The sequence below is a fragment of the Oreochromis aureus genome, linkage group 4, assembly GCF_013358895.1.
Source record: "Oreochromis aureus strain Israel breed Guangdong linkage group 4, ZZ_aureus, whole genome shotgun sequence".
Classification (NCBI taxonomy): domain Eukaryota; kingdom Metazoa; phylum Chordata; class Actinopteri; order Cichliformes; family Cichlidae; genus Oreochromis; species Oreochromis aureus.
This window is the reverse complement of record NC_052945.1, coordinates 11,795,391-11,933,285: the sequence shown is the minus strand read 5'-3', so window position 1 is coordinate 11,933,285 and position 137,895 is coordinate 11,795,391. Positions and strand designations below refer to the sequence as shown.

At 40.2% G+C, this 137,895-nt stretch overlaps 15 protein-coding genes and 1 pseudogene across 32 annotated transcripts in view; 3 read left to right on the top strand and 13 right to left on the bottom strand.

Moving 5' to 3' along the window:
• Positions 1-5,379, bottom strand: part of LOC120439749 (hemicentin-1-like) — a 7,859-nt gene extending 2,480 nt beyond the window's left edge. For 2 of the 7 annotated variants that reach the window (XM_039610725.1, XM_039610731.1), the window contains exons 1-3: positions 4,820-5,379; positions 1,896-2,047; positions 145-402 (exon numbers count right to left, since the gene is read on the bottom strand). In XM_039610725.1, coding sequence (XP_039466659.1) covers positions 145-402; positions 1,896-1,947 — 310 coding nt within the window. In that variant the 5' untranslated portion in view covers positions 1,948-2,047; positions 4,820-5,379. Of the gene's footprint in view, positions 1-144; positions 403-1,895; positions 2,048-4,616; positions 4,636-4,819 lie in introns of those variants that run through there. The other 5 variants (XM_039610729.1, XM_039610727.1, XM_039610730.1 and 2 more) reach the window with 5 other exon arrangements.
• Positions 5,380-6,537: 1,158 nt separating this feature from the next.
• On the bottom strand, positions 6,538-13,672 carry LOC116323221 (hemicentin-1-like). Its single transcript, XM_039611709.1, has 10 exons — positions 13,349-13,672; positions 10,677-10,961; positions 10,266-10,583; positions 9,738-9,989; positions 9,253-9,507; positions 8,829-9,155; positions 8,498-8,737; positions 8,141-8,368; positions 7,749-8,012; positions 6,538-7,615 (listed from the first exon to the last, which is right to left on the bottom strand). The coding sequence occupies exons 1-10, from the start codon at positions 13,398-13,400 to the stop codon at positions 7,416-7,418; spliced, it is 2,421 nt and encodes an 806-aa protein (XP_039467643.1). The 5' UTR covers positions 13,401-13,672; the 3' UTR covers positions 6,538-7,415.
• Positions 13,673-20,301: 6,629 nt separating this feature from the next.
• LOC116323220 (hemicentin-1-like) lies at positions 20,302-44,401 on the bottom strand. 3 transcript variants are annotated; one of them, XM_039610706.1, is made up of 14 exons: positions 26,554-26,824; positions 25,401-25,685; positions 24,733-25,080; positions 24,326-24,580; positions 23,947-24,204; positions 23,203-23,553; positions 22,797-23,051; positions 22,418-22,672; positions 22,183-22,243; positions 21,917-22,041; positions 21,580-21,819; positions 21,224-21,451; positions 20,865-21,128; positions 20,302-20,720 (listed from the first exon to the last, which is right to left on the bottom strand). In XM_039610706.1, exons 1-14 carry the CDS (start codon positions 26,732-26,734, stop codon positions 20,566-20,568), a joined length of 3,261 nt encoding a protein of 1,086 aa, XP_039466640.1. In that variant the 5' UTR covers positions 26,735-26,824; the 3' UTR covers positions 20,302-20,565. The 3 variants fall into 3 exon arrangements, with proteins under 3 accessions (XP_039466640.1, XP_039466639.1, XP_039466641.1); XM_039610705.1 differs by lacking the exon at positions 26,554-26,824 and adding an exon at positions 44,207-44,401 and having other exon boundaries at positions 21,917-22,243; XM_039610707.1 differs by lacking the exon at positions 26,554-26,824 and adding an exon at positions 28,818-28,870 and having other exon boundaries at positions 21,917-22,243.
• Positions 44,402-48,205: 3,804 nt separating this feature from the next.
• LOC116332771 (hemicentin-1-like) lies at positions 48,206-58,287 on the bottom strand. 3 transcript variants are annotated; one of them, XM_039611613.1, is made up of 20 exons: positions 57,999-58,287; positions 56,227-56,502; positions 55,817-56,134; positions 55,430-55,681; positions 55,054-55,308; positions 54,544-54,891; positions 54,136-54,390; positions 53,758-54,012; positions 53,050-53,409; positions 52,655-52,906; positions 52,287-52,541; positions 51,777-52,124; positions 51,369-51,623; positions 50,990-51,244; positions 50,651-50,707; positions 50,254-50,508; positions 49,852-50,106; positions 49,190-49,534; positions 48,796-49,047; positions 48,206-48,636 (listed from the first exon to the last, which is right to left on the bottom strand). In XM_039611613.1, the coding sequence occupies exons 1-20, from the start codon at positions 58,048-58,050 to the stop codon at positions 48,458-48,460; spliced, it is 5,079 nt and encodes a 1,692-aa protein (XP_039467547.1). In that variant the 5' UTR covers positions 58,051-58,287; the 3' UTR covers positions 48,206-48,457. The 3 variants fall into 3 exon arrangements, with proteins under 3 accessions (XP_039467547.1, XP_039467548.1, XP_031611685.2); XM_039611614.1 differs by lacking the exons at positions 51,777-52,124; positions 52,287-52,541; positions 52,655-52,906; XM_031755825.2 differs by lacking the exons at positions 53,050-53,409; positions 53,758-54,012; positions 54,136-54,390 and having other exon boundaries at positions 57,999-58,286.
• A 256-nt stretch (positions 58,288-58,543) lies between these two features.
• angptl6 (angiopoietin-like 6) lies at positions 58,544-63,489 on the bottom strand. The gene is made up of 7 exons (XM_031755823.2): positions 63,227-63,489; positions 62,205-62,695; positions 61,985-62,122; positions 61,684-61,891; positions 60,123-60,316; positions 58,949-59,219; positions 58,544-58,850 (listed from the first exon to the last, which is right to left on the bottom strand). The coding sequence occupies exons 2-7, from the start codon at positions 62,667-62,669 to the stop codon at positions 58,666-58,668; spliced, it is 1,461 nt and encodes a 486-aa protein (XP_031611683.1). The 5' UTR covers positions 62,670-62,695; positions 63,227-63,489; the 3' UTR covers positions 58,544-58,665.
• Positions 63,490-64,989: 1,500 nt separating this feature from the next.
• ppan (peter pan homolog) lies at positions 64,990-71,573 on the top strand. Its single transcript, XM_039611111.1, has 13 exons — positions 64,990-65,213; positions 65,514-65,684; positions 65,794-65,895; positions 66,177-66,227; positions 66,434-66,604; positions 66,823-66,899; positions 67,228-67,335; positions 67,455-67,578; positions 67,656-67,734; positions 67,936-68,065; positions 68,155-68,312; positions 68,389-68,774; positions 70,255-71,573. The coding sequence occupies exons 1-13, from the start codon at positions 65,199-65,201 to the stop codon at positions 71,182-71,184; spliced, it is 2,502 nt and encodes an 833-aa protein (XP_039467045.1). The 5' UTR covers positions 64,990-65,198; the 3' UTR covers positions 71,185-71,573.
• A 1,194-nt stretch (positions 71,574-72,767) lies between these two features.
• On the top strand, positions 72,768-77,003 carry LOC116332764 (eukaryotic translation initiation factor 3, subunit G). Its single transcript, XM_039611432.1, has 10 exons — positions 72,768-72,911; positions 72,994-73,040; positions 73,613-73,701; positions 74,860-74,919; positions 75,017-75,121; positions 75,240-75,435; positions 75,548-75,658; positions 76,253-76,389; positions 76,708-76,814; positions 76,900-77,003. The coding sequence occupies exons 1-10, from the start codon at positions 72,889-72,891 to the stop codon at positions 76,913-76,915; spliced, it is 891 nt and encodes a 296-aa protein (XP_039467366.1). The 5' UTR covers positions 72,768-72,888; the 3' UTR covers positions 76,916-77,003.
• Positions 77,004-77,136: 133 nt separating this feature from the next.
• Positions 77,137-81,734, bottom strand: LOC116332777 (cell adhesion molecule 3-like). Its single transcript, XM_031755829.2, has 6 exons — positions 81,509-81,734; positions 79,169-79,444; positions 78,762-79,079; positions 78,394-78,657; positions 77,930-78,193; positions 77,137-77,848 (listed from the first exon to the last, which is right to left on the bottom strand). Exons 1-6 carry the CDS (start codon positions 81,543-81,545, stop codon positions 77,760-77,762), a joined length of 1,248 nt encoding a protein of 415 aa, XP_031611689.2. The 5' UTR covers positions 81,546-81,734; the 3' UTR covers positions 77,137-77,759.
• A 4,889-nt stretch (positions 81,735-86,623) lies between these two features.
• Positions 86,624-88,174, bottom strand: LOC120439839 (intercellular adhesion molecule 1-like; the record flags this gene model as incomplete). The annotated part of the gene is made up of 4 exons (XM_039611110.1): positions 86,624-87,451; positions 87,594-87,713; positions 87,747-87,787; positions 87,874-88,174. Coding segments are annotated over 4 exons (525 nt in total), but the record flags the coding sequence as incomplete, so codon positions are not given.
• A 4,222-nt stretch (positions 88,175-92,396) lies between these two features.
• Positions 92,397-95,095, bottom strand: LOC120440084 (cell adhesion molecule 3-like). The gene is made up of 4 exons (XM_039611722.1): positions 95,060-95,095; positions 93,338-93,655; positions 92,975-93,238; positions 92,397-92,779 (listed from the first exon to the last, which is right to left on the bottom strand). The coding sequence occupies exons 2-4, from the start codon at positions 93,651-93,653 to the stop codon at positions 92,622-92,624; spliced, it is 738 nt and encodes a 245-aa protein (XP_039467656.1). The 5' UTR covers positions 93,654-93,655; positions 95,060-95,095; the 3' UTR covers positions 92,397-92,621.
• Positions 95,096-96,339: 1,244 nt separating this feature from the next.
• Positions 96,340-99,137, bottom strand: LOC120440083 (cell adhesion molecule 3-like). Its single transcript, XM_039611721.1, has 4 exons — positions 99,091-99,137; positions 97,424-97,741; positions 97,060-97,323; positions 96,340-96,853 (listed from the first exon to the last, which is right to left on the bottom strand). Exons 1-4 carry the CDS (start codon positions 99,131-99,133, stop codon positions 96,696-96,698), a joined length of 783 nt encoding a protein of 260 aa, XP_039467655.1. The 5' UTR covers positions 99,134-99,137; the 3' UTR covers positions 96,340-96,695.
• A 649-nt stretch (positions 99,138-99,786) lies between these two features.
• Positions 99,787-101,516, bottom strand: LOC116332770 (annotated as a pseudogene).
• Positions 101,517-103,155: 1,639 nt separating this feature from the next.
• On the top strand, positions 103,156-117,700 carry LOC116332774 (eukaryotic translation initiation factor 3 subunit G-like). The gene is made up of 5 exons (XM_039611728.1): positions 103,156-103,219; positions 116,251-116,361; positions 116,951-117,087; positions 117,405-117,511; positions 117,597-117,700. The coding sequence occupies exons 1-5, from the start codon at positions 103,171-103,173 to the stop codon at positions 117,610-117,612; spliced, it is 420 nt and encodes a 139-aa protein (XP_039467662.1). The 5' UTR covers positions 103,156-103,170; the 3' UTR covers positions 117,613-117,700.
• Positions 109,009-117,035, bottom strand: LOC120440085. 4 transcript variants are annotated; one of them, XM_039611724.1, is made up of 5 exons: positions 116,983-117,035; positions 110,495-110,613; positions 109,765-109,858; positions 109,507-109,618; positions 109,009-109,413 (listed from the first exon to the last, which is right to left on the bottom strand). In XM_039611724.1, the coding sequence occupies exons 2-5, from the start codon at positions 110,553-110,555 to the stop codon at positions 109,036-109,038; spliced, it is 645 nt and encodes a 214-aa protein (XP_039467658.1). In that variant the 5' UTR covers positions 110,556-110,613; positions 116,983-117,035; the 3' UTR covers positions 109,009-109,035. The 4 variants fall into 4 exon arrangements, with proteins under 4 accessions (XP_039467658.1, XP_039467659.1, XP_039467660.1 ...); XM_039611725.1 differs by having other exon boundaries at positions 109,519-109,618; XM_039611726.1 differs by having other exon boundaries at positions 109,531-109,618.
• A 224-nt stretch (positions 117,701-117,924) lies between the features above and the next one.
• LOC120440082 (immunoglobulin superfamily member 10-like) lies at positions 117,925-135,453 on the bottom strand. Of its 5 annotated transcripts, XM_039611718.1 has the most exons (10): positions 135,314-135,453; positions 134,348-134,459; positions 121,263-121,538; positions 120,850-121,167; positions 120,482-120,745; positions 120,020-120,283; positions 119,558-119,821; positions 119,096-119,359; positions 118,632-118,895; positions 118,174-118,550 (listed from the first exon to the last, which is right to left on the bottom strand). In XM_039611718.1, exons 2-10 carry the CDS (start codon positions 134,388-134,390, stop codon positions 118,447-118,449), a joined length of 2,061 nt encoding a protein of 686 aa, XP_039467652.1. In that variant the 5' UTR covers positions 134,391-134,459; positions 135,314-135,453; the 3' UTR covers positions 118,174-118,446. The 5 variants fall into 5 exon arrangements, with proteins under 5 accessions (XP_039467650.1, XP_039467653.1, XP_039467654.1 ...); XM_039611716.1 differs by lacking the exons at positions 134,348-134,459; positions 135,314-135,453 and adding an exon at positions 125,373-126,424 and having other exon boundaries at positions 117,925-118,550; XM_039611719.1 differs by lacking the exons at positions 134,348-134,459; positions 135,314-135,453 and adding an exon at positions 123,612-125,342 and having other exon boundaries at positions 117,925-118,550.
• LOC120440086 (cell adhesion molecule 3-like) lies at positions 129,227-133,327 on the bottom strand. Its single transcript, XM_039611727.1, has 4 exons — positions 132,945-133,327; positions 132,511-132,828; positions 132,149-132,412; positions 129,227-131,956 (listed from the first exon to the last, which is right to left on the bottom strand). Exons 1-4 carry the CDS (start codon positions 133,006-133,008, stop codon positions 131,799-131,801), a joined length of 804 nt encoding a protein of 267 aa, XP_039467661.1. The 5' UTR covers positions 133,009-133,327; the 3' UTR covers positions 129,227-131,798.
• Positions 135,454-137,895: the final 2,442 nt, after the last annotated feature.

The window sequence follows — 137,895 nt, the reverse complement described above, 5'->3', positions numbered from 1 at the left end:
TAAAACGTACTAACATTTGAATCAGAGTAATTACAGGATACTAGACACCTGCTGAGCATTTTAAGTGAAATCACCATTTTATTATAATGCAAATGTCAGTTAATGTTTATAACACCATAAAACAGTCTGTGCACATGTACTTACTATAAACAGTGATGTCTGGTTTCGCAGTATACTGCTCTCCATCAACCAAAGTAACATAGCAGAAAGGACTTGGAGCCCACTCTTCTAGTTTTTCAACCCTCCAAGTGACAACAGGAGGAGGTTTGAATCCTGTACCTCCAAATGGAGCCTCCCAGCCCATTCCTTCAACATCTGTGGCTGATGTGCTGCAGTTGATTGAAACTGGATCTCCAAATCTCACAACCATTTCAGAAGGTGTCAGTGTGAAAGGGAAACCTGCTATTCACAAAGAAATGTTTTCAGTCACAACATTCAACAGTATGTGACTATGTCTAGCCTGTTTCAATTTAAGCGTTGTTTTCATTAAATTGCATGCTCAAAAGAATGTTTTGTCTCACTCCCATTTCTTTTTGTTGCATGTTGAAGCTGTGGTTGGAGCCTTGTTAAGATCCAAACATACTAAATATGATTTTTTGCCATTTTTCAAGTGTCCTTAAACTACATGAAACAAAACAAAAAACTAAATCAAAAAACAAGTTCAAACTACAGAAGTCACTAAGTGCCAAAGACACTAGGGGAAGAAGATCAGGAAACAGAATAACACCCAGAAACTGAACTGAAAATCTTACTCTGACGAAGGACAAAGGGAGACTGAGACAATATATACACAAGAGAGTGATTAAGGGGAGCGGAGACAAATAGGAAACACTCAGGAACTCAGGAATAACGTGGCAAGTAAACTCATCACAACTCACAAGAGACAAGAGAGTATCACAATAAAACAGGAATCGAACAAACACAAAGACCCAGACTGATACGAACCTGATGCAGAAAAAGAGCAAACAAACACAGAGACAAAATGCTGATTAATCACAGAGACAAGACAAACAGCTGGACAAGAGAGGAAACTTGCACTAATACAGAAGAGCTAAGAGCTAAGCTAATTCAGAAGCATTAAGGAAATGACATTAAATTAGAGACGCTAAATACCAAAGAACTAGAACATAAATTATTAATTATTTACCCAAAAGTAAATCAAAAACCACCAAAAATCAAAACACATAACCCGAGATCCTACCAACAAAGTTTTGTAAATGGTGCTAGATTCTGATGACTTCCTGATGAAGTTTAAACCACAAATAACACTTTTAACTTGAAAATGTTAAATGTTAAAAATTCAGATGTTATATCAGTGACAATTTTCATCTTTGTGATTTTAATTTGAATCTCATTAACAGAGAAGTATTTACAAAGCACCATTATTTTCAGTTAGTTACCCTCGTGGGTAACATGTGGAGATTGTGACCTTTGAAACTAAATGCTAGCCATGAACTGAAAGTGAAGTTAAAAAAGAAAGTAAAACGTTTTGTTCTTAACCGCCAAATGAAATACTATCCAACATGTCATATCACCAGGCTGTTTTATTGTGAACGTTTTGCGTCCCTTGTTCAGTCTGTTTAGTTTTGCTTGTCATTTCTAATTTGTCTCAGCTGTGTTTCCCACATGTTTTCTGTTCCCTCGTCATTTTATTGTGTATTTAAGCCCTCTGTTTCCCTCTGTCACATTTTCCCTCATGGTTGTGTGTTTTTCTATGTACTTCCCTGTGTGTTTAATTCTCATAATTTCCCGGTGTAGTTTTGTATTATTTTCTATTCAGCTAAAAAAAGGCTGTGTTTTGAGTTCATGTCCAGGATATATGAGTCTGCATTTTGGTCCTTTCCCGCCTCCATTACACAGCCAGTTTATGACACATAGAGGTCTTAAGCACTCACCACACACTGAAAAGATGAGCATGAGGAAGCCCAGCATCCAGACAAGCAGCATGTTTAGTCAGCATACAGGATGACGCAGATGGATGGAGGAGGTGAAGCCTGTTTCAGGATTGTCCAGCAGAAGTTCAGTTTCAGGATTTGCATTAGATATCCTGCAGTACAGGATAAGTTATCTTTACAGGTCCCCAAATAGTTTGTCTTAATGATTATCCTACAATCACATTTGCTTTTTTTAAAAAACAAACCCAAACAAACAAACTTGAATTTTAAATCTGTAATGAAAATCTGCACTTCAATTACATCTTGACGGTTTGATTTTTTACATCTATTGAATATAGTCAGAATTACAACATTTATCATTGTCTAAAAACTTAAACATCTGGCTGAATAAATTTCCAGTTACAACTATGACAAGTACAGTCATCCATGTCATCAATAGTGGGCAAATATCTGCCCAACTTATCTTTTTAAATAATAGTAGATATAATACAATATGTTTTTTAGTTTTTTTTAATTAGATTGTTTACGTCTATACGAAAGACACATGGAAGAGAAAATAATTGTAAAGCTCAAGATTCAGACAAAATCTAAACATTAAAAAAAGTATCCAGGATTAACTTTAAAAAGCTTCACTTTCCACAAAAGCAATATGTTAGTAATGTGAAAAACACTCTTTGTTTCAACTACTCAATGTTAAAGAAAAAACTGGGAAAACACAGGGCGGTAACTGTGAACGCAAAGTTCTGCAAACACAAGAGAGTTTCTACGCATTCACTCCTTGCCAGAGTGCCTCTGATGTTAACACAGATTCTATAAAAGACTGATGCAGCCACCAAGCCTGTCATGAAGACTCGAGTTGATAACACTGTGCACACACTCCTGTGTTGCTTTTGTTGATATGGATGAATCACATGCTCCACATGAGAGACAAGCAGCTACTTTGACTGAGCTAATGCTTGAAGTTGATTGTGGTGGTGGCTACTATGTACACTCTGTTAGGACAAGAGGTGAGAGAATTTGTTACTTTTTCACTTACAATACATGTAATAATTAATTAATGCAAATATAACTTTAAGCGTGTCTATTTTTTTGCTTTCTGCCTGCCACCAAGAACAGTTTATCAGCACTTATGGTCCTACCAGTGGAAACTAACCACTGGTAACACAAATGACCTACTTTTGGAGGAGGAAAGAAAATGTACAGCACACACACCAGGTTAGTTATAGTTGACTGAAACTTCATCTGCTGCACCTCACATATTTCTATGAGAGCAGATGGTGACTTTGAGCAACAGTGCTGCAAGGGCAAATTTAGAAACAATGTTTAAATTTAAGTATAGCTAATACCCACACATGCTCTTCTTGTATGAGGAGTGACATGTTGAGATATTGCAAAACTTTCACTTTCACTATGACACACAAAGATCCCCTAGTTTGAACATTGCTGGATTTTTATGTGAAACATGATAGGAAATTTTAGGATTCTGATTTTCTCTGTTTCAAGTTGATTTCTGTAATATACTTACACATCTCTATTATTGCTAATTTATATTGTAATATATCTATATCACGACTAAAGCACTTTCTGGATGGATGCAAACTGCATTTCGTTGCCCTGTACCTGTGACATGTGCAATGACAATAAAGTTGAATTCTAATTCTAATTCTAATTTGGCTGACTGGAAGGCTCCACGCCATCCTGTTTTTGTCTTATAGATAAATTCGTCTGTGCAAGTTATCTTTTGCATGGAATGTTCTGACTGTAATCTGTGACCATGATGGGTAGATAATGTGTTTCTATGATTCTATGCTTGTTGTCATTCTTTGTCAAAAGCTACGCAGACTGCTGGTATACTCTGTACTGTTGTTTGACCCCTTTGCAAAGAGAAATTAAAACCTCACAAAGACAAGCTGTTTGTGTAGATCAGTTTCTTTCAGATTTCCATAACACCACTGAACTTGACACCCTTGGACCTTTGGCTGTGCATAGCTCTGTCCATAAAAATTACAAACAGAATGGTTGATAAATGGCCGCCCTGGCAGAGTTAATTCATCTGTTTGGAATTATGGTTATAAAATTTAAATAAGATCTATATTATTAAAAGAATGAGCAGAAAAGACTGTTTTTGTTTTTTTGTTTTGTTTTTGTTTTGTTTTTTTGTTTTGTTTTGTTTTGTTTTTGGTGCTGTTTAGGCTCCGTCTTATTACAAATTTGTTATACAGGGCATTAACTATGAACAGTTTTTGTCTTGGATAACTTTTGCAAAGTAGACAAAAAATTCGTTTGACTTTTTACTCAAGTTAGAACCTTACTGAACTACCTTATAGCGCCAGAGTTTGTCATGATCGTGTAATTTTAAGAGTTTTTGAAATTTAGCAGTTGTGTTTTTTGTCTGGGTTCTGATTTCTATTCTTTTTTCAGGTTTTCTGGTTCCTACTGTTTACTGTGTAAGTTTCATTCTTTTTCATTAGTATTCTGTTCCTCTTCTGTTCTGCGTATATTCTTTTAGTACTAGTTATTTGTTCTCCCAGTCTTCCCTCTGTGCGGTAAATGTCCTTTGAATTTAGCTTGATATTCAGTAATGTACAACATACTAAGAAACTAAAACTTTAAGTTAAATGATAAAGAGTACAGAGTATAATGTCTGAATTCAAAATATATTAAAGTAAAAGCATAAAGTAGCAATACAATACTTAAATGTTAGGAGATGTACTCATCTACATTCGGAATGGTCCTGTCCTCCAATGGTGTCGGGCATTAAACAGTACTAACAAAACTATATTACTACTTTAAGGCACTTCTAAGTTGGTTTCACTTTTCATATCGTGACCATTAGCTTCTCACTTCTTTTGTCACCTTGCAGAAAAAATCTATGTTAATGAGACTGACAATTTCATACATACAAACGAGGCAGATAGACTCACCCAAAGCCCTGTGCCCAAATCAACGGTCACTTGTTTGGCCAAACTTTCAGATTATTTCTCTCACACAAAAAAAGAAAGAAAAAAAATCTTTCCAAAGTTATCCCAACAGCTTGGAGGACGTCCCAAGGGAGTATAATCTCAGCATGATGTAAACCTGCTCCGGCGTTTCCTTCTTCAGTTCAAACACGAAATCAACACCATGATCCGACATTTAATTCGGGCTGCCAGTCAGGCATTTCTTGTTCTTCCAAAAAAAAAATTACATTGTGAAAAAAACAGGAACAAACTAGTTTTCGCATCCGCATCAAGCGAAAATACTACTAGTCTGTGTCGCATCTTGATAGCCTGCACTGGTCAATGTTATACTTCTGCATTTATAGTGTACTTTTTTAAAAAGTACACTATAAAAAGCGTATAAAAAGCATTCGTCGAGATACATGCTCCGGGAGTTCTGTGCTTCGCTGATTCTGTGCTTCGCTTGGGTTTTATATTGCATCGGCTGTGATTTTAATCTGTGGCTGTATTCTTTCTCGATGTAAGTTTTTGTTGTAAAAGTCGCGTTTTACTTAGAGCTGAGCGAGTTCATGTCCTTGAAGGACACTGTCGTCAGCCAATCAGGACAGGGAGCCACCAGGAAGGGACCAATGAAGTAGTCTGGTGGGAGGGACAGAGACACGGTGCAGAGAGACCTTGCTGTGGGGCAGGAGGAGAGGTGGGGAGGTTCTCGTCCAGCCTTGTGAGGTGAACGACTGGAACTGATAGAGACGGAGAAATACAGAAGTGCAAAACTAGCGGAACCACGAGAGAATCGGTTGCGGATAGAGTTTTGATCTGTGCTCAACTATTAATGTTCTTATAAGGAAATTAAATCCAAATTTGGTGCTTCGGAGCATATGACTGCTGCAGGTTGTTCATCCTTTGCACAGGGGGTCAGTGTGCAGCACGCTATAGATTGAAGAACACAGGTTAGTGCAAGTCCAAGTCGGGAGGGATTTGATCCTCCAAATTTCTTGTGGGCCTGATCAATGGGTTTTGATTGCACTTTAAGCATTGTGTTAGGGAGCCTTTGAGTATAAAGACTTTTTGTTCAGTCAATTGCCCGAGACCCATAGCTTTGGGTTTTGCTTTTTCTTGTGATTTTTAATGCTTTATAATGTTGTTTTTAATGTTTTATGTTTTATAAATAATTTTTAGATTTACTAATGAGAGTCTTTCGTGACAAGCATAAGGAGGCACACAGGTTCAGCATAATCAAAACCCAAGGCTCGGACTGAAGCAAACATTATGCCCCTTTAGCATAATGGATATCAACTAAAACATAATTTTTCATCCTTCACTGTCTGAGAAACCTCTGAACTACTGGCATGTACTGGTCATTGTAAAATAGTCTGTTTGGTCAGAATTCACCTGTAATGACTTGTTAAAGGCCTTTAAAAGGAAAAAGAAAAAGCATATCCTCATCTTGTTTATTTAAGTATTTATTTTGAATTAACTGAAAATAAAACCTAAGGAAATCATCACTTTACACACTGACTAATACTGGGAGACACCCACCTTTTTGAATCAAATCATTAAGGATCCATAATTAAGTTCTGATGCATGAAAATAGGCTATTTTGTTTAAATCCCATGACATGATATGGCCGAACAATGTACACAACTCATATTTCAAGACTAAAAAGAAGCTGCCTTGTGAGGAGAAAGAAAAAGACAGCAAAATATAAAAATAAGATTTTATTCCAAATAGAGTACACAAGTGTTTCTGAATAAACATTTTATTATACAGATTTGGTTAATAGTCCTTAAAATGGCTTGTATGTAACACAGCAGAAATAATAAGACTGTTGTGAACCTGTTAAAGTGAAATATAACTCTGGAAAATGATGAAGTACTGTTCTTAAAGTGAGATTGTCACTTCTATATCGTCATAGTCGGCCAACAGACCTTAGCAGGCAAAGTGTGCTTCAAGTGCATTAGCTATGCGAAAGAAATAGAAATTGTATTTGTGACAATAAATTAATTGGACTTTAAATTTTAATGTATTTTTGAGATAAGAGGGGATGCAAAAAGTAATGTAGGCCTACAAATTTTTTAATGAATAGGCTTTGTATTGAGGCTTATTTATTAGTTGCTTGCTTTGAGTTTATAATATATTGTATTTGGTGATGCATGAGATATATTTGGGTAACCTGAACAAATCGTTAATGTTACCACATTACCATCGTTAATGTGAACAAATGTTGAGATATTGTTACAATGGTCACTGTGTATTTCAAGTACAACTAGAGAAGAACATTCATGAACATGAGTCACTCTATTGTGCTTCAGTTCTCATGTAATGATATTCATGCACTTCTTGGCAATGTATTAACATCTGTCGTGCCATACCTTTCAAAGAGATGCTGGTCATCATAGAAAGAGATTGAGTTTGTCTCTCTTTGTTTAAGGAAGTAGAATAAATCCTGCGATCAAAGCTGTAAACAAGTACATGATCCATTCTTCTGTATTTTAATAAACAGTTGCAGGATTTTGGATCACTTCCCTCCCTGAAACCCACCAGGCCAGGGGGCAAAATTTGATGTGCAGAACAGAATTTATTAAAAATCCCAAGCTTTTCCATTGGTTTGTGCAGTAGTCAAAGGGATATTTGAGACATTTGGCACTTTGACAGGAAAAAAACTGTAATGTCCACGTTTTTTTTGGCAAATGCGACAACAGACCACAAGAAGAATCAGACTGATGATCAATAGAGTGAGCGACACCCAAATGATTGGAAATAGGATTTTACTGCTTTTACCTGTAAGAGAAACGAAATTCAAAACATAAGATTAATTTAATTTCTCAATTCCATCCATTGTTGAAATTGAACATCAGTAATCTTTCACTTTCTACATTCCCATAGCTCTTCTGCACTGAGTCAATAATCATACCTGTTATCATCAGTGTGATGAATCTTTTATTTCTCCCAACTTTATTCTCTGCAACACAAATGTAATAACCAGCATTGGTAGACGTGGCTCTAGTGATAGTGATAATCTTCTGGTGCCCCTCAGTGGTCACGTTTGAATTCTCAGCAGCTGTGTAGATCCATCTGATGTTTGAGGGTGGGTTACTGTCAGCACTACAGCTTAAAGTAACATCCTCACCCTGCAGCACCTCCTTGCTTTCATTTCCTTCCTTGAACTCAGGGGCATCTGGAAAAAATACAAAATTTTGAAACAGAAATAATATCCTTCAAAATATACTATCATCTCAAATTACCTATTTTCACTGTTGAGAAATCAATAAAAAGACAATATCATTCTGAAAAATTAAAACTTACACAAAATTTTAAGATACAGTGTGTGTTCAGCTTTTCCGTGTGTGTTGTTTGCATTAAGCAAGTATTTTCCACTATCATTCTTTTTCCAGCGCTGTGGGGAAACCACCTGTTTACCATCTTTAAGCCAGGTAAGGGTGGGTGTAGGTAATCCTACTGGTTCACAGATACTTTGAGGTTTATCATTCACTGTGATCTCATAGTGCTCTTTGCAGGTGAAGGAAGGACTCACTGTAAAAATTGTATCAGATTCATTTTCAGAGTAAATAATTGAAAACAAAATATTATCTTGTCAATACTTTAATGTGTTTTATCAATATTTGGCTAAAATATAAAATGATCCAGGTCTGATGCACTCACGTTCCACTGTGATATGAACTGAGGTGTTGCTTCTGCCAAGACTGTTCTCAAGTACAGCCGTGTACTTTCCTGAGTCAGTCCTGGTCAGTGGCTTAGATGGATTGATGAGTTTCTCCTCATAGAACCACTGAACAGTGGGAGGAGGGTTCCCATCAGGTTGACAAGGTAACATGTCAATGCTGAAGGCAGCATTTTCAACAACAGTGACGTGGTGTGGACAAGCTTCCATGAATGGTTTATCTGGGAATTAAAATCAAAATAATTTATATTTCATAGATCACAGAGCTGTGTGGTAGATCAGAAACATGAAGTAAGTAGTTGGGACTCTTACAGAGAACAACAGCAGTGTAAGGTGGTGAGGTTACATTAGGGAGGAACTTTGGTCCTTTGGGTCCGAGGTGCAGCTCAGCCTCACATCTAAAAGTTAATCCATTGTAATCTCTCTGAGTGGAGATTCTCAGAGTAGAAAATGCGTTTACTGGAGTCATAGTGGAGTCATTAAATGTCTCTGTTTTCACAGTTTCATTGCCTCTGTACCATGTCACTGTGAGATTTTGAACAGGAGCCACATTGATGACATCACATTTCAGATCATACTCTCTGCCCTCCACCATTGGACCACGACCCATGTCAGACACTGACACAAAGTCTGGAGTTTCTGTAAATAAATAAATTGAATTGTTGCTATATTATATTACAAATTTCAATTCATATAGTTTATAACACAATAAAACAGTGTTTGCACATGTACTTACTGTAAACAGTGATGACTGGCCTCACAATAATCTGGGATCCATTATTCAGAGTAACATAGCAGAAAGGACTTGGAGCCCACTCTTCTAGTTTTTCAACCCTCCAAGTGACAACAGGAGGACGTTCAAATCCTGTGCCTCCAAATGGAGCCTCCCAGCCCATTCCTTCAACATCTGTCGGTGATGTGCTGCAGTTGATTGAAATTGGATCTCCAAATCTCACAACCATTTCAGAAGGTGTCAGTGTTAAAGGGCAACCTGGTATTCACAAAGAAATGTTTTCAGTTACAGTATGTGACTGTGTCTAGCCTGTTTCAGTTTATGCGTTGTTTTCATTAAATTGCATGCTCAAAAGAAGAAGAACCTGCTATTCACAAGCAAACATATTCACAGTTAGCGAGGATTTGGTATAAAATAAGAAATAGGTCAGCAGTATTATCTAAATGATCCACAAGAATATTAGATGTAGATTAAACAAAGAGGAATACCTTTTGGTTCAACATGAACATTGATTGTGTGGGTTATGTTTCCCAAATAATTGGTAGCTGTGCAAGTGCAAGTTGTGTTGTGCTTTACTCGGGTGATATTGAGACTGTTTGCATTCTCCAACATAATCTCCCCATCACAAGTCCAGTTATAGACAGGAGGAAGGTTTCCCACAGCTTCACAGCTCAAAGTGATATTATTACCCTCAAGTGAAGAGATGGCTTTAGTACTCTCTGTGTTTAGTTCTGGAGCATCTGAAGAGAAAAACATTTTTTTGTTCAGCTTTATATTTGCACAACAGATAGCTAAATTGACAATAATTTATTTGATCTAAGCCAAAAATGAAAATTAAAGCATCTTCTTCATTTTTTTAAAAAACATTTATTTTTTTTGATAATTTTAATATACTTTCTCTCTTTTTGCCTCTGTATTAGTATAAGTATTTTGAATTGCTTCAGTATGAAAGGTGCTATACAAGTAAACCTATATTGCCTTGCCTTCTGTCTTGAAAGAGGAGGATGTTTACTCACAGTGTGCTGAAACCTTTTGTGTTTGAGAAATGGCAGGAGTCTTTTGTTCTTGTCGTCCAAAATTCAGCTGCGCTTCACATCTGAACTCCACTACATTTTCTTCTCTGCTGATGTTGACTCTCAGAATAGAGGACTTATTTACTGGTGTTTTTATTGTGTCATTGAAGACTCGTGTCTTGATACTTTCATTGTTTTTGTACCAGCTAACAGTCAGGTACTGAACAGGTGCAACATTGATGATGTCACACTGCAGTCTGTACTGTGTTTCTTTTTCCATCACATTTTCAAGCTGTACAGAATAAACAACTTCTGGATTCTCTGCCAAACAAAGTTAGATAACAGTTAGTTACACATGATCGTTGCTTTTAGTTTTCTTAGCATTGTTCTGTATTCATTTCAAATTAAACTTACTGAATGTAATAACTTGAAGGTCCTTGCTGCATTCATGAGACTCATTTAGTTTTACTTTGCACTTGATCTTCACATTCCAGTCTGACAGTGACACTGACTGGGAGATATTCATTTGTTCTTCTATGATGTGAGAGGTTTCATTTCCAACTGTAAAGTACATCCCTTTATGTTTAGCTAATGTTGTGCTGCAGTTTACAGTGACAGGATTTCCTCCATATTCTTCTATAATCTCATGTGGACTCAGAATAAGAGGGTTGTCCTCTGGTGGGCATATGCTGTCAGCATCTGTAAATAGACAAGATTGATGTGCTTATTAGGTTTTATTTGTCCTGCTTCACATTTTTCACACTAAGTATTAATAATAAACAGTACAAAACAAAATCAAAAAGCATCAGTAATATATAGTAAAATGCAGAATATTAAAATACAGCCACTCATTTGCCTCAACTGTTTTTAAACATATTCATTTTCAGAGGTTCAGAAATCATTGAAAAATTGACCACATGAGGCCCAGTGAGATCTCAGTGCAAGTAAAGAAGGCCAATATTACAATGACAAAGCAAAATAAATCAGAGATATTAAAAATTTTGTTTGGTGTCCTAGTCATATGTAATAATTCTTAAAAAGATAGAATGCACTGGCCAGCCCAGGAATACCAAAAGTCCTAAAAGACAGAAGACAACATTTAACATTTCAAGGACCCTCTAGGATGTTGGCACATTATTAACGTCTACATCTAAGAGACACCTTCATGAATCAAAACACAGAGTGTTCACAATAAGATGCAAAAAGAAATATATATCTTTGGAAAGAAACTGTGCTAAATACTGATTAAAACTAATAAAACATTTTAATTCATTTTGAAATTAAAGTGCATTTATATGTTATCTGTTATTTAAACACTATAAATAAATATAGTACTAAATAAGTACACCCCTACTGCTTTCATAAGTTTTAAGAGGGTAAATGGCATCCACATGGTGCTAATCAAATCCATGAGGATGTTTAACTGATCATCAAGCAAATTCAACCCAAAGTCAGACTGTACAATGCTCAGGTAAAGTCCAATAAAAAAAGACCTGCACGTCAGACTCTACAAAGCCTCACTCAGCATGTTAGATGTTAAAGATCATGAGAGTACAAATAGAAATTGGATCATGCAACAGGACAAATGTCCCGAGCACTCCAGCAAATAAACAAAAATGTTCTTAAGTACAAGGCTGTATTCAACATTTTTTTCATCATCATTTTTGGAGGGATAACCCAGGCAATTTTGATCAGGCTCTACAACGGTTACTAGGCTGTATGCTTGTCATCCTCTATCTTATCAAATTTATTGGTATAATGAGCAGTGTGGTGGCTTCTTTGTGGCTATGTTTGCAGAGTGATCGATTTAATTATTGCAGAGAGGGCAGTTGCATTACTATGGTCAGTTGGATATAGTGTCCTTTTAATTCTGGGGTAAGAGACATTTGGCGCATTATTCCTGTCGACCGCAAATTATAAAACTAGATGCTAAAGCCATTGTTTTATTTCTAGGACTTGAGTGATTTCATGCCCTGTGTCTTGCTGGTGTTTACCTGCATATGGTATTTATATTGGCTCATTTGGTGACTTGCTCCAATCACCACAGAGCGCGCCATATGGACATTCCTTTTTGGAGTGTTTGCACTAGGATGAATTGTTATAATGACCATCAGCGGCGCAGGTGACGGTTCACCTGTGGAATCTAACTTACTATTTGACTTGTGTACTTTTTATTTTCTTTGTCTTAAAAGTGTGTGTATGTGTGTGTGTGTGTGTGTGTGTGTGTGTGTGTGTGTGTGTGTTTGTGATGTTTTCATATTGTTTGCCTGGAAGACATTTTAGTTATGATAGGTCGTGTCACAGTTAACTTATATTGTGACCCAGACTGGAATTATAATTCGTTTTTTAATATTGGAAACAACCTGCTTTAGTAGTGCACTTTCAAACCAGTGTAGTCTTTTGGTTAGGATGTTTGAAAACACTATATATTTCCTAGGGGTGGAATTCCACTAGGTGGCGTGGTCGCAGCTTAATCATAACATCTCTGACCGCCTCACTACACACACAAAAAAAAAAAAAAAAAAAAAAAAAAATTACCCACAACTATGTGAGAAACTGATAACATTGTGAAGAAAGTGGTTATTGCAAGTCATTGCTGCTAAAGGTTTTTTAAAAGCTACTGAATGATGGGGTATAATTAGTCTTTCACAAGACTGCAAAGAGTCCTGAGAAAGCTTTATTTTTCATGAGACTGTAAAGTTCAATATGGCCCACACTCTTTCAGTTTGATGAAACGGAAGTTTGTATCAGAACGCTCACCTCTCCCACTTAAAATGGGTTTTCATTTATTCTTTTAAAAGTCAGAGGTTACAATGATAATCCTTCGAATTCCATTAGTACCTCATTAAAATGGGAGTATTTTATATTTTAAAAAAACACATGTAGAAATTATTAGTTTTAGTTTGCTTTTTTGTGCAGTTACCACCACTGGTGACATGTCAAGATACCGAAAGTTAGGCCAAAAAGAAACTCAAAGTTAACTAAAAGGTTTTACTCCTATCAACTCAATAAAATAATCAACTTTTCAGATAGATACAGAGTTAAGGAAAATCCCTTTGTACTTAAAGAGCATCATTATTACTCACCACACAGTGAAAAGATGAGTATGAAGAAGCTTAGCATCCTGACAGACAGCATGCTTGAACAGCATGCGGGAGGAATAATGAGATGGAAGGAAGTGAGCAGTGTTTCAGGATCATCCAGACGATGTCCAGCTTAAGGACCCAGGTTAGATGAATATCAGGTCGATGAAGGAGATATGATGTCCGCCTGACAGGCTGGCAGTATCACACGCAGAAAGAAAACATAGAGGAAATTCAATGCTCTTGTGTACAGGAAACACTGTGAAACCACATCTAGAGCCAGCGCTTTGTGAAGTAACGGTAGCTTAGTGATGCCCCTCCTCCTATGTTTTCTGCCATTTTTCACTGTTCTTTCACAAAGTGTCTAATTTCTACAAAGAAGAAAAAAGTTATGTGAGATTACAGAGAAATACAAATTCTAGCACAAAAATGCACCACAGAGAGCAGATTTGTCAACCTAATCCATTTTAGTGATCATCCAGTTATTCTAAGTTGTTGTACATGTCATAGTTTTTATCTTTTTAATAAACACAGACACAGAAAGTTTGTTTCATTCTCTCTACACTTATGTGAGAATCATCCACATCATCTTTTTCTGTTTGCACATGTTCAGAATATAACCCTTTTATGCTGGTTTGATCATCATGGAAACTTGTTTGAGGGAGTAGGATCCTCCATTGAACGCCATCGTGGTAGTGGCTTCAATAGTGTCTATAGTGTATATGAGTTATTTAATGTATTAAAGTGTTCATTCAAAGGACAAAAAGTCACCGTATACTGCTCCCAGTTCCGACCTATCTTTTCTCCTCTAGATGACTTTCCACCCTCCCTGAGCTCGACTCTGCCCACACCAGACCGTGAGAACGGGCTCCACCAGACCCACATGCATCAGCTGGTACTCTGTGGTCAGTCCTGCCATGCCCTTGAGTGAAGGGAAAATATGCATCAAGGGAGAATGTACAAAAAGCAACATGCAGATACAGTTTTATAATATGTCAACATATAACATTTTGAAATTCAGTAGTATTAAATAAAAACATGACAGGCATTTCATAAAGTTCCCTTACCACTAGGGAAGGTCTCATAAACAACATTCCTCAGTTTTGTTTAAATAAGCAATTGAATAACCAATTGAAAACCATGGTGGTAAGATGGGCACAGCAATCTGATAAAACAAAAACGTATACAAAGTGATCAGCCCTAATGGTCTGTCATGACAGGCATGCTCTCACAACCACAGCATGTGCTCTCTTTCTCTTTAGACATTTGAGGAAGTGGTGGGAAAAAAAGAAAAGAAGACACTGGAGGAAGTGGTGCAACACAAAAATTATCCACACTTTTGTGTTATACTGTTCATATCCTGTTCCTAACTGCAAGTTCAAAAGGCAAGTCTTATAAAAACCACAAGTAAAACATTGTTAGTCATCATGTTTTTATCATAAAGTCTTTTGTTCAGTGATAATTGCTGCTAGCTGTCTTTCTCAGACAGATAGGATTTAAACCACGAAGTCATTGATGCTATCAGCCTCTGCTGCTTATCTGAGCAGTTAAATACATTTGACAGGAAATAGATACACTGCTCAAAAGATTAAAGAAACAGTTTGAAAACACATCAGAACTCACTGGGAAGAAAATCACACTAGATAATATGTTGGAAATTAAAGGAGGCCACATCATTTAAGGGAAATGACAGTTATCAACATACAGTGGGTTGAATTCAAACACGTTGACAAACAAAGTGAAAGAAATGATGTGACAGGCTAGCACATTTTGCTGATACTTTTTTATCTGCAAAAAGCAAAAAGATAGTATGTCTCAGTGTACATGCTTTCTACCCTAATAGAGCACTCAAACCATGTTGTACAACAAGCTTCATTGACACACAAGTTCACCAATCTGTGACACAGGGCACATTCACTATTTTGTAAAAAGCTGCAAAGGTAAACACCTCAATTCTAAGAAAGTTTGTAATAGTACAGAATATAAAGTTCTTTTTTGTTAAAAAAAAACAAAACAAAACAAAAAAATTCATTAAACAACATACATCAATGTTGTCATCATTTCTAAGCATAAATTATTTTTAGTACAGGTGCTGCACCCTCCACACATAAGAGGATGTTGCATATTTATGCATATTTATATTAATGCTCAACAGAGAAAAACTTTGCTGTCAGACCTACAGCAGTTGGTCTCATCAATTTCCTGTCCCAATGTATTTGAACCCTGTTACTGGTGTCAAATTCATAATTTGTTGAAATCACAATACACAGCAGTTGTGAGCATATGAGTATGGCTGTTTTTAGCAATTTGTAGCTCCAGTTTGTCTATTTTGTAGGCAAGACATTTAGTGTTAAGAAGAGGAAAATGCTTGGCACCAGGGGTTTGTGTTGCTGTTTTCACTAGCCTAGCAAAAGGCCCTGCCTTGCATTCTCATATCTGCCTCCAATCCCCATGCCATCTACAACACAGATACTGGAAAACAATCCTGTGATTTTGCTTTGTGCAGATATACATCATGACACTACTAAAAACCGCTTGTAATGTTGATTTGATAGGTTAGTTCAGCATTCTGCAACTAAGTGTGAGTGTAGATGTGTGTAATCACATACACCACAGATCTCTTCATTCATAAGCTTCTCAAGGACTCCTTGCTCTTTTTCATTAGTGTTAGAATCTTAAAAAGAAGGCGACTGGAGTTCTTTAAACTTAAGGAAGTCCAATCATCATGTTCTTTAGCTCTAAAGACTACTATGACCCGGATTACTGAGAAACTACACAGATACATTTTCAACTTCCCTATCATAAAATCACAATTATTTTTGTTAAACCCCTTTAATAAAGCTGAAAATCTGCACTTCAGTTACTTTTTAATTGAGTTTAAATGTTTGATTGTCCAAAACTTTATAGACCCAACCATATCAAGTTTCAGTTGCAGCTGTTATAACTGTACAGTTACCATTTTATCAATAATCCATAACTTGTTGTCCAAGTTGCCTTCTTAATTAGTTGCATGATATAATTTGATTTTAAAAGCTAGGGTTGTTGGCTTTTATTGAGCAATGCAGATTGCACTGGCGCAGTTTGCAGCCAAGTTTGAAGTGACTGGGATCTAAATTAGCACCTTCAAGTCTGATGCCCTGGCTGTCAGCTGGAAACAAGTTGCTGCCACAAGTGGAGATGCTTAAGGGTCTCAAGATCTCAGGAACAAACAGCATCTAAGTTGATGCTGATTTCGTACTAGTCTGTTGTGGTGAACACAGAGCGTGAAATGTTAAGGCAAAGATGTACTGGTCAGTTTACAATCTTACAAGTTCTATGTAGTGACTCAGAAAATGAGACCATGGATCCAAGTGGCAAAGATTAATTCCTCCAAAAGGGGGCTGGCCTCTTCCTTAGAGATTTTGGGCATTTGGTAGGGGCTCAGAATAGAGCTGCTACTTCTTCTCCAAATTGAAAAAGACAGTTGGAGTGGTTTAGGCATTAAATCAGGATGCCTCCTGGCCATTCTAGGCATGTCCTACCACAACCCAGTATCACAGTGAAACGTGTAATGACATCCCAGTCCACCATGTCCATTTCACGCTTTGGAGATGCAAATCATGATTCATGTTTCATGTTTAGACTATTTACATAAGTTGAAACTCCTCTTAAGTACCTCAATAGTGTATGAGTTTGTTATGATCCTGTACATGATTTTCTCAGGTTTTGAAATTTAAGAAATGTGTTTATTGTTTGGGTTTTGATTTCTGTTCTTTCTTCAGGAGTTCTGGTTGTTGCTTATTCCTTGAGGTGGCCAGCGGCCCTACAACCACTGACAGCTGCCCATTTGTACATTTTTTCAAATGTCTTGACGCAATAGACCACTCACCTACCTTCACTGTACAGTCATGCACCTTACACAGAGTTCAGTGTGGAAGAAGTGTTTGATGAAGACAGACAAACAAAAACAAAATGGTAGAGAAGAAAATCTAAAAAAGAAAAAGAAACTATAAATAGATGCAGCAAAATATTACGAATTAACTGACATATTAGCTGTCGGTTAATTACACACTACTGTTGGCATTAGTGCCAATAACAATTCAAATCAGTTCAATTCAGTTATATTTATATAGCGCCAAATCACAACAACAGTCGCTTCAGGGCGCTTTAAATTCTAAGGTAACATACAGAGAAAACCCCAACAATCATATGGCAACAAGCACTTTGGCAACAGTGGTAAGAAAGAACTCCCTGTTAATAACAAGAAGGGGCAGAGAGGTCTATTAACACATAGTGAGTAAGAAAGGTGCCTGAAGAAGAAACACTCAATGCATCATGGGAATCCCCCAGCAGCCTACACCTATTGCAGCATAACTAAGGGAGGATTGAGGGTCACCTGATTCAGCTCTAACTATATGCTTTAGCAAAAAGGAAAGTTTGAAGCCTAATCTTGAAAGTAGAGATAGTGTCTGTCTCCCGAATCCAAACTGGAAGCTGGTTCCACAGAAAAGCGGCCTGAAAACTGAAGACTCTGCCTCCCATTCTACTTTTAAATACTCTAGAAACAATAAGTAAGCCTGCAGTGCGTGTGCAAAGTGCTCTAAAAGGGTGATATGGTACTAAAAAGTCATTAAGATAATATGGAACCTGATTTCTCAAGACCTTGAGAAATTTTATCATCAGCCACCACATAACACCTGATGCTGGCAGACGCTCACCATGCAATTCAATCAATTCAATTGCGTTTTTACGCATGAAATGTTAGAGTGATTTTGTTAAAAGTTGTCATTGTTGTGCTTAAAATTTGTAAACCTTGTCTTGAACTGCATGATTAGATGTCTTGATGCATTCTCAATCATTCAGGAAAGTAAATCTCCAAAAGTTGAATCTGTTCATCTGGACGTAGCGTTTTGTGGGAGAAACGTTTCATCACTCATCCAAGTGACTTCTTCAGTCTCAGCTGACTGCAGGTTTCCCCAAACCTTATAAACAGTACATTTGCATAATGACTGAAACCAGCCCACTGAAGGAACAATGGGCTGTGAGGTCAGTTCCTTAATCATATTATGCATATTATGGGTGAAAATCAAATCTCAGGACGTACTACATTTCACGGATCACATTAACTCGGTGGACCAACACATCAAATTCACCAGGGAGGATATGAAAAGTGGCAGGTTAGCCTTCTTAGACTGTGAGATTTCCATCAGTAATGGGGGACATCTAAAAGCTGACGTGTACCGTAAAACCTACGCATACGGATCAGTATCTAAGGTTTGACTCTCATCATCCACTGGAGCACAAACTGGGTGTCATCAGGACGCTACAACACAGAGCGAACACCATCCCCACTGACACAGCGGCCAGGGAGGCAGAAGAACAGCACATCAAGAAGGCCCTGAGTAAATGTGGTTATCCCAGCTGGACTTTTGTCAAAGCTGGGAAGGCACCTAAAGAAAGCTCCAGCCGATCCAGGAGAGAAGGACAACCGCTGCCCAGGCGAAAACCTGGAGTGATCCCATATGTGTCAGGAGTATCGGAACAGTTGAGACGCATTTTTTCTAAACACTGGGTCTCTGTGGCTTTTAAACCCCAAAACACGCTGCGCCAAAAACTGGTCCACCCCAAGGATCGGGTCCCCCGACACAAACAGAGTAACATAGTGTACGCTGTTAAGTGCCAGGAGGATTGCCAGGATTTATACATCGGGGAAACCAAACAACCTCTAGCGAAGCGGATGGCACAACACAGAAGAGCAACCTCATCAGGCCAGGACTCTACAGTCTATTTACACCTGCAGGCCAGTGGACACTCTTTCAATGATGAGGATGTACACATCCTGGACAGGGAAGAACGCTGGTTTGAGCGCGGAGTCAACGAGGCTTACGTGAAAAGGGAAAGACCATCTCTGAATCAAGGAGGGGGCCTAAGGGTACATCTTTCGCCATCTTACAATGCTGTGATTGCAGCCATTCCCCAACTCTCTGTGAATGGTACTCATGGCCATTGATCAGTGTTCTTTGATCAGTGGGTTTTGGTCAGTGATTGTTGATCAATGGTCATGGGAAATTGCATAATATGATTAAGGAACTGACCTCACAGCCCATTGTTCCTTCAGTGGGCTGGTTTCAGTCATTATGCAAATGTACTGTTTATAAGGTTTGGGGAAACCTGCAGTCAGCTGAGACTGAAGAAGTCACTTGGATGAGTGACGAAACGTTTCTCCCACAAAACGCTACGTCCAGATGAACAGATTCAACTTTTGGAGATGCATGATTAGATATTTTTCTGTTAATCCTTAAATGTAGGATGTTGGGGGAAGCTATTTAGCTATAGTTTCCAACTGCAGGCACACTTGCATGTAAGATTCTGGTTCCCTTATTTGGTAAGGAATGTTATTTCCTGCCCTTTATGGGCTCACCTATATGCTTGTATATGGTGAACCGTTAAAGGGGTTAAGCCATATATGGGGTGAGGGGAGATGACCCTTTTTATAACTAGAGATGTTAAACGGTTGTAACCAGGAAGTCACCTATACAAACACACATACACACATACACACGCACACACACACACACGTACACACACACACATGCACTCACACGCTCGCACATGCATGCACACACACAAACACTGCCTTAGCTTTTATGACAGACCATATGGATTTTACAATGTGGTGTTTGTGTTTTCACTGAATAAAAGGCTGTGAGGGAAGGCTGGAGTTTGAAGTTGGCTGGGATCAGGTGAGGAGCTTGGAGCTCCAAGACCCTGATCAGGCTTCCCTTGCAAGTAAACACCGATTGTCTTGCTTTTGTTCACGGTGATAAGTCTCTGAGCTAGCCAGGCCTGCGAGTGCAGAACTAACATGAAAATATGCTACTTTGTTTGACTTCAGAAATGGCATATAAGATTTGCACTGCACATATTACATCCAATAAAGCAGCTACTCTGTGAGAAAGGAAAATGACAGAAACCACACATATGTAAAGAATTTAATTAAAACACAACACATAAAAGAATAACTGCATTTCCTTCTTTATAGCTGTGTTTAGCAAACAAGTACAATGCATTATTTTTTCTACTGTTTGTTTTCAAGCATATGAAGTTAGAGATGTTTTAAAATAAAAATATGTTCACGGAACTTTTCTGACAACTTTTACATGCTAGACCAAATGATTAGGTTACACATATTTAAATTGTGCAGTGAATATCCTAAGCATTGCCACTGGATTGTGGAGAACTCAAAGAGATGTCTGTGCCATTTCATCAGGAACAAAATTGTAGTGTCCACGTTTTTTCCGCTGATTGTGACAACAGACCACCAGGACGATCAGACCGATGATCAATAGAGCGAGCAAAACCCAAATGATAGGTAAGGGGATTTTAATGGTTTTACCTGTAAGGTAAACAAAATAAAAAGACATAAGACGACTTCTCGATTCTTCATGCCATGCATTATTCGAATTAAACATCAGTAATCTTTCACTTTCTACATTTAAATAGTCGTTAAAATGTTTCCGCACAGAATCAATAATCATACCTTTTATCACCAGTCTGACAAATCTTGTATTTCTCCCAGCTTTATTCTCTGCAACACAAATGTAATAACCACCATTGGTAGACGTGGCTTTAGTGATACTGATAATCTTCTGGTGCCCCTCAGTGGTCTCTTTTGAATTCACAGCAGCCGTGTAGATCCATCTGATGTTTGAGGGTGGGTTACTGTCAGCACTACAGCTTAAAGTAACATCCTCACCCTGGAGCACCTCCTTGCTTTCGTTTCCTCCCTTGAACTCAGGGGCATCTGTGGAAAAAAAAAAAGAAATTTGAGGAAATGAAACAGAAAGAATTTGCTTCAAAATGTGCCTTCATCAGAAATTATGACAAATTAAAACTTACACAAAATTTCAAGATACAGTGTATGTTCAGCTGTTCCATGTGTGTTGTGTGCATTAAGCAAGTATTTTCCACTATCATTCTTTTTCCAGCGCTGTGGGGAAACCACCTGTTGGCCATCTTTAAACCAGGTGAGGGTGGGTGTAGGTAATCCTACTGGTTCACAGATACTTTGAGGTTTATCATTCACTGTGACCTCATAGTGCTCTTTGCAGGTGAAAGAAGGACTGACTGTAAAAATGGTATCAGATTCATTTTCAGACTAAATAACCACAAACAAAATATTACCTTGTCAATACCTTAGTGCAGTGCTTTATATTCTAACAAAATTTTAAGGAATGCAGGTCTGATGCACTCACGTTCCACTGTGATATGAACTGAGGTGTTGCTTCTGCCAAGACTGTTTTCAACTACAGCCGTGTACTTTCCAGAGTCAGTCCTGGTCAGTGACTTAGATGCATTGATGAGTTTCTCCTCATAGAACCACTGAACAGTGGGAGGAGGGTTCCCATCAGGTTGACAAGGTAACATGTCAATGCTGAAGGCAGCATTTTCAACAACAGTGACGTGGTCTGGACAAGCTTTCATTAATGGCTTATCTGGGAATTAAAATCAAAATAGATTAATTTATATTTCATAGATTACAGAGCTGTGCAGTAGATAAAGAAACATGAAGTAAGTTGGTGGAAATCTTACAGAGAACAACAGCAGTGTAAGGTGGTGAGGTTACATTAGGGGGGAACTTTGGTCCTTTGGGTCTGAGGTGCAGCTCAGCCTCACATCTAAAAATTAATCCATTGTAATCTCTCTGAGTGGAGATTCTAAGAGTAGAAGATGTGTTGACTGGAGTCAGAGCAGATCCATTAAATGTCTGTGTGAGCACAGTTTCATTGCCTCTGTACCACTTCACTATGAGATTTTGAACAGGAGCAACATTGTAGATATCACATTTCAAATTGTACCCTATGCCCTCCACCATTGGACCACGAGCCATGTCAGGGACTGACACAAAGTCTGGAGTTTCTGTAAAAAAACAAAAACAAAACAAAACAAAAAAAAGAGCAAACAACATAAATTAATGAAATAAATAATTTAAGGGATTTAAGATGGCCCTTTCAAGAAGTGAAATCATTGCTTTATTACATAAAGAATGTCTATTCATTCAGGTCACAGTACATTAAAACAATCTATACTGACTATAAACAATGATGACTGGATGGGAAGTGCACCGGGATCCATCAGCCAGAGTAGCATAGCAGAAAGGACTTGGAGTCCACTCTTCCAGTTTATCAACCCTCCAAGTGACAACAGGAGGAGGTTTGAATCCTGTTCCTCCAAATGGAGCCTCCCAGCCCATTCCAGTGACATACCTGGCTGATGTGCTGCAGTTGACTGAAACTGGATCTCCAAATGTCACAACAATTTCAGAAGGGTTCACTTTTAGGGGGCAACCTGCCATTCACAAGTACACATATTAACTCTTTAAAATGATTTGGTGTAAAATGTGTAATACATCAAAAGTATCCACTAAAGAATTCACAATAATAGTAGATGTAAGGTAAATAAGAATGTGTACCTCTTGGTTCAACATGAAGATGGATTGTCTTGGTTATGTTTCCCAGATAATTGGTAGCTGTGCAGGTGCAGGTTTTATTGCGATTGACTCGAGTAATATTGAGACTGTTTGTGTTCTCCAACATATTTTCCCCATCACAAGTCCAGTTATACACAGGAGGAGGGTTTCCAATAGCTTCACAGCTCAATGTGATATTAGTGCCCTCAAGTGCATAAGTGACATCAGTACTAATTTGTGTCTTTAGCTCCGGAGCGTCTGAAGTGATAAACCAATCAAAGGTTGGTATTTATTTGAACAGTTACATGTTGCATCACTACACTGGTTTTGACACTGTTTGTGCAAATTACAAGTGGACAAATCCAAAAAATAGTAGTTTTGTGTGTAAACAGAGAGGATGTTTACTCACAGTGGGCTGAAACATTGTGTGTTTGAGAACCGACATAAAGTTTTGGTCCATGTGGTCCAAAGTCCAGCTCAGCTTCACATCTGAACTCAGCTACATTTTCTTCTCTGCTTATGTTTACTTTCAGAATCGAGGACTCATTTACTGGAGTTTTGGTTGTTGTGTCATTGAAAGACATTGCCATGATGCTTTCATTGTTTTTGTACCAGTTAACAGTGAGGAACTGAACAGGAGCAACATTTATGCTGTCACACTGCAGCCAGTACTGTGTCCTTGTGTGCTTATTGTAATGCACATGTTTCTCCATCATTTGGCTTTGATTCATTGGATAAATTGACACAGTGTCTGGTATTTCTGTGAAAATGGTAAATACAAAGTAAATTTACTAATCCATCCATTTTATTCTTCTTATCAATTGATAGTCTTTGTTGGGCAGAAGCTAATCACCAGTCTGTCATAATTCCATCACATAAAAAGAAACAATATTTCACTCCTATAGACAACTTAGAAACCTGAAATCATTCAAAACTGATGTCTTTGTATAGTCTGTGGGTCCAAACAAACACAGAGAAAAATGGAAAACTCTGCACAGAAGAGTCCCAGCCAGCTGGTAGATTGAACAACAGGACCTTCTTGCTGAAAGTTAAATTATTGTTTTATTAATTAATAATTAATTTAATAATATTTTTTTAAATTGTCTGTTCGTGCACTGGATGATACCATAACACAGTTTTCAAATGTACTTACTATAAACAGTGATGACTGGACTCACAGTACACTGGGATCCATCAACCAAGGTAGCATAGCAGAAAGGACTTGGAGTCCACTCTTCTAGTTTTTCAACCCTCCAAGTGACAACAGGAGGAGGCTCAAATCCTGTTCCTCCAAATGGAGCCTCCCAGCCCATTCCTTCAACATCTGTGGCTGATGTGCTGCAGCTGACTGAAACTGGATCTCCAAATGTCACCACAGTTTCAGAAGGTGTCAGTGTTAGTGGGCAACCTGCTGTTCACAAGCAAATATATTTAGAGTTAGAATTAATTTAGTGTAAAATTAAAAAGATGGCATCACTATTGTCTAAATGAGCTACAAAAATATTAGATATATAGTAAACAAAGATGAATACCTCTTTTTTTCACATGAACATTGATTGTGTGGGTTATGTTTCCCAGATAATTGGTAGCTGTGCAGGTGCAAGTTGCGTGGTGCTTTACTCGGGTGATATTGAGACTGTTTGTGTTCTCCAACATATTTTTCCCATCACAAGTCCAGTTATACACAGGAGGAGGGTTTCCAACAGCTTCACAGCTCAAGGTGATATTAGTGCCCTCAAGCAGAAAAATGTCTTGAGTACTATTCTTTGTGTTTTTTTCCGGAGCATCTGAAGAAGAAGAAAAACAGGGTTTTTTCCATTTCATATTTACACAATAAATATGTAAACTGAGAATTATTCTAAGACAAAAAGCAAACGAATGAACAAAACATATTGAAATAATCTTCTGTTTGTGTGTAAACAGCAGGATGTTTACTCACAGTGGGCTGAAACTCTGTGTGTTTGAGAATTGACATAAAGTTTTGGTCCTTGTGGTCCAAAGTCCAGCCCAGCTTCACATCTGAACTCAGCTACATTTTCTTCTCTGCTGATGTTTATTTTCAGAATCGAAGACTCATTTACTGGAGTTTTGGTTGTTGTGTCATTGAAAAATTGGGTGTGGATCCTTTCATTGCTTTTGTACCAGCTAACAGTGAGATATTGAACAGGAGCAACATTTATGATGTCACACTGCAGTTTGTGTTGTGTATGTGGGTAATTTTTATATGCTGTCCCCCTTGCTGTTTGAGCATTATCCAATTCAGTAACTGACACCATTTCTGGAGCTTCTGTAAATAAAGCAAAGCAAAAAAGATAAAATATTTCAGAAAATATGACATAAGTATATTTATGACATTGCAAAATCAATCAAAGACATTGTCATGATGCTTTCATTGTTTTTGTACCAGCTAACAGTGAGGAACTGAACAGGAGCAACATTGATTATATCACACTGTAGCCAGTACTGCGTTTCTTCTTCCATCACATTTACATTCTGTATTGAATAAACCACTTCTGGACTCTCTGGCAAAAAATTAGAAATGTAGTTATTTATGTCTGGTTATTATTAAAATTCTCAGCATTGTACTACATTTAAAATTAAACTTACTGAATACAATAACTTCAAGGTCCTTGCTGCATTCAAGAGACTCATGTAGCTTTATTTTGCACTTGGGCTTCACATTCCAGTCTGACACTGGCACTGAGTGGGAGACAAACAATTCTTCATCTTCCATCTGAAAGATTTCATTTCCAACTGTCCAGTACATCCCGTCATGTTCATTCAATGCTGTGGTGCAGTTTACAATGACAGGACTCCCCCCATATTCTGCTATAATCTCAGGTGGCTCCAGAATAAGAAGGTTGTGCTCTGGTGGGCATATGCTATCAGCACCTGTGTATAGACCAGTTTAATGTTATTATACTTTTTTAATTATCTGGCTTCACATTTTTCAGACTAAGTATTAATTTTAAACATTACAAAGTGAAATCAAAAAGCATTTCTAGTAGAGTACAATGCAGCATATTACAACAAGCCATTAAGATATAATTAAGGTGTAGCTTGTTAACTTTAATTCACCATGTTGCATTTATTGTTCTCATACAAAATCCAACTTTTTTAGAGGATCAAAATTAATTGAACAATTGATTGTGCAAATGAGAGAGGCCCTTTTTCCACTGAGATATGAAGTGCACTGGCCAGTTCAGCAAAAGGAAAAGGACTGGAAGACGATAGAAGATTATAATCAAGAGACATTTTCATGAATCAAAATACTGAGAGTTTACAACAAGGTGAAAAAAAATCTTTGGACAGACAGAACTAAGATTCATTTGTACCAAAATGATAGTAAGAGAAAAATATGGAAAAAGAGAGAAACAGTCCATGATCCAAAGCATATCTGATTAACTGTCAAATATAGTGGAGGTAATGTTATTGTATGGGAACATACAGCAGACAGTGGACTGGGTAACTACTGTTTATTGATAATGTGACTGCTGACAGAAGAAGAAAGATAATACTGAGTTGTACAGGGCTATCTTCTCTGCTCAGATTCATCCAAATATGGCAAAACTGATCAGACGGTGCATCATTGTAACAATGGTTAACGGCCCAAAGTATACTCCAAAAGCAACCCAAGAGTTACCGAAGGTAAATGTGACAGGTGAGACCTGAGTCTGGGAACTGCCCCTGGTAGGCGGAGCTGGTTTTGGTCACTTTCATAAGCTCAGGTGTAGGCAATTAGGTATTCTCTGGAGCAAACCTGAAGCTGCGAGTGCTTGGTCCAAGCCGGGCAAGTTGGCACTTTCAACTTCTTTTATGAAAGCTTGATGCAGGTCCCCTAGCCTTCTGTTAGAAAGGCAGGTCATAGAATATGTACCACTTGAGTTCTGGCTGTTTGGCAGAGATTTAAAGTTATTTGCACCCTTGTAGGTGGGAAACATTGCGTTCCTGTGAGAAACGTGTAGTGGACTCCACCACCACTGACCAATGCTTATTAATTCAATTCAATTCAATTTTATTTATATAGCGCCAAATCACAACAAAAGTCGCCTCAAGGCACTTTATATTGTACAGTATACTCTATAATAACAGAGGAAAAACCCAACAATCATATGACCCCCTATGAGCAAGCACTTTGGCGACAGTGGGAAGGAAAAACTCCCTTTTAACAGGAAGAAACCTCCAGCAGAACCAGGCTCAGGGAGGGGCGGGGCCATCTGCTGCGACCGGTTGGGGTGAGATAAGGAAAACAGGATAAAGACATGCTGTGGAAGAGAGACAGAGATTAATAACAGATATGATTCAATGCAGAGAGGTCTATTAACACATAGTGAGTGAGAAAGGTGACTGGAAAGGAAAACTCAATGCATCATGGGAATCCCCTGGCAGCCTACGTCTATTGCAGCATAACTAAGGGAGGATTCAGGGTCACCTGGTCCAGCCATAACTATATGCTTTAGCAAAAAGGAAAGTTTTAAGCCTAATCTTAAAGTAGAGATAGTGTCTGTCTCCCGAATCCAAACTGGAAGCTGGTTCCACAGAAGAGGGGCCTGAAAACTGAAGGCTCTCCCTCCCATTCTACTTTTAAATACTCTAGGAACAACAAGTAGGCCTGCAGTGGGAGAGCGAAGTGCTCTTATAGGGTGATATGGTACTACAAGGTCATTAAGATATGATGGGGCCTGATTATTTAAGACCAAGGGCGTAGATTTGGTTTTGGCATTGGTGGGGACAGGTGTTTCAACCACCGAACCCCGCCCTTTTTCTTTCTTTTTTTTCCTTTTCGTCTTTGCTTCTTGATAAAAAAGGACAAATATACTTGCCTACATATGTTATTCTACATGCTATTAAAACATGTAAAATTACAATTTATAGTTTTATATGTGAATTATATAATGTTAAATTACTATTAAACAAATGACTGACTAAGTATTTTAGACTTTAGTTTACTTCAGCCATATTCCACATAAATCAGGTATCATACAAAAATAAAAATAGCTTCAAATACAGTCAAGACAATAAAAGAATATGACTTTAAGGACTTAAATGTGGGATGGAGCGATTTCGCAGGTCTTTCCTCCCCACTGCTGTCAGACTCCACAACAAAGACTTTTGCAGCTGATCAAACACACATAAGACGTTGTAAGTTGTATTTTTACTCAGGTGTATATAACATTTGTATTCTATTCTATTTTATCCTAATGTATATTTTATTCTATTTTATTCTATTCTTTACAGTTGTGTACAGTATATTATTCTTATTGTATTCTAATTTTTGCTATCTAACTTTGCACTGTCCACTTTCTGCTGTGACAAAATGAAAGGTAATCTTATCTGAACACGATTACTTCAGTTATAGTACACCAACTTCTCTTATACATTAGCACTAAGAGAACACTAAATGAACTGGTGGTTTTGTCCATAAAACTCATCTAAGATGACCACAAAATTATTATTCTGTGCTTGATGTGCCTCACCTTTGGCCCTGGCTTTTCCCCTCTGACTGCACTAGGACATATTGATAAAATAACACATTGATTCGTGCCATATAAAAAGTGAGACAATTCAGATTCTTTGTCAAATCTACACTAATCAATCAATTTACATCAGCAGTTAAACAATTGTAGTGCAAACTGCACTACAATAAGTGGTATGGAATATTTGCAAAATCATGAGTACCTCATGATATTTTGTCTCAAAAATTAACCCTATGAATATGTCAGTGCCACTAGGATGAAATTATTGTGTCACCAACATTTTAACGTATAATTTTAACAGCCTCTTTAAACTAATATCCTGGCTTGCTCGAGGCTGCCGTTTTTTCTTACAGTTTCAATCAAAATTAGACATGTTGCTCTGAGACTGGGAGAACTAATAGAGCTGCTTGTTGTGCAGTTAGTGTCCAAAACACGTAATTCATGGTTGCATACAATTTTAGACTGATGTGGGCCAAAGCCTAGCATAGCCTGTAACGTTATTATGACGGACACATTTCATGAGTGAACTTGGCTTTAAGTGACTTACAGATTTCTTTGAAAAATACTTTCTTATATGCACGTTCTTCCTCGTTGCTGCCATCCTCCTCTCCTCCTCGCAGCGCAGGTTTGCCGCTGCTGAAACTAAACAGAGCTCCCTGAAAAGCTCAGCCAATCACATTGGCCATGTTTGTCACATGAGGTCGGACTCCAGTAGAGAACGTAATTTAACTCTTTCTGCACCGCTGGGTGACTGAGACGCTGACAGATCGATTTTTTTTCTTTCTATCGTTTTTTTTTTTTTTTCGTTTTTTTTTTTTTTTTTTTACAAGAAGCGATCAAATTATTGGTGGGGACAATTCAATAATCGCTGGATATTGGTGGGGACGTGTCCCCTCCGTCCATGCCAAATCGACGCCCTTGTTTAAGACCTTGTATGTGAGGAGCAGGATTTTGAATTCAATTCTGGATTTAACAGGAAGCCAATGAAGGGAAGCCAAAACAAGAGAAATATGCTCTCTCTTTCTAGTCCCTGTCAGTACTCTTGCTGCAGCATTTTGGATTAACTGAAGGCTTTTCAGGGAGTTTTTAGGACATCCTGATAATAATGAATTACAGTAGTCAAGCCTGGAAGTAATAAATGCATGAACTAGTTTTTCAGCATCACTCTGAGACAGGATATTTCTAATTTTAGAGATGTTGCGCAAATGGAAGAAAGCAGTCTTACATATTTGTTTAATATGTGCATTGAAGGACATGTCTTGGTCAAAAATGACTCCAAGGTTCCTCACAGCATTACTGGAGGCCAAGGTAATGCCATCCAGAGTAAGAATCTGGTTAGATACCATGTTTCTAAGATTTTCAGGGCCGAGTAAAATAGCCTCAGTTTTATCTGAATTAAGAAGCAGAAAGTTAGCGGCCATCCAGCTCTTTATGTCTTTAAGACATTCCTGCAGTTTAACTAATTGGTGTGTGTTATCTGGCTTCATGGATAGATAGAGCTGGGTGTCATCAGCATAGCAGTGAAAATGTATACTATGTCTTCTAATGATACTGCCTAGGGGAAGCATGTATAATGTAAACAGAATTGGTCCTAGCACCGAACCCTGTGGAACACCATAATTGACCTTAGTGTGTGAAGAGGACTCTCCATTTACATGTACAAATTGGAGTCTATTAGATAGATATGATACAAACCACTGCAGCGCAGTACCTGTAATACCTACAGCATGTTCTAATCGCTCTAATAGGATATTATGGTCAACAGTATCGAACGTTGCACTAAGGTCTAGCAGGACAAGCACAGAGATGAGTCCACTGTCAGAGGCCATAAGAAGATCATTTCTAACCTTCACTAAAGCTGTTTCTGTGCTGTGATGAGCTCTGAAACCTGACTGAAACTCTTCAAATAAGCCATTCCTCTGCAGATGATCTGTTAGCTGTTTGACAACTACTCTTTCAAGGATTTTTGATATGAAAGGAAGTTTGGAGATTGGCCTATAATTAGCTAAGACAGTTGGGTCTAGAGATGGCTTTTTAAGTAAAGGTTTAACTACAGCCACCTTGAAGGCCTGTGGTACATAGCTGATTATTAGAGATAGGTTGATCATATTTAAGATTGAAGCATAAATTAATGGCAGGACTTCTTTGAGCAGTTTTGTAGGAATGGGGTCTAAAAGACACGTTGATGGTTTGGAGGAAGTAATTATTGAAGTTAACTCAGAAAGATCAATTGGAGAAAAAGAGTCTAACTGAATATCAATGGTACTAAAAGTAGCTGTAGATAATATTACATCTGTGGGATGATTATTGGTAATTTTTTCTCTAATGATAAAAATTTTATTTGTGAAAAAGTTCATAAAGTCATTACTAGTTAACGTTAAAGGGATTGTTGGCTCAATAGAGCTCTGACTTTTTGTCAGCCTGGCTACAGTGCTGAAAAGAAACCTGGGGTTGTTCTTATTTTCTTCAATCAGTGACAAATAGTAAGATGTTCTGGCTTTGCGGAGGGCTTTCTTATAAAGCAACAAACTATTTCTCCAGGCTAAATGATGATCCTCTAAATTTGTGACACGCCATTTCCTCTCCAGCTTACGAGTTATCTGCTTTAGGCTACACATTTGAGAATTATACCACAGAGTCAGGTACTTCTGATTTGAGGCCTTAGATTTCACAGGAGCTACAGTATCCAGAGTTGTACGTAGTGAGGAGGTGAAATTATTAAAAAGATAATCGACCTCTGTTGGAGTAGCGTTCAGGTAGCTGCTCTGCTCTGTGTTGGTACAGGCCATTGAAGATGATAAAAGTGGATGGATTATATTCTTAAACTTAGTTACAGCACTTTCAGAAAGACATCTACTGTGATAAAGTCTACTCTCGACTGCTGTGTAATCAATTATTGTAAATGTAAATGTTATCAGGAAATGATCAGACAACAGAGGGTTTTCAGGAAACACTGTTAAATGTTCAGTTTCTATTCCATATGTTAAAACAAGATCTAGAGTGTGATTAAAGTGGTGGGTGGGTTCTTTTACAGTTTGAGAGAAGCCAATTGAGTCTAATAACAGATTAAATGCTGTGTTGAGGCTGTCATTTTTAGCATCTACATGGATGTTAAAATCACCCACAATAATTATTTTATCTGAGCTGAGCACTAAATCAGATAAAAAGTCTGAGAAATCAGGCAGAAACTCTGTGTAAGGCCCAGGTGGACGATAGATGATAACAAGTAAGACTGGTTTCTGAGTTTTACAGCTGGGGTGGACAAGGTTAAGCATCAGACTTTCAAATGAATTAAAAGTCTGTCTTGGTCTTTCGTTGATTAATAAGCTGGTGTGAAAAATTGCTGCCACACCGCCCCCTCGGCCTGTGCTTCGAGGTTTCTGGTAGTTAGAATGACTCGGGGGTGTTGATTCATTTAAACTAACATACTCATCCTGCTGCAACCAGGTTTCTGTAAGGCAAAGTAAATTGATTTGTTGATCAATTATTAAGTCGTGTACTAACAGAGACTTGGAGGAGAGAGACCTAATATTTAATAATCCACATTTCACTGTTTTACTCTTTGGTTCAGACGTGGATACTGTATTGTTCTTTCTTTGTGATTTTTTATGTTTAAGTTGTTTATTGCTGGTTTTTAGTTTGTTTTTTGTCTGTTTGGGAGCTGACACAGTCTCAGTGGACATGGGTTTTTTGGGGGGTAGCAGGAGGAGAGAAGCTGCAGAGAGGTGTGTAAGACTGCAACTCTGCTTCCTGGTCCCAACTCTGGATAGTCATATTTTGGGGGGTTTAATGAATTTGTCTATATTTCTAGAAATGAGAGCTGCTCCATCCAAAGTGGGATGGATGCCATCTCTCGTAACAAGACCAGGTTTCCTCCAGAAGGTTTGCCAATTATCTATGAAGCCCACATCGTTTTTTGGACACCACTCAGACAGACAGCAATTTAAGGAGAACATGCGGCTAAACATGTCACTCCTGATCTGATTGGGGAGGGGACCAGAGAAAACTTGAGGTTACTCTATTCCGTAACCCCCGTTCTCTGATAACATGAGTGAGGTGTCTCACTATGGGGAACGCTCTCTCAGCGTTGTCCTCAGAAGCCTCTATATCATTACTCCAGCCAGCATTGGCTGGCAGTCGTGACGCCTGCGTCAGGGAGGGGCCACCCTCTTCCCTATAAAAGTGTGTGACGCAGCGTCACCCGTCATTCGAGATAAGCTCACCTCTTCCTCGCTTCGTGCAAGGAGGGTGATCTGGTGAGACACCTCACTCATGTTATCAGAGAACGGGGGTTACGGAATAGAGTAACCTTAAGTTCTCTTTCAAACATTCGTTTCGGTGTCTCACTATGGGGATATGCAGACTCCCGTATTGCCAGATAAGCCCATCTGAACGATTGACTGCCAACTTAGGAGGTCTCGTGGGGACCCACACTTAACACAGTGTGGGCTAGAGATGGTGTAGTGACATCCAACCTGTAAAACCTTGCAATGGTCAAAGGTGAAGCCCAGCTCGCCGCTGCACATATCTCTTCTATAGAGACACCCCTAAAAAGGGCCCAAGAGGTTGCCATCCCTCTAGCAGAATGAGCACGAAGTCCCCCCGGGGGGGACAGACCGTGCTTGAATAAGCCAATTGGATCGCCTCAACAATCCAGTGGGATTGCCAAGATGTGGTTTAGCCCAGGAAACAAACAGCTGATCCGACCTCCTGAAAGCCTTCGTTCTCTCTATATAGGTACACAAAGCCCTAACTGGACAGAGAGCATGTAGGCGCTCCTGTTCAGGGGAGGAGAAAGGAGGAGGGCAAAAAGCTTCCAGCTCCAATGGGGTGCATTGGAGATAAGGATTTTTGGGCACAAAGGCCGGATTTGGCCTGAGTGTGACTCTAGAGTTATCCCGTGTGAATCGGGTGCACTCTTTGTGTATTGACAGCGCATGAATATCATTGACACGCTTCGCAGATGTGAGAGCTAGGAGCAATGCAGTCTTCAAAGACAGGATTTTTATTTCCACCTGGTCTAGTGGTTCAAATGGTGGCTGTGAAACTGCCCCCAGCACCAGGGATAAATCCCACGTGGGAACGAGAGGTTTAGACACCGGGTGGAGCCGTAGTGCCCCTTTCATGAAACGGCAGACGAGCGGGTGATGGCTCACTGGGCCATCCACGAAGCCCACATGGCAGGCTGAAATGGCTGCTAGATATACTTTAATCGTGGAAAAGGCCTTTCCTTTATCTAACAGTTCTTGGAGAAAGGAGAGAATTGTTTTCACAGAGCACTGAAAGGAGAGAGTGTGAGACTTTCCACACCATTCCTCAAATACCCTCCACTTGTTCTCATACAATGATGTTGTGGAGGGGGCTCTAGCACTCTCAATAGTGGCTATAACACCCTGGGGGAGTCCTGCCGTACTCAGATTCAACCTCTCACGGGCCAAGCCCACAGGGCGAGGCGCTCGGGGTGAGGGTGAAAAATCTCCCCCCTGGCTTGGGAGACTAGGTCTCGTCGGAGAGGGAGAGGCCAAGGTTCGCTCCACAAGAGGGGCATAATCTCCGCTAATCAATGGGACCTTGTCCACCTTGGGGCGATCAATATCACTGTTAGCCCTCTCTTTCTCACTCTGGTTAGAGTGGGAGAAATTAAGGCCAGTGGAGGGAACGCATAAAGCAGAGCATGTGGCCAGTTGTGAGCTAATGCGTCTACCCCTAGTGGAGCCTCCTGGTCCTTCAGGGAGAAATACAGTTGACACTGAGCGTTCTCCCTCGAGGCAAACAGATCGACCTGTGGGTGGCCAAAGCGGGTCCAGATTTGGGTCACCACATGTGGGTGCAGGGTCCAGTCCCCGTACTGCGGGTTTCCCCTGGACATTAACCTCCTAAGACCCGAACTCTTCCATGACATGCATTTTTAATTTCTCTTTGATATATTGGGCATATTGGGGCCCAATGAATGTAAAAACAAAGAATTTCCAGATTTTTTTTTTTTACCTTATTTTTGTTTTTAAGAAAAATGAGAGCCACAAATGAGGATATTCATTTAAAATTTTGATAGAACAGTAGCAGTATAATGTCCTCGTAAGTGCATATCAGGCCCATGTAGAGCAAAATTGAGTATTTTGGTCAAAATAACCAAAAATGTGATGTCCACATATGTGGACGGCAGGTCCTAGGAGGTTAAGTCTGCTCCCAAGTTCAGAGCTCCTGGAATGTGAGTAGCTCTCAGTGACAACAGATTGATGCTGCTCCACATGATCAGTCTGCGAGCCAGCATGTGCAAAGGATGGGACCGTAACCCGCCCTGTCTGTTGATGTACGCCACAACAGTGGTGTTGTCTGTTCTGATCAGAACATGGTGGTTTCTCAACAGGGGAAGGAAGTGTCTCAGTGCTAGAAATGCTGCTAGCAATTCTAGCCAGTTTATGTGAGCACCCCTCTGTCGTGAGTCCCAGCTGCCGCTCACTGCTCTGCCCTCATGAGTGGCACCCCAGCCCGTGAGACTCGCATCCGTGGTTACCACCTTTCTGGCTGTGACAGCCCCCAGTGACACCCCCTGAGTGAAAAATGTGGGATTTCTCCAACAGTGGAGTGCTGCAGCGCAGTCTGCTGTCACTCTGATATGGCGGTGGGTATGGCGCTTTCGATTCACTCAGTGATGCAACCAATGTTCCCTCTAAGCTGCGCACGTGCGCAATTGCGCACTGGTGGCACGGTCTCTGCGCACAGAAAATCTGCGTTGCGCACAAAAAAAATCTAACCTGAATTGAAATTAAAATTAAAACTTTAACAATTCTGTTTTGCAGTGTTAGTCAGTAAGTGACTGGCTGCTCCTGTATGGGATTAGAACGATGCCACCTTATCCTATAGTCCAGCCAATAATGCGATTCACATTCGTATATACGCAGCCAATCAACGTCGTTGACAGGCTTTGACAGCGTCCTTATGTGCCGACACCGGTGTTTTAGCTAGCAAAGCGGCGTGGCTGATGTGCAGTGAAGCCACGTTAATGACAACGTGTACAACCATTGGAGACGTGAGCAGGACAGACGGAACAACTGACGGAAAAAGTGTGGACTTTATACCAGTTTTTAAATTGTGTTGATAGGCCACGTAAAACCAGAGTTATGATAAAAATATCTGCAATGTTTGGTTTTCTTCCTGAATACTATCGTTGTTTATATTTACTGCGGGAAGAAACCGGTAAAACGGCGTTTTATAAGGAAAACGCTCGAAAGCACTCTCCACCTGTGAGCAAAAACAAAACCAACCCCCACCCTTTCCTATTGGTCGAAAAAAAGTACCGTGTCGACCAATCAAAAATGATATGGCAACGTGGCATCTAGTTGTTAAGAAACGGGGAAGTTTTAGGAGTGACGGCGGTGTTCTGAGATGTGAGAGATTTGAGGCGTTTAGCGCAAATCTTGTGTAGTTAGTGTGTAGTTAGTGAGTAGTGTAGTCAATAGTTTTGTTGTGTGTGTCAGAACAATGAGGCGGCTGCTGAATGTTACAGGTGTTACAGCAGTGATACATCTCCTGTTGTCAGGCCTGCAGGTATCAGGCTATTGTTCTCCTTTATCTCATAGTGGACAGAAATTATTTTTTGGAGTGGCACAAATAATTTGTGTGGCATCAGATTTGATGCACAACAGCTGATTGTTCTGTAAATAGTTTGAAATGTTTATTTAAAAACACCTTGGCTGCATTAAAAAAAATAAATAGCTGCAAAAAACTTTGTTGTTTGCCAAACTGAGTTACTTTTTTGAAGTAGTAACTATATAATTAATTGCCCAACATTGGTCATTATATACTGTATTTTGCAGACAGAGAGTTACAGACTCTCCCAGACCACAGACTCATAATACAAGTCAGAGCTTTATGAAAGAAAAAGAAAGAAAGAAAGAAAGTTGTGTTTTCAAAATTGGAGTTCAAGTTATTTTTACTTCCAATAGTGTTAACATACTACGCAGGTCATGAACAGGATTTTTTAAATTTTCACTGTAAGTGGGCTAAAGCAGTTAATTAAAAGTAGTCTAACATAAATGTAAATGCTGTAATTTGATTATTTTAATAAACCATGTAACTTGGATGGATTAGATGCTGGCGTGACCACAGTGCACACGTCTGATGTCGCTCACAGTGGTCCAAGGGACGCTCAGGGGGTTTGTGTGTTCGCTCAGACACATGAAAAATTAGAGGGAACATTGGATGCAACCCATCGCTGAAATTCCCTCATATGCAGTCTGCTTAGTGGAATGACCGCCAGTGAAGACGCCATTAATCCCAGCATCTGCAGGCATTTTCTGAATGGGAGATATCTTCCCACCTGAAAAATGCCGGCATGTGATAGCATTTTTTTTACTCTGTCCACAGAGAGACACGCTCTGTATGAGGCGGAGTTTAGAGCTATTCCTATGAAAGAGATGGCCTGAGCTGGCTGCAGGACACTCTTTTCGTAGTTTATGGTGAAACCCAGAGCCATCAGATGATCCACTGTCAACCTGGTGTGCTCTCTTCCCATTATTTCTGACTCTGATAGCAGCAGCCAATCGTCTATGTACGTTGCTATGCGGATGCCCCGCCTCTTCAGTGGGGCTATGGCTGCCTCTGTGCACTTCACAAATACCCGAGGGCTCAGTGAGAGACCAAACGGCAGGACCTGGTACTCGTACATTCTGCCCTGAAATGCAAAGCGCAGGAATTTTCTGTGAGGCGGATAAATAGGGATGTGAAAATATGCGTCCTTCAGGTCTGTTGATGTAAACCAATCGCCTGGGCGCACGACATGCAGTAGAGTGGAGGTCGTCAACATTCTGAATTTGTATGACCTCAGATGCTGATTCAGAGCCCGTAGGTCAAGTATTGGACGCAGTCCCCCTCCCTTCTTGGGCACGGAAAATACTTCGAGTAAAAGCCGCATTGGCTCTGCTCCTGGGGTATTTCTCGCACTGCTCCCTTTGATAGCAAGGTAGTTATTTCTTCTTGCAGGATCCTGACTGATTCGCCTTTTACAAGAGAGAAAATCACTCTGTGAAATCTGGGAGGGGTGGTTGCGAATTGCAAATGATAGCCTCGCTCTAATGTCCTCACAACCCATTCTGGCGCGGCGAGAGTTCGCCATCTCTCTATTCTTGCTGACAGCGGCCCCAAAGACAGGCACTCCACAGTAGATGGAGCTTTGGCTCCCTCTTGTGGCGGAAACTGGTCCTGCAGGCCAGACCCGACTGCGCATGCACGGGCGGCGCGCGCTTGACCAGCGCTCATGGGGCCGGACACCACTGAGGGAACCAACCCCGGTGGTGTCTGGGTGCGTGGGGGCATTATGTTTTTTAAAATACTTTCTGTGTTTTTCACACATTTTTCCCGTGCCCTTCGCAACATGCCTGGATGCAGCGGGTGAGTTTTTAATAAACAGTGTGTTTTTGTGAGACTATGACATACTTGATTCAGCTGAACAGTGTCTCGTCGTCTCTTTGTTGAAATGCGCTCTGTGGGATCCAACTCGAGTCCCAGGCGCTGAAAGGTGGAGGCAGAACACACTTCTCCGAACAGGCTCCGGAACTGAGCCCTGGAGTGAACTTGGAGCCCGGGCTGATCCGGCTCCGATCTCCCCGTGGGTGATGTTAGGCAGCCAGCTTCTTCTTGCGGTCCGACTGCTTGGCTGGTGGTGGGGCACCCTGAGCGGCAGCAGGTGGGGCATGTTTCCTGGGCCAGTGGGTCTTAGGGTTCTGCGAACCTAGGGGACCCTGGGCCGCGACCTGCGGGGCTGGGCAGCGAGGGATTTTAAATGTCGGCACGCCGGCTGGACGGCTGGTGACCTGAGCGAACGTGCGGCGACTGGGTGGAGGCGGGGGCGCATCCTGGGTCTTCGTAGGGAGAAAACAGCTGCAGGGCCTCTCCCTCTTTCTTTTTCTCCTCGCACCGTCTTTGCATGGTGGCAACGGCAGTCCCGAAAAGGCCAGCAGGGTCGATGCTTTCATCCAGAATATCACGTTTTTCTCTGTCCGAAAGCCCCGACAAGTTCAGCCATCTTGCCCTCTCCTGTAGGACGATGATGCTGAGAGCTCTGCCCGCCGCTTGTACTGCTGCTCTAGTGAGGTGGAGACACTGGTCCGTAACGACGCCCAGCTCTTCCCACAGCTCGCTAGCATCCGGGTTCGCAGCAGTCTGGTCCTGGAGCTCCGCCGAGTAGGCTAGCAGGAGCGATGAGGCGTTCAATACGTCTTGTCAGCCAGGGAGGACTGCAGGCGTTCGGCCTTGGAGGGCAGAGACGGACCAGATGACATGGAAAGTTTCTGGTTTGGGTGGAGATGAGAAGCCACCAGATTCTTCACTGTGGGAATTTGGTAGATGCCCTTCTCCTTCATTCCAGCGCAGTCAAATGCCGCCGCTCCCTGCACGGGGTTGGGTGACGAAAATGGCTTTGCCCAGCAGCATGGGACCTCGTCCATGCATTCGGGGAAAAGCGGCAGTACCGTGTGAGAGAAAGAATGTGGACGTTTAGGCTTTTACGTTTATGCTTAAAAGTGTTGAATTGTATGGAATAAAATAATGGTCGATCGAGCATTTATACACCGAGCATTGTCCTTCCTTTAGCCCAAAGACCGGAAGAATTGGGAGAACTTAACAACTAAAGATTATTCAAATCTTGACAACAAGCATAAAATTCTCCAAAATTTAGAGACAGAGTGGAATTCTAGATAAACATAATTTAGCGAACCACAGAAGGATGGCGTTGGACATCCTGAGGGTGGAGAAGGGTTGGTGTGACCAAGGTATGGTTTGGCTTGTTGTATGTATATTTCAAAATGATACAGCTCTGGATAGCCCAGTCACCAGGGCATGGACGGATGACAGACATTATTAAATGAGGAGAAGAAATTTTCTGGGATTGAGAACCCTCTGGGTAAGTGGTTGACTTAAACATGCATAAGATAAAAGCTATCATTTTGTTCTTGAATGTTGATTGATAATTGGCCACATTTACAGCAGTATTGACTTGTTATAGACACAGTCTACTTCATGTCCAAGAACTGTAATTAGCAGATTGAAAATAGTGACACTAAGAGAAGAATATGCAGTGCCACACTATCAGATGCCAGTGACGGTTGGGCTCAGTGATGAATCAGGTGAGCTGGATTCATGGCTTTGCTTTGGGGAGCCTTTTACCCTCGTATCGTGAGGTGGAGGTCTCCGTTGTCACCGCGGGCCATGGGATTGCCAGCTTTTCAGCTGCCCGTTTTGCAACGTCAAATAGCTGCATGCCGCAGGACTGTGTGCCGAGGTTATCACAATCGGCCCCTTGTGTCGCAGAATTCCGACCAGAGGGGGCAAAGAAAACGTCGTCATCCTCGTCCGAGACGAGATGTTCCGACGCTCCCTCGGAGGATTCGCTGAGTAGCTCGTCATTAGCCTCGAGGGAATCAGACAACATAGCTTCGCAGCTGACCTCGGCATCATCCACCAGCGGGAGGACGATATCCATCTCGTCGCCCCAGCTGGTGCCTGGTGTGGCGGACTCAATGTGCTCCATGGGTGGGCCGATTGGAGACAGCATTGGGTCCTTCTTCGACAGGCTAGCCTGGCGGGCTAGCCTTCTGCGAAGGCTTTTTAGGGTGAAGCGAGCGCAGTGTTCGCATGAACCCGGTGTGGAAATAGCCGCTTGGGCGTGTTGCAGCCCGAGGCACATCACACACGCGTCATGTGTATCTGAACCTGAGATTTTGCAACCGCAGGGGCAAATTCTGGGCAGCGGTTTGCAGTCTGCCATATTAAGGAAGCTTGGTGTAGCTAGCTTGGAATGGCTGGACGGCTAACACTGATGTTTTTCCCTTTTCTTTTCTCGGTCGGGTAGCTATGGTGAGCTAGTATGATCTAGCTAGTGTGGTGGCTAGCGCTTGTGCTACTTGGCTTGGTGACCTTGTGTAGCAAAGACAGTTAGCGTGGTCAGCTAGCTGTTGTGCTAGGTGTGTGGTGGCAGCTAACACACTCTCCGACCTGGCTCTGTGGTGAAGAGCAGGTGACTCGAAACGCGAACCGTGCTAGCGCCCGGTGACCAAGGTGTTAGCTTGCTCGCGTGGACAGTTAAGCTAGCACTCACGTTCACAGTCGGGAGAGATGAGGTTTCTAAGAAGCGAGAAGAGGAAATTGAATGACGGGTGACACTGTGTCACACCCTATAAAAGGGTGTGACGCAGCCTATAAAATCTCTGCGCTCGCGACAGCCAGCCAATGCTGGCTGGAGTAATGATATAGAGGCTTCTGAGGACAACGCTGAGAGAGCATTCCCCATAGTGAGACACCGAAACGAATGTTTGAAAGAGAACTACAGAGTCCGACATTCTTTTGGCAAAGTTACACACCGATTCAATATTGATTTTAGTGACCTCCGATTGGCGTAACCGGGTGTCATTACTGCTGACGTGAATTATGACTTTACTGAATTTACGTTTACCCTTAGCCAGCAGTTTTAAATTTCCCTCAATGTCGCCTGCTCTGGCCCCTGGAAGACAATTGACTATGGTTGCCAGTGTCTCTAACTTCACATGTCTGAGAACAGAATCACCAATTACCAGAGTTTGACCCCGGCGGGTGTGTCGCCGAGTGGGGAAAAACGGTTAGACACATGAACAGGTTGGCGGTGTACCTGGGGCTTCTGTTTAGGATTATGCTTCCTCCTCACCGTCACCCAGCCGCCCTCTTTCCCCAGCTGCTTGGGGTCTGCCGGGGAACAGCTAGCAGGGCCTATGCTATCTTCGGCTGCACCAGCTACAGGGGCCTGGCTAGCTATGGGTGAATGAAGGGTGCAAAGCAGAGTCTCCAATTCAGTAATCCTGGCCTCCAGAGCTTCAAATATGCTACATTTGTTACAAGTATCATTACTGCTAAAGGAGGCCGAGGAGCAGGAAAATGCAGGAGGGACAGGTGAAGTAGCCATGGTGCTAACGAGTCGGCTACGAGCTAAGCTAAGCTAGCGAAACAGTACAGACACAGTGAGTGAATACTTTGGCTATAAATTAGGTAGTAACTACACAGAAAGTGTGCTTCGGATGAAACACGTGAAGATTATACTATAAAAAAGAATGTATTTAAAAATTTTTAATTAAATTGCTAAGCAGATAAGATACTCAAAAACACCACTGTGTTTGAGCAGGAACAGGAAGTGATACTCTACCGCAGAGAGAGCGAACACCAAGTGACAGGGTGTGACGCGAACTTGTGGACAGGTAACTAAACAATACAGCTGAAGCGAGGGGGGGAGGGATACTCCTGCTGCGTTTTACTGTCCAATGTGAGTCATCTCCTGCTTTTATTTGCAGAGTACCGAGCTGCTGCTTTGCCGAGTGGATTTCTGGCTGCGGGCAAAGGACCCGATACAGCGGTGTATTTTAATTTGTTTTAACCTGGTGTAATCCGACAGATTGTGACGGCTGCGGCTGTTGATTTTGTTTGGTTTATTTGTTTTATTTTTCTGTATCAGTAGGCACCGCAGATATTGATTGTCTTTTAGTGTTTTACCCTTTTTTTTATCTCTCTCTATCTCTCTCTCTATCTCTCCATCTCTCTATCTATCTCTCTATCTCTCCATCTCTCCATCTCCCCCCAGTGTGAGTTGCCGTCCCTTTTTGCGTGTGTGATATGTTGATTTGTTTTTTAACAGGTCCCCCGCAGCGCTTATCCTGTCTCACAGGCAATCATACAATTTTACCGTATTTAATAAAGTAAAGCTTTTAATTGTTTTTGGGTGCCGCTGTTACACGTTTACTTTTATTTTGTATTAAAATTAAACCCATTTTTACTGACTCAGCTCAGTGGCGCATGCTTTTCAATTGCTGAAGACCAGAGATGAGCAGTAACGCGTTACTTGTAACGCATTACTGTAATCCGATTACTTTTTTCAAGTAACGAGTAATGTAAGAGATTACCATTGCAAAAACGGTAATTAGATTACCGTTACTTTCCCGTAGAACGCTGCGTTACTGCGTTACTAAAACCGTGAGTTTTTGCGAGAATGTCTCATGACAGTGACGTGGCGAGTGCGACGTTCGTGACAACAGCTGTCTGCAGATCAACAATGGATAATATATCGAAAAGCGGAGAGAGTATGAGCATGCAGCGTTTAAAGCGTGGAAGTACTGACCTTATTTTGAGTTTGATTCCATAAAAAGTGACAAAAACATTAGTGTCCATTGTGCGTGGGAAGAAAACTTCTTTTTACAGCGAAAAAACCCCCCTAAACTTCCAAGCAAGCACCGAGTGCCCTACGACTGTAATGGGAAATTCACAGAGAAACTCGCGGAGTCTTCAACTGACCGCTGCGGCACACCTGCACCAGGGCAAACCTCCACCTACCCCAGTCCTGCTTTCCAGGTGAAAATAGAGCAACTAGTCTTTGACTTTATTTATTTATCGCTTTATCACCTATTCAGGTTGTAAATTGTGTTTTTAAAAAGTAGCTAAGTAACTAAGTGACTAAGTAATTAATTACTTTTGAAAATAAGTAATCAGTAAAGTAATGGGATTACTTTTGGGGGGGAAGTAATCAGTAATTAGTTACTGATTACTTTTTTCAAGTAACTTGACCAACACTGCTGAAGACAAACCTTGAGGCAGAGAGACCCACAGACAAGCAGCAACAAAAGGCAGCTGCAATAACGTCTAGTACAGCATCTTAAGGGAGTAAAAATGGCATTCGGTGGCATCCATGGGTTCTAGACTTCAGGGAGTCATTGATAGCTCTGAAGTCCCCCAAAAAAAGGATTATATTTTAAAGTAGCAAAACTATAAAACTGTCTTTTACCAACAAAATATGGAATTAAATGAATGTCTTTATTAATTATAAAAGTATAAATAATTATTAATAAGATGCACTGAAAAATAGAGTAAAAGGAGGAACCACACCAGAGCTATTAAGCTATGCAGTGCTGTGAAAAGCTAAGTACGCCCTTACTGCTTCTATAGGGTTTAATAGGGTAACTAGCATTCCGTTTAAACAAATTCATCCCAAAGTCAGAGTGTACAATGCTTAGATAAAATCCAACAAATAAAAGAGCTACATGTCAGACTCAACTGGCATGTTAAATGTTAAAGTTCATGACTTTACAATTTAGAAATTGGTTATGCAACAGGACAATTCACTAGAACACCGGCACATACACAACAGAATGAGTGAAAAAGAAAAGAATCAAGGTGTGGGTTGAGAGCGCAATGCAATTACAGTGCTGTGGTGAGACTGTTCATAAACTAGTGCCCACAAGGCTCAATGAATATTACAAAGACAAGAGGGAAAAAATCACCCCATAACAATGTCAGAAAGTGATAAAGTCGTACAGAAAATGATAACCGGCAAGCCATTGCTGCTAAAAGTTGTTTTAAAAACTACTGAACTATCGAGTGTAATCAGTTTTTCACAAGGCTGTATAAAGTCATGTGAAAACTTTCTTTTTCATGTGACTGTAAAGTTAATACCACACCCGCTCTGACAGCTAGCTGACAACGGAAGTTTGTACCACATGTAACACTTACCTCTCCCACTTGAAATGTACTTTATTTTATTCTGTCAAACCTCAAAGGCTACACTGATGATCCTTTTGACATTCATTAGTAGCAGATATCAAAAGTAATGCCTGTGAGTAACTAAAAGTGAACTAAGAAGGTTTAAATTTTTATTCTTAACAACTGAATGAAATATACATCTTTTTCCATGAACACAGAGTTCTTGCAGAAATAAAAATAACACTTGAAATGTGCTTTATTTTACTTTTGTTAAAACTCAGAGGTTACACTGATGAACCTTTTGACTTCCATTAATATCTTATTAAAAGGGAAGTATTCATAAAATATGCAGTTACCATCACTAATAGCAGTATTGCCCACGAGAAACCAAATTAACTTTTTTCCTACAAGAACACATGTTAATTGTAGAGCATCATCATCACTCACCGCAGAGTGAAAAGATGAGCACAAGGAAACTCAGCATCTTGATGAGCATGCTTGCGCAACATGCAGAAGGAATGAGGTGGATGGAAAAGGTGAGATGTCTCAGAATTATCCAGAGGATGCTCAGCTTCAGGACCTGGGTTAGATGAATATCAGGTCAATAGTAGGACCTACTCATGTTGACACTTTGACGACCTGCTGATAGTTGTACAGGCAGATGTATAGAGGAAATTCAGCCCCCATGTGTACAGGAAACTGTAAAGCCCGAAATGCAAAACCACATGTACAACCAGATCTCCGTGAAGTAGCACCAGCTTCCCCTTCTATTTTTTTGTGCGGTTTTTCACTGTGTTGCATCACACAATGTTTTTTTTCTTCTATATTTCCACATCAGATAGAAAGGTTGTCATTTTACTGAAAAATACAAATTCTGTCATAAATTCTGTCAGCTTAGCTGTCATGGTCCTGAGTCTGTGGACTCAGGGGTTTTGTTTTGATTGTTATTATCTTTTGTTTCGATTTAATTCTGATTAAGATTTTCTAATTCTGAGGTTTTGGGTTCTGTGTTCCCGCTGTACTGTGTTAGTATTGTGTCTGTGTCCATGTCATTTCCTGTTTTATTTTGACAGTGTCATGTCCTACGTTAGTGTGTCTAGTTTTGCTTCCCCTTGTCTTGTTTTGTCCAATTAATCCCAGCTGTGTCTCCCTCCTGTTTCTCATTCCCTGATTAATCCTTTGTATATATGAGCCCTGTGTTTTCTCCTGCTTGTTGCTGGTTTGTCTTTGTTATTTCCCCATGTCTCCCTGCGTCTCTGTTTAAGGTTTCAGGTTAGTTTTGTTAGTTTTTTCCAGTTTAGGTTATCTTTAGATTCTGCTCATTCCATCGCCACTTCTGTTTGTATTTCCACCATTTAAATAAAGCTCACTCCCATCTTAAGCCGTGCCTGCATCTTGGGTCCTAATTCTCACACACCATACGTCTGCCAATGCAGCCTTGACAGTACGAACCAGCCAAGATGGACCCAGCGGCATTCGGCCCGTCCGAGGAGCTCCAGGATGACGTTACCTACTCCATGGAGCTGCTAATTAGCCTGTGGCTGGAGCACGAGGGGAGAGAATTTCGCCACACTGTAGCAAGCCGGCTACAGCGATTAGTTTCCGGTCTCCCCTGGCTGCTCAGCTCACTTCACCCACTTGCACAGGATTTCCTCCTCAGAGAACTACAGCTTCACCCTGCCAATACCACTCAGCTGCCCAGTCCGGTGGAGGATTTTCTGTCCGGCTAGTCAAAGGATTCTCTGAAGAAGAAGCGAAGGTCACACCACCGGCATGTTACTCCACAGCCGGACTTCGTAAAGAGACACTTTTTCTACTTATTCCGACATCGTTTGTTCTGAGGCTGTTTTTTGTGTGGCGAATGAAGATAACGGCAGTGTTCTTGCTTCACCTGTGACTGAAATTACTAATAATGCCTTTTCTGTGGCTACATTGAATTAAAAAGACAGGGTTCATTCCGCTCCTTCCAAGCCAGAACGTATTAACTGTAACAATTCAGGATCAGTTAACTCCGTGTCTGTTACTCCTGAGACTGTTAACTCTTGCTCTAAGGACTCTAATGGCTGTATTTACTCTGCTCCTTCTAAGTCCAGAGTTATAATAACCAGGACTGTTAATTTAAAGACTGAGAATTCTAACTGTTTCTCCCCTGCTGGTTCAATGCATGGAACCAGTTTTACACAAACCGTTTTCCTTGAGCCTGCTCCTCTGCCTGTCAGTGTTCCAGCCTCTCTTTCACCACAACCACCACTCCAGCCTGTGGCTCAGTCAGCTGCCCAGCCGGTAGCTCAGTCGCCCGTAGCTCAGTCTCCTGTTCAGTCGCCCGTAGCTCAGTCTCCTGTTCAGTCGCCCTCAGCTCAGTCTCCTGTTGCAATTTGAGTCTGCTATTCAGTCCGTAGCTCAGCCACCCATTCTGCCACCGTCCTCACCCTTTCATTCTATCCAGGGAGAAAGTCTTGCTCTAACCTTAGGTGTTTCTCAAGAACTCTCCACTTTAGAGACAGTGACTCTCTCCAGGGCCGCCCCAGAGGCTGGGTTTAAGCCCTGATTCTGGACCCCTGGAGGCTAAGAAGCCGATTGAGGACTGCACCGTGTTATCGCTGCCTGGGCAGAGCCAGTGCCCTGCACAGCTCCAGTCACCTCTGTGTCTGCCACAGGACGTTGTGCCTGCTGGTTTTGTCTGTCTCCGCTGGAGGGTCCGAGGGGCCCATCCAGCATTCTGCCTCCGCTGGAGGGTCCGAGGGGCCTATCCAGCCTTCTGTCTCCGCTGGAGGATCAGGAACCATCCTGCAGCTTGCAGCGTCACCACCTGCGGCTACCACGCTGTCGCCTGCAGCGTCACCACCTGCGCCCTCCACGCCGTCGCCTGCAGCACCATCACCGTCTGGTCCTGCCTTCCTAATTAGCTTCGCTTGCTGTGCCTGAGGCCCGACCACTGCCTTCAGCATGGTCGGGCCCCTGAGTTACCCTGTGTTGGACTATTGAGCCGTCAGCCTTCTGGTCGACCTCCTGAACTTTTTCTCCCTGGGCTCCTGTGCTTCCGTCCATCGGGTCGGCCTCCTGAACTGTTCTGCCATGGACACCTGTGCCATCAACCTCCTGGTCGGCCTCTTGAACTTTTGGACTGTGTTTTGAACTATTTTCCTGGTTCCAGTGCCTTTGGACTTTTTGTTTGTTTGTTTTGGACTCTGTTTGATTGTTATCTTTTGTTTTGATTTAATTCTGATTAAGATTTTCTAATTCTGAGGTTTTGGTTTCTGTGTTCCCTCTGTACTGTGTTAGTATTGTGTCTCTGTGTTCATATCATTTCCTGTTTTATTTTGACAGTGCCATGTCCTATGTTAGTGTGCCTAGTTTTGCTTCCCCTTGTCTCAAAGCTCACGCACATCTTAAGCCGTGCCTGCATCTTGGGTCCTAATTCTCACACACCACACGTCTGCCATCGCTGCCGTGACATTAGCTCTTTCTAGTCATCATCCAGATATTCACAGTTCACAGACTGGGTTAATGTTTTTATTAAACACAGAGACACAGATGAAGTTTGTTTTATTCTCTCTACACCTGCACTCTCTTATTAATCTTACTTGTACAATGTCCATTGCTTTGGGAGATTGACCCAATATTACCAGGTATTTAAGCACATCTACCTTCACTATCTTTACTCCTTGCAGCTTCATTGTTACGCATGTCTCCTTCTCATTTACACACATGTATCGTGCTGACTTTAATTCCTCTTTTCTCCACAGTTTTTCGACACCTCTCCATATTATTGTCCACCTGCTCACTACCTCTGACACTTAACTTTCTCACGCAGTACAGCAGTTGCCCTCTTGGGAACTGGCCAGATGAGACATATAATCTCTCCATGGGGGTCTGGGTCTGTCCCAGGGTCTGCCATGGTTGCCAGTTAGGCCAAGAACACCTCTTCTCATCCTATCTCTAAGACTGACCCCAGCCTGTCTACAAAGGAAGCTCATTTTGTCTGTCTGCAGTCCTGACCTCAACCTCAATGAACATTTGGGAGATCAGCTTGGACATTCTGTTTGTGCCAGAGTGAGCAGCACAACCACTGACTTGCAACTTGAAACAAATGCTGTTTGAATAATGGGATAAGATCCAATAGCAGTGTGTGAAAAGCTGGTGACCAGGATAAGGAGGCGGTGCCAGGCTCTTGTCTCTATGTATGTTTTTTTCTAACAGTGTAAGATTTATTGCAAAAAAAAAAACCATTGTTATAACAAAAAATTATTAAACTCAAATTTCCTTACATTATGTGTTAAGTTTATAAGTTTTATTCTCCGCTGCCTGAGAAATCTCTGAACCGTTACATGCTATTTCAGATTTAACAGGTATTGGTCAATGTGAAACTGCCTCTGTAGTCAGACTTTGCTTGTGATAATATCTTTTGACTACTTGTTTTTTAAGAAAGGAAAACACATGACATCATTTTATTTTTTAAAATATTTATTTAATTAATAGAAAAGTAATAGAAGTAATAGAAAATAAAACTTTTAAAAAGCCCATCAGCATGGATCCATTGTTGAAGTGGGTGGGCCCACATTTCCAGGAATGTGAAGCTAGGAATTTTTCATACAAGGGTATGAAATTGGTGTAGAACTTCTTTTTTTAATGAAAAAAATAATTAGGTTGCACATAAAATTAAGTTTTTGCTTCAGTTTACAGAAAGCAGAAAACATCTTAATTGCTTCCATTACTTTGTGTAATATTCAAAGGGATATCTTTGTCAGAAACAAAACTATAATGTCCATGTTTTTTCCACTGTTTGCGACAGTAGAACGCAATGAAGATGAAGATGATGATGGCCACTATAAATGGCAAAGCCCAAATGACTGTAAAAGTGATTTTATTGGTTTTACCTGTAAGATAAAAATAAAAAATAAAACCAAAGTTTACTTCTCAAAACTTCATAAAATACATTGATCAACTTAAACATCAGTTAACACTTCTCTTTACTTAACAGTGTCCTCTAAATATCCCACAGCAATATTAGGCATGAAATAAACAAGGACGTGTACCTGTTGGTTCAACATGAACATGAATTGTCTTGGTTACGCTTCCCAGATAATTGGCAGCTGTGCAGGTGCAGGTTTTAGTGCGATTTACTCGAGTTATATTGAGATTGTTTGTGTTCTCCAACATATTCTCCCCATCACAAGTCCAGTTATAGACAGAAGGAGGGTTTCCCTCAGCTTCACAGCTCAATGTGATATTAGAACCTTCAAGTAGATAGTCATGAGTACTATCTTTTGTGTTTACCTCTGGAGCATCTGAAGAGACAAAAAGATGTTTGTTATTCATTTAAATAATTACATGTTGCATGCCTTATTTTCGCATTGTTAAATTCAGTTTAGAAATGAAAAAATCCAAGAAATATTCAGTTTTTGTGTAAACAGCAGGATGTTTACTCACAGTGGGCTGAAACTCTGCGTGTTTGAGAAATAGCAGGAAGTTTTGGTCCATGTGGTCCAAAGTCCAGCCTGGCCTCACATCTGAACACAACGACGTTTTCTTCTCTGCTGATGTCGACTCTCAGAATAGAGGACTCATTTACTGGCGTTTTGGTTGTGTCATTGAAGGACTGTGTCTTGATGATTTTATTGTTTTTATACCAAGTAATAGTGAGATACTGAACAGGAGCAACATTGATGATGTCACACTGCAGTTTGTATTGTGTCATGTTGTGCTTCTTGTCCTCTTTGTGCTTCAACATCAGACCATGATTCAATTCAGAGATTGACACGGTCTCTGGGGTTTCTGCAAGTGAAGCAAAGTAAAATATTACATTTAGAACATATGACAAATGGATGTGCTTGTTAACATCAATACGAGAAGAATGAATGCATAAATGCATTGATATTAAAAGGTTGGGTTTTTGTTGCCACTAACAGAGTCTTCTTCACAGTTCAACATTTGGATCAGAGCTACAGCAGGTTACTCGACAACATCATCTTCAAAGTGGCAGTTTCAGCAAACTGAAATTATTCCTTTGTTATACAACAATAAATAAATAAAAATATTTTACATCATCTTAATTTCTAGTACAATAATGCAGTCTTGACAGATGTACTTACTATAAACAATGATGACTGGGCTCACAGAACACCGAAAATCGTCATTTAGAGTGATGCTGCAGAAAGGACTTGGAGTCCACCATTTCAGGTTTTTAACCATCCAAGTGACATCAGAACCAGGTTTAAATTCTTTGTCTCCAGCAGGAGTCATCCAGGCCATTTCAGCAACATCTGTGGCTGATGTGCTGCATTTGATTGAAACTGGATCTTCAAATCTCACAACCATTTCAGATGGTGCCAGAGTTAGAGGACAACCTGCCATTCACAATATCTTCAGTTAGATATGATTTGTTTTCAAATCACAAAATAAGCCAGCCATATCCTCTAATAACACCAAGAACATTAGAGATCAAATAAATTTAAAAAATAAATAACAGCTAAATAATAATAAAAGATGTGTACCTCTTGGTGTGACATGAACATTGATTGTTTTAGATATGTTTCCCAGATAATTGGTAGCTGTGCAGGTGCAGGTTTTATTGCGATTGACTCGAGTGATATTGAGACTGTTTGTGTTCTCCAACATATTTTCCCCATCACAAATCCAGTTATACACAGGAGGAGGGTTGCCCTCAACTTCACAGCTCAAGGTGATATCAGTACCCCCATGTGGAAAAATGTCTTCAGTGCTACTTTCAAGGATTAGCTCAGGAGCATCTGAAGAAACAAACACAGGTCTGTTATTGACTGGAATCATTATATGGTGCATACCTACACTGGTTTTGACATTGTTTAATCTGAGTTACAATTTGAAAAAAAATCCAAGAAATACTTTGTAAACAGCAGCACTTTTACTCACAGTGGGCTGAAACATTGTTTGTTTGAGAAATGGCAGGAAATTTTGGTCCGTGTGGTCCTAAAAGAAACAATATTTCACTCCTATAGACAACTTAGAAACCTGAAATCATTCAAAACTGATGTCTTTGTATAGTCTGTGGGTCCAAACAAACACAGAGAAAAATTGAAAACTCTGCACAGAAGAGTCCCAGCCAGCTGGTGGATTGAACAACAGGACCTTCTTGCTGAAAGTTAAATTATTGTCTTACTAATTAATAATTCATTTAATAATATTTTTTTTTTTTACATTGTCTGTTCGTGCACTGCATGATACCGTAACACAGTTTTCAAATGTACTTACTATAAACAGTGATGACTGGACTCACAGTACACTGGGATCCATCAACCAAGGTAACATAGCAGGAAGGACTTGGAGTCCACTCTTCTAGTTTTTCAACCCTCCAAGTGACAACAGGAGGACGTTCAAATCCTGTTCCTCCAAATGGAGCCTCCCAGCCCATTCCTTCAACATCTGTGGCTGATGTGCTGCAGTTGATTGAAACTGGATCTCCAAATGTCACCACAGTTTCAGAAGGTGTCAGTGTTAGTGGGCAACCTGCCATTCACAAGCAAATATATTTAGAGTTAGAATTAATTTAGTGTAAAATTAAAAAGACGCCATCACTATTGTCTAAATGAGCTACAAAAATATTAGATATATAGTAAACAAAGATGAATACCTCTTTTTTTCACATGAACATTGATTGTGTGGGTTATGTTTCCCAGATAATTGGTAGCTGTGCAGGTGCAAGTTGCATTGTGCTTTACTCGGGTGATATTGAGACTGTTTGTGTTCTCCAACATATTTTTCCCATCACAAGTCCAGTTATACACAGGAGGAGGGTTTCCAACAGCTTCACAGCTCAAGGTGATGTTAGTGCCCTCAAGCAGAAAAATGTCTTGAGTACTATTCTTTGTGTTTTTTTCCGGAGCATCTGAAGAAGGAAAAAACCAGGGTTTTTTTTCGTTTCATATTTACACAATAAATATGTAAACTGAGAATTATTCTAAGACAAAAAGCAAACAAACGAACAAAACATATTGAAATAATCTTCTGTTTGTGTGTAAACAGCAGGATGTTTACTCACAGTGGGCTGAAACTCTGTGTGTTTGAGAACTGACATAAAGTTTTGGTCCGTGTGGCCCAAAGTCCAGCCCAGCTTCGCATCTGAACTCAGCTACATTTTCTTCTCTGCTGATGTTTATTTTCAGAATCGAGGACTCATTTACTGGAGTTTTGGTTGTTGTGTCATTGAAAATTTGGGTGTGGATCCTTTCATTGCTTTTGTACCAGCTAACAGTGAGATATTGAACAGGAGCAACATTTATGATGTCACACTGCAGTTTATGTTGTGTATGTGGGTAATTTTTGTATGCTGTCCCCCTTGCTGTTTGAGCATTATCCAATTCAGTAACTGACACCATTTCTGGAGCTTCTGTAAATAAAGCAAAGCAAAAAAGATAAAATATTTCAGAAAATATGACATAAGTATATTTATGATATTGTAAAATCAATCTGAAAGAATGCGTACATCCAACTTTGACATCATGCCCTGCATTTTCTGAATCTCTAATACAAGCTATATAATTGTACTTACTACAAACGGTGATGACTGGACTCACAGAACACTGAAAATCATCATTTAGAGTGATGTTGCATGAAGGTTTTGATGCCCAGTCTTGAAATTTCTCAATCATCCAAGTGGCAGCAGTAAGACTTTCAAATCTTGTGTGTCCAGCAGGAGCCACCCAGTCCATTCTGACAACATCTGTGGCTGATGTGCTGCAGTTGATTGAAACTGGATCTCCAAATCTCACAACAATTTCAGAAGGTGCCAGAGTTAGAGGACAACCTGCCATTCACAAGCAAATACATTCAGTCAAAATTGATTTATTGGAAAACAAGTGAATAGTGTTCACTAAATGATCAAAGAAGATTAGATGTAAGGTAAACAAGAATGCATACCTCTTGGTTCAACATGAAGATGGATTGTCTTGGTTATGTTTCCCAGATAATTGGTAGCTGTGCAGGTGCAGGTTTTATTGCGATTGACTCGAGTAATATTGAGACTGTTTGTGTTCTCCAACATATTTTCCCCATCACAAGTCCAGATATACACGGGAGGAGGGTTTCCCTCAGCTTCACAGCTCAAGGTGATGTTAGTGCCCTCAAGTGGTGAGATGTCAACAGTACAACTTGTGTTGATCTCAGGAGCATCTGAAGAGACAAACAGTTTTTCTTATCATTTTCACATTTACATAATAGAAAGCTGTAATGAATAGAACTTTTGTTTAATCTAGCCTAACAAATACAATTAAATAATCTTATGTTTGTGTGTTAACAGCAGCATTTTCACTCACAGTGGGCTGAAACTCTGTGTGTTTGAAAAATGGCAGGAAGTTTTGGTCCATGTGGTCCAAAGTCCAGCTCAGCTTCACATCTGAACTCAATGGCTTTTTCTTCTCTGCTGATGTCGATTCTCAGAATAGAGGACTCATTTACTGGCATTTTAGTTGTTGTGTCATTGAAGGACTGTGTCTGGATGGTTTTATTATTTTTGTACCATCTAACAGTCAGGTGTTGAACAGGAGCAACATTGATGATGTCACACCCTAACCAGTGCTGTGTCCTTGTGTTTTTATTGTAAGGCACTATGTGTACATGTTCCTCCGTCATGTGACTTTGGTTCAGTGGATATATTGACACAATGTCTGGTGTTTCTGTGAATAGAGCAAAGAAAAATAAATTTTGAAAATCCATTCATCCATCCATTTTCTTCTGCTTTTCAATTGAGAGTCTTCTGTGGGCATAAACAAAGGACACTTGTCATTAGGGAAGCGCTAAAGTCCACACTGAGCTGGTCACCAATATGTCACAGTGGTATCACATAGAAAGAGATAATCTTTCACTCCTATGGACAACTTAGAATCACTTCCATGCAGCCTCCACCATCATATCTGTGCATTTACAGTGGCGCTTTCAGGAAGAGAAATCATTGCTTTATTACATAAAAATAGTCAGTTCATGCTGTTTATAATACACTAACAAAGTTGTACACATGTACTTACTATAAACAGTGATGACTGGTTTCTCAGTATACTGGGATCCATCAACCAAAGTAGCATAGCAGGAAGGACTTGGAGTCCACTCTTCTAGTTTTTCAACCCTCCAAGTGACAACAGGAGGAGACTCAAATCCTGTTCCTCCAAATGGAGCCTCCCAGCCCATTCCTTGAACATCTGTGGCTGATGTGCTGCAGTTGATTGAAACTGGATCTCCAAATGTCACCACAGTTTCAGAAGGTGTCAGTGTTAGTGGGCAACCTGCCATTCACAAGCAAATATATTTAGAGTTAGAATTAATTTAGTGTAAAATTAAAAAGATGGCATCACTATTGTCTAAATGAGCTACAAAATATTAGATATATAGTAAACAAAGATGAATACCTCTTTTTTTCACATGAACATTGATTGTGTGGGTTATGTTTCCCAGATAATTGGTAGCTGTGCAGGTGCAAGTTGCGTTGTGCTTTACTCGGGTGATATTGAGACTGTTTGTGTTTTCCAACATATTTTTCCCATCGCAAGTCCAGTTATACACAGGAGGAGGGTTTCCAACAGCTTCACAGCTCAAGGTGATATTAGTGCCCTCAAGCAGAAAAATGTCTTGAGTACTTTTCTTTGTGTTTTTTTCCGGAGCATCTGAAGAAGAAAAAAACCAGGGGTTTTTTCCGTTTCATATTTACACAATAAATATGTAAACTGAGAATTATTCTAAGACAAAAAGCAAACGAATGAACAAAACATATTGAAATAATCTTCTGTTTGTGTGTAAACAGCAGGATGTTTACTCACAGTGGGCTGAAACTCTGTGTGTTTGAGAATTGACGTAAAGTTTTGGTCCGTGTGGTCCAAAGTCCAGCTTAGCTTCGCATCTGAACTCAGCTACATTTTCTTCTCTGCTGATGTTTATTTTCAGAATCGAGGACTCATTTACTGGAGTTTTGGTTGTTGTGTCATTGAAAATTTGGGTGTGGATCCTTTCATTGCTTTTGTACCAGCTAACAGTGAGATATTGAACAGGAGCAACATTTATGATGTCACACTGCAGTTTATGTTGTGTATGTGGGTAATTTTTGTATGCTGTCCCCCTTGCTGTTTGAGTATTATCCAATTCAGTAACTGACACCATTTCTGGAGCTTCTGTAAATAAAGCAAAGCAAAAAAGATAAAATATTTCAGAAAATATGATATAAGTATATTTATGATATTGTAAAATCAATCTGAAAGAATGCGTACATCCAACTTTGACATCATGCCCTGCATTTTCTGAATCTCTAATACAATCTATATAATTGTACTTACTATAAACGGTGATGACTGGACTCACAGAACACTGAAAATCATCATTTAGAGTGATGTTGCATGAAGGTTTTGATGCCCAGTCTTGAAATTTCTCAATCATCCAAGTGGCAGCAGTAAGACTTTCAAATCTTGTGTGTCCAGCAGGAGCCTCCCAGCCCATTCCTTCAACATATCTGGCTGATGTGCTGCAGCTGACTGAAACTGGATCTCCAAATTTCACAACAGTTTCAGAAGGTGTCAGTGTTAGTGGGCAACCTGCCATTCACAAGCAAATATATTCAGAGTTAGAGATGATTTGGTGTAAAATAAGACATAAGTCAGCAGTTTCATCTAAATCATCCACAATTTTAGATGTGAAGTAAGTAAGAATTTATACCTCTTGGTTCAACATGAAGATGGATTGTCTTAGTTATGTTTCCCAGATAATTGGTAGCTGTGCAGGTGCAGGTTTTATTGCGATTGACTCGAGTAATATTGAGACTGTTTGTGTTCTCCAACATGTTTTCCCCATCACAAATCCAGTTATACACAGGAGGAGGGTTTCCCTCAGCTTCACAGCTCAAGGCGATATTAGTACCTCTCAATTGATAGATGTCAGCAGTACTATTTGTCTTTAACTCTGGAGCATCTGAAGTGATAAACAGTTTTTTATCAGTTCTCACATTTACACAATTGAAAGCTGAACAGAAAAGAACTTTTGTTTAATCTTCAATTATTTTTTTTTAAACTTCTGTTCATGTGTAACAGCAGGATATTTACTCACAGTGGGCTGAAATGCTGTGTGTTTGAGAAATGGCAGGAAGTTTTGGTCCATGTGGTCCAAAGTCCAGCTCAGCTTCACATCTGAACTGAGCTACATTTTCTTCTCTGCTGATGTCGACTCTCAGAATCAAGGACTCATTTACTGGGGTTTTGGTTGTGTCATTGAAAGACATTGTCCTGATGTTTTCATTGTTTTTGTACCAGCTAACACTGAGGAACTGAACAGGAGCAACATTGATTATATCACACTGCAGTCTGTACTGTGTTTCTTCTCCCATCACATTCACAAGCTGTACAGAATGAACAACTTCTGGATTCTCTGGTAAACAAAATTAAGCAAAGTTTGTTAATTATGTCAATATTTAATAATGCTCTTATCATTGTAGTGTTTTCATTTAAAACTAAACTTACTGAATAAAATAACTTTGAGGTCCTTGCTGCATTCATAAGACTCATTTAACTTCATTTTGCACTCGGCCGTCACATTCCAGTCCGACACTGGCACTGAATGGGAGATAAACAATTCTTCATCTTCGAGCTGAAAGATTTCATTTCCAACTGTCCAGTACATCCCGTCATGTTCATCCAATGTTGTGGTGCAGTTTACAATGACAGGACTTCCCCCATATTCTGCAATAATCTCAGGTGGATCCATCTTGAACTCTGTTGTGCATATGCTGTCAGCATCTATGAATAGACAAGGATAATGTTTATATTTGATTTTTATTAGCCCTATAGACTCTATGCCCCCTTGAACTGAAGCTGGAAGTCTGCATTTTTGTCAGATCTTGACTGTTCAGAGGCAAAACTACGTCTTTGTTCAACAAATTATGGGCCCAACTGTACATTTAAGAAAAAGACACACCGAAAAAGAAACCAACATGGGGAACCAAAATGAGCCTACCAGTTGCTGGGTAGTTTTTATTAAGACAGAACAGAACAGGTGCTAACTCTGATTAAAGCTGCTAAAAAAGCTGCTTTGTCTTTATTTACAAATTTATTCAAATGCTGTCTGTTATTTAAAAATAGTTAATGTAATAAACTCAAACATTATAAATAAATGCAGTCCTGTGAAAATAAAAATTCCCACAGGATTCTGTGCAGTAATGTTAAAAAACAAAGTGCAACCTTAATGCTCCTATAGGGTTTCAGAGGGTATGTAGCAACCAAGCTCTACTAATCAAATGCACTATTAATTGATCATCCTCTCGGGAGTGGGGGGGGTCCAGGCACAACTCTGGATTTTCTACTTTAACATTTTAGTATAACATTTAGGTTTGTTTATTATTACCATATATTTTCTGATTAGTTTGTTGTTTATTCTTCTCATTTAGATTATCCTATTCTAGTTTTAGTTCATTTTTTATCCGTGATATTATTCTAGGTTGTATTTTCTTTCATTATCTATCATTTTGATTATTGTGTAAAGTTCTTTGTTCTCTGTGTCAAGTCTGCTTTTATGTTCCCGTGATGTTCCCGTATTCGCTTACTTCCTGTTTTATTTTGTTAGTCTCTCATCTGGCGTTAGCTGTGTTTTGTTTTACTTCCCTTGTCTTGTCTCCTGTGATTAGTTAGCTAAAGACAAGCTAACTACTGGGAACCCTAGTGTTTCCCACATTTCCAATGACCTTATATGTATTTATAGCCTTTGTCTCCCATCAGTTCTTCATCCTGTTCTACTGTTTGTCCGCCTGTGTGGTTTGTTGGAGTCTGTTTTCGTCAGTCTCGTGGATTTACTGCCTCAGGCAAAAATAAAGTTAGTTTTCAGTTTGTTTAAACCTTCTCAAAATCTGCACCTGGGTCCAAATTCTATGTAAATCCTGACCGTCAGACCGTGATCAAAACAACACACAACAAAACGATAGTCTAAAATAAGTCACTACTGCTAAGGTTTGTTTTAAAAGCTACTGAACCATGTAACCATGTAACCAAACATAAATATGTTTTTCACAAGTCCACATAGAGTCCAATGAAAATTTAAAAGGGGAGTATTTCATGAAACATGATCTTAAAAATATTATTAGTTTTAGTTTTTGCAGTTACCATCACTAATAACATTTCAGTATCAAAACTGATCACACCAGCAAGACACTAAAAGTTAACCTAATTTTTATTCCTGACAATTTGATGAAATAGTTTTTCCCATACACACAGAGTTCTTGCAGAGCATCATTATTACTCACCGCACAGTGAAAAGAGGAGGATGAGAATGCTCAGCATCCTGACAGGCAGCATGCTTGCACAGCATGCAGGAGGAATGAGGTGAGTGGAGCAGTGTTTCAGGATCGTCCAGAGATTATCCAGCTTCAGGACCTGAGTTAAATGAACATCAGCTCGATGCAGATCCTACTTATGATGACCGACTAAAGGTTTCACAGGCAGAAAAAAAACTAGAGAGGAAATTCAACGCCCTTGTGTACAGGAAACTCGGTAAAGCCCAAGATACAAAACCACATCTGCAGCCAGCCCTTTGTGGAGTAACGGTAGCTTATAGGTTCTCCTCCTCCTATATTTTATGTAATTTTTTACTGTAGTCTTTCACAAAGTGTATTTTTGTTTCTCTCCCCTGTTTTTTGTCAAAATGGGAGTGAAAAATTATGTGATTTTTTTTTTTTTTTAATTGAGCAATACAAATTCTGTCAGGAAATTGCACGATCGAGAGCAAATTTCTCAAGTTAGTCAATATTAGTCATCATCCTGTTTTTCATAGTTCATGCACACAGACTAATTTAAAATATCATTTTTATTAAACGCAGAGTCACAGATGGAGTTTGTTTTATTCTCTCTGCACATATGTGAATATCATCCACATCATGTCTTTCCTTTGCACATGTCCATAAGATAACCTTGTTATTTAGGTTTGATCATCATGGAAACCCGTTTAAGGGAGTACGATCCTCCATGGAACTCTGCCCAGTAGACGCCATCCTGGTACCGGCTTCGATAGTGTCCACCACGATACCACACACCATTCAGATTGGAGTGAGCACACATGTGATACCACCAGCCTCCCTTCTGATAATGAGCACAGTTACCTGATGACACAAAAGAGAAAATGAAGATGTTGGATGTTGAAAGGGAAATGTCACTATACAACAGATAGCAATCAGGTAGGACCAGGGGAAGAGCAGACCTCCATAGCTGTCTTTGTCTCGATCCAGAGTGGTAAAGGCCTTGTTGCTGTGCCAGGAGAGGGAGTCCCCTGCATTGCCGTGATACAGTCCCAACCGCAGTCGATACCAGTCGCTCTCTGGTTCCACATAGAAGCTGTCATACTCAGCAAACACCTGCCGGCCACGCCAATCTTCCAGGGCCACCCGCAACTTATACTGAGCCTGTTTGGTCAACAAGTACAGGTTTTCCAGACCAAGCCAGTACTCTCCATCTAGGTTCCCAAAGCCTTGCTGTAAAACATGATTAACCAGGTTTAATCACTCTAAGTTGCACGAATTCATCATGGCAACATTTAGACAGCAGATCTCCAGAGTAAGCAATGTCTAGTAGATTTATTAGCTCTTAAGAGCATACGTGCACACCTCCAAGATCTGCTTTAATCAAGTTTGTGGTATGTTTTCACTTATTACTTTTTATCTATTGATAATATTAAGCCCTTTCTCCTTATTAATACTAATTAGCGTTGCACTGTTGCCTCACAATCAAGACAGGCCTGGGTTCAATCTGGGGCCTTTCTATGTGGAGTTTGCATGTTCTCTAGGCACTCCAGCTTCCACCCACAGTACAAAGACATACAGTCAGTGAGGTTAGGTTAACTGGTGATTTAAAATTGCCCGTAGATGTGAATGTGTGTGAATGGTTGTCTATCTCTCATCCTATGACATCTGAGATAGGCTCCAGCTCCCCCGCAACCCTGAATTGGATAAGTGCAAGAAGATGGATGGATAAGTAAAATGAGTGTAGCCTTTGTCAAGTTTCATTTCTGTTGCATCCAGTTTGGAAGAGTTTGAGTTTTATTTGTTTAGTTAACATCGCTGCTCACTCACTTATTATAAAGCTGGTATTTACTCACTAATTTTATTAGGCGAATGTAAAGATGCCAAGTTCTTCTCTTTTAGCCCTGAGAGACAGTGAGACTTCATTTATTTCAAAGTGATTTTATCTAGTTTTTCATTTTGGCTTTATAGTTTTGCAGCTGTTACTGATTTTAATTTGATGATATTCTTTACGTGCATTTTTTAAATAACATAGGTTTTAAGTGATTTTTAAGTGGAAGTAAATTTGTATTTGTAACACGTTCACGATGAAATACTTGATTGTGTTTAATTAAATTGCTAGTTTCAGACCTATACCTTATAATGTTCCCAGTCTCTGAAGAAGTTGATTGACCCATCTTGTCTCCTCTGGATGACCGTCCACCCTCCCTGAGCTTGACTCTGCTCACACCAGGCCTGCAGGAGTCGGTTGGAACTCTGCGGCCGGAGCAAATAGATCCCACTGGTAGTTTCACCTGATTCTAACACATGCTGACAGTCCCGCCATGGCCCTGAGTGAAGGGAAAATACAAGCAAGTGACTAATAAAAGCAACATGCAAATATAGTGATGTAATATTACAACATATAAGATTTTTTTAGTATTAAATAAAAACATGGAAGACATCTTTAAAGCTTTTTTATGATTTAAAAAAAATATAGGACACTTGAAAACACAACAGGAAGCTTCTAATAGAGGGTTTTGAAATTCAGTTTGGACATCAGGAAGATCACAGATCTTATTGTTTCTCTTCCAGCACATGTTCAATGTCTCATGCCACACTAGTAAGATAGACATAGGAATGTGCACAAACAACAATGTATACAAAGAGGAGAGACTCCCACACCAAGTGATAAGCCCTAATGGTCTGTCATGACTCTCTCTCTCTTTCCCATTACACATTGGAGGAAGTGTTGAGTCACAGATGTTTCACCCTTTTGGGTTCTGCGGCTCATATTCTCTGGTTTGTGATTGCAAGTTCAAAAGGGAAGTGTTATAAAAAATTCAAAAACGGTTCTGTGCATGTCTTCATTAGAAAGTGTTTTGTGCTGTGATAAGAGCTGCTGTTTTCAGAAGCTGAGTTTCCCAGAGCGATAGAACAACTAATACCAGGTCACTGACTCCAACAGCCACTGGTGCTTATCTAAGCAGTTAAATAAATCTGACAGGACATAGACATATATATAAACACCAAATAACTCTAATCAGGTGCTACTATAAACCATGTTTTCAACTCCATCTTTGAAGAAGCAGAGATATTGTTCAAAATGTAAATAAAACAATAGAAAGATTTGTCAAGATGCAAGTAAGTGCTTTCTATGATGACAGAGCACTCAACCATCAAGTTTCATTGATCCATTCACACACACATTCACCACTGCATGACACACATGAAGGTTCACTTCCTTTCTGGGCCTAGCCAATTTCAGTGAAAACAGAAATTATGTTTGATATGGGTGTTGCACCCATCACACAGAAGAAGACAGGGGCCATCTGGTTTGTTATCAGTGCATGGTTAAAAGACCACTATCTGTCATAGCATGGGTGACTTGCATATCTGTGGAGGCACAATTAACGCTGAACAGTATAAACACAATGGGGAAACTTCTGTTTTTAGACCTCTAACAGTTGGTCTCATCAATTCCCAAATACAATGTTGTTAACTCAAGGACAGATGTAATGTGGGGTAAACGTGACCCTGTCCCAACATGTTTTTCACAAACACAAACATTTTTCCAACATTTGATGTGTTTTCTTTGAACTATATTCAGTAGAATTCATGTTTGATATTGTGTTTAAGTGAAGAATTACTCCAAGTTTTATTTACATGTAACACAGCATTCAAACCTTTTTGGAAACAAGCTTGCACATTGACCTACCTGGAGTTTTCGTGACAGGGAAGCTAAAGAAGGAAGGGTCTGTAGGACTGCTGGTGGTAGTGGGGGGATGGAAAGGACCTCCCCCTGTTTGAGCTTGCTCTAATGGAAGAGCACTTTGGTCCCGTTGAACATCATTGGTCATTTGGTTGGTTTCAGAACTGTAATTCAGATGCACATTTGACTGTCTTTTGGGTGGTTCAGTCACGACCTGTTCAGACAAAAAATGAAAAACAATCCTGAGTCCTTTTTCATAAATCTTGTATAAATAGGCAGATGTACAAATGGGGTTTTTTGCCCCTACCTGAGAGGGCTGGGCAGAGTCCCTGCACTGGCATTTCTTCTCCAAACGGGCAATAAACTGGTGGTGGGAACTCATCATAGAGGTGAGGGCTCCATATTTCTTCTCCAGCTCCCTGTAATCACTGGACACCTGCAGTGCCTGAGATGTCCAACCGTTCACAGCATAAGGATAAATTTGACAATGATCAGTATAACATCTAGTTCCGCTGCTCTAGACTCACCTGTGCTGTCGCATTTAGCAGAAGGTTCTCCACCCTTTGCTGCTCCAAGGCCTGATCTTTCTTGTTTATAACTTCATGTAACAGCTGAGCATAGAGCTGGGTGATGCGAGAATTCATACTGCTGCTCTCTTTGCGCAAGGCCCTTACTTCAGTGGCAAGGGCCCCTTCCTGCTCCAGTTGGCTTCTTAGCTTCTCTAGTTGTTCCTGCTGTTGTTTGAGCTCTGCCCATAAGGCTGACACTTCTGAATGGTTGGTAGGAGCAGGCTGCGTGTTCAGACACAGCGCCCCTGTCAATTTCTGCTGAGGCACTATGAAGGTGTAAGAGCACCGGCCTGTTTTTGTTTCTGAAGAACGTGATGAACCTTTGTTGTCAACCTGTGCTCCCTCCTTCTGTCCACCAACTTCTGGCATGTTCACACAAAGTGTAAGAAAAAGAGGCAGAACTACTGTCAGTGCCTTCTCCATGAATCTGTTACAATCGTGAGGACACCCTGGTAATGGAGGAAGCCAAAGACATGACCATAAATATCACAGTAATAACACAAAAAACAACAGTTTCTCATTAGGTAATTAGCACTTTATTACATAGACATACACTTTGCATGTTAGTAAAATAGTATCTGGTGAATCTTGACTGTTCACCAGATGTTTCCTTGCAAAGACAAAGTACGCGCATTTCCTTAAGTTTAGCAGGTCAACACAGAAGCGACAAAGGTCAACACAAACCAGACAGAATCAACCGTTCTCCATCTCTAGTCAACAGTACAGTAAACTCCACACCCAGATACAACAGCCATGGTCAACACCGTAACCAAGGAAAACAGACCAACACAGATGTACAGCTCTTTCACGAAACAACAACATGAGACCCATCGCATTGTATAGCTTTCTCAGTTGCCGTGGGTAAGAATAAGACAATGATAAAAAACATACTATGTGAAGATTAATTTACCATATTGCAAGTGCATTCAAGTGTACCTGAAAGTAGATATAATTAAACACTGTGACCATGCATAACTTACTGTGGCAGCTGGTTAGACAGTTTTTGGTGTTTTTGTTGCGCTCCAGCAGCTCCCAGGACGAAAACGTGCAAAATTAGAAATCAAATGTTAAGACATAAACAGTGATATTTAAAAAAAATCTTCCTCTAAATCAAAAGCTGTTAATGATCTTAATAAAATATTGAACTGACGCTGATGGCAGAAAACAAAAAGACTGATAACTACACAACTGCTGCTTTGTCTCTAGAGTTTCTGTCTCAGGCTCTCCAAAAGAAAGAGACAACTAATTACAAACTCCTGCCTCCCAGAACTGGTTGTTTAGCTGGGTGCAGGAATCTAGGGTGTCTCCTCCCTCTGTCATTAACCCACAACCCTGCTGTCAACTCTACCCTGCTGTAGCACCTTATCAGTGTTGCATGATTATTTTTGAAATATATTGCCTCTGTTTTCTGATGCACAACCGGCTTGTTTTCTGTGGCCTAATTTTATGAAAGCATAAAAAAGACGACAGCAGCATTAGGGCCTTACTGGGACTCATATTCTGTAGTGTGAGTTCAAAAAACAGACAGTGCTGGGAATGTAGTGAAGTGATAGTAATGATACCAGTCTAGGAAAAGACTGTTGGCCGTTTATGCCACAAAGACTAGAATAAAGGCTGCACCTGTACTTCAGTCTTCTTTGTGGCTGCAGTGGCGCTTCAAAAAAGGTTGTATCCTGTATGTTAAGGTTGTGTCCTGTATGTAACCATGCTTATTCAGTGAGTCTGTTTTGTTGCCAAGACGGTGACTCTCAAATTAAAAGTGGATTAGTCTACTTTGCTGTTTTACTGCTTTAAATGCCATTACAGCTCTTTATACTGCTGCAGGTGCTTGTTTGGGTTCTGGGTTCCATCACATTCTGTGAAAAGTAAAGCTTCACATCAGCTCTTTAAAAAAAAAAAATATTGGTCCTCCAGCATCACTCAGTCTAGTGGGTTAATTGCAGTAGATTATGCACTTTGTTATAATAATAATAAGTTGTGATGGTCTGAGTTGCCTATTACATGACAGCAGTGGCTCTGAGATAGTTCTTTGCTACCGCATCAGCTTTATGGGAAAATCAGCAATACTGAAAAACAGTAAAGATAGTCACAGTCACACACAGTGCTGAGGTCAAAGTGTGAACTTCAGAAACCACACCTAAAGAGCTGTCTCTATTTCTGCTTTCGCATCAGCTTACACTATTGCACTGGGTCACACCCAAGCTCTGATCACACTTTTTTTCATTTTGGTTTTCTCTATACTGCCAAAACAAATAAACACTTTTTTTTCTTATGTCAGAGAGACAAAGACTTTACACTCTCATTAACGTCATGATGCTACATTTATTGGTTTCCTATCAAAAATTGTATCATTAAACTGTTGAACTTCAAATAAGCCAATGTTTGCCTATAGAATGAATATAATGAATACAATTGTTTTCCTTGTGTGTGTGTGTGTGTGTGTGTGTGTGTGTGTGTGTGTGTGTGTGTGTGTGTGTGTGTGTGTTTGAGTTTGCAAGATGCAAATTACCATTATGGCTCAAGACTTTTCCATAATACTGTGTTCTTGTTTATTGAGTATATTGAACTGAACTTTATTAGAATATGTATCAGTATTGGTGTTACCATAGAAAGGGGGGCGATTACCATCTTTCAAAGAGATGCAGCCGTCTCAGCTGTGTACGGCCATCCAGCGGTTACTATGAGGAACTGCAATTTAAAAAAAAAACAAAGTAGCGGCTAGGAACTATCGAAGACACGAGAAATACGGACGTATTACCCTGTGACACACACTGGAAAAGCAGTAGAGCCATGTGGGTGGCGTCACGTTGACTTAAGTTTGGACTCACTGTTGATTAATATCGTCAAAAATGAGCACGATCGTTCTTGGTAGCTTAAGTATAGTATAGCGATAGTTTTTGTGAGTGTGTTTTTTTCCCCATTACATTTGTGAGCTCTGTTTCGAGCTGAATTATGGGGAAATCAAAGGTAAGTACCGACCTGTGCTAAAAGGTTAGCCGATGTGGATTGAAATGCTGCTATTAAAGAGGGTATTTAATCATTGTTAGTTTGCTAAAAACCAAACTGTTACTTTTATTAAATGGAAACCTTGTTGGCGAGTTGTAGTTAGCGATGAGTATGAAAATGTGTGTAGTTAGTAAAGCTAGTTGTGTCGTGAGACCCTTTCACGTTAGCCGTCTTTTCACCAAACTTAAAGCTAAGGTGAGACCAGCAACAGTCCGAAAATCATTGGTCCCTTTACTAATATGTGTTTATCACCCTCAACAGACCCGGAATCAGAAGAAATCCCGATTACAGGCCAACCATGAGGCTGAGCAGACTTACTTGGCTGTGCCCCACACTTTGGTGTTCCACCGGGGCCAGGTTGGAAAAAACGTGGGTCAGCTCATCATCGATATCCGGAAAGTCATGGAACCCTACACCGCAGTCTCTCTCAAGGTCGCTTTGAGTTCTTTAGGCAACTTTTGTATTGATTTATTCATATTTTATTTCTGCGGACTGTGCGTGAAATCGTTTTACTTTTTTTACAAAAAAAACCAAACAACAGGTTAGGAAGAAGAATGTGCTCAAAGACTTTGTTGCCATAGCAGGACCACTGGGAGTGACGCACTTCAACATCTTCAGCAAAACACCCACCAGTATCAACATGGTAAGATGACCTTAGAGTATTGATTGATTGACTGAGGCCTATAATTTACCTCTAAATGTGCTTGGTGTCAGAGCTAAAGTAGTTAAGTCATTTGAAAATATCGAAATATTAGATACAGACCTTTTAAATTTGTACATTTTATATTGTTTATATTAAAAAGCACCTGACTTCCTGTCACATCAAGTTGAGAATCCTTATATTCAACTGTAAACAAATGCATTTGCAACTGTATGTGAAATCCGTGCCTCTGTTAATCAAATCAAACATTCTTCTTCTCACAGAAAGTTGCTCGTCTTCCCAAAGGTCCCATGCTTCATTTCCAGGTCACCAAGGTAAATAATTTAAACTGTGCATACCAAATAAAACTAAATCAAATGAGTCATGGGTTCAGATGATGACATTTTAAAATGTGATTAATAAATGATGTTCTTCAAAGTAAACGCACTGATGTGCCCCAAGTACCAAAGTTCGATTTCTTTCTTGATTGTCTTTTTCCTACTTTTACAAAGTTGTTGTTTTTTTTTTGTTTGTTTTTCAGTACTGTCTTATCAAAGATGTCGTTTCATCTCTGAAGAAGCACAGGATGCACGAGGAGCAGTTCAAATATCATCCGCTGCTCATCCTCAATAACTTTGGACAAGATGGCATGCATATCAAACTCATGGCCACCATGTTCCAAAACATGTTTCCTTCCATAAATGTGCACAAGGTGTGTTTTACCACTAAAGCTACTGCAATATTTTTTCCTTGGGTGACTCGAGGTTTACAACCTCACTGATATGATGAAAGTATAGTCTTCTGAGTTCATGTGAAGATTTATCAAAAGTAAACGCTTTCTGATCTCTCTGTTGTTCCATTCAGCGTTCTGAGAGACTAAACCTGACTGCCACTGAAGAGAAATGTTTTGTTCTGTTTCTTGTGTTTTAGATAAGCCTCAACACCATCAAGAGGTGTGTCCTGTTAAGCTACAATTCCGAGTCCGAGGAAATTGAATTTCGACATTAGTAAGTAAAAACTGGCTATTCTTTATCATTTTAAGTTGCTTGTAAGCATCAGGTCACAATGCTTTGAATCTATACATCTGCACGCACATCTCAGATGACGCGCTGTTTAGAAATGTACACAAAACTAGTTCCAGTTACTTAAACTTACGTTCAACAACAATCCTGTGAAATTTGGGCTCAGATGATGACAGACCTTGACTTGACTGTTCAGTGATCTATGTCCAAAGTAAACGCACTGATGAGCCCCCACAGGATAAAAGCATTTTTTTGTTAGTCTGTTTACTGATTACACATTGAAATTGACCAATATGTTGTTCCCACCCTGCAGCAGCCTGAAGGTTGTCCCTGTGGGAGTGAGCCGTGGAGTCAAGAAGCTGATGCAGGAGAGGTTCCCCAATATGAACAAGTTTGAGGATATCAGTGAGCTGCTGATGAAGTAAGGTTCTTTTGAAGGTACAATTGCTGTAGCCTCCAGGATAAAAAGGGGCTCGGATTTGTAGCCGTTGGTGAGCTGGAGTTTTGTCTAATGAAAATGTTCTTCGTAACCGTTCTCAGGGGGGCAAACCTCTCAGAAAGTGAAGCTGAGCAAGATGAGGAGCACAACGTTACCGAACTTCCACAGGTCTACTCTGGAAGAGGCAACATGGCGTCCCAGCAGAGTGCCGTCCGCTTGACCGAAGTGCGTATGCACACAGTTGATTTTTTTTCCTAAATAGTGTTTGAGTGGTGCTGAAAATTGCATTGTGCTGTTCTCAGATTGGTCCTCGCATGACTCTGCAGTTAATGAAGATTCAAGAAGGGATGGGCGAGGGGAACGTCATATATCACTCCATGAGTAAGCGCAGCCTTTTCCTAATTTATTCCTTAGCATATGCAGGGGTGTACATGATGAAAAAAACAGTATGAATTCTATGATTTCTCTCTTTAAAAAAAGTAAACGCTTACTGATACACCCTGAACTTGCAGAATTTTATTTATCGTTTGGGAGGTGGCAAAATCTGTTCTTAACCAGGAATTATTTGTACAATCCTTGTAGTCTCCAAGACGGAAGAAGAAATCCAGGAGATCCTGAAGAGGAAGGAGGCAAAGATGAAAGAGAAGGAGGAACGCCGGAAAAAGCAGGAGCAGAACATCGCTCAGAAGACAGAGAAAAAAGAAGAGCACAGGTGATTTGGCTTTCAAATGTTTTGACCTTTGTTTTGTATCCATTTTTTCATGTGGTTTAGAATGAACGGTGTCTCCTTGATTTTCACAGGAAAAAGAGCCTGGAAGGCATTAAGAAGAAACGTGCCGAAGCTGAAGAGGACAGTGAGGTGGAGGATCCAGGAGCTCAGGACGGTCAGGAAGCTGATGCCGAGTCTGATGATGAGGCAGAGTACTACAGACAGGCCGTAGGAGAGGAGCCAGAAGAAGGTGACTGTTGCTAATTTACTTAACTCTCTTAGTTCACTGGGGTCTTTTTAAGTATTAACAGATGTTTTCCATGTAGGCATGTTTCCGAGTGGAAAGAAGAAGAGGAGGAGTTCAGAAAAATCTCATGGACCTGCCAAGAAGAGGAAGTTGTCCCCTGGTCAATCTTTAAAAGACAGAGGTTCCAAATCACCAGGAGGACAGCATAGAAACCAAACAGGGAAAAAACAACAGAAAGGAGGATGGAAGAAATCCAGGGATGGGGAAAAATCATTTGGGAAGAAAATGAAGCCAACAGGAAAGGCTTTTGGAGCAAAGAGAGCTGGAGAGCAGGATAAATTTGGTGGGAAAAAGAAGAGAAATGGGGACAGACCATTCAAGTCTAAAAGTCAGAAAGGCAAGATGGGCTTTAATAAGAGTGCAGGAGGAAGAAAGCAGGGCTTCAAACAGAGGAAGGGAAAAGGCTGACCTTCAGTACTTCCCTTTAAACTGGACTTGGAGAAATTTTCTGTTTCCAACAGGAAACATGGAAAAGTTATTTAACTGGCGAATGCTTTATCTGCAAGTGATGCCTGTGAGAGTTTCCTGTTAGCGTTTATATTTGTCACCAGAAAACCGACCTCTTTCTGTCATGCAAAGATCTTTGAATTTCAAACTGTATTTGTTCTGTAAATAAACTGACTCTCAGTTTGTCTCTTTTTAATTGATCTTTTGTTTTTCAAGTAACTGTAAAGGGTTACAAAGCTGGAAGAAAGCAGTCAGCAACTCTTGGTATCTCTTCCTGAGCTGCTGTCCTAGCGTGTTGACATGGAAACACTGTTATAGATGAGGGAAAGCTAAATTAAAAATAACTGCATTACATGAGCTCATTTTGATACCAGTTTAAAATGAAGTGAAATATTAAGACTTTTAAAGAAAAAAATCAAATGTCACCTATTGTTTTTGACACGTTCTTGAAAGGAAAACATGTTGATCTTTCTGAAAATAAAGTATGACAAATGATAAGATTCAAATGTTTAACGATCATAAAAATAAACTGACCTTTAATAGTCCTTTTTACTATATTTAATAACTGCTATGACACATTTTCTAAGCTTAAATTTACAGTTCTGAACATTTGATATCGCAAGATATTGACGTGAAATTCAGAGCTGCATTGAAGATAAGAAAAAGGGAAGTGGTGTATTGACAGTCATAGCCAAACTTGTAATAATAATCAAAGCAGCTCCTGCAGTGCATGTTGGCCCAGCACCTCAAAAGTACAATGTTGGCTCGTTTTTTAAAATTCCTGGTCAGCAATTGACTTTTTGTTTTTACTGTATGTGATATGGAATAGACTACATTTGTTATAATTTATAAAAAAAAAAAAAAAAAAGATCCTCCCAAAATTAGACTAATGGCAGATGAAGGGAAAGAATTTTTCAAAAGAACAAATATGGATGCCCACACAGCTTTGCTACAACATGCCTAATCTGTCCTGTGACTAACTATTACAGATGCTTGACATTGGTGTAGCGCTTTTCCTTCTTCAAGTTGTGAAATAAAGACAAAGGGTATGAGGAAGTTGCTTCTATGGTCATGCGTGCGTTCCGCTTCTCGCTCACTTCTATCATTGACAGAGATAAGAATGGTACTTGAGAAGCGTTTCACATTTTTCCTACCTATCACACAGGAATTAACTTTCAAGTCATAAGGCACTATTCGTCACCCTTTCGGTAAGAGAAAAAAAGAATTCATTACTAAATATAATCTCTGTTTTAGCTGTAACGCTTTTAAACTTTTAGATAGTGAAAAGCGGTTTCTATAAATAGCTTCAATAACTTCCTTTTCTACAAAAATATAAATTTCTGCCCTAATAATTGTTGTTTTATTAGATAATGAAATTTAATGCATCAATATGCTTTGATTTGCAGGGCTTGGACAGTTCTAACAGTGTACCTAAAAGCAAATTAAAAGCATGCCGTCTAACTTCACTGAATGTGAGAAGTTTCAAACAGGCGCCCTGCCTGTGGTGTATGGGGTTGAGTTTGTCGTGGCTCTGGCTGGAAATATGTTCGCCCTGTGGCTGCTGGTAGTCAAAGAAAGAAGAAACTGGCACACCGGTGTTGTTCTGTCATGCAACTTGGCCATCAGCGACCTGCTGTACGTCCTCACCCTGCCTTTGTTGATCGTCTACTACTCGAAGGACAAGCACTGGATGTTCGGCGAAGCTGTGTGCAAGTTGGAAAAGTTTCTTTTCACATGCAACTTATATGTGAGCATCTTCTTCATCATGGCGATAAGCGTGAATCGATGCGTGGCCCTCGCTTGTCCATTTTTCACCCGCTCCTATATAACGCCTGGCCACGCCAAGGTCACCAGTATAATCATATGGGTCATCGTTGGAGTCATTTCCAGTCCGGTGTTGAAATTTGCCTCTGTTTGCTCTAATGCTACTAATGACAAAATTCAGTGTGTGTCCTTCTGCAACGAGACTGAACGCCCTCACTACGTTTACAAGTTTTTTCTCTCTGTGTTTGGGTGCCTGGTTCCCTTCCTGGTTACTTTCACTTCTTACTGTGTGGTGATTTGGGTAGTTTGGAAGAATGTCAGCATAACCCCTCTTGAGAAACGTAAAGTCGCCCTGTTAGTCGCATCAGTGCTTGTGCTGTATGCCATTTCTTTCGTGCCTTATCATTTCTTTCAGATTTATCACTTGTATCTAAGATTGTTGCATCCGGACAACACTGTCTGTTGGATCTATAATATGTACCAAGCGTCAAAGGGACTGGCAACTGTAAACATGTGTATCCATCCGGTCCTTTACATGGCTGTGTTTGACAGTATGAGAGTAGCGTGTTGTGGAAAAAGCCCAGAAGACAACATCGGTGGGTGATGAGCTGCTGCTCTTTTTGTGGTTTTTGTCTACAGTCTAACCCATGCAATGCATATAGCACTTGCTCGGCTTTCTTGTAGCTATCTTATTTCGAAGTGTTAATAGTCTGCATTATGACTTTTCAAACAGTTTCTGTATTAAAAACTTTTTGCTTTGTCGTGCATCTAAAAAACTTTCATTATCTTTCTTTTATTTCCTGTTGGCCTAGTTTAGCAATAAAAATTATACTGAATCTGTTATTTTGCTTCCAAGGAGCCAGCCTTTCTTATATTTTTAAGTGCTCCTGAGCAATAGTTCTCTATGGTTTCTTCGTACAGGTCTTTGTGTTTTTTCACAAATATTTTCAGTCCAGTCCTTGCATCTGATCACATCACCTGAAAAACATTTTGTTTGTGTGTTTGTTTGTTTAACCATTTTATACTGACATATGCATCATTCAAGCATTAAAAAAGTCCTCTATCCCAAAAGATGAACCAGTGTTGTCTACGCATAACAGATAACATAGCAAAGAACCAATTTTTAAATGTATCTTTTAATTTTTGTTGCTAGGAGCTTCTCAGAAAAATATTTTAACTTATTCAAATTACTTTAGTTGAATCTATAAAAATTGCCAAAGGTAAATAAAATATTTTTTGCATCAACAACATATATTCCTAACGAGATATTAGTCAAGTGCAGTGTGTCCTTCAAAAAATCTGAGGAAACTGAACAAGTGCAGAACAAAAGAAGAAGTGATGGGTCTGAAAAAATCAAGCTGTGTATGGCAAATGATCAGTCCTGACACAGGACCTGAGAGATGCATCTGGCCCTTGAGCAGATCTGACATTTTTTTTTTGACCTATGCATCTCAGACTTTTTGGTTGTCTGCAGGAGAGACTGCACCAAATTGGACAAGAAACCAACCTTTTTTAAAATGCTTTACTACAATTGACCACATGTTAAATCAAGTCAACATACCAGCATCTAAAGCTGACCGACCATCATCCTCTTCTCAATGACACGTTTTGGAAACAGTGATAGACCCCAAGACCCTTACAACCACTTAGCACAATTACAGACATCTACCACTTGAGTGAGACAGGCTGCAGTGGTGCAACCTCTGTCCAAAGGATTTGTAAAGGTGCAAATTCCAGAAATACATTATGTTCCTTGACTTGAATGCAGACCAACAGTGCTTTGCAAAATATGCTAGAAATAAACGTTTTCTAATGCCCCAACATTTGCTCTTGAGAGTGCTTCTTTTCTACTATCAAACAAAGGTTTGAAAGAATCCAGAATATTATTTAATTTTCACTAATCTGGTTTTGTGTAGTAGAGGCCCCTTTAAAAATGTAGTTGTTTGAATTGAAAAATAAAGATCCTTGTTATTGTTGCCCTTAAAAAACCTTTTAAATTAAATTTCATGTTCATGTAAATTGCATGTTAGTGTCTTTGTTTGTTTGGGTTTTTTTAACCCCTCAGATCTCAGATATTGCTTTCTGATTTAAACCTAAATTACATTTGCGTAAAGTTTTCCAGATTATTATCAACCCCGATTTTTAATTTGGTTTGGTTAAGGACAAGAAGTTCTGCACTCTTATTTTGAAGCAAAAAAAAAAAAAGGATTACACTATACTTTTATTGTGAAGTGGGTAGGAAGTGCCTACAGTAGCGACGCCGCTCGACTCATACTGCTCCGGTCCTAAAGTGAAGCTAGCAGTGAGGATGCCGTCGATTGAATACGACGAGTAAGTTCTGTTTGTTTCATTTCATACTGTGAAGTCTTTATTGAGCTCAAAATAACGTTGCATTTTCGCATCTGTCTTTCAGCTCCAAGCCCAGCTGGGCTGATCAAGTTGAAGAGGAAGGAGATGAAGGTAAAGAGCCTATTATGAGCTTTAGCTAATGCTAACACATCTGCTGTAGTCCAGTGATTCAAGAAGGAGGCCGGCTAGGCGGTTTCCACTTCCACGTGGTTGTTAGGCGTAAACGTAGAGTTAAAAATGCGTTTACCTGAGACATGTGGGGTGTCTAATTATGTAAAAGCTGGAGTGATATATTTGTATGACTGACATGGATGGACGATTTATTGATGAAAAGAGTTACCGACATATGCTGAGGCCTGTAACAGTGACGTAGGCAGGGTCTCTCGGTACTAACATGAGTGCAGCTAGCAGCTAGCAGGCTGCGCTAGCACCACAGCTGTGTTAGAAGTAGGATTTCAGCGCCACAGGTAATTAAAAGTTAATAAGCGTCTTATTGCAAATAAGAGCACCTGGGTGTGAAATCCAATTCAGAACTGGATATTTGATCAAAAGATAAGCCTTCATGGTGCTTTCATTGAGAATTTGATTGAATACGAGGGAAACGAAGCTCTTCAGAAACAAGGCATGAAAAACGATCGTTTTTCTAGCAGTTTCAAGGACTAAACTGAATGTTTTCTTCACAGGCACACTGCCATCCCCCAAGGAGACCATCAAAGGAAATATTAAAACTGTCACGGAATATAAAATAGACGATGATGGAAAGAAGTACAAGGTAATAAAACGTTTATTATGTCGTTTTTATAAGACTCATTATACAAAGTCGTATCTTGATTATATTTAAATTGTGAAAAATGCATCTATTATTGCATTTGTAGACCAATAGAGTTATAAGAATGGATGCAGTGATTGCATTATTTTTGTTAAGGTGATATAGATACTGTCTCTAGTGCTGTAGGTGTAGAACAAGTAGTTTTTTCTCCCACTCAGTGATCCTTTGCTAAGCATGCATGTCTCCCATGTAGTAATTGCAGTCTAAAACAGGGCTCTGGAGGAGCATGAAAAATGGCTGCACAAAAAAGTGCAGGAAATACGGTGGTTACTGATATAACTGCAGTTCTGTAACTGAGTGTGATAAGGTTTATCATCGATTGTGTAAGGTTATCAGGCTTTAGTCTGTGGTGTCTCCACCTCTGAAACCCTGTGGTACATGATGGGTTGTACAATTTATTTTAAGCATTAGAACTTCATAAGCTATGAGTAATATATGTTAAGAAATTGCAGGCACATTTAAAACCTAGGTACAGAGTAAAACCCATTCTTGTTTTTTCTTTGTTGATTTTCCATCTACTAGATTCTAAATTTACAAACTTCTCAATTGACACGTTATACAGCAAAGCTACAGGTGTAGTCATTAATTGGTTTGTATATCAGGTTATTTCATTCTTTGAAAATTAATATTTCTTTTATTGATACCAGATGCCCTCTAGAGGTCATAGTTTCATCTGAAATCTTTGAGTAACACTGCATTTTTCAAGATTTGTATACATTTTATTAGAGGCGCATTAGTTCAGGGTGGCTGCGGTAAAGCAGGTCATCTACTAACTGGAAGGTTGGTTGTTCGGTTCCTTGCTGCTCCAGTCTGCATGCAAAACTATGCTTGGGCAAGACACTGAACCTGATGCTTTCATTGAAGTGTTAATGTTAGATAGAAAGCAAAGTAGAAAAAAATGCTCGTGTTAACTGGTGAATGAGACATGTTGCATAAAGCCTGAGTGGAGTAGATGACTGCTAAATGAGAACCAGTCCTTTTAACATAACCTTCATAAATATTTTCACTTGGTGTATAAAAAGAAACTTGTTTGTAATATTATTATTTAATATTAATATTGATTTACTTGCTGTTAATTTTGTTTGTTTGTTTGTCCTCTAGATTGTGCGAACCTTTAAGATTGAGACAAGGAAAGCCTCAAAAGCTGTTGCCAGAAGAAAGGTCTGTCTTTAAATTAAATAAAAGTAAACCTTTTTCCACTTTATCCACGAACAAAATGGTGAACTCAGTGTCAAACATTATCCTGCACTCATTTCAGAACTGGAAGAAATTTGGTAACTCCGAGTATGATGCACCAGGCCCTAATGTTGCCACCACTACCGTCAGCGATGATGTCTTCATGACTTTCATCTCCAGCAAAGAGGTGCGAGTCTTGCTTTTTTTGCGTTGTTGCTTTTGTATGGTGTTCTAATTAAAAAAGAAAAAAGTTAACTATGGTGTAGCTTTGCCTTTTTACTTGATATATCTTTTTCATTTTGTAGGACTTAAACGCTCAAGACCAGGATGAAGATCCGATGAACAAACTGAAAGGACAGAAGATCGTGTCTTGTCGTATTTGCAAAGGTGATCACTGGACTACACGCTGTCCGTACAAGGACACCCTGGGCCCAATGCAGAAGGAGCTGGCTGAACAGCTCGGGCTTTCTACTGGAGACAAAGAGAAGGCTGCTGGTTCAGGTATCATGAACATACCATTCATAGAGTCAAATCTTTGCTGTCAGATGTTCTGTTGCAGTTTGGTGTTCCTAAAATTATCATGACTAATGTTGCATGCTTTTCCTCTCACCAGCGGAGCCAGAGCCTGCACAGCCTGCACAGAGCAAGACCGGGAAGTATGTTCCTCCGAGCCTGAGGGATGGAGGCACCAGAAGAGGGGAGTCCATGCAGCCTAACCGCAGAGGTGGGTGCACATTGTTGTCTGCTTATACTATACACACCCGTTACTCTTTGAGAAATTGCCATAGGCATTATAAAACATGGATGTAACTTCCAGGTCAGAAAAATGAAGCCAGTGCAGCAACGCAGCCATCTGGTGGCTTTCTATTGTATTGCCACCAGATGGCGATAGAAATGCAGGGTTTCAAAAAGACTTCCAGTCCTATAGAAGTTTAGAGGAAAAGGCTTTCTTAGATTATGGGCTCTCACTTATTTTCAGTCATACTGAATAATTTATTATTATTATTATTATTATTTTTACTTTTTTGCAAGTCTTGGTAATGCTATGTTTCAAAAAGGAAGATGAAATTGCATGCTCGATGACTAATGAGTTGTCAGTCACAAGACATTACACTGAGCTTGCAGTGTTACAGTCACACCTAGCCTCCCTAATTACATCCAGTTTTTGCAATCGAGATGGCAACAGTGGAAATGCTAAACTTCAGGGCTTCAAAACAGATCTTTAGAAACCAGTGGATGATGTAATGGTAGTGTCTTTGATAATGCCTGCACAGCCTCAAGTATTGTTCAATAGAAACACTATGTTTGTTTTTGACAGCTGATGACAATGCTACCATTCGTGTCACCAACCTGTCTGAGGACACCCGTGAGACAGACCTGCAGGAGCTCTTCAGACCATTTGGCTCAATCTCAAGGATCTATTTGGCCAAGGACAAGAACACGGGACAGTCGAAGGTCAGTTATAAAGCGAGGATTTGGCTTAATAAAGTGTCAGCAACAATTTCTTAACAAACCTCTTTCCAAGGCGGTGTAGCTGGTAAATTGACTACAGTGTTTAGTTTTCTGTTATTAAGAAAATACACAAACATGTTGTCCATCAAGTGTTCCGGTGAAAGTGAAAATTGAGTGGTTGGCTTTATTATTGTCGTTTTTGTATTATTTTTTTAAGTATCAGCTGCTGAGTTTGGGTGTGTTTTCTTCTCCTTTTTTTTAAACTGTTGACATTGAACTGAAACTGAGCATGGTTCAGTATTCTCATCCTGTTTCCAACAGGGATTTGCCTTTATCAGTTTCCACCGTCGGGAGGATGCAGCAAGAGCCATTGCGGGAGTGTCAGGATTTGGATATGATCATCTTATTCTCAATGTTGAATGGGCCAAGTGAGTTCAGTCTGTCAGTTTTGTCAGTGTACTTATCATAATGTTGTATAATCGTGTTGCTGACTAAATTTCACTCTCTTTGCAGACCGTCAAACAACTGAGGAATTCAGTGTAAATCCCAGGAAGATTCCATATTTTATTGTCATGGTAAAATATGGCTGTTACCGTAATAAAGAGAGTAGTTGTAAATGTCTTTGTCATTATTTCTCTTCTTTAATGCATTTTCTGTCTAGGCTTTTATCCTGATTTAAACCTTTACGTCTTCGACATTTGACATAAACTACATACATTGATTTTCTTGATTTGGAGAATTAAACAGAAAAGAGGAAAGAAGCTCATCACAAAATCATAACTGGCAAAAGTGTTAGCGGCTTTACAAGACCTAAAGACTGGACAGAGATAATGACCATCATGACACTTATTATCAACTTTATTTTTGATTTAATGTGTGCACGCTTGTAAAACTGGATTTCAGATCCAAAATAAATTGAGAAAAGACAACATGTGGCAAGTGAGCAATGCTGCAAAAAGTTACTAATCTTGTTTTCAGGAGATCATACCTGAAAACTAGTGTGCATTAGTGAGGACATACTAATACTGATAATGTACAGTACTAATACTACACAGTGAATCTCTGTGATCTCGACAAATGAAGCCTGTATTTGAAAAGAGAGACTTTATTGTCTAATTATAATGGTGTCAAAAAGGCAAAACACTAAAACATTGAAAGAAAAATAAAATACAGAAATCACAGTTGATAAGTACAATCATGTTTCCATAAAAACTAAATCAAACAATGTATGGATACAAATTGCTAAAACGAAGCATGCTATTTGAGCTTTACTAGTCCTCATGTTTTTAATACATTTAAGAATGTAACTAACATACTTTGAGGATTTAAACGTGACACAGAGCATTTTTTTGGCTTTGAAAATACATTCTCCCTTATCTTTTGTATTTGCAACAAATCCCAACAAAAATACAGATAACAAGTACAGCGATCACAATCCCAACAATGGCCCTGGGACCAATACCTAAAGAAGAAACAAAAAAGCTCATAGATGATAAAGTATAACAAGATGGGAAATGTAGTGAATTAACTGATGAGAACTTACCTGGAGGTTTGTTGACTGTGAAGTATTTGGTCACAGTGCCCTGGGTGTTTGAGGCGGTGCAGGTATAGACCCCTGGAAACTCAAATGGTCGAGTCACAATAGGATGACTCACACCTTGATTCTTGTACGTCTCTTGTGCTGCTTGTGGAAATTGCCAGTGGTATGATGGCAAAGGGTTTCCTGTAGCGTTGCAATTTAAAGCCATTTTTTCACCAGCTGAAAGTTCAAGAGTCTCATTTAAAGGATCGATGAAGGCTGGTGGGTCTGAGGACATATGTGAAATCAAAATACAGAGAGAAAAAAGTTTGAAGCAATGAAAATACAATAAATCTTGTGACAGTTAAATTCATCTTTTAAAAATCTTAAGCACAGTCACTTTGTGTGAGTTTGAAATGCAGCACACAAAATTTAAAACAAAGTATAAAAAGATAAAAAATGTAACAAGTTAACTGATAAGGGCTTACATGGAGATTCGCTGACTGTGAAGTATTTGGTCACAGTGCCCTGTGTGTTTGAGGCATTGCAGGTATAGACCCCTGGAAACTCAAATGGTCGAGTCAAAATTGGATAATTCTCATTTTGATTCTTGTACGTCTCTTGTGCTGCTTGTGGAAATTGCCAGTGGTATGATGGCAAAGGGTTTCCTGTAGCATTGCAATTTAAAGTCATACTTTTACCAGCTGGAAAGTCCAGAGTCTCATCTGAAGCGCTGATAAAGGTTGGTGGGTCTGAGGAAATGTGAAATCAAATTGCACACAGATACACCTCTAAAAAATTAAAATACAATAAGAAATATTTTGTTGATCACATTAAGATCATGTTAAAAACTCACAGAGTACAGTCAGAGTATGCGCCTCTGAACGCACTGGAGGAGGACCTTGTTCCTGTGGCCACAAGTTCAGCTTTGCTTCACACCAGATCTCAGCTCCATCATCATCTCTATGAGCAGTCAGAGTGAGGACAGATGACTTACTGACGGGAGATGGACTGGACTCATCAAATGTCTGAGAAGACAAGTTCTTATTTCCTCTGTGCCAAACTATTGAAAGATTTCTTGCTGGTGCAACATTAACAACGTCACACTCTATGGCAAACTGTTGGCCTTCTTCCACTGTACGTAAATTCTTCAAAGACACACTGTCTGGCATTTCTGTAACAAAAAGGGATACAATTAATTGATGTTATTTTCATGTTATTCAGTGAATACTGGCATGCTCAGATAAAGTTAAGGCTACTTACTATAAACAGTGACCGGTAACAGTTTTGTACACTGATCACCATCACGGGAATTCGTATAACACATTGGTCCTATCTCCCACTCTGGCACAGAGTCAATTTTAAAGGGAAGAGAAGTGACACCCTGGGTAAGGTCCACTCCTCCATATGGAGACTCCCATCCCATTCCTTCAATCTGGTCAGATAATGAGGTGCAGTTTGCTGATAAGGAGTCTCCGAATCTCACCACAACTCTAGGAGGGCTAAGTTCTAATAGACAGGCAGCATTCACCGGCTTTCCTAAAATGATACAGGAAAGCTTAACGTAGGCATATAGTCAAACAGAATCTTAAAAAAACAAATTATCAAATATGCATAAGCTGGTAATGTTTTACTGCGAACCGTGGCTAACAGACCTGGAGCAGCAAGATTTACTGTTGCAAAAGCCTTGAGGAGGATACTATATGTCCAAAGTGATGAATAAAGCCACACTAAATGATATAAATAACATTATCAAGGATCGTTATAGGTGATTCTTCAATGTTTGTTTGGGTTTGAGATCTCCTACTTGCAAACTAAATTGGGCAAGGTTAATCTAATTCAGTTTCGATTCATTTTTATTTAAATCAAAACAACAGTCACCTTCCCGATCTCCCCCTTATTTATATGAGGCTTAAAAAAACTCTCATGACACTGCTAAAAATAAAATGTGGCCAGTCTCTATAGAATATCTTTGAAAAATACTGACTAGTAGCTATATGTCTTGTTTCAGGTTGTTGTGGGTTCACACTAGATGATGTTTGGGCTTTGGGAAGGCCACTCTAAAAGCTTAATGAGACATTTTCAAACAACTCCCCATTCCAAGATCATCAATTCAAATAATTGTACATAAATACAAGTTATTCAGATGTGTCACCATACGAGTGAAACGTCTGAACACAACTGTCACCGTAACATCCTCCATTGAAAATTCTGTCAGAATATAATTCCCTTTAACTAACGTCTTGATGCATGCTTAATCATCCAGGTAAGTAAATCCCCAAAGCTTGATTCTGTTCATCTGGACGTAGCATTTTTAGTGGGAGAAACGTTTCGTCACTCATCCAAGTGACTTCTTCGGTCTCAGCTGGCTGCAGGTTTCCCCAATCTTATAAACAGTACATTGCATAATGACTGAAACCAGCCCACTGAAGGAACAGTGGGCTGGGAGGTCAGTTCCTTGATCATCATCCCTTTAACTAAGTTAGAATTTAACAGACACTGTGTATTTCTGATAGCTTTGTTGGTACACCTGCTGTCACAAGAGTCAATTCCAGCTATACAGAGCTGTCTGAGTTGAGAAGAAGTCTTTGAGTGCACAGCGTCTTGTAGGGCTGGACTGGTGAACTGGCATACCGGGCATTTTCCCGTTTGCCCGACGCACTTTTGCGCCGATGGGTCAACTGTATTGCCGAATTAAATTAAATTAACCCAACCTGGCCCTCCCTTAGTTTTGCTTTGCGCTTGCGCACCGTGTAGAGTTTGGTGTGGAAACAGTGGCCAAAGGTAGAGCTGAAAAGCTGAGAGAGAAAAAAACAGAAACTAATAATAGATGCAGGAAAATATGTCAGATTAACCGACATGTCAGCTACACCGTGAACAGTAGTACCAGCAACACCTAGTAACTAGCAGGAGCGAGACAGAGAAAAGTGCAATTAAGGTGGTAAGGAAATAAGTGGATTCAAGTAAAATGAATGGATATTTTGACCACGAGTCACTCCAAATACCTAAAGTGTGACTTTTAATTGTCACATGCTGCTAATCAAATAACAAATGTGCCAACCTGATTAAAAAGAAAAACCTTTAATATTGATCATTTTTTAAATGAATATATAGATAATATATGTATGCATTATATTTTCTGTCCATCTATGTGTGTAGTGCCGCCCTCTCCATCGCAGTCCTAACGGAAATCAGACTGACACATGCATATAAATTCGGGTTTGGGAGACGACCGTGAGGTGGTCAGGATTCTTTCTTAAGTCACTGTGAATTACCACCTTTAAGTGTTTAGGGAAAAGGACATAGGAGGTAGACTACGTTTCGAAAACAGGGTACATATGCTCACAGCTGCTGACACGTGTGCGCAATGTAAATTTAAAAGCGTGTTTGTGGCTCCCAAAGTGCGACTCGTCATGCATAAATACGAAAAATCCTAATAAACGGAGCAATTCTAACGGGACCTTTGCACTTTGAGTGCTCAGACCCTGAAAACGGAGTTGATGTAAAACAAACAACGCGCTACATCCGAAAGATGGGTTCCGTTCTGAAACTAATATGGTAACTTTAACAAAGTAAAGACCGCAACAGAAAAAATACACTTACCTATCCACGCAATAAAGATAAAGATAAAGAAAAACATAGTGCTTTCACCAATTCTGCAAAACCCACAGAAGGAAACTAAAACTAAAGCAGATCCACCTGAACAGCTTTTTAAAAATGTGCGTACACTCGTGCGCTTCTTCCTTTCGTTTTCTTTCGTCAGGCGCAGAAAGCCTACGCCTGTGGAGAGAGCTGCAGAGCTGTTTAGAAGTGAACAATTGCCTCACTTTCTGGTTTGCACAAGCAAAATTCTAAGTATTCCACAGAAGGCTGTGGTTCATACGTTATATTACACGCAATAAAAATGTCTTGCATTTGCTGTGATTTTGCGAAATAATTCCGCCCGAGCATCTAAAGACATGAGTGAAACCTTACTTAGAATAAGAAAGTGTTTGAACTGCGAGTCAAGTTCATTGATTTCTCTTTGTGTTCTTTGAAAACTAAAGAAATAGTTGGGTTTAAGCAATGTGTCTGTGTTGGGGTGGGAAGGTGGGAGGGGTTGGATTCTGTTATTGCCATGTCATGTGCGTCCTGTAAGACCGTTAGACGCTCAGTCGAATAACCCTGTGTTACAATAAACCCTCCTCACTTCACATAGCGTCAATATTAAACATGATATATTAAAAACGCAGCATCAAAACATGTTGCCAACCAAACAAATGAATGAACAAATAAACAGGATGCTACAGTCTGATGTGGTAACATCTTTAACATGTCGAATCCTCTTTCGTAATCACTTCTGCAAAGATCCAGGTGATGAAACGGACAACGGGCTGTTGGACTTTTGCAAAGATAGTTCAGACGAGGGAAAACGGGGCTGCTTTGACAGCAGTATGTACCAGTGACGCAAAATGAGTCAGGACATATGACTGAAATAAAGTCTTCTGTGTAGAAGACCGGAAGAAGCTAAAATTAAATCTGATTAAGGGTTGCATTTATAAATACATTTACACTCACAATGTTAGTCCTAAGCAAACTACCGTGCTGTAAATGCTTAAAGAAAGCTGATGAAATAATGCTTTTTTCTTCTTCTTTTTTCAGTTTTGAAGCACGACTGGACTAACCACCCCCTGAGCATGCATTCATGCAAATTTCCCCTTAGACTGGTACTCGTGAGGCAGGTTGTCCTTGGAGATGTGGAAAAATTCAGATCTTCCCTTAAATATTACGAATCGTAGAGAAATCATATAATCACGAGAAACAATTTAACTTTGGCACTCTCTAAAGAAAATAAGATCTCTGACAAATACCATCGTGACTAGTAGCTATATAAACAACAGTTCAGTTTGTTGGTTATTCACATCAGATAATGTGTAAACAGCTCATGTTAATTTCAAAAATTGCAATCTTCCTTATTTTTTTTCAGTTCTGCATCCAGTACAGTTGCTTATCTTGGGGCCACTGTTGTTCTTGGGGTTGAATTTGTCGCATTAAACTTTATATGTTAAAAAAAAAACAAAAAAACAACTTTGTTTTCTTATGGAGACTCCCTGCGCTTTATATAAATCCAATGAATAGGCTTTGTTGTTCAAAAATAGAAAGGTTCTATGGTCAGAAGATTTTTCATGTTAATCATTTGTACCTCATTCAAAGCTGCAAGGTAAATGGAGCAACTCCATGTGGGCCTTTTCAGTTTCAGTGTTAGGAATCTATTTAAAAGGAGCTTATGTAAAATGAATGCGCTCTCTGGAAGAGGAGTTCCACAACAACAATGTGGAGATACTATAGAGATAACTTTAAGTAAAAAGCTCAAGAGAAAAGATGAAGAACTGCATCATGTTTTTACCAAGTTTCACAAGAAAATTAAATATAAAGCGGATTGACCTCAACAGATGTTTTGAAATTTGTGTCGCTGACCCCAAAGCTGTTTCCTTTGGCTCTGAGGCACAGAAAAAGCTGCCCCTGTACAAAGAGCTGCAGCATGGTATACATGAAGTGAACATTGAAATGGGCATTGACTCACTCTATTGTTTCCACAAGCACAAGCGTGCTAAGAAACTATATGCAGTGTGAACATTCAATAAAGATGTCTTCCTGTTAGTTCGACAAATAAAACCACAGAGGCTCCTAAAGACTAGAGAAAAGTTCGATGTGGTTTGTAGAGATATAATATTTCAACTGCAAACTCGCGTACAATGAGTTTGTCATGTTCTGCTTTCGTTTTCAAAAGACTGAAAGAAGATGTTTTTGAAAAGGTTACAGTACTGAGTATTCACACACAAAACAAAATGGAGTGATAAAAGTGAACTCAAAGAGGACTCAGGTCCTCAGGTGTCTAGCCAAGAAAGTTGAGTGCAAGAGGAAATCCATCAACGCTCAACCAAGAGGAGCATCAGTACTCATCAGCATTTGTCCAGGAGGGGGACAAGCCGAGGACTAGCCCTTCAGCCCCGGACCTAAGCCCGCTGAAGGTTGCCAGGGATTGGCTGACGCAAGTGGACTTGGTTCAGAGGCTATTTTTTCCCTCAGAAATCGTAACAACTACTCTGCGACCAGACCTCGCCCTTTGGTCTAACTCCCAAAAACGTGTTTACATCATTGAGCTGACAGTACCGTGGGAGGATGCAATTGAGGAAGCCTTTGAGTGTAAGAAGCTGTGGTATGCCAACTTGCCAGCTGAGGCAGAGGACAGAGGCTGGAAGATCAAGGTGCACCTGGTAGAAGTGGGGTGCAGGGGCTTTGTTGCCGGTACAACAGCAAAACTGCTTAGAGAGATTGGAATCAGAGGACAGGCCCAACAGCAGAATTGAGAATTAGCATAGAAAATTAGCTAACACTGCTGAGAGGACCAGTCACTGGCTGTGGCTAAAGAGTGATGTCAGCCCTCTTTGGCTGTGGCTAAAGAGTGATGTCAGCCCTCTTTAGCCACAGCCAAAGAGGGCTGACATCACTTGAGCAGCTAAGGCAGTCAGCTAACCATGAGACACACACCCAGGATTGATCAACCCGTGCTGGGCCTGCTTCAGGAGAGGGCATCAAAAGGGTAGAAAACCTAACACTAGAAACTTTGCTGCTTTACTGATATGCCAGATCAGGCGCCCCCCTTCTAGCTCACCCGATGAATCCAAGGTCAACTACCTACCATGTGTCCTAAATTTTAATATGATAATCTAGATCAGCTCTCCAATCCCTAAACTTAACCAAGGAAGGTAAAAAAATAGCAGATTAGCTTGGGATAAAAGACTGAAACACTCTGTGAAGTTGGGGCACACAAAAATGTGTCCAGCTGGTATCTGGATTTCTGAGCTGCCTTTCCTCATAACAGGCATCTCTCAAGACTTTCTCCATTTGAAGCAATACACTATCAGGGATTGTAACATTTAGTCATTTTACTGAATGAAAAAAAAAAAAGGTATTTCTGTCAAGGTCATGTTCAGTTTCCTCCACATGTCTGGAGGGTTACCCAGAGAAATCATGAATTCAGTCCACAGTAGAGATCAGTTTATGAATGAGATTTCCAAAAAGGTTTCCAAAATCCATCGCTGCTCCTCTCCTGGGTGGGTTCCCTGAAGCACCACGAAATCCAAAACCAAGTTTCCAGTTAACCTAAATCATGGGACTGATTCCAGAATAATCCACAGACTCTACTCTCCAACAAGACTTTCCACCACTGTAGGCTTTGCTGGTGGATATGAAACATGATTCCTCACACGTAGCCAGCTGACTTCCCATGAATCTTGACCAGGAGGACAAGGCAAACTGAGTAAGGCAGAGAATCAAGCAAGACCACGATCTCAAACATAACAAATGCAGCCAAAAAAGTCCTACCAACAACATAATGCAGTGATTTACAAAGTGTGGGCTCGGCCCCCTGGTGGGCCATCAAGGCACTGCCGATAGGCCGAAGTGATACAAATTCATTCTGATGAACAGTGACATATATTTATATACAAAAATGAATCAAAACTGGTAGTAGGAGTGGTTTAGTTTGTGATATTAGTCATTACTCTGACCTACATTTACTGGTCTTGCATTAATAATATTAATGTAACATTGCTTCTTTGTACACTGGCACAAAGTCAGTTTTAAGGGGAAGAGAAGAAAAATTGTAGGTAAGGTCCCCTCCTCCATATGAACACTCCCATCCCATTCCATCTGTCTGGCAGAAATTTATAGCCAGCAGCCTGTGAGATTTATGCTTTGTGCATACATTTTTTAAGGAAATGCATCACTTTATGTTGTATTTTGATTAGATTGAGGATTTTCTGGTTTTAGTGATGCAGCACTCTTGACTCTTGGAAATGGCTGGTATACAGCAACGTCATGGCAGTGAATGACAAGACAAGTTAGTGTGTGTGAGTGTAATAGGCGCATCAGCTGGAGTTTAGGTGGTCACTCCATTCTGAGAGGGAGTAACCAACAGTCACACAACCACACACACACACACACACACACACACACACACACACACACACACACACACACACACACACACACACACACACACACACACACACACACACACACACACAGGCCTGGTGAAATATCAGTAAAATCAAAAAAGAACTCTGATATGTTTCACAGTAATTGGGCATTCATGCAAGATTGTGAGTGTGAAGATTTCTACATTAGGATTTCATGGGACCTAAAACTAAAATCTGTGTTTTCATGAGGGGGTTTTTAACTTTTTTCAATCCCATTTCCTTTATGAATATCAGAGTGATCATGATTTGGAGGATCTTAAAGGCTTTTTGAAGACAGTAGCAGGGTGCTTAGTTCAGCGACCTCTTCATAAGCTCTTCAGGATTACTATTGGTCAATATTATTATGTCACTAAAGCCACAGAAGGTGTTTTATTTGTATAAAAGTATTTGACAACTTCCTGTAATATAAGATGTTAAAACCAATATACCACACATCACTAGATTTAAGATCATCTTTTCTGCCCATGCTTAGTGTCTTTTAAACAGACATAATTTCTGTTTACTACTCTCGGTGGTTTCACAGTACATGAATTTATTTTAAGCAGGAAACTGTAACAGACTTGTTTTTTTTAAATATCAGATTAAATATCTTTAAATTCCCTCGTCAACCTTCCTTTTTTACATTCAGTATCCTTAATGACAAACACTTACAGTACTTTCTTTTTCAAGAACATTTTATTGATATGTTGGACAAATGCAATCAACTGATATGTCTTAGTACATTTGTTGCAGTAATTATGGAGCGTTCGAATGCCATGTTAATCCATATGGAAATTAAAACAAATGAAAACAATTATTAGATACAAAAAACTAATTGAAAATGTTGTTGTTGTTTAGGACAGAAATCTGGATGAATGGAGCTATAAAGAAAGTTGATAGCTGAGCATGCAACCATTCAAATTTGTTTTTACACTGGTACTGATGAGGTAGGTTGTCCTTGGAGATAGTCGCCTTTCTTGCAAGAAAATGGCCCTCTCTGTGTCCTAAATACTAGACAAGTAAGAAAGAGCAGGAGTCCGAAGGCCACAAGTAGTCTGACTATTGCTGCGATGATTGTTTCATCTCCTGTGAGAGATGGGAAAGTTTGTTTCAGAAAATAAATAACAAATCCCAAAATAAAGATTTTAACAAACAAAGAAATTAAACTCCCAGCAGTGGTCCCAGGGGGTGTACAGAGAATCACAGCACACAAGATTATAAGACATAATAAGACATATAAAGATAAGGAATAAAATGAATTAACTGCAGAGAACTTACACAGACCTTCACTAACATGTAAAGTATTTAGTAACTGTGCCCTGACTGTTTGAGGCGGTGCAGGTATAGACCCCTGGAAACTCAGATGATTGGGTCAAAATGGGATGATTCACATCTTGATTCTTGTACGTCTCTTGTGCTGCTTGCAAATACTGCCAGACATATGAGGGCACAGGGTTTCCTGTAGCATTGCAATTTAAGGTCATTTTTTCACCAGCTGGAAGTTCAAGGGTCTCGTTTGAAGCATTGATGAAGGTTGGTGGGTCTGAGGACATGTGAAATCAAAATCCACATAAAGAAAAATATGAAAATACAGTACAAAAAGTTGTAATGGTTAAATTAAGATCATGTTAAAAACTCACAGAGTACAGACACATTATGCATCACTGAACCCACTGTGACAGGACCTTGACAGATGATTTACTGACATTAGATGGACTGGACTCATCAAATGTCTCAGATTTTATAATAGTATTTCCTTTGAGCCAAAGCACAGAGAGATTTCTTGCTGGTGCAACATTAGCAATGTCACACTGTATGTACTTTTACCCTTCCTCCACTTTAGTTAAGCTATAATTCAGTGACACACGGTCTGGCATTTCTGTAACAAAAAGAAATAAAATGAATTCATGTTATTCAGTGACCAAATAATAATATTGATCTACTTAGACATGCAAGGCTACGTACTATAAACAGTGACTGGCAACAGTTTTACACACTGATCACCATCACGGGAATTCACATAACACATTGGTCCTATCTCCCACACTGACACAGAGTCAATTCTTAAGAGAAGAGAAGTGACGCCCAGGGTAAAGTCCACTCCTCCATACACAGACTCCCAGCCCATTCCTTCAGTCTGGTCAAATGATGAAGTGCAGTTTGCTGATAAGGAGTCTCCAAACCTTACCACAACTCTAGGGGGGCTAAGTTCTAATGGACAGGAAGTGCTCACAGGCTTTCCTAGTATGATACAGCAACATTTAAATTAGGCATATGGTCAAATAGTAACAATTAAAAATAAAATAAATAAATAAATTTAGCACATCATTACAGCTCTGCTGGTATTCTGGATGCATGGATACATTAATTTGCATATCCTTTTCATATTTAGGCTTTTATATTACTGTGAACTTTCTTTTCTAATCACTACATGGTAATGTTTTGCTGTGAAACATAGCTAACAGACTTAGAGGAGCAAGATTTACAACTGAAGAAGCCTTAAGACTGAATAATGTCCAAATGTGTTACGACCCTCCCACTCTCAACTAAACACAGCCTTCTGTTTTCTGTTGGCTGGCGTGAGAGGATCATCAGCTAATGCAGCTTGAATGTGTCTTCCAGGACTGTTACTGTTTATAATTTGTTAGGCAATGTTGTTAATTGTGGTGTGCAGTAGAATAAACCCATTGTCCCCTATGAGGACATACTCTTTGCCTTTTAAACCTTTACAGGATTTTCATTTTCTTAACCAGAGTGAATTGGTGATACTGGGACGAGAGGTTGAAGTTGCAGTATAATTCTAAAACATTTAATTTCATCTCATAAATGCAAATGAAAACTGTTTTTCATTCTGTGCTCTACAGTCAACACATTTTAGTTTGTGTGTCAGGAGAACAAAGTGGTCTACAGATTTTTACTACACTTATTTTTCTTGAGTTAAAGCACAAGAGTGCGCTAGTGAAATGCAAACTTGTTTATCCAAGTAAAAAAAAGTCATTAAAATTAAGCAAAAATTGCAAAAAATTTAAAATCACAGATTTAGAAAGATATTTTAAGTGGACAGAAAGGACTAGATTGATTTTAATATTCATACAATAATGCAAACACATAAAGATACTTGCAAACAAACAATAAGGCAAAAGCTACAGATGACAAGAACGAAAACTAAACATAAACTGGGTGAGACTAAACTATGATTAATATGACTATAACAAAACTGTGACGACATTGATACTGATCTGAAGATGATGGAGAGCTGGAGCAAGAGGGAAACTGTAAAGGGATACACCCAAGCAGGGCTGGACTGGGACAAAAAATCGGCCCGGGCATTTTGACTAGAGACTGGCCCACCAGGATAGAGATTGAAAATGTGACGTCATTCAGGGGTAAAACCGCAAAGGATTCTGGGAACTTGAGGCAAGAGGTACTAGCGCACGCAGGCTTTCAATTGAACTCAGTTACACAGCGATAAAAAGAAATGGCAAGAAGCTGTTGTATTATTAACTGCAATAGCCGGTCGCATGACAGCCACGGGAAGCCGATGGGTAAAGAGATCGTTTTGTTGTTTTTTTTATCGGATTACGTCCTTGAAGAGAAATTTTTTAAGCCATGTTTCCGAAGTAAAAGCCGACGGATGGTCTGGATATACCAAATATAACGTCTCAGAACACTCCAGCTCACATGTTAGTCTGCTCCAAGCATTCCCACAAAGGTCAGTGTTTTGTAGTAGTTAATACATCATTTTTCTAACATAATTGGTGATATAGGTTACAAGCAAGTCTGGCGCTGAACAGAGATTGTCGCGCTATGCTCCTTTGTTTATTGTGCATAAATAGTGAATTGTCCTGACACAATATTGCGTTTCGCTTCTGTTATTACCATGGTACATTGACAAAAACATATACTTTTATTCACAGGATAAAACAGTTGTTTTGTATCACTAATTGTCCAGTGCATTACAGCATATAATATTATTGTCACTGCTATATTTCTGTAATGCGTGCCAGAAATTATTTCCACTACTAATTAATTACCGTTGAGCTCAAAGGTTATATTAATAAACGGTTAACGATTGTGTATTTATGACGACGATTTGTGAGACTGGTAAACTTACCTTTGTTTGTACGATGGTCTTTCGTTCTACACGGTGCATTTCAAGGTCCTGTACCCATCCGTCGGTAAACTGTACCTGGGCTTGTTGCAGTGACCTGAAGTTACTAAAAACTTCATGAGTGTATGCACTCACTCCAAGAACCGTATAATTATAAATATGAGCGTGGTGAAAGTTGGGCAGCACGCTAACGTCTTTTGTCCACTCTGTGTGCTCGTAAGGGTCTAAACCTTTCACTCGTTTGATTTTTTCCTCGTATCTTTTCTTTGCCTTTTCGTCGAGTCTGTCTTTGTACGGACCGGCATTGTTCTCCTTAGTTTTGTACATTCCTTTTTTGGGGGGCAAAGAAAAACCAGGAAGGTATTGGAACCGGAGAATGAACGTTTTGCGGTGCTGCAAATGCTTGCATTTGATGCGGTACTTTGATTGTTTTGCCTTGAGTTCCCGGCATGCAATGCGCGAAAGTCACGTGATCTGTCAATCGCTATAGGAAAAACCTTAAGACCAAGAACACTAGAGGTGAGACATGATTATTAATTAATATTAAAATTAATAAATGACAGATTTAGTGATATTTTCATAAACACCTCCTTTCCTTCTTTTGTTCTCCATTTTCTTTAGTTCGTCTATAAGATTGCTAAACAAGGGGGCGGGTGCATCCGGCCTCCTCGGCTGTAATTGGTCCAGCCCAGAGTCGATCATGACCAATTGGCCAATCCAACACCTTTCATTATATATACCCTTCCTAAAAAAAAAAAAAAAAAAAAAAAATCCATCGGCCCATAAAAACAAAAACTCGCCAGCGGCCCACCGGGCAAATGCCCGGTATGCCCGATGGCCAGTCCAGCTATGCACCCAAGACTAGAACATGAACATGCCCTGAACACCATCATGAAACACACTAACATGACATGGGGGATGACAACAGACGACCTGATGCAGACTGAACAGAAACACACTGACTAAATACATACAAGGGGTGCTCAAGGGAAGTGGCCACACATGGGGAAACGCTGACACAAATTAACATGATAACATCACAGGAGGAAGTGAAACTCAACACAACGAGCAATGAACACAAGACTCTTTCAAGATAGAACAGGAAACATGGAGACGTAGACATGACAACAAGAACCACACAGACATGAAACATGACAGGTAGACGCATGAACCACGGAGACTTAGTACAGGGGGAGACGACGAAAAAAGGAAATAAGAAACAAAGGACCAAAACAGCAACCTAGAAATTAACTAAATGAGCTAAACTGAAACTAAAACACAAATGAATACAAAAAAGGTACATTAAACATTAAACTCAAACACTGGGTCACACGACCCAGTATCATGACAGGCAACAAAGGCAGTGATGAGCACACAGGCTTATAACATTGTAGTCTGTATTTGTACTTGTATGTGAACTGTAGCCTCAGTTTTATTTTGCTAGCTGTTAATTATGGGACAGTGCATTTTAGATAATTTTACTGAGTAACAGGAACGGAATGTAATACTTTCTGTGTTAAGTAATTAATTAACGTACTGCATTACTTTCAAGAAAAATAATGAGTAATGTGTAGCAACCCCAACAAAATTGTTATAGCATAACATCCTCAGTTTAACCAGTACATTTTTTTTCTCATAGTTTAACAAGCCCTCTTTTAGATGAAATGATCAAATCATAGAAAATAAAAAAGAGTGAATGTTACCACCTTGAAATGACTGTGAAATATAGGAATGAACCAGACCTACCAACTAATTCCACAGCTGTGTGCAAAATACAAGTTTTTGAGCATGTTTAGGCTCCAAAAATGCAATTTATTTCCATTAATAACAGTTAAATTGATGAATGGAGTAGTTAAAACCAGAGCTTTTCAATTTCAGTGTTTGTCCCCTTACGAAATGGGGATGAAATTAAATTTTAAAAAAAATTTAAAAAATCATACTCAAAGATGAGTTTTATTTGATAACATTACAACAACAAAATATTATGGTAGTTTTAACAAAACACACTTACCTATGCATGCAATGAAACTGTTAAAAATTAAGAACCACATCATGTTTTCACCAAGTGTGCATAGAAGGAAATTAAATATAAAACTTTCCTCCGTTTTGTGGTGCAAAAAACGAGTCAGCTCATTCCCTGATTTACACATGCAAAAATATCTAAAAGTTGTAAAGATGTGGATCATACATTAAATTGCACACATGAAATGATGTGAACATGCAATAAAATGTCTTTCATTTCCTGTTTTCTGAGAGAGAAAAACACAGGCGTGTATAAAGACATGATAAAAATCACAAGCGGTTTTCTAAAATTAAAATTAGAAAAAGTTTCAGTTGACAGTCAGAGACAAATTTGTTCCTTCTTGTTTCTGTCCAAGTTAAGTTAAAATAAATGAATAGCTGAGGATGAAATCTGATTATTAATCTGTTGTGTTCATACACATGTTTACACTCACAGTGTTGCTGTTAAACACACTTCCGCTAGATTAAATTTGTTTGTTTGGACAGCAGTCTTGATTAGTGGAGCTTTAGCGATAGCTGACAAGATGGTGCATTTTACAGCTACAGCTTTGAAGCAAGCATGCACCCATTCAAATTTGTTTTACACTGGTACTGATGAGGTAGGTTGTCCTTGGAGATAGTCGACTTTCTTGCATGAAAATATGCCTCTATGTGTCCTAAAAACTAGACAAGCAAGAAAGAGCAGGAGTCCAAAGGCCACAAGTAGTCTGACTATTGCTGCGATGATTGTTTCATCTCCTGTGAGAGACGGGAAAGTTTATGACATAAAATCAATCGCAAATCCCAAAATAAAGATTTAAACAGACAAAGAAATTAAAATTCCGGCAGTGGTCCCAGGGAACTGCTGATTAGAGAGTTACAACACACAAAATTATAAGAAATAAGAAAGCATAGTAATAAGAAATATAAATTAATGAACTGCCAAGAACTTACGTGGAGCTTCGGTGACGATGAAGTATTTGGTCACGGTGCCCTGGCTGTTTGAGGCGGTGCAGGTATAGACCCCTGGAAACTCAGATGATGGAGTCAAAATAGGATGATTCACATCATGACTCCTGTACAACACTTGTGTGAAGTTTGGGAATTGCCAGTGGTAGGATGGCACAGGGTTTCCTCTAGCTGTACAATTTAAAGATATTTTGCTCCCAACTGTCATTTCCAAATTCTCATTTGAAGCATTGGTGAATGTTGGTGGGTCTGAGGACATACAATCAAAATACAGACAAAGAAAGAAAAGCTCATTTTTTCAGTATGAAATCTTGTGGTGATTAAATTAAGATCATGTTAAATACTCACAGAGTACAGTCAGAGTATGCGCCTCTGAACGCACTGGAGGAGGACCTTGTTCCTCTGGCCACAAGTTCAGCTTTGCTTCACACCTGATCTCAGCTCCATCATCATCTCTATGAGCAGTCAGAGTGAGGACAGATGACTTACTGACTGGAGATGGACTGGACTCATCAAATGTCTCAGATTGCATGATATAATTTCCTTTGTGCCAAAGCACAGAGAGATGTCTTGCTGGTGCAACATTAACAATGTCACACTGTATGGCAAACTGTTGGCCTTCTTCCACTGTACGTAAATTCTTCAGAGACACACTGTCTGGCATTTCTGAAAAAGAAAATAATTTAAAAAAAATAAATAAATAAAATGACTCAATGTTACATAGTGACTAGATCAGGGGTCGGCAACCCGCGGCTCCGGAGCCGCATGCGGCTCTTTAGTCCTTATAGTGCGGCTCCGCGTGGTTTGGGAAAATAAATTAGAAGTATTTCGCTGAAGTGTATTTTATTTATGTTAGTTCTTTTAAACTTGTAGTTCTAAATTGGAAGATTATTGTGATATTGAAATATAAATATAAAATTATATTCTATTATTTTTTCCTCGCTCAATATAAGCGTCACACTCGCGGAAGCCGGTATTCCCGCCGAAACGCCGTGCATTTATCGAGACTTTCAACCCCAGGTAGGCCAATTATGGATCTTCGGATCCACATTATGTCAGCAGCTCCACCGTGAACTATGTTAAAGACAAACACTGCTCACACCTCACAGACGACAGATGACAGCTTACAGTCCTGCGTAAACTGACTTCGCACAGCACCGATTAGCAGACGCTGTGAGCAGAGGTTCAGGATCAGAAGTCCCATTGTAAACACATCACGGCAGACCCGACGACGTTTGCATGAACGCGCTTTTCAGCATCTCTTTATTGACCACTTTTCACACACGGTTGCTGTACGCATACAGCCGGCTGTAGCTTCGCAGCTCACAGCCCAACACACCACCACCAACAACAACAACAGCAGAGAGAGCACAGACTTTAAGGCGGCGAAGCGTGATTGCGGGTGCCGCTCAGGTGCGTCCGCCTCCCCTGCAGCGGCGCTGCAGACCACGCCCCCGCCGCACGCATTAACCAGGTAAAATACATATTTAGGCAGAATTTTGCAAATATCTATTTTTCATTATTCAGCAGCATAGTAGGTCAAGGCTCCAAAAGCCCAAAGGAGATATAAGGGAGGCGGCTCACAACAGTTTTTGTTTGCTACATGGATCATTTTAGTTCAGCTGGGTGTCTTTGCTTTTGTTATATTTCTTTAAGAGTTCAAAATGTGTTGATTACATAAATAAAATGTAATTTTCTCTGTAGCACTTCATGGATTTAGTTGTTCACACAAAGGTAGAAAACAATATATACAGTGTCTGTGAAGGTTCTCAGTCATCCAGGTCATCGTAGTCAAAGGAATTTGCAAAGAAAAGGTCTGGACTTCTTTGAGTTTCTTGAAGATGTTTCACCTCTCATCCGAGAAGCTTCTTCAGAACTGAAGAAGCTTCTCTCAATATATACAGTGTTATCTTCATTTTAGATGTCAAAAAGTATTTGCGGCTCCCAGTGTTTTCTTTTGCGTGGAAACCGGGTCCAAGTGGCTCTTTGGGTGTAAAAGGTTGCAGACCCCTGGACTAGATAATAAAAATGACCATCTTAGAAATGTTAGACTAAGTGAAGGGTACTTACTATAAACAGTGACTGGTAACACTTCTACACACTGATCATCATCATGGAGATTTACATAACACATTGGCTCTATCTCCCACTCTGGCACAGAGTCAATTTTAAAGGGAAGAGAAGAAACACCGTAGATAAGGTCCACTCCTCCATATGGAGACTCCCATCCTATTCCTTCAGTCTGGTTAGATGATGAGGTGCAGTTGGCTGATAAGGAGTCTCCAAATCTCACCACAACTCTAGGAGGGGTTATGTCTAATGGACATGAAGTGCTCACAAGCTCTCCTAAAAAACAAAAAAAAAAAATACAGGGAGTAAGGGACTTAAGGCATGTGATGAGTTTCAAGCTACCATCTGAGTTAGGTGAATGTGAATGTGAGTGCAAATATTTTGCTGTCTCTCTGTGTCAGTCTTGCCACATACTGGCGATCTATCCAGGGTGCACCCTGGCTTTCACCCTATGGCAGATAGGATAGGCGACCCTGATAATGATAAGCGGAAGAGAATAGATGGATGGACAATATTGCAACCTGGGTGGTTGTAATATACTGACCCGTTTTAGGTGACACGTCCCATTTAACTTTCCAGAGTGGTTTGATTTTTGATCACACTGTTCATAACTCTGGATTTAAAATATACACGGACATATTTTTATTGTAAAAACATTTCCTACCATGAATTTGTCTGTGTTCCTCTGTTACAACATTCATAGTTTCACTGGTACATTAACATGATGGATGATTTGGAGGTTAAGAGATGATGATGGAGCTACAGAGGCCTTGAGGCAGAAATTAAATGTCCCAAGTGAGATGAAACGGTGAACTACTTTTTTTTGCATAAAGAATAAGTCAGAATAAATTACATTAAAACATTTTTAGAAAATCTGTAAATATCTGAAAATAGGATAAAGGAAAAATTATAATATGATAAAAACAAATACAAACTAAAAGTAAGTCCACTAAATTATAATATCATTTGGTCACTTTAGTCTCTAAAACAGTTTAGCTGCTTAAGAGTTGCTAAATTATGATCCATTCACTGAATTTAGCTATTAATGCAATGAAACTGTTAAAAATTAAGAACCACATCATGTTTTCACCAAGCGTGCATACAAGGAAATTAAATATAAAACTTTCTTCTGTTTTGTGTTGCAGAAAACGAGTCAGATCATTTCCTGATTTACACATGCGAAAATATCTAAAAGTTGTAAAGATTCGTGTGGATCATAGATTAAATTGAACACATGAAATGTTGTGAACATGCAATAAAATCTCTCACATTTCCTGTTTTCTGAGAGAAAAAAAACACAGGCGTGTATAAAGACATGATAAAAATCACAAGCGGTTTTCTAAAATTAGAATTAGAAAAAGTTTCAGTTGAAAGTCAGAGACAAATTTGTTCCTTCTTATTTCTGTCCAGCAAAAAGTTAAAATAAATGAATAGCTGAGGATGAAATCTGATTATTAATCTGTTGTGTTCATACACATGTTTACACTCACAGTGTTGCTGTTAAACCCGTTTCTGCTAGATTAAATTTGTTTGTTTGGACAGCAGTCTTGATTAGTGGAGCTTTAGCGATAGCTGACAAGATGGTGCATTTTACAGCTACAGCTTTGAAACAAGCATGCACCCATTCAAATTTGTTTTATACTGGTACTGATGAGGTGGGTTGTCCTTGGAGATAGTCGACTTTCTTGCATGAAAATATGCCTCTATGTGTCGTAAAAACTAGACAAGCAAGAAAGAGCAGGAGTCCAAAGGCCACAAGTAGTCTGACTATTGCTGCGATGATTGTTTCATCTCCTGTGAGAGACGGGAAAGTTTATTACATAAATGTTATTACATAAAATCCCAAATCCCAAAATAAAGATTTAAAAAAACAAAGAAATTAAAATTCCAGCAGTGGTCCCAGTGAACTGCTGATTAGAAAATTACAGCACACAAGATTACAAGATATAAGAAAGCATAACAGTAAGGAAATATAAATTTATGAACTGCCAAGAACTTACGTGGAGCTTCGGTGATGATGAAGTATTTGGTCACGGTGCCCTGGCTGTTTGAGGCGGTGCAGGTATAGACCCCTGGAAACTCAGATGGTGGAGTCAAAATAGGATGATTCACATCATGACTCCTGTTCCACACTTGTGTGAAGTTTGGGAATTGCCAGTGGTAGGATGGTATTGGATTTCCTCTTGCTGTACAATTTAAAGATATTTCGCTACCAACTGTCATTTCCAAATTCTCATTTGAATCATTGGTGAATGTTGGTGGGTCTGAGGACATAAAATCAAAATACAGACAAAGAGAGAAATACTTATTTTTTCAGTATGAAATCTTGTGATGATTAAAATTAAAATCATGTTAAAAACTCACAGAGTACAGTCAGAGTATGCGCCTCTGAACGCACTGGAGGAGGACCTTGTTCCTCTGGCCACAAGTTCAGCTTTGCTTCACACCAGATCTCAGCTCCATCATCATCTCTATGAGCAGTCAGAGTGAGGACAGATGACTTACTGACGGGAGATGGACTGGACTCATCAAATATCTCAGATTTCATGATATAATTTCCTTTGTGCCAAAGCACAGAGAGATTTCTTGCTGGTGCCACATTAACAATGTCACACTGTATGGCAAACTGTTGGCCTTCTTCCACTGTACTTAAATTCTTCAGAGACACACTGTCTGGCATTTCTGAAAAAGAAAATAATGTAAAAAATAAATAAATAAAATGACTCAATGTTACATAGTGACTAGATAATAAAAATGACCTTCTTAGAAATGTTAGACTGAGTTAAGGCTACTTACTATAAACAGTGACTGGTAACAGTTTTGTACACTGATCACCATCACGGGAATTCATAAAACACATTGGTCCTATCTCCCACTCTGGCACAGAGTCAATTTTAAAGAGAAGAGAAGTGACACCCTGGGTAAGGTCCACTCCTCCATATGGAGACTCCCATCCTATTCCTTCAGTCTGGTCAGATGATGAGGTGCAGTTGGCTGATAAGGAGTCTCCAAATCTCACCACAACTCTAGGAGGGCTAAGTTCTAATGAACATGAAGTGCTCACAAGCTTTCCTAAAAAAATAAAATACAGGGAGTAAGGGACTTAAGGCATGTGATGACATGGACAATATTACAACCTGGGCGGTTGTAATATACTGACCCATTTTAGGGGACACCTCCCATTTAACTTTCAAGAGTGGTTTGATTTTTGATCACACTGTTCATAACTCTGGATTTAAAATATACACGGACATATTTTTATTGTAAAATCCATGAAATTGTCTGTGTTCCTCTGTTACAACATTCATAGTTTTACTGATACTTAACATAATGGAAGATTTGGAGGTTAAGAGATAATGATGAGCTACAGAGGCCTTGAGGCGCAAACTAAATGTCGAATGTGAGATGAAACGGCGAAGTACTTTTTTTGTATAAAGAATAGGTCATACTAAATTACATTAAAACATTTTTTTGAAAATCTGTAAATAACTGAAAAAAGGATACAGGAAAAATTATAGATATAATAAAAACAAATACAGACTAAAAGTAAGTCCTAATATAAAATTATAATGTCATTTGGTCACTTTAGTCTCTAAAACAATTTAGCTGCTTTAGAGTTGCTAAATGATGATCCATTTACTGAATTATTGCAATGTAAAAAGGAATGTATAGCATATTTGGATTGAAGACTTTTGGTTAAATACCTAATGACTTGCAACTTAGTAAATAATAGGACAATATCTACAATATAAAATCTCCCAGGCTTTTTGGGGGGTTGTTTGTTTTTAGAGGTAGCAAATGTACGCTAGAAAGACTCCATGTGATAAATGCTAAAGATTTTAGATAATGACTTTATAAAGTGGATTTAAATTAAACTGATAATCTGAAGAAGTAAAATGCTTATGACCAGTGCTAATGTGGTTGAAGGTTTTCTCCTGAAGAGGAACTGGATGTTGTGTTAAAACTATAGAAATATAATATGGTAACTATATAACAAAACACCAAGCACAGCAAAAACAAAACAGACCCACCTGTGCATGCAATTAAGCAGCTGAAGATGAATGGCCACATCATGGCTTCAACAGATGTGTTCACAACTGTATCAAAGTTCAGAACTTTCCTCCACTCCTCCAGAGTCTGAGACTAAGAGATCGATATTTTGGTAGATGCAGATACAGTAAGTCTTCTTTAGTCAGTGGCAAATCTATTCTAGTTTCAAGAAAAGAGAAGTCAGAAAAGCCATACTAGTCTTGTGAAGAAAAAAAAAGTGACTGCAAAGTCAACAAGCTTTTAGTTTCCTGTTTATCAGGACGAGTTAAAAAGCTGCAGTTTCACCGTTTTGTAGATGATCAGGGAGTACAGTTTACACCCAGTAGTGTTATTATTAGGATTTATAGTCTTGTATTATGTGACCCTGTGCTTATTTTTTATTCATTTATTTACTTTTTAAAATGTATTTGTAACCCCAAAGAGATTTTGCAACGCCAAAGCAACGTGGTGAAAGTAGCTCAAGGAAAGAGGTTGTTGTACAGGTCAGACTTTAAGCAGTTAAAAAACAAACTTTTTTTTCATCTAGTGAAAACATGCATAGTTTTAAGGTTCATTTACAAAATGCTTCAGAATTCAAAGGGATGAGGTTTTTCCACCACTTGGCACTACTTTCTTTGATTCCTGTCATATTGATCACACTCTTGCTGTACATTTACAATAATGAAAACTACAAGTAGAATTTCGTAAGATTTATTTGAAATATTACATATAAAAACTACATACAATTTATCCCACATTAGGTGAACATTTAACAACAACAGCAACAACATCATGATTAAAAGCACATTTAAAACTCAATGTGGAATGGTACTACATAGAAAGTCCATAGCGGCCACTTGGTGACGCCATTATATCGCAACTTATTTGAGAGAAATCATTTCACCAGCATCAGGATTTGCAGAAGTGATTCTTGATGAAAACTTTACACGCTTAATCAGAGAGCTCCATCTTCTCTTGTTTAATGTTCTCTGTAGAGGAAAAGTAAGTAAGTTAAAATAAATTAATTTTAAAAAACAAAACCACACACTTTAATAAGGATTGCTGCATTCAAATCTTAAAAGATAATCATACGATTAAACAGAAAGTCACCTGATGCTTGTTCTTCCTTCATCTTTTCCGTGATGCACCTCTTAATCTCAAGCCCAATGGCCCTGGAGAGCGGAGGGGGCACAGCATTTCCAACCTGGAAGGAAACAGAAGCAATTACTTGGCAAGAAGCAGGGAGAGATGCTTCTGGACAGCTCTGCAACTCAGTCCGAATTTAAAGATAAAGGCCAAAATGACAAGGCCAAAAATGAAAATGCTGCTTATTTTTGTTATCATTTATGTAACAAACAAAAATAATAACACATTAATTTATCCTCCATCACCTAAATTTAGTTAAATTTTAGGCAGAGATCTCCCCCTCCCCCCAATGTTCAGCACAAAGTTACGCCGATGGCTACATTCCTGCTAAAACGTCTCTGCAGGCCTGACCAAGTGACATCTCCTGAAAGAAAATCATCATCCTTCACGTGACTTGTACAATATTGTGACTAAAACTTGTAGCAAAGTCACTGCTGCTGCTCTTACCCTCTTTGTAGCAACTGTAACCACATAAATTTCTCAGGGATTAATAAAAGTATTCTGATTCCAGATTGTACCTGTCTGTGTTTGTCCAGGATGTTTCCAAAGAAGCGGTAGGTGTCAGGGAACCCCTGAGAGTGTGCACACTCTCTCACACTGACAACTCTGTGCTGCTCAGGATGGAGTACACGGCCCTGTAATCAAGAGAGCCTGAGGTCAGTTTCTTTCATTTAAGAAGTGTAAACCATCTCAATACAAATTAGCTTAAGACTTAAATGCAAGTACTCTGTTTTTTCACTCCTATATTAAATAAATTTGAAGGATGTTTAATGTAAATCCAAGTAAACAAACTGAAAAAAAACCAATAAAAAAATCGTATGTACCTGCTTGCCCATTGGTTCAGGATTGGTGACTGTTGTGCTGAAGAAACCATCCCATTCCAACCTGCCATAGAGTCCCGCCCAGTGATTGTGGCGGTTCCCAGTGTGGGGCAGACACCAGGGGATCGGGTATTAAACTGCCTGTCTGAAGGGTCACAAGGCTTACCTAAAAAGACATATGCATGGAAACTATAAGAGACGTATCCCAGATGGAGATTTAAGCTCTACAACTTTTTTTAAGTCCTGCATACCTCCTGCACAGGTGCAAACACCTCTGAGTGCACCGGTGCCGCTACGCCCATTCTTCTTATCATGATGTGTGTAACGCAGTTTCTTAGTCAGGGTGCCATCCTTCAGTCGGACCTCGATGTTGGGCAGATCCCTCCAGTCGGAGTCTGGAGCCAAGGGGATGTAACGCATCCGACCCTCAACCAGTGCACTCATATCCTGTAATGCAGATCCTGTAATGCAGATCAAGGTGCAGTTAAAGTTTTTGTGGGAAACAACAACAACAAAAAAGCTTGCCGCACAGTGGGAAACCCTCCACTTGATAAATATTATTATACGGTGTCTGAAACACTTACCTTGCCAGATACAGAGGAATGGATGGATCCTCTGATGAAACTGAGACACAGTCTCCTACCTCCAGCAGTTCATCGTTCAAAGAAACCTTCCTGTAGTATTGCTTCGTTCCCTCAGTCTGAAAGGAGTTAAAGATGAATATTTTCATATGAGCACTGCTGGGAACTTATGCATTAGAGGGTAGTTCTATTCATCTACCACAAAGAAGGAAAACACATACGTGAATTCTCCAATCCATGTAAGTTTGCACTGGGTCTGCTTCTTTCTTTTGGCATGAGGAACCTTTTTAGGCTTCTCCACAGGAACATCTTCCTCCTCAATGTTCTCATCATCTTCAGCCTCCTTCACTGCAAGGTTGGGGCATCTAAACAGAGATGTAGATTAATGCGACCGCAACACCAAGCTGTATATAAATATCAAGTCTGTGTTGTATCGTCTCCCTTTTTGCTTGAAATAATAGATGCAGGAAAATGTGTCATCTTAACCGACATGTTAGCTGCACTGTAAACAGTAGTACCAGCAACACCTAGTTAAAAGCACCCGCAGTGACAGGGGCGAGACACAGAAAGGTCTAATAAACGTGGTAAGGAAATAATTAGATTCAAGGATCATAATCAAGGATTCAAGTAAAATGAATGGATACTTTGCAATGTATACTTTGCAAGTGACTAGTCAACTCCAAATACCTAAAATGTGACTTTTACTTTTTCACATGCTGCTAACCCAATAACAACGGGGCCAACGTGATTAAAAAGAAAAACATCCAATATTAATAATTTAAAAAATGAATATATAGATAATATTTGTATGCACGATATTTTCTATCTGTGTGTAGTGCCGCCCTCTCCATCGCAGTCCTAACGGAAACCCGTAAGCAGACTGACACATGCATATAAATTCGGCTTTGGGAGATGACTGCCAGGTGGTCCGGATTCTCAGTCCACATCTCTTTTCTTTCTTAAGTCAATGTGAATTACCACCTTTAAGTGTTTAGGAAAAGGACATAGGAGGTAGACTACTTTTCGCAAACAGGCCTACACCTGTACGCAATGGAAATTTAAAAGCATGTTTGTGGATCCCAAAGTGCGACTCATATGCATAAAAAAACATAACAAATGGAGCAATTCCAACGCGACCTTTGCACTTTGAGTCAGTGGCGTCGTTAGGCCTATTTTAGGGGTGCTGAAGCCTCCCTAAAATATTCTTAAGCCCCCCCTAAATAATTTGGTGGGGGGGGGGTTTTGTTAATTTGTTTCTTTTAACTTATTCGATTTTTTTTTTTTTTTTTTTTTACAGACACATTCAATATAAAGATGCTGGAATATAATAATATAAACCTGTCGCTATTCACATAAATATGATCATAACTAGGTTGGTCCCTTTCACTTTACACTGTTAAGGTAGCGTCAGTGCTTCGTTATCCAATCCGTTCCAGTTGTTCACAGGGGACATCCACATTGCTGAAAATCCAGTCCTCGTTTTCACTGCTACTTTACACTCCGCTCGTATACACCTGCGGACGTACTAGCGTACATGCTGCAAACAGCAAGAAATCATGGGTATACGCAAGTTTTTCAAGAAAGTAAGTCTTCATCACTGGCTGGTAGTAACAATTAGTTAGCTCCAGCTAACAGGAGAGAGTCCCATGTAATTAATGATTCCACAACTATTTTCAGTTGCGGATGATAAATGATACAGAAAGTTTATTCATGCAGGCCCATATGACAGAGAATGTGCATCTTCTTTTTGTTCTCATATTTTAATTTATATTTAATTGTGTTGTGGTTTGCAGTGTTTTGTGTTGTTTCACCCTAAATTTGTTTAAAAGGAAAAAGCTGAAAATTTAAATAGTTAAAAGTTGAAATGTGAATAGTTGGTTTTTGTATTATATGATTTATTTATTATATTTTATGTGGAGTGAATAAATAAAAGTATATTTACGGTGGCCCCTAGAGACGAAGTACGTACAAACTTCAAAACACGTAAAAACTCTGAAGCACGTAACCTGAACAGCTTTTCCTAAATGTGCGCACACTCGTGCGCTGCTCCATTCGTTTTCTTTCGTCAGGCAAAAAAAGCCTATCGCCCGTGGAGGGAAATGCAGAGTTGTTTAGAAGTTAACAATTGCCCCACTTTCTGGTTTGAACAAGCAAAATTCTAAGTATTATATAGAAGGTTGTGCGCGTTATATTACACGCAATAAAAATGTCTTTCATTTGCTGTGATTTTGCAAAATAATTCCGCCCGAGCATCTAAAGACATGAGTGAAATCATACTTAGATTTTACTCATGTCTGAACTGCGAGTCAGAGTTAAATTCATTGATTTCTCTTTGTGTTTGGTGAAAATTAAAGAAATAGTTGGGTTTAAGCAGTGTGTGTGAGGCGGGGTTAGATTCGGTTATCTCCTTTTCATGTGCATCCTCTAAGGGTCTTAGCGGATGCAGTCGAATAACAAACATTTATTTTTAGCTCCATTCTGCTGCTGATACATACTTTAGGTTTCTGAATATTAAACTTGTTTCTGCCTTTCATAGTGTTCAACTTGAAGGCCCTGAGTACTTTCTCCCACACTGAAAACACTGGAATGATAAAATTATTTGAACATTACCTAATAAGACTGATTCAGGACAGACAATTAGTTATGTTAAACTTTCCTAGCAGTCCTTCACAAACAGGGAACAGTCTGTCTATTCTCTCCATCTGTCAGCTGCTGCTGGCTCTTCCTCCTCCTCTTCCTCACACACTGCTGAGTTTGTCCTGGTGGATCATCAGGGGTGCAAAGCCTCACAGATGATGTGCAGCAGTGGGTCCCTCAGTCTGTCCTCACTCTGGACACTTGCAGTTGTCACACATAGAAATCAAATGTGTGATAAGCTGCAGGATTCAAACACAAGTGTAACTTATAAATACATGTTCATACTTTCATTCCACAATCAGAGAGAAAGAAAAACAGAGAGAGCGCAGGACAAACAGACAGGTGACAGTCTCAGGTGTATATACTGCTACAAAACAGCACAAGAGAAGGAGGATTTAGTGTTTGTGTTATTACGAGTGCTAAACAAGAAGAGTTCCCAGATGGTACAGTGGACACATGTGTGACTCCTGTGATTAAAGCATCTTTCTTTCAGCTTAACGAGTGAACCGTCAGCTCGTTCAAACATTAAAGTCCGTTTGGCTCGACACCACCGAACAGAGGCAGCAATATAACATAGCTAACATTAACAGTGCAGTGAATCCTGCTTGTGCCGTGATATTCAGGACTGCAAACCAAGCAGCATCACTGACTTTCAGCTTGTTGTGTTTGTGGATATATGACTGACTTTAATTATCCATAAAATCATCACATTCTCTGTAAGATTAAGGTCAACTATTGAACGGCGTATATTTTAAAGTGAAGGCTTTAAAACCAAGTTGGTACTAACATCGCTTATGGTTTGTAACTTTGCCAACATGTGGCCAACATGTTTTAATGTTCATCATTATTAAAAATTGCACATAAATAAGTGCAGGGGTGGATCTAGAGAAATTTTCTTAGGGTGGCATGAGGGTGGCAAATAAATCAAATGGGGTGGCAAAATCAAAGCCTTTTTTTCAAATACATATGCAGGTGGTTATATATGGTTAAAATAATTCAAATGCAGTAAGTATACACGTTTTTCATATAAATATAGTCTTTAACTTAATTATTGTCTGTAGCACACATAATTACACACTTTAGTTACATAAAACATGTGAGTTTTGATGTTATGTACTGTATAGCCTGTATAATAAACATGTAGCCCAATAAGTATAAAATCCAGAAAGCTACACAACTTGGGGCGGTTCATTTTTAAACACAGGTCTAACTTAAGTTTCACACTGTTTCTTGTTAGAAAACAATCACATTGTTGCAGCTTAAATTACACAAAATGTCAGAAATCTGCACTGTCATGAACAAAAATTTAAACCTAATTTTTCATGATTTGTTGGATTAACCCACTGAGGTCTGAAATACAACTGCCCATTTTTGACTCCTTTTGAGTTTACGTTTGTATTTCACCCTCAAATTGTTTCATTTGATTTTTTTCCCCTTGCCTTGTTTGGTATCATTCTTTTCAGCTCAACTGAATTTAGTTGATTTTTTCACTGACATACTGCATTAGTATTACTGATCTGAAATCACACAAAGAACCTAAAATCCTAGTAGTATTTTTTACTGTAAAAAAAAACACAGACATGTTGAGTCAATTTTTATAACTTGAAATGCAAATATAAAATGTACATTTTGTAAACATATATAACTATTTATCTAAAAATGCAGCCAATACGCCTGCCGTTTTTTTTGTTTTGTACAACCATTTAAAAATATTACTAAAACTAAAATGAGAGAACAATCAGGTTTCGCAATAAGATGCCCCACAAATGATGTGTGCCAGTAAAAAAAAAAGTTTGTCCACCAAAAGACAGAGGAGAACAGCACAGGGAGAAACCTGCAGGCCTGACAACAGGAGGTGTGTCACTCCGCTGGTTTTCTACTTATTGACAGTGTTTACGTTGCAAATGTGCCTTTGTGACATTCATTAGTGCCCTCACTGACACACAAAACAAAACGACTACACAACAGAACAACTACACGAGACAACACAACACACTAAGTGGCTGTGTCCCAATTCAGGGTCTGCACGCTTGAAGTACGCGCACTACGCGTACTACGGACGGTGCGTACTATAAGTACGGGAAGTGCGGAAGTGAGAGGCTTGTGAAATGGGGCGGTCTACCCTTCGAATTCGCGTCACCAGCTGTGCCTGCCCGTACCACCCCTCCCGATCGGCAACATGGACACAGACCACGTCCTTGCGTGTGTAATTTCCCTCCTAATGGAAGAGCCCCAACAACCCACCCGTCACAGACGAATGATCCTGTTGCGACTACGGGACAACCACGTGCAGGTACAGTGATAAATACATGGCGACATTCCTCCCCCCTGAGATATATGACGTGTGTACCTGTGTACTAGCGTAACACCCTGATATATGCCACTGTAGATGTGAGTCCCAAATAGGAGTGTGTGCGCCCAGGACATGCCACACACGTGCAATTAACCAAAAACCCAAATAATGTCACCACAAGCACAGTGTCCACTGCCTGCGAAAATAAGAACAGCAACAGTCAGATTAATAACTAGAATAAAAGAATGTCTGTGTCAAGAGATTTATTCTAAAGACACTTCTTCAGCTAAGAGTCTAAGGGTAGAAACACACACAGACGCTGTGGTTTTCACTTGTATACAAGGGCGGTCACAGAATGCTCACACCAGAGTGGGGGCCCTGTGATGCGCGCCCTGTTAACGCTCTGGTCTTTATTTATATACAAAGCAATACAACAGTGAATACTTCTATTCATAGGCAGAGGAATGTTAGTGCGTAGGGAATGAAGATAAGAGTGGTTCAGGTGTATGTGTGTGTGTGTTGTGAGATTCAGAAGGACGCGGCCCCTCTTCTTGTTAAGGAGCGCAGATAAAAGTGTCCAGCTCTCCTCTTCCTGCTTGTTCAGCTATTATCGCTGTGAGAAAGAATTTATAAAACAGTCTTGTAGTGGACAACAGTCTAAGTCATCAGAGGTCAACATACAGTATTCTATCATATGCAAACTTATATCATTAAAAGCTTATACTGACTACCAATACAACTCTCCATTGACAGTCTGTCATGTCCTGTATTTACTTTCACCAGACCAGACCCCTGTACTGCAGGATTAACCTGAGTGTCCCAGTCCTGGACACATTCTTCAGTAATGAGGCCCGATTTCCACCTCAGCAGGGAGTCCGTGACAGCGCTGCTGAATAGACTGAACCAGGAACGGAGACATGGGTGGGGTGCCCTGATCGAGGCCCTTGTGTTCCTCTTCTGGCTGGCGAGTGGAGCAGCCTACAGAGTCGTGTCCAGGGTGTTCGCAATACCCCGTGCCACTGTCCACTGCATCGTGCACAGGGTCATAGAGGAGGTGGTGGCCGCGCGCCACCAGGTCATCCACCTCCCACGGACCCCAGAAGACCTAGATGCCATGTCCAATGGGTTTGCACAGCTGGCAGGCCACAGGGCCTTTGTGAAGGCTGCTGGTGCAATTGACTGCTGCCATGTCCGCATCAAGCCCCCAGCGGCCCTGATGGTCAGTGCTACAGGAACAGGAAGTTGTTCCCGTCCATAATCCTGCAGGCGGTATGTGACCATCAGGACCGCTTTGTCGATACACATGTGGGCTGGCCGGGGTCAGTGCCTGACTCCAGGGTCCTCCGCCACAGCCCACTGTACCGACAGGCCCGTTACCCTCCCCCAAGGCATTTCATCCTTGCAGATGGAGGGTACCCATGTCTCCAACATCCACTCCCCCTCATCACCCCCTACAAGAGGCCAGTCCACGGTACGGGAGCCCAGCACTTTAACGCACATCACTCCAGGGCACGCTCTGTCATAGAGCGTGCCTTTGGAATGATGAAGACGAGGTTCCATGTCATCTTCCTGCAAGCGCTGGAGGTGCACCACACCATCCGTCGCAGGTCATAACAGCATGTGCCGTGCTGCACAACATCTGCATCGGTGCTGGTGACATTGTGGCCCCAGATGAGGAGCCCGAGGATGATGCCCAAGATGAGGGGGAGACTGGTGTGGAGGCAGTTAGTGGTGCACACTGGCGGGACCAGCTATCTGCTGAGGTGTCTGCACTGGAGGAGGTACCCCCAGACCACGATTATTGTCAGCAGGCAAGTATCCCTTAGTGGTGCATCTGCACAGTGCTGGGATTTCACGTGACAGATCTGTATTAACATGCTTGTTGTTACCATGTTGTTTTCCCATCGCCATGATTACAATCCAGTGACATGGCAGCTGTCAGTTTCACCAGCCCTGCAGACCCAAGTGGAGGATGATGTGGTGGACAGTGGGAATGAGCATGCCTGAGCAACATCTGGGGATGCCTATGTGGGATGCTCCACTCAGTACCTGGCTATGCGAACCGGGGGTCTTACCTGTGGCACCTCCCTCATCTCTCTGGTCCTGGTCCAGCGGACCAAGCAGCACTGCCCAAGACTCCCTGCTCAGGCAATTGTCAGGCCTGGTTGATGATGTATGTGCATGCTGGGACACTCAGGTTTATCCTGGACCACAGTGGGCAGTGCATTTCCCACAGTCATGTTGTGTTTTACGTTGCACTGTTTTTATTTTCACAATGTGGCATGTGCAATAGGTCAGGCCCCCCGGAATTGTGTTATGTAGTTTGTGACAGACATGTACTCACAGTTGGGATGTTCTGGCTGTTTTATTTACACAACTGAAATAATCATGTTTGTACAAAAAAAAAAAGGTTGGGGTGCCAGCATAAATAATGTGCAACTATGTACAGTGGCTGTCTGTGGACACGACTCAGTCCTTTTTCTGCTCCACTAGCTTTTCGAGGACACCTATCAGCCTGTCCATCCTCTCGGCTCTCCATTCCTCCATTTGGCGTTGCTGAGCCATGTCCTCTTTTATTAGGGCAATGAGCTCATCCTCCCCGTCCCTCCTCCTTTTCGCCACCCGTGCCTCAGGCCGCTCCTCATCCTCCTGCCCCTCCTGGTGTGGGAGTGGGTTGCCCACTGCTGCACTGGGCCCTGGTGTGTCCTCCTGGATGGAGGAGATTAGGACAGGTGGCCTGGTGGAGGGCCTCTGTCCTAGCACCTCATCCATGGCACCAAACCAGGGCCATGTTGCAGCAGTGGGCTTTCCACTTGCACCCTCGCCCGTCGCTGGATACTTGCACTCCTGAGGGCAGAGTACATCACAAATGGCAGTTGGCAACAACAGCAACATTGCAGGTTTACATAGGTGACATCTCAGTGTTACGTGTGGAGTTACATCTGTCACTACCACTGTAGATACTTTGTATTTCCTCTTCAGGTTCTCCCATTTGCGTTTGGCCTGCACAGGGGATATTTTCCCCACCAGGTCCATCTTCTCCATGATTTCTCTGACAGACGACATATGAGAGCACATGTATATCAGGTCATTTCGTTTATGGCATCCACAGCAGGATGTACTGGATTGGGACCACAGGGCAGACAGTTCACTGTCCCTTGTACCTCAATAATTGTAAACCTCATACTGTTGCTGTACCTCCAACCCACTGCGGCTGAGTGTTTCGCACCCGTGAACAGGTGCTCATTGTCACGGCGGAGTCGGATGAGGTCTGCCGTCTGCTCCTTGGTCCCTGTAATGCAGCATGACATTGGATTACATTCCCCACCATCCTGCACTTCTGTTTTAGCAGTTCTCCGTTTGCCGTCTGTTCAGCATATACAGCTGTGTGGGACATACACACTGCAATGTCAGGCAAAACGATTTATTGTGGGACAGGGGCAGCACTGACTGGGGTAGAACATTTACTTTATCAGGCCCTAGGTTGGGGTCAGGGGGTTCTCTGTCATATTTTTGATTCAGTTCAATTCAATTCAGTTTTATTTAGATAGCGCCAAATCACAACAAAAGTTGCCTCAGGGCGCTTTGAAATATCCCCTTTGAAATATTTGACATGGCAGGTGTGATAACCGTTGCAAATGTATATATGATGTGCTGCGGACACAGCTACATTCCTGCCTGGTATATGTTGACATTTCTGTTTGGGGCTCAGGAGGGGTCATATTAGTGCAGTTGATTGCACTTGTAGTGGTGATACTTCTATTCATACTGCCCTCCGTCTGGTACAGGATTCACAGCTTTGCAGGTCTGTGCATTTACGGTCACGTGGGTCCGACAGGTGTCACATGATTCACCTTGACATTTACTATTAACCTTCCATTAACTTTTACATCTTGGCATTTGTTTCACTCCTTCACACATATCTTACATTTGCGGGTGTTGCTGTCCTCTGCCGCCGTTTCAACCTCCTCCGCAGCTGATGACATCATTACGCACTGACCTGGCTGCGTCGCGCTATGCGTTGTGGGCAGTAGCACAGGAACAGAGCTGGAGGGAAAGAGAGAGAAAGAGAGCCAGGGACAACAACGTCACATTAGAAAGGTATAGTAATCATCCACAACTATTTTCAGTTGCGGATGATAAAGGATTCAGAAAGTGTATTCATGCAGGCCTATAATACAGAGAATGTGCATCTTCTTTTTGTTCTCATATTTTAATTTATATTTAATTGTGTTGTGGTTTGCAGTGTTTTGTGTTGTTTCACCCTAAAGGAAAAAGCTGAAAATTTAAATAGTTAAAAGGTTAAATGTTAATAGTTGGTTTTTGTATTATAGGATTTATTTAGGAGGCAGCCGACAGGTATCGACAGGCCAAGCGGAATGCGGCTCGGGCAGTGGCTGAAGCAAAAACTCGGGTGTGGGAGGAGTTCGGAGAGGCCATGGAAAAAGACTTTCGGACTGCCTCGAAGAGATTCTGGCAAACCGTCAGGCGTCTCAGGAGGGGAAAGCGGTGCTCTACCTGCACTGTGTATAGTGCTGGCGGAGCGCTGCTGACGTCGACTGAGAAAATTGTCAGGCGGTGGAAGGAATACTTCGAGGACCTCCTTAATCCCACTGACACGTCTTCCGAGGAGGAAGCAGAGTCTGGGGATGAGGGGAATGACCCGCCAATTTCTGGGAGCGAGGTCACTGAGGCAGTTAAACAACTCCTCGGTGGCAGAGCCCCTGGTGTTGATGAGGTCCGCCCCGAGTTCCTGAAGGCTCTGGACGTTGTAGGGCTGTCCTGGTTGACACGCCTCTACAATGTTGCGTGGAGATCAGGGGCAGTACCCCTGGATTGGCAGACCGGGGTGGTGGTCCCCATCTTTAAGAAGGGAGACCGGAGGGTGTGTTCCAACTACAGGGGATCACACTCCTCAGCCTCCCTGGGAAAGTCTATGCCAGGGTGCTGGAAAGGAGAGTTCGTCCACTAGTCGAACCTCAGATACAGGAGGAACAATGCGGTTTTCGTCCTGGTCGCGGAACACTGGACCAGCTCTTTATCCTCTCGAGGATACTTGAGGGTGCATGGGAGTTTGCCCAACCAGTCTACATGTGTTTTGTGGACTTGGAGAAGGCATTCGACCGTGTCCCTCGGGTGTCCTGTGGGAGGTGTTGCGGGAGTATGGGGTGTCTGGCCCATTGCTACGGGCCATTCGATCCCTATACAACCGTTGCAAGAGTTTGGTTCGCATTGCCGGCAATAAGTCGGACTCGTTTCCGGTGGGTGATGGGCTCCGCCAGGGCTGCCCTTTGTCACCGGTTCTGTTCATAATTTTTATGGACAGGATTTCTAGGCGCAGCCAAGTGGCGGAGGGCTTTCGCTTCGGTGGCCTCAGAATCTCATCTCTGCTTTTTGCGGATGATGTGGTTCTGTTGGCTTCATCAGGTGAAGGCCTCCAGCTCGCACTGGAGCGGTTCGCAGCCGAGTGTGAAGCAGCGGGAATGAGGATCAGCACCTCCAAATCTGAGGCCATGGTTCTCAGCCGAAAAGGGTGGAGTGCCCACTCCGGGTCGGGATGAGTTCCTGCCCCAAGTGGAGGAGTTCAAGTATCTCGGGGTCTTGTTCGCGAGTGATGGGAGAAGGGAGCCGGAGATCGACAGACGGATTGGTGCTGCGGCTGCAGTGATGCGGACGCTGCACCGGTCCGTCGTGGTGAAGAGGGAGCTGAGTGTAAAAGCGAAGCTCTCAATTTACCGGTCGATCTCACGTCCCTACCCTCACCTATGGCCACGAGCTGTGGGTAGTGACCGAAAAGACGAGATCGCGGATACAAGCGGCAGAAATGAGCTTCCTCCGAAGGGTGGCTGGCCTCTCCCTTAGAGATAGGGTGAGAAGTTCGGCCATCCGGGAGGGGCTCAGAGTAGAGCCGCTGCTCCTCTACATCGAAAGGAGCCAGTTGAGGTGGTTCGGGCATCTGACAAGGATGCCTCCTGGGCGCCTCCTGGGTGAGGTGTTCCGGGCATGTCCCACCGGGAGGAGGTCCCGGGGCAGACCCAGGACACGCTGGAGAGATTATATCTCTCGGCTGGCCTGGGAACGCATGTGTGTTCCCGGATAAGCTGGAGGAGGTGGCTGGGGAGAGGGAGGTCTGGGCTTCTCTGCTTAGGCTGCTGCCCCCGCGACCCGGCCTCGGACAAAGCGGATGAAGATGGATGGATGGATGGAGGATTTATTTATTACACTTTATGTGGAGTTAATAAATAAAAGTATATTTATGGTGGCCCCTAGAGACAAAGCACGTACGAACTCCAAAACACGTACAAACTCCGAAGCACGTACAAACTCCAAAACATGTACAAAACACAACAGAAGTGCTCCAGGATGCTAGGGGCAGTGTTGAGCTTTTGTTACCTAGTGGCTATACAAGCCAGGAATTACCAACGACTGGATTTGGTGTGTGGTAGTAACACGTAAATGAACGTTTTTTTAAATTATTTGAATATATATGAGTGCTTGTGTATAAATACACAAACAATACACATATGCTTTCAATTGTGTAATTTAAGTGATCTAGGTAGCTCTGTTTTGGAAGTTCAGTTAACGCTAGAAATGTGGTTTGGAGTTTGTACGTGCTTTGGAATTTATACGTGCTTTTTGGAGTTTGTACGTGCTTTGTCTCTAGGGGCCACTTTATATATTTATATATAAACATATATAAATAAAACCACTTTTTTTACATTAGTAATTCCTTTTGTGCATAATTTTATATTGTTGTTAATAATAAATTAATTAAAGCAACAAAACAGCCTGAAGAGCCGGTTGGGAGTCGAAAGAGACGGCTCTTTTTAGTGAGGCGAGCTGAAAGAGCCAGTTCTCTAAAAAGAGCCGGAAATCCCATCACCAATTTTAAGGCCAATTACATCACAGCTATGCGACGGAGGCTGTCCCAATAGGGCTTTGGAGTTGACGTCACGCCGCAGTGCATTGTGGGATCGCGGCGCCATGTCAGAAGGCAACAAATCAAAACAAACACACTGTATTGGAAGCGTTACTGCCAAAACCATGCTTAAAATCAGCGCAAAAGACAAAGGGCTGTATCGCGACCGATTGCGCCCAGATGCCAAGAGACGGTACTTGGAAAAAATAGCGTGCATCGGTAATGTGGACCCGTATGAAAAAAGGCAGTGGAGTGGAAACCCAGACAGCCTACCGCCGTAGTCCTATCCCAATATCTTCGCGTACCTTGTCTGTGGAGTCAGCGCATAGGGGAAATCATTTTCGTAATTATAAATCCCTGGAGGCGCACATCTGATTCACAAACGGTTGGGTACAAGATTTGGCCGTTTTTAAGCCTCCACGTTGTGAGTACGTTGACCATATGACCAAGATACAGCCAGAGGTTGCACATAACATTGACTTCTCCTCAGCATCTCTAGATGAACGATTCACGATTGATGCCAGCTGTGCGTTGCCATGTAAATAGTTTGCATTTCATGTGTATCTACTTGCTAAGTACATGTGAACAGATCTTGAATTAAAAAAAAATAAACATACTTTTCTTTTCTGTTTTATTGAAACCACTTTACAGAAAGTACAATTATTTACAATGAACTGTACATGCAACACAGCAGTTTTATGAATATTCAACAAGAGCAAGTTTCATTTGGCCCTGGTTTGACAACCACACTGGGGCACATATTCACCAAAACACAGCACACCTTAATAATCTTATCAAGCAGTGTTGTGTCTTCACCCTCACATGATATGAGTAATCGGATTGGCATTGTAGTGTGTAGCATTTTGAACTTGTTACGCAAACTACCTATTACTCGCTCAACATGAATTCTCAGGTGGGCAATTGCTCTCGTTTGGGGATGGCAGAGAACTCGATATCCACTCGTCTGACCACTGCAATCCAAGCCTGACGTCTTCGTTTAGTAATATCGGATACATGAGATCCCTCCCGTTGCCTCCAGGAGGGGAAACGATAAAAAGAAAGCCCATTTTCCAGCTTCTTGCCTTCCCTATCGTGTGACCTACCGTTGCAACCGACAACACAGCACGTACGAACCATAGCTGACGCTTCCGTGTGCTTTGCTTGGCCTACTGTCATGGCGGGAGGGGGCGTGGCCCCCCTCCCGTGACATCACGCTCAAAGCCCTATAAGGAGCCAGCTCGCGTCGTTCACTTCAAAGATCCGGCTCTAAGAGCCGTTTCGTTCACGACCGACACATCACTACTTAAAATGCGGCCTTTGAGACTGCAGACCCTGAATTGGGATACAGCCTCTCTGAAGAGCTTTTTGGTCCTTAACACAGCTGTTCCCAAACCAGGATGTGATGTTCTGTGTGAGGATGCTCTCCACAGCGCCTGTATAGAAAATCCTGAGGATCTCTGGAGATACCCTGAACTTCCTCAGTTGTCGTAGGTGGTACAGGCGCTGCCTAGCCTAGCCTTTTTGGTCTGGACCTTAATGTGAGCAGACCATGTCATGTCTGAGGAGATGTGGACACTGAGATACTTGAAGGACTCCACCTTCTCCACTGGAGCTCCATTGATGTTAATGGGCTTGTAGTCTCTGTGCTGACTCCTTCTGAAGTCCACCACCAGCTCCTTGGTCTTACCAACGTTCAGCTGGAGATGGTTGTCCTGGCACCATGATGCCAGATTCTTCACTTCATCCATGTAGGCCGCCTCATCGTTGTTGGAGATGGCACCCAACACCACTGTGTCATCAGCAAACTTCACAATAGTGTTGGAGCCGTGGGAGGCCACACAGTCTGAAGTGTAGAGGGAGTAGAGCAATGGTGAGAGGACACATCCCTGTGGTGCTCCTCTGTTGATGGTGATGCTGTTAGAGACACATCTACCCACCCTCACCACCTGAGTTCTTCCAGTGAGGAAGTCCAACACCCATGCACACAGACGGCTGTTGAGTCCCAGATCCCTCAGCTTTGTGAACAGTCTGCTGGGCACTATTGTGTTAAACACTGAACTGTAATCAACAAACAGCATTCTCACATAGTTACCCTGTTTCTTGTCCACGTGGCTGAGGGTGGTGTGCAGGAATTGGGCAATGGCATCCTTTGTGGATCTGTTGGGTCGGTAGGCGAACTGGAACGGATCTGTGGTGTCTGGGATGGAGGAGGAGATGATGTTCTTCAGCAGCCTCTCGAACACCTTCATTACTACTGAGGTCAGTGCAACTGGCCGGTAATCGTTCAGGGATGAGGGTTTGCTGTTCTTGGGCATGGGGATGACGGTGGATCTTTTGAAGCATGTGGGGACCACAGACTTCGCCAGGGACTTGTTGAAGATGGAAGTAAACACACCTGCTAGCTGGTCAGTGCAGCAGACAGCCGGTGATGCCGTCTGGCCCCGCCGCTTTCCTTGTGTTCCGTGCCACATACTCCGTGTGTCGCCCTGGTGGAAGCGAGACTCCACGCACTCCCGGTACCGGCGTCTGGCATCTCCCACTGCGCGCCGTACGTCGGCCACTTTTTAGGCGCTCATATCGCCAGTGGCGAGACCCGCATTGTAGGTGGCGGTCCTGGCGTTCACTGCAGTGCGGACCGATCTGTCCACCCATGGTATCATGAACATACCATTCATATAGTCATATCTTTGCTGTCACATGTTCTGTTGCAGTTTGGTGTTCCTAAAGTTATCATGACTAATGTTGCATGCTTTTCCTTTCACCAGCGGAGCCAGAGCCTGCACAGCCTGCACAGAGCAAGACCGGGAAGTATGTTTCTCCGAGCCTGAGGGATGGAGGCACCAGAAGAGGGGAGTCCATGCAGCCTAACCGCAGAGGTCAGTGCACATTGTTGTCTGCTTATACTATACACACCTGTTATTCTTTGAGAAATTGCCATAGGCATTATAAAACATGGATGTAACTTCCAGGTCAGAAAAATGAAGCCAGTGCAGCAACGCAGCCATCTGGTGGCTTTCTTTTGTGTTGCCACCAGATGGCGATAGAAATGCAGGGTTTCAAAAAGACTTCCAGTCCTATAGAAGTTTAGAGGGAAAGGCTTTCTTAGTTTATGGGCTCTCACTTATTTTGAGTCATACTGAATAATTTTTTTTTTTTTTTAACTTTTTTGCAAGTCTTGGTAATGCTATGTTTCAAAAAGGAAGATGAAATTGCATGCTCAATGGCTAATGAGTTGTCAGTCACAAGACATTACACTGAGCTTGCAGTGTTACAGTCACACCCAGCCTCCCTAATTGCATCCAGTTTTTGCAACCGAGATGGCAACAGTGGAAATGCTAAACTTCAGGGCTTCAAAACAGATCTTTAGAAACCAGTGGATGATGTAATGGTAGTGGTAGTATCTTTGATAATGCCTGCACAGCCTCAAGTATTGTTCAATAGAAACACTATGTTTGTTTTTGACAGCTGATGACAATGCTACCATTTGTGTCACCAACCTCTCTGAGGACACCGGTGAGACAGACCTGCAGGAGCTCTTCAGACCATTTGGCTCAATCTCAAGGATCTATTTGGCCAAGGACAAGAACACGGGACAGTCGAAGGTCAGTTATAAAGCGAGGATTTGATTTAATAAAGTGTCAGCAACAATTTCTTAACAAACCTCTTTCCAAGACAGTGTAGCTGGTAAATTGACTACAGTGTTTAGTTTTCTGTTTGTAAGAAAATACACAAACATGTTGTCCGTCAAGTGTTCCGGTGAAAGTGAAAATTGAGTGGTTGGCTTATAATTGTCGTTTTTGTATTATTTTTTTAAGTATCAGCTGCTGAGTTTGGGTGTGTTTTCTTCTCCTTTTTTTTAAACCGTTGACATTGAACTGAAACAAAGCATTGTTCAGTATTCTCATCCTGTTTCCAACAGGGATTTGCCTTTATCAGTTTCCACCGTCGGGAGGACGCAGCAAGAGCCATTGCGGGAGTGTCAGGATTTGGATATGATCATCTTATTCTCAATGTTGAATGGGCCAAGTGAGTTCAGTCTGTCAGTTTTGTCAATGTACTTATCATAATGTTGTATAATCGTGTTGCTGACTGAATTTCACTCTCTTTGCAGACCGTCAAACAACTGAGGAATTCAGTGTAAATCCCAGGAAGATTCCATATTTTATTGTCATGGTAAAATATGGCTGTTACCGTAATAAAGAGAGTAGTTGTAAATGTCTTTGTCATTATTTCTTTTCTTTAATGCATTTTCTGTCTAGGCTTTTATCCTGATTTAAACCTTTACGTCTTCGACATTTGACAAACACTATATTTATTTATTTTCTTGATTTGGAGACGTAAATAGAAGAGAGGAAAGAAGCTCATCACAAAATCATAACTGGCAAAAGTGTTAGCGGCTTTACAAGACCTAAACAATTAGACAGAGATAATGACCATCATGACACTTATTATCAACTTTATTTTTGATTTAATGTGTGCACACTTGTAAAACTGGATTTCAGATCCAAAATAAATTGAGAAAAGACAACATGTGGCAAGTGAGCAATGCTGTAAAAAGTTACTAATCTTGTTTTCAGGAGATCATACCTGAAAACTAGTGTGCATTAGTGAGGACATACTAATACTGATAATGTACAGTACTAATACTACACGGTGAATCTCTGTGATCTCGACAAATGAAGCCTGTATTTGAAAAGAACATTTTTATTGAGTAATTATAATGGTGTCAAAAAAGGCAAAACACTAAAACATTGAAAGAAAAAAATACAGAAATCACAATTGATAAGTACAATCATGTTTCTATAAAAACTAAATCAAAGTGTACAAACTGCTAAAATAAAACATGCTATTTGAATGTTACTAGTCTTCATGTTTTTAATAAATTTAAGAATGTAGCTGAGAAACTTTGAGGATTTAAACCTGGCACAGCAAATTCTTTGACTTTAAAAATACATTATCTCTCAGCGTTTTCGGAGCGCATATTTGTAATAAATCAATGCCCCAAAAAAGAGAACAACAAGTACAACGAATACAGCGATCCCAGCAATGACCCCGGAACCAATACCTAAAAAAGAATTTAAAAAGTTCATAGATGATAAAGGATAACAAGATGGGAAATGTAGTGAATTAACTGATGAGAACTTACCTGGAGGTTTGCTGACTGTGAAGTATTTGGTCACAGTGCCCTGGGTGTTTGAGGCGGTGCAGGTATAGACCCCTGGAAACTCAAATGGTCGAGTCACAATAGGATGATTCACATCTTGATTCTTGTATGTCTCTTGTGCTGCTTGTGGGAATTGCCAGTGGTATGATGGCAAAGGGTTTCCTGTAGCATTGCAATTTAAAGACATTTTTTCACCAGCTGAAAGTTCAAGAGTCTCATTTAAAGGATTGATGAAGGCTGGTGGGTCTGAGGACATATGTGAAATCAAAATACAGAGAGAAAAAGGTTTGAAGCAATGAAAATACAGTAAATCTTGTGACAGTTAAATTCATCTTTTAAAAATCTTAAGCACAGTCACTTTGTGTGAGTTTGAAACGCAGCACACAAAATTTAAAACAAAGTATAAAATGATAAAAAATGTAACGAGTTAACTGATAAGGGCTTACATGGAGACTCGCTGACTGTGAAGTATTTGGTCACAGTGCCCTGGGTGTTTGAGGCGGTGCAGGTATAGACCCCTGGAAACTCAAATGGTCGAGTGACAATAGGATGATTCACATCTTGATTCTTGTATGTCTCTTGTGCTGCTTGTGGGAATTGCCAGTGGTATGATGGCAAAGGATTTCCTGTAGCATTGCAATTTAAAGTCATTTTTTCACCAGCTGAAAGTTCAAGAGTCTCATTTAAAGGATCGATGAAGGCTGGTGGGTCTGAGGACGTGTGAAATCAAAATACAGAGAGAAAAAAGTTTGAAGCAATGAAAATACAGTAAATCTTGTGACAGTTAAATTCATCGTTTAAAAATCTTAAGCACAGTCACTTTGTGTGAGTTTGAAACGCAGCACACAAAATTTAAAACAAAGTATAAAAAGATAAAAAATGTAACGAGTTAACTGATAAGGGCTTACATGGAGATTCGCTGACTGTGAAGTATTTGGTCACAGTGCCCTGTGTGTTTGAGGCGGTGCAGGTATAGATTCCTGGAAACTTAAATGGTCGAGTCAAAACTGGATAATTCTCATTTTGATTCTTGTACGTCTCTTGTGCTGCTTGTGGGAATTGCCAGTGGTATGATGGCAAAGGGTTTCCTGTAGCATTGCAATTTAAAGTCATACTTTTGCCAGCTGAAAGTTCAAGAGTCTCATTTAAAGGATCTATGAAGGCTGGTGGGTCTGAGGACGTGTGAAATTAAAATACAGAGAGAAAAAAGTTTGAAGCAATGAAAATACAGTAAAACTTGTGACAGTTAAATTCATCTTTTAAAAAACTTAAGCACAGTCACTTTGTGTGAGTTTGAAACGCAGCACACAAAATTTAAAACAAAGTATAAAAAGATAAAAAATGTAACGAGTTAACTGATAAGGGCTTACATGGAGATTCGCTGACTGTGAAGTATTTGGTCACAGTGCCCTGTGTGTTTGAGGCGGTGCAGGTATAGATTCCTGGAAACTCAAATGGTCGAGTCAAAACTGGATAATTCTCATTTTGATTCTTGTACGTCTCTTGTGCTGCTTGTGGGAATTGCCAGTGGTATGATGGCAAAGGGTTTCCTGTAGCATTGCAATTTAAAGTCATACTTTTGCCAGCTGAAAGTTCAAGAGTCTCATTTAAAGGATCGATGAAGGCTGGTGGGTCTGAGGACGTGTGAAATTAAAATACAGAGAGAAAAAAGTTTGAAGCAATGAAAATACAGTAAATCTTGTGACAGTTAAATTCATCTTTTAAAAAACTTAAGCACAGTCACTTTGTGTGAGTTTGAAACGCAGCACACAAAATTTAAAACAAAGTATAAAAAGATAAAAAATGTAACGAGTTAACTGATAAGGGCTTACATGGAGATTCGCTGACTGTGAAGTATTTGGTCACAGTGCCCTGTGTGTTTGAGGCGGTGCAGGTATAGATTCCTGGAAACTCAAATGGTCGAGTCAAAGCTGGATAATTCTCATTTTGATTCTTGTGCGTCTCTTGTGCTGCTTGTAGGAATTGCCAGTGGTATGATGGCAAAGGGTTTCCTGTAGCATTGCAATTTAAAGTCATACTTTTACCAGCTGGAAAGTCCAGAGTCTCATCTGAAGCACTGATAAAGGTTGGTGGGTCTGAGGAAATGTGAAATCAAATTGCACACAGATACACTTCTAAAAAATTAAAATACAATAAGAAATATTATGTTGATCGCATTAAGATCATGTTAAAAACTCACAGAGTACAATCAGAGTATGCGCCTCTGAACGCACTGGAGGAGGACCTTGTTCCTCTGGCCACAGGTTTAGTTTTGCTTCACACCAGATCTCAGCTCCATCATCATTTCTATGAGCAGTCAGAGTGAGGACAGATGACTTACTGACGGGAGATGGACTGGACTCATCAAATGTCTCAGAATTTAAGATCTTATTTCCTTTGTGCCAAACTACTGAAAGATTTCTTGCTGGTGCAACATTAACAACGTCACACTGTATGGCAAACTGTTGGCCTTCTTTCACTGTACTTAAATTCTTCAAAGACACACTGTCTGGCATTTCTGTAACAAAAAGGGATACAATTAATTGATGTTATTTTCATGTTATTCAGTGAATACTACAAATGGCATGCTCAGATAAAGTTAAGGCTACTTACTATAAACAGTGACCGGTAACAGTTTTGTACACTGATCACCATCACGGGAATTCATAAAACACATTGGTCCTATCTCCCACTCTGGCACAGAGTCAATTTTAAAGGGAAGAGAAGTGACACCCTGGGTAAGGTCCACTCCTCTATATGGAGACTCCCATCCCATTCCTTCAATCTGGTCAGATAATGAGGTGCAGTTTGCTGATAAGGAGTCTCCGAATCTCACCACAACTCTAGGAGGGCTAAGTTCTAATGGACAGGCAGCGTTCACCGGCTTTCCTAAAATGATACAGGAAAGCTTAACGTAGGCATATAGTCAAACAGAATCTTAAAAAAACAAACTATCAAATATGCATAAGCTGGTAATGTTTTACTGCGAACAGTGGCTAACAGACCTGGAGCAGCAAGATTTACTGTTGCAAAAGCCTTGAGGAGGATACTATGTCCAAAGTGATGAATAAAGCCACACTAAATGATATAAATAACATTATCAAGGATCAGTAGAGGAGACTCCTCAATATTTGTTTGGGTTTGAGATCTCCTACTTGCAAACAAAATTGGGCGGGGTTAATCTAATTCAGTTTCGATTCATTTTTATTTAAATCAAAACAACAGTCACCTTTCCTTTCCCTTATTTATATGAGGCTTGAAAAAACTCTCATGACACTGCTAAAAATAAAATGTGGCCAGTCTCTATAGAATATCTTTGACAAATATTAACATGACTGGTAGCTATACGTCTTGTTTCAGGTTGTTGTGGGTTCACACTAGATGATGTTTGGGCTTTGGGAAGGCCACTCTAAAAGCTTAATGAGACATTTTCAAACAACTCCCCATTCCAAGATCATCAATTCAAATAATTGTACATAAATACAAGTTATTCAGATGTGTCACCATACGAGTGAAACGTCTGAACACAACTGTCACCTTAACATCCTCCATTGAAAATTCTGTCAGAATATAATTCCCTTTAACGTCTTGATGCATGCTTAATCATCCAGGTAAGTAAATCCCCAAAGCTTGATTCTGTTCATCTGGACGTAGCATTTTTAGTGGGAGAAACGTTTCGTCACTCATCCAAGTGACTTCTTCAGTCTCAGCTGACTGCAGGTTTTCCCAATCTTATAAACAGTACATTGCATAATGACTGAAACCAGCCCACTGAAGGAACAGTGGGCTGGGAGGTCAGTTCCTTGATCATCATCCCTTTAACTAAGTTAGAATTTAACAGACACTGTGTATTTCTGATAGCTTTGCTGGTACACCTGCTGTCACAAGAGTCAATTCCAGCTATACAGAGCTGTCTGAGTTGAGAAGAAGTCTTTGAGTGCACAGCGTCTTGTAGGGCTGGACTGGTGAACTGGCATACCGGGCATTTTCCCGTTTGCCCGACGCACTTTTGCGCCGATGGGTCAACTGTATTGCCGAATTAAATCTCTTAACCCAACCTGGCCCTCCCTTAGTTTTGCTTTGCGCTTGCGCACCGTGTAGAGTTTGGTGTGGTAACAGTGGCCAAAAGGTAGAGCTGAAAAGCTGAGAGAGAGAAAAAAGAAACTAATAATAGATGCAGGAAAATGTGTCAGATTAACCGACATGTTAGCTGCACCGTGAACAGTAGTACCAGCAACACCTAGTAACTAGCAGGAGCGAGACAGAGAAAGGTGCAATTAAGGTGGTAAGGAAATAAGTGGATTCAAGTAAAATGACTGGATACTTTGACCACGAGTCACTCCAAAAACCTAAGGTGTGACTTTTAATTGTCACATGCTGCTAATCAAATAACAAATGTGCCAACCTGATTAAAAAGAAAAACCTTTAATATTGATATTTTTTTTTTTTTTTTTTTGTAATTGAGTATATAGATAATATATGTATGCATTATATTTTCTGTCCATCTATGTGTGTAGTGCCGCCCTCTCCATCGCAGTCCTAACGGAAATCAGACTGACACATGCATATAAATTCGGGTTTGGGAGACGACCGTGAGGTGGTCAGGATTCTTTCTTAAGTCACTGTGAATTACCACCTTTAAGTGTTTAGGAAAAAGGACATAGGAGGTAGACTACTTTTCGAAAACAGGGTACATATAATGCTCACAGCTGCTGACACGTATGCGCAATGTAAATTTAAAAGCGTGTTTGTGGCTCCCAAAGTGCGACTCGTCATGCATAAATACGAAAAATCATAATAAACGGAGCAATTCTAACGGGACCTTTGCACTTTGAGTGCTCAGACCCTGAAAACGGAGTTGATGTAAAACAAAAAACGCGCTACATCCGAAGAATGGGTTCCCTTCTGAAACATATGGTAACTTTAACAAAGTAAAGAGCGCAACAGAAAAAATATACTTACCTATCCACGCAATAAAGATAAAGAAAAACATAGTGCTTTCACCAAGTCTGCAAAACCCACAGAAGAAAACTAAAACTAAAGCAGATCCACCTGAACAGCTTTTTAAAAATGTGCGTACACTCGTGCGCTTCTTCCTTTCGTTTTCTTTCGTCAGGCGCAGAAAGCCTACGCCCGTAGAGGGAAATGCTGAGTTGTTTAGAAGAAGTGAACAATTGCCTCACTTTAAGGTTTGCACAAGCAAAATTCTAAGTATTCCACAGAAGGTTGTGGTTCATACGTTATATTACACGCAATAAAAATGTCTCGCATTTGCTGTGATTTTGCGAAATAAATCCACCCGAGCATCTAAACACATGAGTAAAACCATACTTAGAATAAGGAAGTGTTTGAACTGCGACTCAAGTTCATTGATTTCTCTTTGTGTTCGGTGAAAACTAAAGAAATAGTTGGATTTCAGCAATGTGTCTGTGTTGGGGTGGGGAGGTGGGAGGGGTTGGATTCTGTTATTTCCATTTCATGTGCGTCCTGTAAGACCGTTAGACGCTCAGTCGAATAACCCTGTGTTACAATAAACCCTCCTCACTTCACATAGCGTCAATATTAAACATGATATATTAAAAACGCAGCATCAAAACATGTTGCCAACCAAACAAATGAATGAACAAATAAACAGGATGCTACAGTCTGATGTGATAACATCTTTAACATGTCGAATCCTCTTTCGCAATCACTTCTGCAAAGATCCAGGTGATGAAACGGACAACGGGCTGTTGGACTTTTGCAAAGATAGTTCAGACGAGGGAAAACGGGGCTGCTTTGACAGCAGTATGTACCAGTGACGCAAAATGAGTCAGGACATATGACTGAAATAAAGTCTTCTGTGTGGAAGACCGGAAGAAGCTAAGATTAAATCTGATTAAGGGTTGCATTTATAAATGCATTTACACTCACAATGTTAGTCCTAACCAAACTACCGTGCTGTAAATGTTTAAAGAAAGCTGATGAAATAATGCTTTTTTCTTTCTTTTTTTCAGTTTTGAAGCACGACTGGACTAACCAGCCACTGAGCATGCATTCATGCAAATTTCCCCTTAGACTGGTACTCGTGAGGCAGGTTGTCCTTGGAGATGTGGAAAAATTCAGATGTTCCCCTAAATATTACGAATCGTAAAGAAATCATATAATCACGAGAAACAATTTAACTTTGGCACTCTCTAAAGAAAATAAGATCTCTGACAAATACCATCGTGACTAGTAGCTATATAAACAACAGTTCAGTTTGTTGGTTATTCACATCAGATAATGTGTAAACAGTTCATGTTAATTTCAAAAATTGCAATCTTCCTTCTTCTTTTTTCAGTTCTGCATCCAGTACAGTTGCTTATCTTGGGGCCACTGTTGTTCTTGGGGTTGAATTTGTTGCATTAAACTTTATATGTAAAAAAAACAAAAAAAACAACTTTGTTTTCTTCTGGAGACTCCCTGCGCTTTATATAAATCCAATGAATAGGCTTTGTTGTTCAAAAATAGAAAGGTTTTATGGTCAGAAGATTTTTCATATTAATCATTTGTACCTCATTCAAAGCTGCAAGGTAAATGGAGCAACTCCATGTGGGCCTTTTCAGTTTCAGTGTTAGGAATCTGTTTAAAAGGAGCTTATGTAAAATGAATGCGCTCTCTGGAAGAGGAGTTCCACAACAACAATTTGAAGATACTATAGAGATAACTTTAAGTAAAAAGTTCAAGAGAAAAAATACTTACCTATCACTGCAAAACAAAAGATGAAGAACTGCATCATGTTTTTACCGAGTTTCGCAAGAAAATTAAATATAAAGCGGATTGACCTCAACAGATGTTTTGAAATTTGTGTAGCTGACCCCAAAGCTGTTTCCTTTGGCTCTGAGGCACAGAAAAAGCTGCCCCTATACAAAGAGCTGCAGCATGGTATACATGAAGTGAACATTGAAATGGGCGTTGACTCACTCTATTGTTTCCACAAGCAAACATGCTAAGAATCTACATGCAGTGTGAACATTCAATAAAGATGTCTTCCTGTTAGTTTGACAAATAAAACCACAGAGGCACCTAAAGACTAGAGCAAAGTCCGATGTGGTTTGTAGAGATATAATATTTCAACTGCAAACTCGCGTACAATGAGTTTGTCATGTTCTGCTTTTGTTTTCAAAAGACTGAAAGAAGATGTTCTTGAAAAGGTTACAGTACTGAGTATTCACACACAAAACAAAATGGAGTGATAAAAGTGAATTCAAAGAGGACTCAGGTCCTCAGGTGTCTAGCCAAGAAAGTTGAGTGCAAGAGGAAATCCATCAACGCTCAACCAAGAGGAGCATCAGTACTCATCAGCATTTGTCCGGGAGGGGGACAAGCCAAGGACTAGCCCTTCAACCCTGGACCTAAGCCCGCTGAAGGTTGCCAGGGATTGGCTGATGCAAGTGGATTTGGTTCAGAGGCTATTTTTTCCCTCAGAAATCGTAACAACTACTCTGCGACCAGACCTCGCCCTTTGGTCTAACTCCCAAAAACTTGTTTACATCATTGAGCTGACGGTACTGTGGGAGGATGCAATTGAGGAAGCCTTTGAGCGTACGAAGCTGCGGTATGCCAACTTGCCAGCTGAGGCAGAGGACAGAGGCTGGAAGATCAAGGTGCACCCGGAAGTGGGGTGCAGGGGCTTTGTTGCCAGTACAAAAGCAAGACTGCTTAGAGAGATTGGAATCAGAGGACAGGCCCAACAGCAGAATTGAGAATTAGCATAGAAAATTAGCTAACACTGCTGAGAGGACCAGTCACTGGCTGTGGCTAAAAAGTGATGTCAGCCCTCTTTGGCTGTGGCTAAAGAGTGATGTCAGCCCTCTTTAGCCACAGCCAAAGAGGGCTGACATCACTTGAGCAGCTAAGGCAGTCAGCTAACCATGAGACACATGCCCAGGATTGATCAACCCGTGCTGGGCCTGCCTCAGGAGAGGACATCAAAAGGGTACAAAACCTAACACTAGAAACTTGCTGCTTGACTGATACAGCTGTCTCAGGACCTCCTGGGGGCCGTGCAGTTAACCTCATGGTAGTGAAACCTAAAGGAGGAATGGAAGAGAAAAAAGAAAAGGAAAAATGTTCCCTCTGTTGGGTCTACGCTTCCACAGGCCCCACTGGTTTAGAGACTTCTTCCTGTTAACGAAGCAAGACGAACAGCTGAACCGGTTTTTTACATGCTAGTACGGGAAGGATCTCAGAGCAGCCCTTCTGCCCTCGGTCTCAGACCACTTCAGAGAACCATCACCCCACAGCAGCCTTTTATTTCTGTGACACACAGTTTAAACAAACACCCATTGTAAACCCCCCCTATGGTGTCAGGCACTGTATGTGTGTGCGTATGTGCGAGAATATGTGTGTGTGTGTGTGTGTGTGTGTGTGTGTGTGTGTGTGTGTCCACGTGAGTGAGTGTGTTTGTGTGTTTGTGTTTGGGGGTGCGTTTGTGTGACCTCCTGCTCACCAAAAGGGTCATAAAGGCAAGAAGTTTAATAAATAAGAAAACAGAACCCTCACATAGGATGTGTCCCTATAATAAAACACTACAGCCTCCCCCTCACCATTCAACAGGCTGGGGAGGGCAATAGAAACAGGAGAATGTCTTTGATCATATAGTTTGAACCAAGACTTACAAATTTAAGTAACACAATGACATTTAACAATTTGACTCCAACACCCTCTGCTCTTCTTCCCTTTTCTGGGAGGCAGTGGAGAGGTAGAGCGTACAGCCCGATCCGACAGGGAGGTGTGGGATGCCAGATCAGGCCCCCCCCTTCTAGCTCACCCAATGAATCCAAGGTCCACTACTGAAGATGTGTCCTAAATTTTAATATGATAATCTAGATCAGCTCTCTAATCCCTAAACTTAACCAAGGAAGGTAAAAAAAATAGCAGATTAGCTTGGGATAAAAGACTGAAACACTCTGTGAAGTTGGGGCACACAAAAATGTGTCCAGCTGGTATCTGGATTTCTGAGCTGCCTTTCCTCATAACAGGCATCTCTCAAGACTTTCTCCATTTGAAGCAATACACTATCAGGGATTGTAACATTTAGTCCTTTTACTGAATGAAAAAAATAAAAGGTATTTCTGTCAAGGTCATGTTCAGTTTCCTCCACACGTCTGGAGGGTTACCCAGAGAAATCATGAATTCAGTCCACAGTAGAGATCAGTTTATGAATGAGATTTCCAAAAAGGTTTCCAAAATCCATCACTGCTCCTCTCCTGGGTGGGTTTCCTGAAGCACCACGAAATCCAAAACCAAGTTTCCAGTTAACCTAAATCATGGGACTGATTCCAGAATAATCCACAGACTCTACTCTCTAACAAGACTTTCCACCACTGTAGGCTTTGCTGGTGGACATGAAACATAATTCCTCACACGTAGCCAGCTGACTTCCCATGAATCTTGACCAGGAGGACAAGGCAAACTGAGTAAGGCAGAGAATCAAGCAAGACCACGATCTCAAACATAACAAACGCAGCCAAAAAAGTCCTACCAACTACTATTACTACTACTACTAATGTAGTGATTTACAAAGTGTGGGCTCAGTCCCCTGGTGGGCCATCAAGGCACTGCAGATAGGCCGAAGTGATACAAATTCATTCTGATGAACAGTGACATATATTTATATACAAAAATGAATCAAAACTGGTAATAGGAGTGGTTTAGTTTGTGATATTAGTCATTACTCTGACCTACATTTACTGCTCATGCATTAATATTAATATAAGACTGGGTACCATTAGAAATGTATAGCCAGCAGCCTGTGAGATTTATATTTTTTTGAATGTATTTTTTAAGGAAATGCATCACTTTATGTTGTATTTTGATTAGATTGAGGATTTTCTGGTTTTAGTGATGCAGCACTCTTGACTCTTGGAAATGGCTGGTATACAGCAACGTCATGGCAGTGAATGACAAGACAAGTTAGTGTGTGTGAGTGTAATAAGAGCATCAGCTGGAGTTTAGGTGGTCACTCACATCTGAGAGGGAGTAACCAACAGTCACACAACCACACACACACACACAGGCCTGGTGAAAATAAGTGCAGAATATCAGTAAAAATCGAAAAAGGGCTGTTTCACAGCAAATGGGCATTCATGCAAGATTGTGGGTGTGAAGATTTCTAGATTAGGATTTCATGAGTGGGTTTTGAACTTTTCCCATTCCATTTCCTTTATGAATAGCAGAGTGATCATGATTTGGAGGATCTTAAAGGCTTTTTGAAGACAGTAGCAGGGTGCTCAGTTCACCCACTTCTTCATAAGCTCTTCAGCATTACTAGTGGAGAAGGTGTTTTATATGTATAAAAGTATTTGACAAATTCCTGTAATATAAGATGTTAAAACCAATATACCACACATCACTAGATTTAAGATAATATTTTCTGCCCATGCTTAGTGTCTTTTAAACAGACTCTCGGTGGTCTCACAGTACATGAATTTATTTTAAGCAGGACACTGTAACAGACTTGTTTTTTTAAATATCTGATTAAATATCTTTAAATTCCCCCTCAACCTTCCCTTTTTACATTCAGTGTTCTTAATGACAAACACTTACAGTACTTTCTTTTTCAAGAACATTTTATTGATACGTTAGACAAATGCAATTAACTCATATGTCTGAGTACATTTGTTGCAGTAATTATGGAGCATTCCAATGCCATGTTAATCCATATGGAAATTAAAACAAATGAAAACAATTTCTTGAAATTGAAAATGTTTTTTTGTTTTTTAGGACAGCAATCTGGATGAATGGAGCTATGAAGAAAGCTGATAGTTGAGCATGCAACCATTCAAATTTGTTTTTATACTGGTACTGATGGGGTAGGTTGTCCTTGGAGATAGTCACTTTTCTTGCAAGAAAATGGCCCTCTCTGTAACAAAAAGAAATAAAATGAATTCATGTTGTTCAGTGACCAAATAATAATATTGACCTACTTAGACATGTAAGGCTACGTACTATAAACAGTGACTGGCAACAGTTTTGCACACTGATCACCATCACGGGAATTCACATAACACATTGGTCCTATCTGCCACACTGGCACAGAGTCAATTCTTAAGAGAAGTGACGCCCAGGGTAAAGTCCACTCCTCCATACACAGACTCCCATCCCATTCCTTCTGTCTGGTCAGATGATGAAGTGCAGTTTGCTGATAAGGAGTCTCCAAACCTTACCACAACTCTAGGGGGGCTAAGTTCTAATGGACAGGAAGTGCTCACAGGCTTTCCTAGTATGATACAGCAACATTTAAATTAGGCATATGGTCAAATAGTAACAATTAAAAATAAAAAAAATAAATAAATTTAGCACATCATTACAGCTCTGCTGGTATTCTGGATGCATGGATACATTAATTTGCATATCCTTTTCATATTTAGGCTTTGATTTTACTCTGAATTTTCTTTTCTAATCACTACATGGTAATGTTTTATTGTGAAACAGGCCTAGAGGAGCAAGATTTACAACTGAAGAAGCCTTAAGACTGAATAATGTCCAAATGTGTTACAAACCTCCCACTCTCAACAAAACACGGCCTAATGTTTTCTGTACAACAATGCAAACACATAAAGATACTTGCAAAACAGGTCATTTCTTTATTTTATACCTAACCACTTTGTAAATTCTGTCTTTTTACCAATATGACTAAATATACTTGGCATAAAAACACAGAATCATCAGAAATCCCTTTTGGCAAGTCAATTACTTTGCAGCCAGATCCTAAACTTCAGCAGGCAACAAAGGCAGTAATGAGCCTGTATTTGCACTTGTATGTGCATCTACAATATAATCACTGTGGCAATCGCTTTGAAATCTCTACATAGTGCTTTTCATCTTTACTCTGTGTTGCTGGCTTTGTTTTCACACATAAAAAGTAAAACAGAGATCCAGCGTGTGTCCTCATTTTGATAGGGATCTCTGTTTGTGCATGGAACTGTAGCCTCAGTTTTATATTGGTAGCTGTTAATTATGGGACAGTGCATTTCAAGTCGTTTTACTGAGTAACAGGAATGTAATGAATAGCGCAAATGATTACTTTCTGTGTTGAGTAATTAACTAACGTACTGCATTAATTTAAGAAAAAGTAATGAGTAATGTGTAGCAACCCCAACAAAATTGTTTTAGCATAACATCCTCAGATTAATCAGTACATTTTTCTAATAGTTTAACAAGCCCCCTTTCAGATGAAGTGATCAAATCATAGAAAATAAAAAATAAAAAAGAATTAATGTTACCACCTTGAATTGACTCTGAAACGTAGGAGTAAACCAGACCTTACACTCCTTCCACAGCTGTGTGCAAAACACAAGTTTTCAAGCATGTTTAGGCTCCAAAAATACCATTTATTTGCATTAATAACAGTTAAACTGATAAATGGAGTAGTTAAAACCAGAGCTTTGCACTTTCAGTGTTCATCTCCTTAAGAAATGGGGCTGAAATTGAATTAATTTTAAAAAAATGATATCCAAAGATGAATTTTATATGATTACATAACAACAACAGATATATTCTGGTAGTTTTAAGAAAACACACTTACCTATGCATGCAATGAAACTGCTCAAAATTAAGAACCACATCAAGTTTTCACCAAGCGTGCATAGAAGGAAATTAAATATAAAACTTTCCTCCGTTATGTGGTGCAGAAAACGAGTCAGCTCATTCCCTGATTTACACATGCAAAACTATCTAAAAGGTGTAAAGATGTGTGTGGATCATACATTAAATTGAACACATAAAATGTTGTGAACATGCAATGAAATTTCTCACATTTCCTGTTTTCTGAGAGAAAAAAAACACAGGCGTGTATAAAGACATGATAAAAATCACAAGCGGTTTTCTAAAATTAGAATTAGAAAAACTTTCAGTTGAAAGTCAGAGACAAATTTGTTCCTTCTTATTTCTGTCCAAGTTAAGTTAAAATAAATGAATAGCTGAGGATGAAATCTGATTATTAATCTGTTGTGTTCATACACATGTTTACACTCACAGTGTTACTGTTAAACACGTTTCTGCTAGATAAAATTTGTTTGTTTGGACAGCAGTCTTGATTAGTGGAGCTTTAGCGATAGCTGACAAGATGGTGCATTTTACAGCTACAGTCTTAAAACAAGCATGCACCCATTCAAATTAGTTTTATACTGGTACTGATGAGGTGGGTTGTCCTTGGAGATAGTCGACTTTCTTGCATGAAAATATGCCTCTATGTGTCGGAAAAACTAGACAAGCAAGAAAGAGCAGGAGTCCAAAGGCCACAAGTAGTCTGACTATTGCTGCAACGACTGTTGGCTCTCCTGTCAGAAATGGAAGATTTTATTACATAAAATCGCAAATCCCAAAATAAAGATTTAAACAGACAAACAAATTAAAATTCCAGCAGTGGTCCCAGGGGAACTGCTGATTAGAGAGTTACAGCACACAAGATCATAAGAAATAAGAAAGCATAGCAATAAGAAATATAAATTAATGAACTGCCAAAAACTTACGTGGAGCTTCAGTGATGATGAAGTATTTGGTCACGGTGCCCTGGCTGTTTGAGGCGGTGCAGGTATAGACCCCTGGAAACTCAGATGATGCAGTCAAAATGGGAAGATTTACATCATGACTCCTGTACCACACTTGTGTGAAGTTTGGGAATTGCCAGTGGTAGGATGGCACAGGGTTTCCTCTAGCTGTACAATTTAAAGATATTTTGCTCCCAACTGTCATTTCCAAATTCTCATTTGAAGCATTGGTGAATGTTGGTGGGTCTGAGGACATACAATCAAAATACAGACAAAGAAAGAAAAGCTCATTTTTCAGTATGAAATCTTGTGGTGATTAAATTAAGATCATGTTAAATACTCACAGAGTACAGTCAGAGTATGCGCCTCTGAACGCACTGGAGGAGGACCTTGTTCCTCTGGCCACAAGTTCAGCTTTGCTTCACACCTGATCTCAGCTCCATCATCATCTCTATGAGCAGTCAGAGTGAGGACAGATGACTTACTGACGTTAGATGGACTGGACTCATCAAATGTCTCAGATTTCATGATATAATTTCCTTTATGCCAAAGCACAGAGAGATTTCTTGCTGGTGCAACATTAACAACATCACACTGTATGGCAAACTGTTGGCCTTCTTCCACTGTACGTAAATTCTTCAGAGACACACTGTCTGGCATTTCTGAAAAAGAAAATAATTTTTAAAAAATAAATAAATAAAATGACTCAATGTTACTCAGTGACTAGATAATAAAAATGACCATCTTAGAAATGTTAGACTAAGTGAAGGGTACTTACTATAAACAGTGACTGGTAACACTTCTACACACTGATCACCATCATGGAGATTTACATAACACATTGGCCCTATCTCCCACACTGGCACAGAGTCAATTTTAAAGGGAAGAGAAGAAACACTGTAGATAAGGTCCACTCCTCCATATGGAGACTCCCATCCTATTCCTTCAGTCTGGTTAGATGATGAGGTGCAGTTGGCTGATAAGGAGTCTCCAAATCTCACCACAACTCTAGGAGGGCTAAGTTCTAATGGACATGAAGTGCTCACAAGCTTTCCTAAAATAATACAGGGAGTAAGGGACTTAAGGCATGTGATGAGTTTCAAGCTACCATCTGAGTTAGGTGAATGTGAATGTGAGTGCAAATATTTTGCTGTCTCTCTGTGTCAGTCTTGCGACAGACTGGCGATCTGTCCAGGGTGTACCCTGGCTTTCACCCTATGGCAGATGGGATAGGCGACCCTGGTAATGATAAGCGTAAGAGAATAGATGGATGGACAATATTGCAACCTGGGTGGTTGTAATATACTGACCCGTTTTAGGTGACACCTCCCATTTAACTTTCCAGAGTGGTTTGATTTTTGATCACACTGTTCATAAATCTGGAGTTAAAATATACACGGACATATTTTTATTGTAAAAAGAATAAACAACATTCATAGTTTCACTGATATTAACATAACAGAACATTTGGAGGTTAAGAGATAATGATGGAGCTACACAGGCCTTGAGGCAGAAATTAAATCCCAAGTGAGAAGAAACGGTGAACTACCTTTATTTTTGCATAAAGAATAAGTCATACTAAATTACATTAAAACATTTTTAGCAAATCTGTAAATATCTGAAAATAGGATACAGGAAAAATTCTAGATATGATAAAAACAAATACAACTAAAAAAAAAGTGCACTAAATTATAATGTCATTTGGTCACTTCAGTCTCTAAAATAGTTTAGCTGCTTTAGAGTTGCTAAATGATGATCCATTCATTGAATTATTGCAATGAAAAAAGCAATTTCTAGCATATTTGCATTGAAGACTTTTGGTTAAATGTCTAATGACCTGCAACATAGTAAACAATAGGACAATATATACAATATAACAGCTGCTAGGCTTTTTGGGGGGTTGTTTGTTTTTAGAGGCAGCAGATTTATGCTAGAAAGACTCCAAGTGATAAATGCTAGATATTTTAGATACTTCATAAAGCAGATTTAAATTAAACTGATAATCTGAAGAAATAAAAAGCTTATGACCAGTGCTAACACGCTGATGTGGTTGAAGGTTTTCTCCTGAAGAGGAACTGGATGTTGTGTTAAAACTATGTTATATAGTTACCATATTATATTTCTAAAGTAACAAGCACAGCAAAAACAAGCAAACAAAACAAAACAAAAAACCAGACCCACCTGTGCATGCAATTAAGCAGCTGAAGATGAAGGGCCACATCATGGCTCCAACAGATGTGTTCACAAGTGCATCAAAGTTCAGAACTTTCCTCCGCTCCTCCAGCGTCTGAGACTAATGATGGATATTTTAGTAGATGCAGATACATTAAGTCTTCTTTAGCCAGTGGCAAATCTATTCTAGCCTATACTGTTCAAGAAAAGAGAACTCAGAAAAGCCATACTGGTCTTGTGAAGAAAACAAAAAAAATAACTTGCGGTGTCTGTTGTTCCAATTTAACACCAGCAGTCTAACGGCCCCTCTGGGAATACTTCTGCAAATTACAAGACAGGGAAGGAGCCCTGCTCCACTTACTGGACTTTTTTGTACCAGTTTTGTGAATTTTAGTGCAGACAATCTGGAAACAACTCCGTGCAAATTTAAAATGATTCAAATCACAGTCCACAAGTACTAATTTATGACTGACATAATGAATAGTTATTAGATTACAATGAGTGCTTCACTTGCAAGTATATGGTTCCTGTATGACTGTCATGCCAGGTACAAGATTGGTTGCAAAACCCGTAAGCAGACTGACACATGCATATAAATTCGGCTTTGGGAGATGACTGCCAGGTGGTCCAGATTCTCAGCCCACATCTCTTTTCTTTCTTAAGTCAATGTGAATTACCACCTTTAACGTTAAGTGTTTAGGAAAAGGACATAGGAGGTAGACTACTTTTCGCAAACAGGCCTACATGTGTACCCAATGTAAATTTAAAAGCATGTTTGTGGATCCCAAAGTGCGACTCATATGCATAAAAAAACATAACAAATGGAGCAATTCCAACGCGACCTTTGCACTTTGAGTGCTCAGACCCTAAAAACGGAGTTGGTGTAAAACAAACAACGCGCTGCATCCGAAAGATGGGTTCCGTTCTCCGTTCTGATAACTTTAACAAAGACCGCAACAGAAAAAATATACTTACCTATCCACGCAGTAAAGATGAAGAAAAACACAGTGCTTTCACAAAGTGTGCAAAACCCACAGAAGGAAACTAAAAATAAAGAAGATCCACCTGAACAGCTTTTCCTAAATGTGCGCACACTCGTGCGCTGCTTCCTTTCGTTTTCTTTCGTCAGGCAAAGAAAGCCTACCGCCCGTGGAGGGAAATGCAGAGTTGTTTAGAAGTGAACAGTTGCCCCACTTTCTGGTTTGAACAAGCAAAATTCTAAGTATTCTATAGAAGGTTGTGGTTCATGCGCTATATTACACGCAATAACAATGTCTTTCATTTGCTGTGATTTTGCGAAAATAATTCCGCCCGAGCATCTAAAGACATGAGTGAAATCATACTTAGATTTTACTCATGTCTGAACTGCGAGTCAGAGTTAAATTAATTGATTTCTCTTTGTGTTCGGTGAAAATTAAAGAAATAGTTGGGTTTAAGCAGTGTGTGTGTGTGTGTGTGCGCGCGCGCGCGCGCGCGTGTGTGGGGCGGGGTTATATTCGGTTATCTCCTTTTCATGTGCATCCTCTAAGGGTCTTAGCGGATGCAGTCGAATAACTATTACAAAGGGTTACAATCAACCCTCGTTGTTAAAAAGTCCTCCTGCCAGGGCATGCATGAGAGGAGCATGATTCCCTCAGGGGCCAATAGCCAATCAGAGTGCGCACCCGTCCCCTCCTTGCTGTGGCAATTAAAAGTGTAGTCGGAGAGTAACGCTGCTGCGGGCAAGTTATGGACTTGAATTGAATCGGACTAAGGCGGGCAAGTGTGCGTTCATAGAACCAGTAAGTCACAATGGGAACATATTTTATTTCTGTTGCAGTTAATGTACCAATGTAGACACCTGTGTATTACCTTGTGTGTTAGCATCAATGCTGTAATGAATAAAGTAAGTAGTAGCCTGGCTCCACAAGATATTCCTCATTTCTAAGTTGGTTTCAGTTATTGTGGAGAGTTAATGTTCACACAGAGTTTACCTGATGGAGTTACTGCAGTAACAAATAACTCCATCAGCACATATGTGCACATATTTGCACATATGTGCTGGCACACGAACCTGTTCTTGTTTATAAAGACTGCATAAACATGGTGAGTGAGCAGTTGTGTCCACTAGATGGTGGTGTTGACTCACAAATGAGGGAATTAACCTAAAGTGATTATTGTTGTATTCATGCCATCCTGTTATGTTATTATGATCATCCTTTTTTATTATGATCATCCAGATACCACAGCCACATGGTATCTGGCTGTGTCCATGTGCAATCTGGTATGGTGCTTTCTGTAATACTGAAATGTGAGAAATGCTAAACAAGTGAGAAAGATGTTTATGTTATTTCTTATTTGTATTAATTGCAGAACCACATCCTTACTTGCCAGCGAGAGTGTGTGTTCAATGTGGGCTCGTGGAAAATAAAGTTCTTCCACTCTGACATCATTCCCCGTCTCTGACCGGACGTTATTACCAGGGAACAGTACAGAATCACGGGCAGCACAGTGGCACGGCGGTTAGCACTGTTGCCGCACAGCAAGAAGGTCTTGAGTTCAATTCCACCATCAGGCCGGGGTCTTTCTGTTTGGAGTTTGCATGTTCTCCCTGTGTTTGCGTGGGTTCCCTCCCGGTACTCCGGCTTCCTCCCACCGTCCAAAGACATGCATCTTGTGGGGATAGGTTAATTGGATAATTCAAATTGGGTTTACCAGGGTGTACCCCGCCTCTCGCCCTATGACAGCTGGGATCGGCTCCAGCGCCCCCCGCGACCCTGAAAAGGATAAGCGGAAGCGAATGGATGGACAGTACAGAATCACGTTCCCAAGATAGTGGTCCAGAGCGTCTGCTATAACACTCATCATTTTACATAGTGTCAATATTTGACATGAAATATTAAAAATGCAGCATCAAAACATGTTGTCAACCAAATAAATGAATGAATAAATAAACAGGATGCTACAGTCTGATGTGATAACATCTGTAACAAGTCAAATCCTCTTGCGCCATCACTTCTGTAGAGATCCAGGTGATGAAATGGACAATTGGCTGTTGGACTTTTGCAAATGTGCAGCAAAGATAGTTCAGACGAGGGAAAAGGGGACTGTTTTGACAGCAGTATGTACCAGTGATGCAAAATGAGTCAGGACATGTGACTGAAACAAAGTCTTGTGTGTGGAAGACCGGAAGAAGCTAAGATTAAATCTGATTAAGGGTTGCATTTATAAATGCATTTACACTCACAATGTTAGTGGTAAGCAAACTACTGTGTACTGTAAATGCTTAAAGAAAGCTGATGAAATAATGCTTTTAAATTTTTTTATTTATTTATTTATTTTTCACATTTTTGAAGCATGACTGGACTAACCATCCCCTGAGCATGCATTCTTGCAATTTTCCCCTTACACTGGTACTCATGAGGCAGGTTGTCCTTGGAAATCTGGAAAACTTCAGATATTCCTCTAAATATTACGAAGGTAAAGAAATTATATAATCATAAGAAACAATTTAATTTTGGCATTCTCTAAAGAAAATAAGATCTCCGACAAATACCATCATAACTAGTAGCTATATA

What these genes read in the sequence shown, in the direction of transcription:
- LOC120440086 (XM_039611727.1), bottom strand. Translation starts at nt 133,008, where the DNA reads ATGTGTTATGTAAATCTCCATGATGGTGATCAGTGTGTAGAAGTGTTA. An exon ending in GTTACCAGTCACTGTTTATA is followed by an intron (nt 132,829 to 132,944) that starts GTAAGTACCCTT and finishes TTTCTTTTTCAG; the next exon opens with AAATGCCAGACAGTGTGTCT. An exon ending in CATCATCACTGAAGCTCCAC is followed by an intron (nt 131,957 to 132,148) that starts GTAAGTTTTTGG and finishes CATTTCTGACAG; the next exon opens with GAGAGCCAACAGTCGTTGCA.
- LOC116332777 (XM_031755829.2), bottom strand. Translation starts at nt 81,545, where the DNA reads ATGTTTTTCTTTATCTTTATCTTTATTGCGTGGATAG. An exon ending in GTTACCGGTCACTGTTTATA is followed by an intron (nt 79,080 to 79,168) that starts GTAAGTAGCCTT and finishes TTTTTGTTACAG; the next exon opens with AAATGCCAGACAGTGTGTCT. An exon ending in CACAGTCAGCGAATCTCCAT is followed by an intron (nt 78,194 to 78,393) that starts GTAAGCCCTTAT and finishes ATATGTCCTCAG; the next exon opens with ACCCACCAGCCTTCATCGAT.
- LOC120440083 (XM_039611721.1), bottom strand. Translation starts at nt 99,133, where the DNA reads ATGATGTGGCCATTCATCTTCAGCTGCTTAATTGCATGCACAG. An exon ending in GCATACTCTGACTGTACTCT is followed by an intron (nt 97,324 to 97,423) that starts GTGAGTTTTTAA and finishes TTATGTCCTCAG; the next exon opens with ACCCACCAACATTCACCAAT. An exon ending in CATCATCACCGAAGCTCCAC is followed by an intron (nt 96,854 to 97,059) that starts GTAAGTTCTTGG and finishes CGTCTCTCACAG; the next exon opens with GAGATGAAACAATCATCGCA.
- LOC116332771 (XM_039611613.1), bottom strand. Translation starts at nt 58,050, where the DNA reads ATGCTGCCTGTCAGGATGCTGAGCATTCTCATCCTCCTCTTTTCACTG. An exon ending in TGTTCATGTCACACCAAGAG is followed by an intron (nt 50,107 to 50,253) that starts GTACACATCTTT and finishes TGTGAATGGCAG; the next exon opens with GTTGTCCTCTAACTCTGGCA. An exon ending in ACGCAGAGTTTCAGCCCACT is followed by an intron (nt 49,048 to 49,189) that starts GTGAGTAAACAT and finishes TTGTCTCTTCAG; the next exon opens with ATGCTCCAGAGGTAAACACA.
- LOC120440084 (XM_039611722.1), bottom strand. Translation starts at nt 93,653, where the DNA reads ATGCCAGACAGTGTGTCTCTGAAGAATTTACGTACAGTGGAAGAAGGC. An exon ending in GCATACTCTGACTGTACTCT is followed by an intron (nt 93,239 to 93,337) that starts GTGAGTATTTAA and finishes GTATGTCCTCAG; the next exon opens with ACCCACCAACATTCACCAAT. An exon ending in CATCGTCACCGAAGCTCCAC is followed by an intron (nt 92,780 to 92,974) that starts GTAAGTTCTTGG and finishes CGTCTCTCACAG; the next exon opens with GAGATGAAACAATCATCGCA.
- LOC120440082 (XM_039611716.1), bottom strand. Translation starts at nt 125,574, where the DNA reads ATGTTCACTTCATGTATACCATGCTGCAGCTCTTTGTATAGGGGCAGC. An exon ending in GCATACTCTGATTGTACTCT is followed by an intron (nt 120,746 to 120,849) that starts GTGAGTTTTTAA and finishes ACATTTCCTCAG; the next exon opens with ACCCACCAACCTTTATCAGT. An exon ending in CACAGTCAGCGAATCTCCAT is followed by an intron (nt 119,822 to 120,019) that starts GTAAGCCCTTAT and finishes ACACGTCCTCAG; the next exon opens with ACCCACCAGCCTTCATAGAT.
- LOC120440085 (XM_039611723.1), bottom strand. Translation starts at nt 110,555, where the DNA reads ATGATGTCATCAGCTGCGGAGGAGGTTGAAACGGCGGCAGAGGACAGC. An exon ending in GGACAGCAACACCCGCAAAT is followed by an intron (nt 109,859 to 110,494) that starts GTAAGATATGTG and finishes GCTGCATTACAG; the next exon opens with GGACCAAGGAGCAGACGGCA. An exon ending in TCAGCCGCAGTGGGTTGGAG is followed by an intron (nt 109,619 to 109,764) that starts GTACAGCAACAG and finishes GTCGTCTGTCAG; the next exon opens with AGAAATCATGGAGAAGATGG.
- angptl6 (XM_031755823.2), bottom strand. Translation starts at nt 62,669, where the DNA reads ATGGAGAAGGCACTGACAGTAGTTCTGCCTCTTTTTCTTACACTTTGT. An exon ending in TGCTAAATGCGACAGCACAG is followed by an intron (nt 62,123 to 62,204) that starts GTGAGTCTAGAG and finishes TGGACATCTCAG; the next exon opens with GCACTGCAGGTGTCCAGTGA. An exon ending in GAGACTGGGAACATTATAAG is followed by an intron (nt 59,220 to 60,122) that starts GTATAGGTCTGA and finishes CATGTTTTACAG; the next exon opens with CAAGGCTTTGGGAACCTAGA.
- LOC116332774 (XM_039611728.1), top strand. Translation starts at nt 103,171, where the DNA reads ATGCTGCAAACAGCAAGAAATCATGGGTATACGCAAGTTTTTCAAGAA. An exon ending in TACGCAAGTTTTTCAAGAAA is followed by an intron (nt 103,220 to 116,250) that starts GTAAGTCTTCAT and finishes TCCTTTCACCAG; the next exon opens with CGGAGCCAGAGCCTGCACAG. An exon ending in CATGCAGCCTAACCGCAGAG is followed by an intron (nt 116,362 to 116,950) that starts GTCAGTGCACAT and finishes TGTTTTTGACAG; the next exon opens with CTGATGACAATGCTACCATT.
- LOC116323220 (XM_039610705.1), bottom strand. Translation starts at nt 44,255, where the DNA reads ATGCTCATCAAGATGCTGAGTTTCCTTGTGCTCATCTTTTCACTCTGC. An exon ending in ACACAGAGTTTCAGCCCACT is followed by an intron (nt 24,581 to 24,732) that starts GTGAGTAAACAT and finishes CTTCTTCTTCAG; the next exon opens with ATGCTCCGGAAAAAAACACA. An exon ending in ACTGTATCTTGAAATTTTGT is followed by an intron (nt 21,129 to 21,223) that starts GTAAGTTTTAAT and finishes TTTTTTCCACAG; the next exon opens with ATGCCCCTGAGTTCAAGGGA.
- ppan (XM_039611111.1), top strand. An exon ending in GAAATTGAATTTCGACATTA is followed by an intron (nt 66,900 to 67,227) that starts GTAAGTAAAAAC and finishes CCCACCCTGCAG; the next exon opens with CAGCCTGAAGGTTGTCCCTG. An exon ending in GAGAAAAAAGAAGAGCACAG is followed by an intron (nt 68,066 to 68,154) that starts GTGATTTGGCTT and finishes TGATTTTCACAG; the next exon opens with GAAAAAGAGCCTGGAAGGCA.
- LOC116323221 (XM_039611709.1), bottom strand. Translation starts at nt 13,400, where the DNA reads ATGCTGTCTGTCAGGATGCTAAGCTTCTTCATACTCATCTTTTCACTG. An exon ending in CCTTCAAGTTATTACATTCA is followed by an intron (nt 10,584 to 10,676) that starts GTAAGTTTAATT and finishes TTTGTTTGGCAG; the next exon opens with AGAATCCAGAAGTTGTTTAT. An exon ending in AGTTCATATCACAGTGGAAC is followed by an intron (nt 8,369 to 8,497) that starts GTGAGTGCATCA and finishes CAATTTTTACAG; the next exon opens with TGAGTCCTTCCTTCACCTGC.
- LOC116332764 (XM_039611432.1), top strand. Translation starts at nt 72,889, where the DNA reads ATGCCGTCGATTGAATACGACGA. An exon ending in AAGCTGTTGCCAGAAGAAAG is followed by an intron (nt 74,920 to 75,016) that starts GTCTGTCTTTAA and finishes CACTCATTTCAG; the next exon opens with AACTGGAAGAAATTTGGTAA. An exon ending in AGAACACGGGACAGTCGAAG is followed by an intron (nt 76,390 to 76,707) that starts GTCAGTTATAAA and finishes TGTTTCCAACAG; the next exon opens with GGATTTGCCTTTATCAGTTT.